The following is a 138,515-nucleotide window of genomic DNA, read 5'->3' on the forward strand; positions in this document are numbered from 1 at the left end:
GGGAAGGCTTCTCTGATAAGCCAACAGGGGAGCTGAGACATGAAAGTGAGAAAACGGGTCATGTGAGTTTCTGAGGAAGAGGATTCCAGGCAGTAGAATACACACAAACACACTAAGATGGAAATGATCTTGGCACAATCCCGGACATGGAAAGGACAAGCAAGAGAAAGACTGATAGAATGAGGGCAAAGTGGTGAAGTGAGTGGCACAGTGGCACAATCATGGGGGACATGGACGCTCTGATGTAGACTTGGGGTTTAATTCTGCCTGGAATAGAAGCCATGGAGAGATGTGAATAGAGCTGTGATATGAACCAACTTAGAAGGATCACTCTGTCTGCTGTGTGGATAAAAGACTGTAAGAAATAAGGTGGAGAAAGAGACCATTTAGAAGACTGTAGCAGTCAATAGTTCTGGCAAGAGATGATAGTGCCTGGGACTACTGTGCAGTATTAGATACTGTAGGAACTAGATGTTTTTGGAACATATTTTAAAAGTAAAGTGCAGATGAATTGAATATAGGATATGAGAGAAAGAAAGTAGTCAAGGATCATACCATATATTTTTGTCTGAGCAAGTAGTAAACTACAGTGATCATTATAGTATCCTCCTTTATCCACAGGTGATATGTTCCAAGACCCCCCAGTGAATATCTGAAAATGAATACTACCAGAATCTATACTATGTTTTCTCCTGTACATATATACGTATGATAAAGTTTAATTTATAAATTAGGTAAAGTAAGATATTAATAAGAGAACAATTATAATAATATAGTGTAATGAAAGTTATATTAATGTGCTATCTCCCTCTCTCTCAACGTATCTTATTTTGCTGTACTAACCCTTATGATGATGATGATGATGATGATGATGTGAAATGATACAATGCCTATGTATGTGATGAGCTGAAGTGAGGTGAATGGCAGGCATTATGATGGAGCATTAGGCTGCTATTAAGCTTCTAATAAGTCAGAAAGAAGATCATCTGCTTCTGGTGATCTTGGATCATTCAGCCATGATTGGATGCCTGGAGCAGACAATGTGATGGTAGAGGATTCCATAATTGAAGTTTTTTGCCAAAATGTTTTGGAATAACATTATAACCATAATAAAAATTCGTTGTCTCTTTCTTTTTAACTCATCAAAGTGTTGCTGCCGAGGTTGTAATCCTTTGGTAATCATAATCATATGAGTGACTTTAATGCTGCATTTGATCCAAGGATTATATTCCATAATTTTGTCCTTTAATGTCTTTGCAGCTGAAAACATGTCAGCAAATTTTGGTAATGTCCACATTGCTGATTCTGCTTCTGTTTTTTATTCTTTTTCATATCCCTCTTCCTCTGTAGATGATTCAACAAGTTCTTCCAATTTCTTATTTGTTAATACTTCTTGATGGCCTTCAAAATGTTCTTCCACCTGAGCAAGTATGTTGGCAAATCCTTCTCCTTTGCTGCAGGAATTATTTTCCTAACTTTGCCATCAATCTTCAGGAAGCTTTCACAATTTCACTCCATATGTTCTTTCAGCAGACATTTGCAGTTTTGGTTTTAATTCACCAATTACAACTTGATTAATATTATTGTGACAGCAATAGTGAGTGATTTCCAGCACTCCATAATGTCCAGATTAGAGTCTGCATCAATTGCTAATTGAATTCAATCAAATACTGAGCAGGTTTATGTGGCCTTGACAGACTAGATGATACCCTGGTCAAGGGGCTGAAGCAATTAGGTTGTATTTGGAGGTAAAAATGCAACCTCAACATTTTCATTTTTGTAGCAAATATTCAGGATAGTTCAGTGCATTCCCTATTATTAAAAAGACTTTAAATTCCAATCCTTTATCTTCCAAGTATTTTTCACTTCCAGGATGAAGCATTGGTGGAAGCATTCCATAAACAATATGGCTATCATTCATGCGTTCTGATTATGTTACCATAACATGGGCAAACAATTTTTGGTTTTGGCATTGGTTTTGGATCTTTGCTTTGTACACTATGCCTGGCTTTATCACATGCCTTGCAGTATTGCCACACAGTACCAGAGTTAATCTGTCCTTCCATGTTTTATCGCCTGATGCCTTTTTTGGACTTTTATGAATGTAGGTGCTATTGGTCATCTTCTTCCAGCAGAGCCAGGTTTCATCACAATTGAAGATTTGCTTTGGATGGTATCCTTTCTCCTTAATCAATTCCTTTAACTCTGCTGGAAATGTGCAGCTTCTTCATCTGCAGATACAGCCTCTTCAGTAATTTTTATATTTTCAGGTTCAAACCTATTCCTGAATCTGTATAATTATCTCTTACTTGTAGTAAATGGCTTGGTGTCACTCATTTCAAAGAATCCCTTGCTGAAGTCTTTATATAGGCTGAATGAGCCCAAGTACAACAGGTTGCCTTCAATCAGTATATGTTTTATTTTTTGCTCATGACTTCCACCCACAATTTAAGGCCTTTTCCATCATAACTAAGCATTTATCGTGCACTGTGCCCGTAAATTTTTCAGTTTGAGTAGCGAGAGCAAAACTAGCACAATTTTCTTTTTTCTATTTCACGATTTCATGTATAGAAAATTTATTATTACTGTATTAGTCAGTTCTCAGGCTGCTGATAAAGAGATACCCAAGACTGGGAAGTAAAAGAGGTTTTATGGACTTACAGTTCTGCGGGGCTAGGGAGGCCTCACAATCATGGCAGAAAGCAAGAAGGAGCAAGTCACATTTTACGTGGATGGCTGCAGGCAAAGAGAGAGCTTGTGCAGGGAAACTCCCATTTTTAAAACCATCAGATCTCTTGAGACTCATTCACTATCACAAAAACAGTCCAAGAAAGACCTACTCCCATAATTCAATCACCTCCCACCAGATTCCTCCCATGACACATGGGAATTGTGGGAGTAACAATTCAAGATGAGATTTGGGTAGGAACACAGCCAAACCATATCATTCCACCACAGGCCCTCCCAAATCTCGTGTACCCACACTACAAAACAAATCATGCCTTCCTAACAGCCTCCCAAAGTCTTAACTCATTTCAGCATTAACTCAAAAGTCCACAGTCCAGCGTCTCATCTGAGACAAGGCAAGTCCCTTCCACCTATGAGCCGGTAAAATCAAAAGCAAGTTAGTTAATTCCTAGTTACAATGTGGGTACAGGCACTGGGTAAATAGGGCCATTCCAAATGGAAGAAATTGGCCAAAGCAAAGGGGCTACAGGCCCCATGCAAGCCAAAAATCCAGTGGGACAGTCAAATATTAAAGCTCCAAAATGATCTCCTTTGACTCCGTGTTTCACGTCCAGGTCACACTGATGCAAGAGGTGAGTGCCCATGGTCTTGGGCAGCTCTGCCCCTGTAGCTTTCCAGGATACAGCCTCCCTCCCAGCTGCTTTCACAGGGTGTGTGGCTGTGTGTGGCTTCTCCAGGTGCATAGTGCAAGCTATCAGTGGATCTACCATTCTGAGGTCTGGAGGATAATGGCCCTTCTCTCACAGCTCCACTAGGCGGTGCCCCAGTAGGAACTCTATGTGGAGGCTCCAACCACATATTTTCCTTCCACACTGCCCTAGCAGAGGTTCTCCAGGAGATCCCTGGCCCTGCAGCAACCTTCTGTCTTTATATAAATGTCTTTATATTCAGGCATTTCTATATATTCTCTGAAATCTAGGCAGAGGTTCCCAAACCTCAATTCTTGACCTCTGTCCACCCAGAGGCTCAAAACCATGTGGAAGCTGCCAAGGCTTGAGACTAGCAGCCTCTGAAGCCATGGCAAAAGCTCTACATCAGCTCCTTTCAGCCATGGCCGGAGCGACTGGGAAGCAGGACACAAAGTCCCTTGGCTGCACACAGCATGGGGACTCTGGGCCTGGCCCACAAAACCACTTTTTCTTTCTAGGCCTCTGGGCTTGTGATGGGAGGGGCTGCTGTGAAGACCTCTGACATACCCTGGAGACATTTCCTCCTTTGTCTTTGGGATTATCATTCATCTCCTCGTTACTTCTGCAAATTTCTGCAACTGGCTTGAATTTCTCCTCAGAAAATGGAATTTTCTTTTCTATTGCATTATGAGGCTACAGATTTTCCAAATTTTTATGCTCTGTTTCCCTTTTAAAACTGAATGCCTTTACCAGCACCCAAGTAATATTTTGAATACATTGCTGCTTAGAAACTTCTTCCACCAGACACCCTAAATCATCTTTCTCAAGCTCAAAGTTCCACAAATCTCTAGGGTAGGAGCAAAATGCTGCCAGTCTCTTTGCTAAAACATAATGAGAATCACCATTGTTCCAGTTCCAACAAGTTCCTCATTTCTATCTGAGACCACCTTAGCCTGGACTTTATTGTCCATATCGCTATCAGCATTTTGGGCAAAGCCATTCAACAAGTCTCTAGGAAGTTCCAAACTTTCCCATATTTTTTTGTCTTCTTCTGAGCCCTCCAAACTCTTCCAACCTCTGCCTGTTACCCAGTTCCAAAGTCACTTCCACATTTTCTGGTATCTTTACAGCAATGCCCCACTCTATTGGTACCAATTTACTGTATTAGTCTGTTCTCATGCTGCTGATAAAGACATTCCCAAGACTGGGAAGAAAAAGAGTTTTAATGGACTTAGAGTTCCACATGGCTGAGGAGGCCACACAATCTTGGGGGAAAGCAAGGAGGAGCAAGTCATATCTTACGTGGTTGGCAGCAGACAAAGAGCTTGTGCAGGGAAACTCCTGTATTTAAAACCATCAGATCTCATGAGACTCATTCACCTTCATGAGAACAGCTCAGGAAAGACCCACTCCCATAATTCAGTCACCTCTCACCAGGTTCCTCCCACAACATGTGAGAATTGTGGGAGTTACAATTCAAGATGAGATTTGGGTGGGGACACAGCCAAACCATGTCAATTACCTTAGATCTTACCCACCTCAGCATACAACTTTTTTCTTTTCTTTTTTTCTTTTTTGCTTTCCTTAATTCAAGAGACTTCACCTTTTTACTTAAAGGAAGCACATTACAGTTTCTCTTTAGTGTATCCAAGTTGTCAGCATCATTACTCTTGTGCTTTGAGGCCATTATTAATTAAAATAAGGGCTAATTGAACAGAGCACAGTGATACAGTGATACTCAACGAGCTGGCCAGTAAGTGACTAATAGGCAGGTGGTGTGCACAGCAAGAATATGCTGAAAAAAGCAATGATTCACATTCCAGTTAGGACAGAGTGGGATGGTGTGAGATTTTATCACACTATTCAGAACTGTGTGCAATTTAAAACTTAGGAAGTGGTATTATTAGCATTTTCCATTTAATATTTTCAGACCACAGTTTGCTGAAGTTATCTGAAACCACTGAAAATGAGGCTATGGATAAGGGATACTACTGTATTATGAGACAAGGATGATTATCAAAAGGCCAGATTTAGAAGCAGAATATCAAGAATTCAATTGGGGATATGATAGGTTTGAGATGCCCATTGTAGATCTAAGTGGAGATGTGGAGTAACAGTTGAGTACATAAACTGAAATTTGAGCTAGGTGTAATCTCTTGCATTACTCCATTCTCAAATGGCTATAAAGAAATACCTGAGACTGGGTAGTTTATAAAGAAAAGAGGTTTAATTGACTTACAGTTCTGCAGATTGTAAAGGAGACATGGCTGGGAGACCTCAGGAAACCTAACAGTTACAGCAGAAGGAGAAGGAGAGGCAAGTATGTCTTACAATGGCAAAGCAGGAGAGAGAACAAAGGGGGAAAGGCTACACACTTTTAAACCACAAGATCTTGTGAAAACTCACTCAGTATCTTCAGAACAACAAGAGGAAAATCTGCCCCCATGATTCAATCACCTCCCATGAGACCCCCTCCTCTAAAACATAGGAATGACAATTTGACATGAGAATTGTGTGGGGACACAGAACCAAACCATATCATTCCACCAGGGCTCTTCCCAAATCTCATGTCCTTCTCACATTTCAAAACAGAATCATGCCTTCCCAATAGTCCCCCAGGTCTTAACTCATTTCAGCATTAACTCAAAATCCAAGTCCAAAGTCTCATCTGAGACAAAGCAAGTCTCTTCTGCCTATGAGCCTGTAAAATAAAAAACAAGTTAGTTACTTCAAAGATACAAGGGGGGTAGAGGCATTGGGTAAATTTCTCCCATTCCAAAAGGGAGAAATTGGCCAAAACAAAGGGGTTACAGGCCCCATACAAGTCCAAAACCAAGCAGGAAACTCATTAAATCTTAAAGCTCCAAAATAATCTCCTTTCAGTCCATGTCTTACATCCAGGGCATGCTTATGTAAGGGGTGGGCTCCTACGGTCTTGGGTAGCTCTTCCCCTATGGCTCTTCAGGGTACAGCCACCACAGCTGCTTTCACAGGATGGTGTTTGGTGCGTATGGCTTTTCCAGACACATAGTGCAAGCTGTTGGTTGAACCATCATTCAGGAATCTGAAGGACAGTGGCCCTCTTCTCACAGCTCTACTAGGCACTGCCCCAGTGGGGAGTCTGCATGGAGGCTCCAACCTCACATTTCCCCTCTGCACTGCCCTAGTAGAGGTTCTTCATGAGGTCTCCACCCTTGCAGCAGATTTCTACCTGGATATGCAGGTGTTTCTGTACATCCTATGAAATCTAGGCAAAGGCTCCCAAACTCCAACTCTTGCCTTCTGCACACCAAAGGCCCAACACCATGTGGAAGCTGCCAAGGCTTGGGACTCGCACCCTCTGAAGTCATGACCCAAGCTGTACCTTGGTCCCTATTAGCCATGGCTGGAGTTGGAGTGGCTGGGACACAGGGTGCCATGTCCCAAGGCTGTACAGAGCAACGGGGCCTTGGGTCTGGCCCCAGAAAATGGGATTTTCTTTTCTACCACATGGTCAGGCTGCAAATTTTCCATAGTTTTATCCTCTACTTCCCCTTTAAACATAACTTCCAATTTCAAACTATCTGTTTGTGAGCACATATAACTGAATGCTTTCAGCATCAACCAGGTCAACTCTTGAATGCTTTGCTGCTTAGAAATGTCTTCTACCAGATACCCTAAATCTTCTCTTTAAGTTCAAAGTTCCATAGATCCCTAAAGCAGGGGTACAATGCTGCCAGTCTCTTTGCTAAAGCATAGCAAGAGTGACCTTTACTCAAGTTCCCAATAAGTTCCCCATCTCCACCTAAGACCATCTCAGCCTAGACTTCACTGTCCATATCACTATTAGCATTATGGTCACAGCCATTCAACAAGTCTCCAGGAAGTTCCAAACTTTTCCTCATCTTCCTGTCTTTTTCATATCCCTCTGAACTGTTCCAACACTTCCCCATTATCCAGTTCCAACGTCATTTCTACATTTTCAGGTGTCTTTATACTCCACTATCGGTACAAATTTTCTGTAATAGTTCTTACTCACCTTGCTAAAAGAACTGTCTGAGACTGGGTAGTTTATAAAGAAAAGAGGTTTAATTGACTCACAATTCTGCAGGCTATGCAAGAAGCATGGCTGGGAGGCCTCAGAAAACTTACGAGAAAAGAGAAGGGGAAGCAAGCATGTCTTCTCATGGCAGGGCAGGAGAGAGAGCAAAGGGGAAAGTGCAAAACACTATTTATTTATTTATTTATTTATTTATTTGAGATGGAGTTTCACTCTTGTTGCCCAGGCTGGAGTGCAATGGCACGATCTCAGCTCACCACAACCTCTGCCTCCCGGGTTCAAGTGATTCTCCTGTGTCAGCCTCCCAAATAGCTGGGATTACAGGTATGCCCCACCACGCCCTGCTAACTTTGTATTTTTAGTAGAGATGGGGTTTCTCCATGTTGGTCAGGCTGGTCTCGAGCTCTCGACCTCAGGTGATCCACCAGCCTCGGCCTCCCAAAGTGCTGGGATTACAGGTGTGAGCCATCACGTCTGTCGTGCAACATACTTTTAAACAAGCAGATCTCATGAGAACTCACTCACTATCACAAGAACAGCAAGAGGGAAATCTACCACCAAGATTCAATCACCTCTCATCGGACCCCTCCTCCAACACATGGGAATTACAATTTGACATGAGATTTGGGTGAGGACATAGAGCCAAACCATATCATCTCTTAATCACAACTTAAAAATAAATCTGTATGATCACAGATCCTGTTTTTTGTTTTGGTTTTGCTTAACTGTTAAATGTCTATGCCTGGCATGTGCCTGACACAGAGAAGGTATTCAATAATGATATTTGGTGAATGAATGTACAAATTAATTTCTAATTTCATGGTTTGAACAGGGCCTTGGGTATTTCTGATGATTTCTGAATTACCACCAATGACTCTATAATTTAAATTTTCAAACACAAATCAACGCGAATAGGGAATATGAGGAAATGTTGACTCTGGCCAAGTTATCTCTAAAACAACAACAAATGAAAAACAATTATTTTCCACTGGGAAAACCATTTGGATAACTGTTTAGTTAAACAAATTTTGTGTCCAGCTAAGATGTGGGTGTCTATAACCTTATATCCAAGACATACTTAATAGGCTTTGTTTCTAGAGTCCACCTTATGATGGCCTAGTCATTTCTTCTTTGTAACCATAAAGAAAGAGTGACAATTGCCTTCAGTCAATAGTCTAAGCAGAAATTTGAAAATTGCCCTCATAATATAAATCTGAGTTTCTTCAGTGTTGGCCTGAAGAAAGAAAAGTAACTGTCAGCAAATAACGAAATAATTTTACTTGTATTTGAATTTCTGCTTCTTTAAAAAATAATTTAAAAAATATAATATTAAGCAACCCTGCACCAGCCTTCAGGCAAGGCCCCAGTTGGCTGACACTGAAGGGCTACTGTGACCTTAGGGTAACTGTGCACTCTCCTGCCACCATTGTTAAGTAATCTAATTAGTATTATGTTAGGCAAAGATTGCAGATAACCAAGAAATTCCTTCAGTAGTTAAAAAAAATCAGTATTATATGAGGAAAACAATTTGCCTCCACCCATCCCTCACACCATACAGAAAAATTAATTTGGGATAGATTATAGATTTAAATGTAAAAAAAAAAAAACTATAGAGTTGCTAGTAGAAAGCATAACAGAATGTCTTCATAAACTTTGGGTAGGCAAAGGTTTCTAAAACAAGATCTAGAATTAATTATCCTAAACTATTAAAAATTAACATGTTTAACTATTGACTATTAAGCGTTAAAATAATTGATACAATTGATGTCATCAAGGTTCACATTTCTGCTCATTAAAAGGTACTACTGAGAAATTGAATGGGAAAGCCGTAGAGTAGAAGAAAACATTTACACTACAGTCAGACCTCTTTATTCATCGGTTCTACATTCATGGAATCAACCAACCACAAGCCAAAAGAATTTTTTAATTGTATGTTTACTAAACATGTACAGATTTTTTTCTTATCATTATTCCCTATAAAATACAGTATAACAACTATTTCACAGCATTTACTCTCTATTAGATATTGTAAGTAATCCTGAGATGATTTAAAGTATACATGAAGATGTACATAGGTTATATGCAAATACTATGCCATTTTATTTGAAGGACTTGAGCATTTGTGGATTTTGGTATCATGGGAAGTCCTGGATCTATTCATCCATGGATACTCAGAGACGACTGTATATATAAGCAATTTCAACAACTCAATAATAAGAAAAAACCACCTAATTTAAAAATTGGCAAAAGACTTACATAGGCACTTCACTGAGGAAGAAATACAAATGACTAATGAACACATTAAAGATATTCAATACCATTTGTTTCCTGGTAAATGCCAATTAAGGTCACAATGAAATGCCATTACATACCCACTAGCATGGCTAAAATTAAAAAATAAAAAAGACTGACAACACCAAGTGTTGGCAAGAATGTGGAACAACTGGAAATCTCACACATTACTGAAATATAAATTGGTAAAGTTTGAAAATTGGTTAGTTTGAAAATTGGTTTTGAAATGTTTTATAAAATTCAAGATGTGCTGACTTTATAACCCACAAAATTCATCCCTAGTTATTTACTAAAGAGAAATGAAAAATATATGTTAACAAAAAAGTATGCAAGAATGTTCAGTCACTTTATTCATAGTAGCCAAAAACTAAAATTAATCAAATGTTCATCAACCGTGAATGGATAAATTGTGTTTTATACAATGAAATAGTATTAGTAGTAAACAGATAAATAAAAAACCTGCTCATACACAGTAACAGCATGGAAGAATCTTAAAAATATTATGCTGCGAAAGAAAACAGGCACAAAGGAGTATATCTTGTATGATTTTACTTGTATAAAGTTCTAGAGCAAGATAACTAAGCAATGGAGAAATAAATCATGAGTGGTTGCTTGAGGTAAAGGCAGTGACAAGGATTAACCTAAGAAGAATTTCTAGGATGCTAAGAATGTTTTATATCTTGATAGATTATGGATTATTTGGATGTATGCAAATATTCAAACTCTCAAATTTTGCATTTAAAATGTATGCATTTCACTGCATATTAGTTATTCCTCTATTAAAATATTTTTATTGCCAAAAATATGCTATTAAAATCGCTAAATGCAATTAATTACCTTTACCATGCACTAAATAAAACACGAATCCCAGTTAGCAAACTTTTAAAGAAAATAATGCAGTTTTTTTTTTTCACTTTTTATCATTGCCTTGGTTAGCAATTTATTTTAATAAACCTCAGCAAATTTTCATTAAGCCATTATGTTGTTTTAATGAGCTTATACTTTGTACATTTTAGCTGTGTGAGAAAATCAAACTCTGATGGGTCCAGGTATATAAGCCAGCAACACCAGGCTTCAAAGAAGCCCCAAGATGCAAGAGATATCACATACTTCTGTTAAACATCAGAAATTCTTCTTCATTAGTATTTCCAGTTCTCAACTCCCATACCCTTTCTTCCCAATTGGCAGAAAATGACAGAACAGATTAGGATCACTCAGTGGCCCTCTGTATAAAAAGCCAACAAAGTAAACTTCCCCCAGGTGGAGATTTCCCTGAGGTTTTGCTGTGTATTTTTTTGTTTGATTTCTTGTTTTTTGTTTGTTTTTTGTTGTTGTTGTTGCTGTTGTTGTTTTTAGTGCCTAGGCTACCATAGCCTCAGATCTGATTTCTTAGGAAGCTTCTGAAATAAACTAAAGCTGAAGCGCAACAACACTTTTTATCTACTGCCTGCAGAGTGAATTTAACAACCTGCAACTCTTAACAGCTTGCTTTCTGATGCAGCCACCTTCTGAAACAGCTTGTGTCTCTTATCACAGGTGATTACCTTTGAACAACAGTTTCAAACTAAAACTGAATTAGATTTTAAAAACAGATAAAAGTGGCTTTATAGTAAAAATTTTTATTTTTTTATCTAAAAAATACAACTTTTTCTTGATTGCTTTAATCTTGAGAATTAAAAACATCATATTCTCTTTTTTTTCCATAGCACATAATCTAGGACATCTCCACAATCTTTTAAAATTCCATTTTTCAAAAATATAGACTTTAAATTCAGGGCTGATACGATGTCTTGCCCCGGGAAGACTGGAAATGGAATATTTTCACTTTTCAGCCTCAATAGTGGAAGTAGGTGAGAAATTTAAATGGCTTACAGGCAGCCAGAGGCCTACATCTGCCCATAAACTTTGACATTTAGATGACTTGATGAGGAGACAAATAATACACAACTTATTATCTAGAAATAAAAATATTCTTTACAAATAGGGAGAATATTAGCCTTTTCTAATGCAGTATTTCATAAATGTTTTAACCCGTTTACAATAAAAGAAAAAAAACGAACTATGTAAACTGTTTAAATTAGGGAAAAAAACCTGGAGTGTTTGCGCAATGCCTTAACATACTGTCCATAAAATGTTGTTCTTCAGAAAGTACAGTTGATCTCTCAATAACACAGGACAGATGTTGGTCAGATGCTAGATATATCCAGACTTGACCCCAAATGTGACATGTTACTGTGGTTAAGCTTGAATTACTACTCTTTATGCTTTATTTAACCAAAATGTGTAAATTTGCAAGAAACGGTAGTCTGTACTCTCAAAAATGCATGAATGGAAAACCCTAGGACTGTCTGCGTGGCATAAGACCACAAGCATTTAGGGGCTGATAAGTTTCTCCAGGAAGAAGTAGTTGCAAATAAGGGTCACAATTAGAATTGGATTATAATGTGATTAAATTCATAATAATTATTTTTAAGTTGATTCTTGGTGAAAGTCCAGGACTTTTGTGAATGTAAATTCCTCTCTTTGCTTACCACCTTTTAGAGCATACATATAGATCAACATGTTGACAATTCAGTGACTCTTTTCCATAATTATTTGTCTTACTTGGTGAATGTGAAATTTTAAACTGATTTATGAGATAATGTCAATACTTAATTTTCAAGATGTTAAATTCATTGTCTAAAGTTATATTGTCTTCATTTTCTTGTCTATGAAGTATAGATTCTACTTGCACTTTTTCTTAGTATAAACTTATTTACACAAATATCTAGAAGAGATAAATCATTTTAAATGTTTCCCATTTTAACTTTTAAAGACAGGAAATAATTAGAAGTCCAACAAAGAAAGTGAGGTTAGATTTGTGAAACTTATTGTGTTATGTTTCTAAATTCTAAAAATTATTTTTAACTGAAAGAAGTAGGAAGTACAAATATATCAGGATTTAGATAAAACTTTTCTAAAGACATAAGTTTTATCTCTAGTATAAGAAATATACTGTAGCACAAGTGTGCAGCCTGGATTTTTACTGTAGTACCAATTTTTAAGAATATCTCTTAACTACTGTCACACTAATAAGCCATGGTTTGAAAAATGAAGCCACGGAACATATTTATTTGAATGAAACATCAGGAAGATATGCAGATATATAATATTTTGCTTTGCATCTGTGTGTTTCTTTAAAACCCTGTGTTACCTCTGAAATATCTTTTCTTTCTTTAGCCATATTTCTACCTATGAGCAAGGCTTGAAAGGTGACTTAAAGGGGGAGTAAAGGTTCTGCCAAAGCTTACAACACTCTTATTGATGTTAAATATGAAGAATTTTCTAGAATGCTTACAAAATAATCATTCTGCATTTATTTCTGTTTAAGAGACCAATAGAAGATAAAACAGCTGAGAGATAAATTCTGAAATCTGTTCAATTATATCTTGGGAATTCAAAATGCACATTAACCTATCAGAGACTTCAAGAAGTCTTGCAGTAAGTAAATCTGTTTAGCTTTGTTTATCGTAGGGTTTCCCAACTTTTCGGACAACATAATGGCAGTTACATAACATGGCAGTTTCTACTTGGGAAATTGCCAAGAATGATAAAGTTGAAATGGAAAAAATACATTCAAACTATGTGTATATATATTAAAAGGTCAATATATTACCACTATCACACAATCAATTTATGAGATACTTCCAAATATGCCATTTTATTTTACTTCCATAAATATGTTGTGAGTTAGAAAGGGCAAGTATTAATCACATTCATTTTGAAGATGAAGTAACTTCAACTTAAGTGACAGTTTCAGATCCAAAGGAGATAAAGTAACTGAATTCTGTCTCAACTGAATGAAATCAAGAGCCCTTCACAGAGTGCATGAAGCAGCTACTTGAGAACTCTGAAAAGTAAATGATAGCAGGGGGATTGAGCAAGAAATCCAGAACCCAAAGTACAAGCAATCCAGTGGGGAGTTTTCTTGTTTTCCTCTTTTTCCACCCATATCTCCTTGCCTTAGAGGATAATATCCCAGAATAGATAATGTACCAGGCACAGACAGGAAGAGCTCCAAGATACACTTTTTTAAAATTATGATTTTATTTATTTTGGCTTTGTGCATGGGAAGTAGAGTCTCTATGAAGCAGAAAAAGTTGGGGGAATTCCCCGAGCTTCTCTTGTCTCCTCAACTTTGCCTACAGCAACCCTCACTCCTGAATCTCCAACTTTGTGGTGGTAGTCATGGCAACCAGGTAGGTACCGAAAACTCTGAGAGAGGAGAGTTCGTCTCTCTAACCAAAAAAAAAAAAAAAGAAGCTATGGAAAAGAAAACCCTCCCTTTTCACCTCTTCTTCCTGCCACTTGGATCTGGAGGCAGAATGAGTCAAATAATGTACAAAGCAGGGTGAGGAGACTTAGCCAGGCAACTAAGAAGGAAGAACTCTGGGAGTGAGGCAATCTGGTGGAGACTGTGGAGATAAAGGGATTCAAGAAAGGAATCCCAAAAGTTTTATATGAACCCTTGCTCCCACATCTGAGTTGAATGGTGGATCTGATCCTAAACGGTACGCCTAACCTGCTTTGAGAACAAAAAATATGAGGGAGACTACCACACACATCTGAGACCTGCTCCATGGGTGGCACACATGCAGAAGAGCTGAACAACATTGAAAAGGCTTTGAAAATATACTGATATTTGAACTACAGTACACATAAAGTGTGTAAGAAATTGCAGCCAGCACCCAACTGAATCAATTCTCTACTAAAACAAACCTAACAACAATGAAATGTTATCCATATGATTTAATGTAGATCCAGACCCTCATAATTTAATACTCAAAATGTCCAGCATCCAATCCAAAATTACTCAACATATAAAAGAACTAGAAAAGTCTCACAAATTACCAAGAGAAATTAAAACCAACAGACACCAACCCAATACGAAACAGATGTAGAATTATCAAAGTTTAAAAAGCTTTTTTAGCATGCTCAAATAAGTCACAACAAACATTCTTTAAAAAATGGGAAGAAAAAAATGTCTCATCAGAGAGATGAACTTATAAAGGAGAACCAAATGGAAATTTTACAACTGAAAAATAAAACCACTAATGTTCTTTTAAATCCGTTAATTTAAAAAAAAATTCAGTAGATGGGTTCAATAGCAGAAGGAAGACAATAGAGGAAAGTAATTTTGTAGATAAATCAATAGAAAGTATTAAATTTGAATAACAGAATAAAAATATTGAAAAAAAGAACAGTCTTGGGAACTTGAGGGCAATATCAAAAAGTCTAACATTTGTATCATCAGAATTCCAGAAAGATAAGAGGAAGATGGTGGTACAGAAAAAAATTTTGAAGAAATAATGGTGGAAAACTTCCCAAATTTGTGTAAAGACATAAACCTACAAATTAAAGTTCATCAAACCCAAAAGAGAATGAACTCAAAGAAATACATGCCCATATACATTGTAATCAAGCTGATAGAAACCAAAAATAAAGAAAAAGTGTTTAAAGGAGCCAAAGCAAAATAAAACATTCCATATAGGAGAATAACTATTCAAATTATTGTACATTTCTCATCAGAAAGAACACAGTGGAGTGAAAATTTTACTGTATTGAAAGAAAGGAGTTGTCAGCCTAGAATTATTATTCAGTAAAAATAACCTTCATTTACAAATGAAGATAAAAAATAAAGGGTACTCAAATTAGAAAGGAAGAAGTCAAATTATCCTTGTTTGCTGATGATATGATCTTACTTTTGGAAAAACCTAAAAACTCTACCAAAAACTATTAGAACTGATAAACAAATTCAGTAAAGTTGCAGGATACATAATCAACATACAAAAATCAGTAGCATTTCTATATCTCAACATTAAACAATCTGAAAAAGAAATAAAAAAGTAATCCAATTTACAATAGCTAAAAATAAGATAAAGAAATTAATTAAAGAAGTAAATGATCCTTACAATGAAAACTATAAAATATTGAAAGAAATTAAAGAGGACACCAAAACCAGAAAATATTTTCATGTTCATGGATTGGAACAATCAATATTGTTAAAATTTTTGTACTACTCAAAGCAATCTACAGATTCAGCATAATCCCTTCACAGAAAAAAAAAAGAATCTTAAAATTTATATGGAACCACAAAAGATCCAGAACAGCCAAAGCTATCCTTAGCAAAAAGTATAAAACTGGAGGAACCACATCACTTGTCTTCAAGTTATTGTACAGAGCTATAGTAACCAAAACAGCATGTTCATGGCATGTGAACAGGTACACAGACCAATAGAACAGAATAGAGAACCCAGAAATAAATCCATACATCTACAGTGAGCTCAGTTCCAACAAAGGTGCCAAGGACATAAGTTGAGGAAGAACAATATCTTCTATAAATGGTACTGGGAAAACTGGATGTCCATATGCAGAAAATGAAAATAGACCCTTATGTCTTGCTATATATGACAATCAAATCAAAATGAATGAAATACTTTAACCCAAGATTTTATACTATGAAACTACTACAAGGAAACATTGGGGAAACTCTCCAGGACACTGGCCCGGACAAAGATTTCTTGAGTAGTATTTCACAAACACAGGTAACCAAAGCAAAAATGGACAAATGGGATCACATAAAGTTAAAACGCTTCTACACAGCGAAGAGAACAACCAACAAAGTGAAGAAACAGCACACAGAATGGGAGAAAATATTTGCGAGCTATATACCTGAAAAGGGATTAATAACCAGAATATATAAAGAGCTCAAACAAATCAATAGAAATAATCTAATAATCTGATTTTAAAATGGGCAAAGGATCTAAATAGACATTTCTTAAAAGAAGACATACAAATAGCAAAGAGTAATATGAAAAAGTGTTCAACATCACTGATCATCAGAAAAACGCAAATCAAATCTACAATGAGCTATCATCTCACCATAGTTAAAATGGCTTTTATCCAAAAGGCAGGCAATAACAAAATGCTGGTGAGGATGTGGAGAAAAGGAAACATTTGTACACCATTGGTATAAATGTAAATTAGTACAACCACTGTGGAGAACAGTTTGGAGGTTCCTCAAAAAACTGAAAATAAAGCTACCCATATGATCCAGCTATCTCACTACTAGAAATATACCCGAAAGAAAGGAAATTAGTATATTGAAGCAATATCTGCACTTCCACATTTATTGCAGCAGTATTCATAATAGCCAAGATTTGGAAGTAACGTTAAGTGTCCATCAGCAGATGAATGGATAAAGAAACTGTGGTACATATACACAATAAAATACTATTCAGCCATAAAAAAAGAATGAGATCCTGTCATTAGCAACAATATAGATGGAAGTGTAGGTGCTTATGTTAACTGAAATAAGCCAGACACAAAAAAACAAAGTTCACATATTCTCATTTACTTCGTAGGAGCTAAACATTAAAACAATTGAATTCATAGACATAGGGAGTAGAATCATGGTTACCAGAAGCTGGGAAGGGTTATGGGGGCTCAGGGAGATTAGTCAATGGGAACAAAAATATAGATAGATACAACAAATAAGATCCAGTGTTTTATAGCACAACAGCATGACTATAGTCAACAAGAATTTACACAAATTTGTGCACTTTAAAATAACTAAGAGTATAATTGGATTGTTTGTAACACAAATAAAGGATAAATGTTCAAGGTGATAGATACTCCATTTATCCTGATGTGATTATTACGCATTGTATGTCTGTATCAAAAAATCTCACATACCTCATAAATATATACATCTATTATGTACCCACAAAAATTAAAACAATAGCAACAATAAAAAACAAAGATGAAATAAAGATGGTTTTGGATGAATGAAAACTAATAGAATTCATCACCAGCAAATCTACTATGAAATAAAATGCATAATTTTTTCAGGTGGAAGGGAAAAGGTACTAGAGGGAAACCTGAAAGAAGAGCAACACAAATGGTAACATCCACATGAATATTATAGACTGTTTTATGCCCAAGTTTTAAAAAGATGCATAATTGTTAAAAGCAAAAATTATAACATTTTGGATGGTTGTTTAATATACAGAGTTAATAAGTATTACAATTAAAACATGAAGGGGAATATTAATTCTAAGTAAACTGTGAAAAGTTAAGTATATATATAGAGAGAGAGAGAGGGAAAGAGAGAGAGAGAGTAATCTCTAGAGTAGCCACTGGGAAGATATTCAAAAATCTAATAGATAAAATGGAATTCTTAAAACATTCGAATAATCCAAAAAGGCACAAACAGTGGAATTAAAACAGAAGCTACTTACCATAGGATAGTATATCATTCTTAGCTATCTATTTTAGAGTAATGAAAACCTATAGTCACAATAAACATGTACATGAATGTTTCTAAAAATTTTGTTTGTAGTAATTACTCAAAACTGGAAACAACTCAAATGTCCTTTGGTAGGTAAATGGGTTAAATCTGTAATTTATCCATGTAATGGATTACTACTCTGCAATAAAAAGGAAAAATTTATCGATGCAATAGCACTGTTGATTCCCAAAGGTATTATACTGAGTGAAAGAAGCATTTTCAAAAGGTTACATACTGTATGATTCCATTTATATGCCAATCTAGGAAAGGCAAAACTATATAGAAGATCAGTTTAGTTGGTGTTATGAGGAAGGGGAAGTTTTAACTACAAAGGGGCAACAAAAAAATTGTTTGGTGTGATTTGGCTGTTTATATTCTGATTATAGTGATTGTTACACAAATCTACCTTTATGTTAAAACTGTACACCAAAAAAAAAAAAAAAGTTTTGTTGAGAAAAAAATCTTAATTGCCCAAGATTATGTGAGTTTTATGTCAGAAGAAAAGGTAAATAGTCTTCTGACTGGGCCCTCAAGCATTTCTTGAAAGAAATGAATTGCTAAAGGAAAAATCATTTTACTGGTAGATGTCACAATGGTAATTTGGTAATACATTAACACATTATTTTTTATTTTTTATTTTTTATTTTTTTTGGAACAGAATCTTGCTCTGTCGCCAGGCTGGAGTACAGTGGTACCATCTCGGCAAACTGCAACCTCTGCCTCCCGGGTTCAAGCAAATCTCCTGCCTCCGCTTCCTGAGTAGCTGGGACTACAGGCGTGCACCACCATGCCCAGCTAATTTTCATATTTTTAGTAGAGACAGAGTTTCACCATGTTGGCCAGAATGGTCTTGATCTCTTGACCTCATGATCCACCCACTCAGCCTCCCAAAATGTTGGGATTACAGGCATGAGCCACCGCACCCGGCCAACACATTAATTTTTAAATTGAAATCACAAATTTTAATGTATTTAAATAACACTTTATATCCTCCAAAAACACTCCGAGGTTCAATATTTTCTGCCATATGACTTTACAGTTTCTCCTAGTAAAAGTTCCAAGAGTATTTCTCCATCACTCAATTTGGGTTCAGCTATATAACTTGTTTTAGCAAAAGAATAAAGTAGAAGTGATCATGTGCCAGTTTCAAGCCTAGACCTTAAGAGGCCTTGTATGTTTCTATTTGCCCCCTTTTACCTCTGAGGTTGTCATGAGGAAAACATTGCTGGGGTTAGCCCACTTGCCCTGGGAGGGAGATGAGAGATGTGTAATGGAGAAAATCCCGCTAAACTAAACCTAACTAACCCACAGATCAGTAAGATTAATTATCAGCATGTTAAAGCACTGTGTTTGGAGGTGGTTTGTTATGTAATCTTTTGCATGTCAAAGGCTAATGGAAATCTTCATAAAGCAAAAACTGACCTTTTAAATCCCTAATAGGACTTCAGTCTTATGGTAACAGCTATGAGAATCAAGATATCTAGGAAAGTGTTCCAACAAAAGGAACAAAACAAATCCAGTTCTAGTAAGTGGAGTACACAGTTTATCCATTGGCTCAAAATAGATGTTAACAGATTTAAAAGAAAAAGTCAAAGCAAGGCAGGCATCGGTGTTAACTTGTTACTTGACCTACTGGAGGCCCTTAAGCACAGATAAGATTAGAACTCAGAGTTGAAAGCAAGACTGAATCTCTTGGTGAAGTTCTAATGTATACATAGAATAGATGATGGTTAACTAAGAGGAATGCCTTTATGAAAATATAAGGAGGCCTCAAATACATAACCCATTGTGTTTCTTTTGAGCTGGCATCAAAAGAGCTTAACGATAGTTTTTTGTGTGTGTGTGCAATTACAATAAGCCTCTCACTGCTTTGTCTCAGTGTTTTCTGACCTTTCTTGTCTTCGTTTTAATAGTATTTACATTATTCCTTTGGACTATCTCTAATTCATTTTGAGTGTGACAGATAGTATAAATATCAATGTATGATACTTTAGCCTATGAACCAGTGCCTTTAGAATTGTACATCATCTCACCAACAATGTATGCAATATTTCAAGAATAATGGGGGATACCATGAAGGTTGCTACTTGCCTTTTACGCAAATGGCTAATAACACTGATTTTTATAAAATTCTATTCACTATGCTGAAATACTCAGGCAATCTTAAAAACTTTGGGGGAAAAATGCCTTTGCCAAATGATCCAGGGTCACAAATTTAAATCATTGCAGTTGTTCCGGGTAACTCTTATTCAATACTGTGATTAATTTCAGATGAGAGAGACTGAAAGTTTTCTGTCAGGCTTTATGAAACAACACTCCTTTTAACAGCTGAAAGATATCTAAAGTCAAAGGAATAAAAAGTAGTTTATTTTGGTTATGTCTTAAAACCCAATGTTTTAAATAAAAAGAGAAGCAATGAGCATAGCATTAAAATTTGTTTTACTTGGAAAGTCCTTAAATTTGGAAAACCAATTTTGAATCCCATGCTTATGAGCTATGTCATTTGCTATCAATGATGATACAAGTTCACAATGTGATCTTAAAATACTTTTATTTATGATACATATTAACCAAATTATATTATGCATAAACCCAACAATATAAGAAATATTAACACTGTTAATCTTTACTTTTTCAAAATCCTTTTCAAACTTTTCTAAACATTTTGTGGACATAAACAGTAACGTAAGAGTTCTAACTTCATTGCAATCTTAAAGAATTGTATTTGAAAATTCTGGGACTACTATTATCAGAAAATTAAACTAGAACAGATCAAAAACCTGATTTACATTCAAACAACAACAAAATATTGTATTTACCTACAAATTGAGAGAAACCACATTTAAGGATAGAACTCACTTAGATGCATATTAGGGTCATTGAAGTACTTTTAAAAATCACTGTACCTGGGCCTTATCCCCAGAGATTCTGATTTAATTGATCAAGGGTAAAACAGGATATCGCTATATTTTTTCAAAGCTCTCCCAAGTGATTTTAATGTCTAGCCTGGCTTGAAAATCATTGATCTTTTAAATCAACGTGGTATGACCGCAGTAAAAATACATAAAATCTTGGGCTTCATTTCTAGAATACAATGACGAGATCAAAGGAGGCTATCAGAACCACTATTATAGCCAGGTTGTTCGATCTGCTATCCAGGTGACACATTGTGAAAGGTGATGTTGACAAAGGAGAGAAACAGGTGTCACCGAGGACAGGATGATGATATGGTTTTCAAAACTTGAAATCTTTTCTTGAAGAGCAGATTTAGGAAAATTACAATCCATCTGCATTGCTAACACGGGGAAAAGACAATCAACATAGTCTGTGTTCCTCCAGGAGGCAGAGCCAGAACCAATGGATAGAAGTTAGGATGGCAACTTTATCAGCTCAATAAAAGTAAGAGCATTTTGATAAGAGCTTTTCAGCCACAGATGAACAATCTGTAAAATACTGAAGCACAGGCCAGGTGATCTGTCATGAATATGGGAAAGAGGTTGAACTATAGATATTTTCTTCCCCATTGTACAAATAACCTGAAAGAACACCTTGAGGCTTCATGAAATTTCTCAAATCACGTCCTAGTGGTTTAGAGGCTAAAACAGAATGACTGAGGGGACTCAGACTATTGGGTAGAACCAAGCATGAGCTGCTTGTTCTTTGTGTGACCTCGGGAAGTCTACCATGCCCTCCTTAGCACTAGCCAAGTCTCTGGGTATAGCATACCCTCAAAGAGAAGTTGGTTTTTCTTTTTGTCTTTCCAGATAGAAATTTTAGTTATAGATTTCACTTAGATTGCTATTTAATGATTGATCAGACATTTTCCACTTAAGATAGTTCAATTAATTTACTACAGTAAACTCAATATAGAAGTGTTATGTAGTGGTAGCACTATAACCTTTAAGTGCTAAGCTAGATCAGATTCTCCCAACCTGTGCTGCACATTAGAAGCACTTGGAGAACTTTTAAAATAACTGATGGCCTGGCTTCACCCCAGAGAATGGAATTTAATAGGTCTAGGTAGGGTCACAACATTAAATGCTTTTAATAGTTCCCAGATGATTTTAATAGGAGGCTAAGGCTGACAACCACTAAAAATTTCTAAGGTTGTTCTCTAAAACTTCAGAATTCAATGCTTTATTTTCATTTAATTGCAAATAAGTATATTGTTTGTTGAAAAACAGAACAAGTTAAAAAAAAAAAAACCTGTAGCCATGATCAGACTTTCGATTATAAATTTATACAGAACACAGCAAGCCATTCAAATTTTGGTTCGTCTTTCTGAACAGTTTTGTAAATTACCAAGACTCAGTTGTCGAAAGCTAGCTCATCATTTTGGGTGGCACGAGCCCAAGAGGAGAATAACTTAATTATGTTGAGTGATAGAATTAGCTTTCACAAGGATTGAAACAGGCTAAAATTATAATTTAAAACCAATAAAATTTAATTTAATAGCATTCTATACTTGACTCATGAAAAATGTGAAAGTAAACTGAAGTCATGGCTTAACAGTGTTGTTATGAGAAGGAAAACAAAATTTTTCCTGACTGCAAATTATCAGCAGTACAATACAGTTGCCCATCCCTCACCAAAAGTAATTTGATACTTAATTTATTAACAAAAAATACAAAATATGAATGAGTCTTCTCTTTGCTTCTATACCACTTATACCTAGTACTACCTAGCATATTAAGTTCAGATCTGGCCACCACCCTTCCACAGCTATGTTGATAAACCATTCCAAATGTAGAGGAGAGTGATACTGATACTAGGACTTTGTAAAATCAGCAAGCCAGTCAGCTGGGAGGAGCAGTGAGGGTGGTCAGACAAAGACTAGTGAAGAATCTGGTATTTTTAAATGTGGAAAAGGTAATAAGGTGAGGCATAGAGGGGTGGTAGGTGGGAGGCAACTGTTGTGATTACGGCTGTTAAATATTTTATAAACCCATATTAAAAGGTATTAGGTTTTTCATATAATTTCCAAGTGTACCCACATAAACTTTACAAAGAAGTTACAAAAGACAGTCTTCATTACAGTTATGAGAAAAGCTTTGCTGTTTCTGTGTTAGAATGCAGTAAATTGCCTGTCACCAGATTGTAATGCAGGGTTGATATCTAAATCATGTTTGTAATTTCAGGTACATGGGCTTGTAACAGACACTCATAAACATTCACTAAATGAAGTTTTCAAGTAAACCTGGGTGATCAACAACCAGGAAAGCCTGAAAGATGATTTGTTTAGGGTAGAGGTAGGACAGACTTTGGACTATATAGCTTTTAACACTACTTCCAGTCCTCAGATTCTATTGTTCGATGACACAAATTAAATCACAAAATCCTAAGATAACTCTAGATTTTTATTATTTGTAAATCAACATAAACCTAAATTCATCTTCTCCTAATAAAGTGTATATCTTTTTCTCACACATGTGATTGCTGTTTTAGTCAGGTTAAAATAAGCGGTCTTGCAAGCCTTGAAACTTCAGTGGCTTAACATAGAAAACTTCATTTCTCTCTCATATAAATCTGTTGTGGTCCTAGCAGCTATTAAGGACAACTTACTTCCAAATAGTGATTCAGAGATCCAGGCATCTCAATACATATGCTTCAAGGTCTCTAAAACGGGCTCATAAATGTGTGGCTTTGCAAGTAATCCACATAACTTCCATTCATTGGCCACTGGCCAAAAGCAGTTCCATAATCCCACCTAACTATTGGTGGGTAGGAAATCTGGGAAGCCCATGTATATTCAGCTAGCTATACATGTAACTGTCAACAAAAGTAAACCCTCAATGAAGATTAAGATTCAGGGCTACAAGCATCTGAGAGAGGACACAAATTAATCATGTCATACAGACAAGTACATGTTCTGTAATTCTTGTTCTGTCTTCATTTTAGAACTTAAAAAAATAATGTAACATTGGATTAAAAATTTGCAAGAAAATCTACTGGAGGATGAAACTGTCTAGAATACAGTGTAGATGATATTCTGTCCAAAAATAATAGATTAGAAAATTTAATGTCAAAACAAATGTCCCAAATTAGATGAAACCCCTCTAATCAATGGCAAGTTAGATGGCAAGTTAGATGTGTTTATGTTCATTCTCCACATACCTACTTGAAATATAATTAATCATAACTCCTGAATCTCATTGCTCCCTCTTAATTCTTATTACTTTATGCACTTAAATTTGCTCTTTGGTACCTTTTAAATATCTCAGATTGGGCAATTCACTTACCAATTTTAAAAATAGCTCCTCTATATTGATTAAAAAATAGGACCTCACAAGAACCTCAAGAGAGGTTCTAAGTTCTATTTTTTCTGACATCATCACAGTTATCACTTTCCTAAATAATTCATATTTTGAACAGAGTCCTACAGGTCCATAATTCTGAAATTATAAAGTTTTCATTCCATTATTTATCACATTTGTAAGACCAGACTGAATAGATGTTAAAATGACATTTGGTCAAAACCAAGAGAGGCCACACCCAATGGGCAATCGAATCTGAAATTGGGGTAACAACACTAGTTCCAGAGTCAGTACATATCAAAGCTACACTTTCCTTGGCATTTGAAAATCCACTGTCTTCACATATTTCTATTTTAGAACTATTTTCTAGTTTAAACTTAGAGGATAAAATATAGAATTTGTAGTCACTATATAAAATAACACTTTTTAAAGCACCTTTTAGAAAACTGCTTTAAGATGTATAAAAGTAAATTCAATTTGAAACACTTATTGAATGTTTAATACAAATACACACAGTAAGCATACACTAAGCAAATTACTCATAAACTGAACCCTCCCTCTCTCAGTCCTTTGGCCCAGAATGCTGAGGATAACAGTGATAGCAGTTTCCTTTTATACTGTCTTAGTGCATCACTGTATCCAACTTGAGGCCACCTACATATTCCTTTATTCAGGGACAAACTGTACAATATTTCACACATCTTTACTTCACACAACTACAGTACACATAGGTTTATTTTTTGGCTACCTCTTAAATTCAAAACACCTATTCCCCCTCAGGGATCATTTTGATTCAAATACAATAAAATTTCAGATATAAAACCAACTTCCAGTTAACACACAAATACCTACTATATGCCAGACTGTATGCTAAAACTGAAAAGGTGGAATAAGACCCAGTCCTTGCCCTCAAGGAGCCCACGGCCTTATTGAGGAGAATGAAAGGTAAGTAACAATCCAGTATGCAAAGTGCTCTGAGAAGGAAAGCCTATTAGAGATACATTATAGGCAATTAATCCTGTTTCAGTTATCCATTTCTGTGTAACAAACCATGTGGAAACTTAGTGACTCAATAAATTATCATCTTTTATAGTTCTGTATGGGTTTGCTTAGCTCAGCTGGGTGTTTCTTGGCTGAGGGGTCTCACATGTGGTTGCAGGCAGATGTTGACAGGAGCTATATTCATCTGAACTGGGATTTGTCTGGGACTGATGTCCAAATAATTCACTCATGTGGTAGAAGTTGATGCAGGAGCTTGGTTTCAGCTGTTGGCCACAGTGCTTGCACATGGCCTTGCCATGTGGCATGGGCACAGCATGGTACCTGGATTCTACAGAGAATGCCCTAACAGTAAATGTTCCAAGAGCTCAAAACCACAAAGCTTCTCATAACTCAATGTGGAAATTAGGCAGTCACTTCTACTGCATTCTATTGGTTACAAAGGACCCACCTGGGTTCACAATGGTATGAGTACTGGGAGGCATGGTTCATTGAGGACCATCTTTCTCGACTTGCTATCACAGGCACAAAATCGTTTCAAAAACACATATTTTTAAAATTCCCTCTCCTCTTGGTTCATAGGTCAATGGAAAAGCTGTCTGAGACAATATGAAAATCAATGATGCCACTCTAGCATTAGCTGAAGATCCCCTTGATTTCATCCAGAAGCCAAGACACTAAGTGACCCAAAGGAAGAAAAGGGTGATCAACGTGGCTGTGCGGTCAGTAAGTAAATGTGCAACAGCTGGAGTAAATTAGAACTAATTTAGTGCATAACTTCAGCAGGAATAAATTTTGTTAATCTTCAAAAAGTCAAAACAAGGATTGTAACTTTCACAGTATCTGAATCACCCAAATTTTACTACAAGACTCTTGTCCTCATTGTTGCACTTACCAGTTCCATACTGATAATAAAGAAAAATTACGATTGACCTTTTCCTAACAAAGAGCAATTTTTAAAATTTTGTTTTTACAATAGGACCCTATGGAGCTGTTGTTTTAATATTATGTAAATTAAGTAATTTTATCTACTCTAAACAAATTGCTTTATCAGTTGTAGTCGAATCTGACTACTCTTATGCTTATTTTATTATTAATCCAAGTAAATATTCTCTATTGAACATAGATTAGCAGTTTACAAATTAGATAAAAATAGAAAACAAATCACTTCAACAGTATTAACTAGAAATATACTAGCTACTCCTTATTTCAGAATAAGGTGTCACAATTCTTCCTTTTAAAATGTTGTATTGTATCATACTTAAAAATATATAAATAATTCCTGAATAAAAGCATCCAATATTTGTCATTTTATTAGTATTAGCCTTTGGGAAAAATTTTGATAGCATGATTTTATAAAGCTCTTGCATTTGCTTTAAACTTAGCTAACTATTTTGACCACAAGGTGGAGCTGTGATGTCACAATTTGGCAAGATTTGTAAGATACAAAAACTGTAAATACAGACGAAAATAATTTCATAAAATAGGATAATCTCATCTTGCAAATATGCACTATTTAAAATTAATCAATTCTCCAAACATTAATTATCAGAAGAAAACTATCATTTAATTTGTCCAGTTCTCACTTAGCAGTTATTGAGCTTTATCATATATAAATTGTCTTCAGTAGATGCAGAATTATTCTGTCATTTCACATCACGATCCCAGATTTAGTGACTTTAAACCAGTGTTAAAATGTCTTTCAAAATTATTTTGTAATTAATCACAGAATAATTCATTAACCATTACAAAATATAATGGTTACATTACATCCTTATTTTGTTATCCAATATTGACTTCAGGATCATCCATTATATCTTCTAAAATAATTCTTTCAGTTGATTATTTGTGTTTTGTATTGTTAAACAGGCAGAAACTTCTAATTTTCAAAAGAGAGTATTCAGATTTTGAGTCAACCAAATTTCAGTGAAGATAGACTAGCATGCTAAACTCATCAATTGTCTCTCGAATTATTAAATAAACAAACATTACCACCACTTCAATAATATCTGTCAGGAATGAAACCACTTTTCCAAATGAATGTTTCCTGATCTATTTTAATATATTAAGAATAAAACAAAAATATATCCATACATCTGTGGATGGACATTTAGGCTGTCTCCAAATCTTACCTATTGTGAACAGTGCTGCAACAAACACAGGAGTGCAGATATTGCTTCGGTACACTGATTTCTTTTTCTTCTGGGTATATATCAAGCACTGGAATTGCTGTATCATATGGCAGCTCCATTTTTAGTTTTTTTGAGGAACCTCCAAACTGTACTCCATAGTGGTTGTAATTAATTACATTCTCAACAGCAGTGGTCCCAATGTGGAGGGGTCCCTTTTCTCCACATCCTCTCAAGCATTTGTTATTGCCTGTCTTTTGAATATAAGACATTCTAATTAGGGTGAAATAATATCTCATTGTAGTTTTGATTGGCATTTCTCTGATGAACAGTGATGTTGAGTATATTTTTAAATGCTATTAGAAAGATTTAAGACTTATAAAGTTCACAAATCCCTAGCCTGTTTACTTACCTTCCCAGTCTAATTTCTTTTATGAAAATAATGTAATTATGCAATACTTCACATTTTTAAAGCATTTCTACATGTACAATTTTCTCTTCTCATTATTTCTTAGTGTACTTCTATTTTAATCCAAAACTCATTGCATTAAAAAGTTTTATACATTTCCCTATTTTTCTTCCCAATGGCTTTTTGTTAATAATTACTCTTAAATAATGCTGTGGCTTGCTATTCTAAAAGACCACAAAACAAACAGTTCTGTTTGATACACTGCTTTCATCAAGTCTTGAAGACTTCAATATTCCACAACAGTTAACCTCTAGTCTAGTCAGAGGGAGTTATTTACACAGACTCAATTATGACTAAAAATTCTACTGGGCTCTTCTGCAACTTTAAGACATCTGTTGAATAACCATTCCAAATTCCAAATGAATGACAAGTTACCAGCATGTCATGTAAAATGGGCTTTAGGGCATAAAAAGCAAATAAATCAAGACATACGTACGTCAGACAGGAAAACAGAAGTGAGCACATAAAGAGATTCTGTGACGAGGATGGACCACTCAACTCATATGTTCATTGTTTTCCACATTTCTATTCCATAGAAGGATATTTGACCTCTTAGTTACCAATACAGATAAATTACTAGTGTTTTCAAAGATGAAGCAGAATGAAGATTAATGCACTGGATGACTACTGAAGTATCTATATTAAGGAAAATATTCATATTGATTCCTATGCGCATTAAGAATTAGAAAAAATTCTACCACGGTGAGCATTTAAAGCACCTTGGTAATGTATGTATACACATACACACACATGCACACTTGTGCACACACATGCGCACACACACACGGTTACTATTGACATCCATATGCTTCCATTTATTCAAATTAGTTACGTGAATGTCTCCTTTTCCTTCCAGTCTTTTTTTCTTTAAACAATCAATATACAAATATATTTCTATAATATTTCAAAAACACAAGTGTAAAAGGTAAAAGGCATAAATCCTATTTACTCCTCCATGATCTCATACCACTCTCCAGAGTTGTTCCTCTCTAGGAAATTTTCTGTAGGTTTATACACACATATATAGTATTTTGTTTTTAACATAAATGGTATCATACTCTAAATAGTGTGATTTTATCAGGTTCATCTGTCAGAGATATCTGATTGTTGCAGATACACAATAAGCCCTTGGACTACATGTGTTTAAACTACGCGGGCTCGTGTGTATGCCGGTTTTTTCTGTCTCTGCCACCCCTGAGACACCCTTCCTCTTCCCCTTCCTTCTCAGCCTACTCAGCGCGAAGACAACAAGGATGAAAACCTTTATGATGATCCACTTCCACTTAATGAATAGTAAATATATTTTATCTTCCTTTATAATTTTTTAAATAACGTTTTCTCTAGCTTATTGTAACAATACAGTGTATAATGCATATAACATATAAAATAAATGTTCATCAGCTGTTTATGTTATCAGTGAGGCTTCCAGTCAACAGTAGGTTATTAGTTGATAAGTGTTGAGGGAGTCAAAAGGTACATGTGGATTTTCGACTGCACGGGGATCAGTGCCTCTAACGCCCATATTATTCAGGGGATAATTGTTTATATATATGGGTGTGTGTGTGTGTGTGTTTTAAAAAGCCTTTATTATATTGCATAAAGTGAATGAATCAAACAATAGATGTACTTTCTGTATCTTCTGCTCTGTGTGTTTCAAGCTGTATTTTTCTCCATCCTTCCAATTCTACTCGTTTTCCGTTTTTCAAATTTTTTAATCTACTTACGGGAATTTTTCTAATTTTCTCTCACTAATTATGAATCATCTTTTTAAAGCTACATTTTCTATTATTTCATGGAATGTAGGATAAGAGGAAAGACAAAAAAAATGTGCTCAATAGACTACCTGGATCCCATTTCTGAAAACATGGCATGAGACTGAAATAGTTATGCTAAGTAACCACCCATGGATACCAAAATGGAAAATAACTAGTACCTGGGAGATGTCTTTGAACTGTACACAAGAGATATTAAGCTGGCTTGCACTGGTAGGAACGAACTGATCTGCTTTTATAACCAGAGTCTGTTCCGATGAGTTGGCATCTACATCATACCAGGTGTTACATATTTTGAAAACCATTCCTGATGTACAGTAACATAATTCACAAATCATTACTAAAATGTCTCCTCATCCTAGTTGATGGATAGTAGAAATTTTCTTTGGGTATTAAGTGTCGCCAAAGAAGAGAACAGGAGTAGAACCAACTTCCTTATCTTTTTAAGTCCATCTCACAGTGACTATAATGTCTTCTTCATCAACATATCCTTGGTGCCTAGAACAGTGCCTGACCCATAATAGAGACCCAGAAAATATTAATAAACAAATAAACCTATATTGAATAACATTTGGCTTCTATTTTCTCACTTGGAAAACGAGTTAGATCAAATCCCTAGTCATCCTAAAATTGAAGATTTTATAATTTCATTTATAATTCAATAGTTTCGTATATCATTAAATCTACTAAGCAAAATGAAAAATCAAAGGCTTCATTCTTTCAGACAATTCCATCATGTATTCACTTTGGAAGATAAACACCAATAATAGAACAACAAAACTTTCTAAAATTATTTTATTTTTTATAATTTTCTAACACATGGTGTTAGAAAATGAATTTTGGCACCGTGATTAAGAATTTCTTTTCAAGTTTAACCTTTACATTAAAAACAGTAGCTACAATAAGGATATTTCAACCTTACTTAGAGAAGTGATAAAACATCAAGTCAACAAATATTTTTGTTGGAGAATTTTTTTATAAGCGGGATAGAGGGAAGTTAACATACACACTCAGAAGAATAAAATGGAAATTATGCCAGGAAGATAAAAAAGCAAATAACCCTCCCCCCCAAAAAAGAATAAGGAGCGAGACAAAGGGCAAAACGGAAGAAGCAAGGCTCAACAACTTTGTTTTCCTGATATAAAATTCAAGTACTTAAAAAGTTTTTTAAAAAATAATTAAATGCACTACTCATCTCAATGAAATTTTTCGTTTTCCTATTTTCTAGAACTTTCTAAAAAAGGAAACAAAGCAAAAACAACAACAAAAAAACCTGTTTGACTTAAGGACACTTGCTGATCTTGACACTTGATAATACTTTAAGAAATGGAAAGGTTTTCCTAAATCTAATACCTGCTTAATATAATCCACTTTGGAAGATTCATCTGAAAGAAACATAGGGTTTGATTTTTAATACAAATATAAAATAATCTGCCTTACAATCAAAACAAAAATGTTTTCAACTGTATACGCTCCTCGGTTGTGTTTTGTACCATTTTCTTGAGGAAAACATTGTGTAATTCTTTGTGTGTTCCCTTAGTAACTACTGTAAATAAGACCTGCATAGGTGTTCAGAAAAATACTTAGTTGCGTACAAATCCAGTTAGAATCTGATTTTCAAGGTTTTAAAACATGGTAATTTTCATTTATATCCATTTTGTCTACATTTCCTCTATATTTTGATAAATAAAAATCTTCCCATGCTTTTTTTAAATAAGAAAATATTATTAGTCTTGTTATTTGTACCTAAATATTTTATCAATTTGAAACACAAATTCATAAATTGTCATTATTCTCAGAGGCAACAAAGCATAGAAATAAATATTTAAGTTTTTTCTTTCTTTTCTTCTTCAATCTGTGTTTTAAGGCTCAGAGCAGACATTAAGAAATATCAAACAATTTTTTATAAAAAGTTTTTCAAATGTTTGGCCCAAAGTGAAGTTGTTCTGTTGATGTTATTTAAATATTCCTCTCATCTTCTCAGCCACAACTTCAAAGACGTGTTCATGCCAGTCATTCATCCAAAATAAATTTCAATTCAATGAAAAGTAAATAACTTAGGGATCTATAAATGACACTGCAATGTATCTTGTTCCATTTTTAACAGGAAGTCCTTCATGCAAATGTGTGAGTCTCCCAGGATGCATGAAGCTCCAGCCTTTTCGTGGTGACTCAATAGAGCAATTGTACCTTAGAAATTTGCAACCACCTCCCTAAAAAAGTTAAAATGAAGAAATACATCAGATTATATTTAACCAGTGGCAAAATTCAAATTATGTCATTTGAGCAAAATTTTAAAAAGAAACTAAGGCCTAAGGCAAAGTCCTTTTCATAATGATATATTTCTTTTGAAAAATCTAAAAACACAAGAGTCATAATTACCTGAAAGTCTTCTCCCACGTTATTAAGTGCAATGTTTATGGTAAATGTAGAAGCATCATGATGAGGACGAAGAGAACGCTGTCGTTCAGGGGAGTATTTTACTACAAAATTCAGTAGTGCAAATCCCTGAAAAAGCAAAGTAAGCCAGTGGATTTGCTTATTAATAAAAACATTAAAAAGAACACCTGTGTAAAAATGGGTAAGAAATAGGCTGGAGGGGTGAGAGGATAACTACCTTCGTATAATAGCCTGCAAAGACCTTCAGTGTAACTGGTGCAATGAACTCCCGGATAAAATGAAGCCATACGTTCTCCAGATCAACTTGCTTCATGTGGATATCATCAGTTGGGACATTTTCATAACCACCAGATATACGGCTATCCTAGAAACAACATTAATGACATAATAAGCTGTACTCCACGTGCAATTCCCATTTATATTATAGTATTTTTTTTCAACCACAGATCATAATAGACAATAAAAATAACAGTTGTTCCAATGTGGTATATCATCTGCTTTAACTGTAAAATTATCAAAATAACTTAGGTAACAGCTTTGTCAATGATACAATGACGAAACAAAGTAATGTAAGGTCAGTAGACTCCTTTCCTACTTCTTAAATGTATATGTGAAGTTTAGCTATAAAGTAAATAAAATTGACTTCCTAAGCCCTCACATCCTTTCTTAAAAATGAGTCTTTTTTTACAGTGACCCTTTAGGCAGTCTCAGCTGCTTGATGAGCATACACTTGGCATATCTGCTGTCTGTATTACCAAACACCAAAAACAAGCTTTCCCTGCCCTTCCTCACTTCTATTTGTAACACTCAAAAGTTTTTGAACAATTGCTTTTCATTATTTCATCACCTACTGACTTAAGTTCTTCCTTATACTTTAAGCTTCCCTCTCCCTTATCAGCTCATTACCTGGGGGACATAACCGTGCAGAGGCAGTAATATTCTAGAGTATTCTGCTAAAATGGCATGTCTGTTCTCAGAGGAAAAGAAACACATCTAACCACTGGCAGTAGTATTTCCTGCCAAGTCTTTGACACTGAATGCAAATGCAAAACTGAATTACACCTAAGGCACTCAGATCCCTCCTTCCTATCTTTACACACAAAAACAGTTTTCAGAGCCAGATAACATTTGCCTTAGAATTTTCACCACAGCTCACTGTGAAAACGCAAGGAATAAAAAGTGGCCTTGGAAAAGAGTGATATCACTCTGTAAAGACATGTGTTACCTAACAAACTCTGGCCTGAGGACATCGACCCTTAGGGAACATCCAGTGTAATTACATGCATAAATGAGAAACCCGCCCAAACTAATGAAATTACTTAAGTGTTAAAAAATTGGTTGGTGGGAGAAGTAGACTGAAATCAGAGCCTTGGCTAGCCAATTTATCTAAGTCTAGAACTCAGAGATATATGAGAAAAAGTATATAACCCCTCCGAATTCTCTGAGTATCTACTTAACCCCCACATACATTTTAGTTCTTAGTGTGAAATTACAACTTACATGATGTTTTCCCCCAGACCATTTGCCGTAATGTTCCATTTCTTCTACCAATTCATCACAGGCTTTTTCAGAAAATATGGGGAACCAAAAGACATCTGGACAGGGCTATAAAATATGCATCATCGTTAGAAGACATAATAACTTCTGTGTCTTAATAGTCTAAAATAGTTATTTTAATATGTGTAAAATAAAAAATCCTGTATGACTAGGAAACATAGTTTTCTGTCATGGTTTATTGACAGTATTTTTTTTCTCATGGTACATAAATAATGGTGCACCTCAGAATTGATGACATCTTACATTCTCAAAAATTAGGTATTAACAATAGTTTTGAACACTAAGCTAAAAGAGAATTCATGTTTCAAAGATGTCTCTGAGAAAAGACTCTTTCAGAAAGACAGCCCAGTTTCTTCCAAAGATAAGCTTTCACTGCAAGAGTTCTACATCAGAGATCTGTCAACAGTTTCTATTTTTAGTGGTTTCAGAAAGCTATGACACATAGGAGCATGCTTTTTAAAAAGGCATGCTTTTAAAATGTTAATTTCTATGTTCTACATTTTACAACTGTATGTTCCTTAATGCTATTTAATCAGTAATTGAGTCAAATAAATTTTACCTAAAAGGTAGTTTCTCCACTTTCACATCTTCTGTGAAAGTAGTATTGTATTAATAATATTTCTTCTGGAAAATAACAGCAAAATTTTCTATACTTTGTAATCATTAATACAAACCTGTTCAACTATATTTTCAGTGAAAATCTTTGAATAATCACGGTTTATATACTTTTCCTTCCAGTCCTATAAAAAGAAGTACATATTAAAACAAATATCTTTATAAATACTTCACTGAAAAGTATAAGGCGTATGCATTTTAGAAATTATTCAACTTATAAATGATTATGTATAGTGGACAAAATAGTAATTTTCAGAAATCACAGTATATAGCTTAATCTTTGCCTGGTTCTGAATATGCTTATGTCATTCTATGAAATACAAAATTTTTATTTATGAAATATTGTACCTCAGGATTTTAAAACTTAAGTAATCTTACAGTGAATAGATTTACACATTTTACAGATGCTCCTTGACTCACGATGGGGTTATGTCCCAATAAACCCGTGGGAGGTTAAAAACACACAGTACCCCGATAAATCCAACATAAAGCTGAAAATTCCTAAGTAAAGCCACCATAAGTTGGGGACCATCAGTATTTTAATATATACACAGAGTAGGTAAATAAAGGTGTGCTTAAAGGTAAAAGACAAGGAGCAAAATTCTACCAACAAATATTTGTAAAAATGAATTAGTGAACTAATTAACTAGGGTCTGTCTTATATGTCTATAGTAAATTATTCTAAATTTGATTTTTTAAATGAGTTTTTAAAATTTCTGCCTTCACTTCAGTTATTAATATTTATCAAGGAATAATCATGAGTTTACTAGCACTTGCACTTCTTTCAGTTACTAAAATTAAGGGTTAGGGCTCTATATTAAAAAATGGTTTCTCTTTATTCTAATCCATGAATTTGATTCTTTTTGACCAATCTCTGGCATAAAATCCACACACAAAGATAGCTCAACTTTTTTCAACAAAAGCTAAAGAATTATTTTATTGGGACAAGTTCTTTATTCAAATATGGATATTTACTAAAATATTATTAATACATGGAGTAATATAAATATCCAAAAAGTTCTCTTCTGAAATTTAGAATATTTCTAGAAATTATTAATTTTCTCTTTACAAAGTGCAAATACAGAGAGCCAGCAGGGAGGAAGTGAGACACAGACTCAAAATAATTCCAATCAAAAGATGTTTTAAAAGATATTTGCCTTAAATACATCTTTTGAGGCTAGATTTTAGGGGCTGAATATTTATACCATAATTTATGTCACTGGTTTTGCGTATCTGTTTATATGTAACTCAAACATTTTTTATGTGGAGGAAACAAAGGTATCTTCAAAATTTTAATAAATTTCATGTTTATATAGTATATATGGATCAGATTTCTATATTATCTCATTATTCCCTCTAATATTAATTAGCTTTCTGATTCTAAAATATGGCAAGAAATTGAATAATCATCCATAAGATTTAAGAACTTTTACCTATAGCATTTTTCCTGTGCATTCAATACTGATTTTTCTTCAAGTTAAAGTAAAAAAAAAAATCCCCTAAGATTTTATTTTAGGGCATTAGTATTCACATTTCATTTTAGATCACCTTTCAAATCATTGAGCAAACTGTGACTTTATTAATTTCTTAGAAATTCTGATAATGGGATAATCAATAAGCATTTTGCTATGGGGTATCCCTCACAAGGCATATTAATCAGGCTGATTTAACAGAGAACAAAGAAAGCCATGGAAAGAAAAGTTGTTCCTACTCAGTTCTGATATTTTCATTGCTTACTTTCCAAAGACTTGAATTCTTACACAAATATCTACAATTCAGGATATAATTCAGGATATCTGACCAAGAACCTAATGTCACCCAAGAAATCAAATAATTCTATCCCTCAAGACACCAAGAGATTCAATGGTGAAGTGAAATATGGAATTCTACCCTCACGACTAGAAAACACCTCTTTTCAGCTTTATTTCTGTGAAAGAGGAAGGTATGTGGTTAAAATGGAACAAAAGTACTTTTAAAATAACAAAATGTCAAAAGATAATATTTTCCTATTCAGAATATTCAGAGACTACTACATTTACTATCCCCATATCTCAACTATTCCTACAAAATAAAGGACAATTCTCATCAGGTGGATTGAGTCTGCAATTTAAAACTTTTACTATTGGCAAGGGGAAAATCATTACAGCAGTGTTACAGGTTTGATTGTTGAAGACAGCATTTTCCCTTGAATAAGTGTGCCACTTGCCTAACAAAAAGATGTCCCTGTAAAACACAAAAGGAGCTAATTACTGTACCACTCAAATCTGTAAAAAAAAAAAAAAAGAAGAAAACAGATTTTAAAAGGAAATTGTTTCTTCAAGTTAAGACTCTTCATATGCTGAATCAGCTTTCTCTGCAATTCTCTCTGGCTATCTTTGATGTACATTCACAAAATTGTCCAAAAATAATTTTAAAAAATGTATTTTCCTAAACAAAATTTTTGAATTTTCTTCTAAAAAATCAAACTATTATCATATGTGAACTATTTGTAAACATGTTTCTAAAATTGTGATTAAAACTGGATGGTGCTTTTGAATACACAAAACAAAAATAATAGAATATTGGAAGAGAACAAATTGATAATTCCCTTCCCCAAAGCTAATAAGTATCTTAATAAAAACAAGTTATTGGTCAAGTTTAGATCTACTCTATAGATCATGAAATACAATTAATTATGTCGTTTTAATTTTTTTCTTTTTATTTACTTTTTAAAAACAATTTTAGCTTTTGGATTCAGGGAGTATATGTGCAGGTTTGTTACAAGTGTATAATGCATGATGCTAAGGTTTAGGGTATGACTGATCCCATCACCAAGGTAGTGAGCACAGTACCCATTAGTTGGTTTTTCAACCCTTGTCCCCCTCCCTACTCCCTCACTCCTCTAGTGATCCCCAGAGTCTACTGTTCCTATATTTATGTTCACAAGTACCCAATGTTTAGCTCCCACTCATAAGTGAGAACATGCAGTATTTGGTTTTCTGTGCCATTAATTCACTTAGGGTAATGGCCTCCAGCTCTCTCCATGTTGCTGAAAATGACATAATATTGTTCTTTTTTATGGCTGTATAGTATTCTATGGTGTGTATGTAACACATTTTCTTTATCCAATCCACCATTAATGAACACCTAGTTTAAGTCCATGTCTTTGCTACTGTGAATAGTGCTGCAATGAACAGATACAGGTTCATGTGTGTTTTTGGTCAAATGACTTACTTTCTTTTGGCCATATACCCAGTAATGGAATTGCTGGGTCAAATGGTAGCTCTGTTTTAAGATCTTTGAGAAATCTTCAAACTGCTTTCCAAATTGCTAAACTAATTTACATTCCGACCAACAACGTACAATCATTCCCTTTTCTCCATAGCCTCACCCATATCTGTTGTTTTTGACTTTTTAATAATAGCCATTCTGACTGGTGTGAGACAGTATCTCATTGTGGTTTTGATGTGCATTTCACCTTATGTCATTTTAAAAAGCCTCTAACCACATTTCATATTATTAACCAACTGATTTATAACCACTTACAGTTATAGAAAAATAATAAAGTTAAGTATGAAATACATACCACAGGATTTTCAAAAATCTGCCAGAGGTCATTGTTATAATGGGAAGTATTGTAATTAGCAGTGGATAATAGCCTTCCAAATTCATGTCTATTAGAAATGTACATAAATACACCCTATATGCCAGAAAATAACAGTATTAATCTTAGAGGTAGGTACAAAAGTAAATTTAATCATAGGAAAAATATATAGAAGATATTAATTTCTATCTTTATATTTCATTTATGAACATGCATTTTTAGTATACATATAAAATGTGCATAGTTTAAAATAAAAAACTCAAATTTTGATTATGAATTCAGACACCACACAAAACTAGTAGATAGCACTGACACTCAACTGAAAAAAAGAAGAATGGACTGTTTTTGTCCCTTTCTCATTGATCCTAGATGTAGACATCAGGGAAAAAATTCCTGTTTGAAAGCAGAAATATTTTTGAGACACAGTGCAATGAATTATACCTCTTTTGGCTTCTTTATCTTTCAAAGAAAGCATCACATTTTTAATCAAGAATTCACTGCCAGTTATATTTCACCAGTCTGTTTCATTCCCTTCTTTTTCTAATGTTTAAAGACTAACACGCAAATGAGTCATACATTATAAAGGCAGATAAAGAAAACCAGTCTCATATTCTTGCCCCAAACCAGACAAATGTGGCAAACACCACTAGGTAATGTGTTTCTTTTTGGACCTGTTTTAATAGTAAAAGAGTTAGTGATTAATAACTCAATAAGGTGCACCTAAACCTTACTGTAATCAAATTCTATTTTATACCTACTTCTATCCTCTTCTCTCCCTTTAAAAAGAAATAAAAACCTAAAAAAAGAATGAAAGGGACTTAGGTTTAACTTTCTCACCTGTCAGCCATAAAATATAAATCAGCTCAAAGAACCAAGAGTTGACTATCACACAAGACCCATGCCCAAGTCACACAAAACACGCAAACACATACACAGATGACTGATGAAAATCAACATTTTACCAAGCTAAATGCAAATAAGGCCCTTAAAGAAACTTTACTACTAGGCAATATACTATATCAAATATTAAATAAACAAAAATAAATAAAATAAGTAAAAATAACACCTTTGGGGGGCTGAGCATTTGGAATGTTTCCGGAGTAGGGGAGTCTTTTTCCCTTTGTAAAGTCTAAAATGAAGAGAAGCATTGGGTAAGTTGACCTGTACACCCGCTCTCTCAGGTATTCTTTGGTAAATAAAAATAATAGCAGCTGTTGATCAAAAGCTAACATTCTGAAATGTCCTTCATAGACAACATGCAGAACAAGCAAAGCTTATAGCGCACACAAAGAAACATCTCCAGCTCTTTCAGCCCTTCTTTTCTTTTCTTTTTGGGAGGTGTGGTGGGGTCAAACATAAGTCTAAGCTCATTCCTTAGCAGAACTTTCATTAGACACATAAGACAATGGAAAAAATGAGTAAGAGAGGCCATTCCATGATGCGCTGTTGAGTCAAATTAGCCAAACATGAGCACAAAATACAATCACAAGTACTGAGGATATTCAATAATAATGCACACAGGTTTGTAGAGAAAACAAACATATTCAAACAATACATGCTTTGTTAAACTAAGAAAAAAATACTTGCCAACTTTTCTGACTTTTCATCAAATCACAATTGCTTATATAAATTTGGAAATCGGAAATAAAATAGCCCCATCATTTCTAAAACCAAAAATCATATCAATATATTCTAAGCCATATTTATGCATTTTGAAAAATTATTTTCTAGTCATTTTAAGTTTTATAATAAAAGTACATTTGTAGTGCAGCAAGGTATCATTAGTATTTTATTTAGAGTAAATACACTATATATCTCAACACTTCTACTAGTTTGGTGGTAATAATCCTGCTTTCTAAGAATGTGAAGTTAATAATAATTTTAAAATTTTACCTAGTTAGAGAAAATGTGGACATTAATTTTAGAACAAAAATATTCTTAAATCTGGAAATATTGTTTCATCAAAGCTTATCTAATTAATTTTAATTAGGTCAAGTTTTCACTATAGAATTTCAAATTAAAGATGTATTCTTAAAAGAGCAAAGCTGATTTGTAACAAATACATCTTTATTACTGAAATCCAACTCGGTTGCCTATGAATTAGCCCGAGCACAAAAACTAACATTTTTCATACCATTTCTATAAGTAAATGTTAAATTATCTCCAAAATTACTCCCAAATTTTTTAACACAGAACCAAAAAAATTGGCTAGTACTTACAAATTAGCAAGACAAAGGGCATCAAAACACAGTGACACACCAACTGGTAAAGCAAGCCATCTTATAAGAACATTCAAGCAAGCCATCACTGCATATCTTACCATTTCTCTAGCATTTCGGCAAAGAGCCATATCAGGATCCAGTTTATCACGAACAAAATAGTTCCTTTCATTCATCTCTGATCGGAGTGTCTTTCCTTTAATTAAGTACACATTAGCCATATATGGGACATTCCATACTCCTCTGAAAGTAAAGAGAAGACATTCTTATATACCACAAATACAAACAATTTTAAGTTTCATTTTTTACCTTTTTAAAATAAATGCTTTGTGTTTAGATTTTGTATACATAAATTATTGAATCAACATACAAATATATTCAATGATATATATATAAGATTACATTGTATACACTATATTTAATGAGATTTAGGAGATAAATCACTGCCCCTTTGGATACATTTCAATTTTGGGTTGGTATCTGTTTGGCATTTGTATTATAGCTATCATATCTCAATCAGTTGTTACAATTAGACTATTATAATCTATTGTATAGATGGTGTTTCTATTTAAAATTAAAGAATTTGATAGCATGAATCATAACATACAACCAGTGGTGCACTAGACCCAGCTCATACTGGCTCCCCAAAGTTAACTTTTTCTGCCAAGTCCATGTTCAGTAATTTCACATTGGAAACTTGAAATCAGCCATGGTAGAAGTATTTACACCAAACAAATGGGCAAGCACTTTAAATCAGGGAATCCTCCACCTCCAAAAGCCAGTTGTTACACATTTACCAAAATACCACTGAATATAGCCTAAAATTCTCCAAAATTATATTCTCTTACCATTCATTAAGCCATCTTAAATATTTTATAGAAAAAGGAAAACATGAAGAAATACAGCTGGGAGCACATGAACGTTGCATCCTTTCCCACATCTATATTCTCACTCTGAACATGACTGATTTCATAAAAACTGCAAAACAAGTTTTGCCCCTAAGACTGTGCGCCTTTCTTTTAGAGAACATCAAGGCAAGATCTTGACCAAGAAATGCAGTTAGATATTAACGGAAATATGATATTATGTCTTACTAGACTAGCCTCAAAGAAAAATGCCTTAAGGAGTACAGCAGTCCCCGCCTTATGTGAGGGTGATACATTCCATGATCCCAGTGGATGCTTGAAAGCAGATAGTAACAAACGCTACACATACACTACGTTTTTTCCTACACATATATACTTATAATAAAGTTTAATTTATACATAAAGTACAGTAAGACTAACAACAATAATAGAACAACTATAACAATATGCTGTAATAAAAGTTACATGAATGTTTACACTTTCTCTATCTCAACATATCTTCGTATTTTCAATCCACAGTAGACTTGAAACCATGGAAAGCAAAACCATAGATAAAGGGGAATTACTGTATACAACGTGTCAGCTAAATTCAGAAATTAATCTCTGGGGAATTATTCAGTGTTTCAACTTATACACACACACACACACACACACACACACACACACAGTTGCTCCTTCGTGTAGCTTTTGGACATGAAGTGTATTCCAGATCAAAAGCTTCTGCCATATTTTTTTCCTTATACTTTAGACAAGAATGACAGGAGGTTGGACAGAAAATCACCAATGCCTAAAGCAACTTGAAACGAATTTTCCATTCTACTTTCACAAACTCTCATTTGTGATGTGCCCAAAGATAAAATCAGGTATATTGTCTATACAACTCACCCAGAGTCAATACAACTGCATAGAAACAACAGAATACGATCTTTAATAGTCTTTTCTCCTCCACTGTGCATTTTAATTGCAGCTAACAAAAACCTTTATTGTATTTACATCATTCAGATTGAAGCTTTCCACACCAATTACTATTTCCACAAGCAACACATCTTTTTACCACTCAACTGTTTGAACAGAAACGTGTGCCTTTTTTTTTTCTAAATGTAAGGGCACATCCTTTTAGTCCTGAGAGTGTACTGCCCCTTTTTAATCAGGCTGACATGTTTGAGAACTAAGGCAAAGCATGTAATGTCTTAGTCACTCTGGTCCATCATATGCATGAAAAAAAGAATGACATTCTTCTCCAATATTACCTTAGCAAAACTATTTCAATTGTGATTATTTTTAGTAATCAACCATTGTCTCTGAAATAAATATAAATCATGCACACACTTTTCAGCAAGTATATTCTTTTCAATCTCTAGAAGTGAAAATCTAATATTGGTAAAAAAAACTTGTATTTAAAGCAGAATAATAGCTATTTCACACAAAAAAACTCATGCAATCAGGAATACTGGAATGTTCTGGCTGTTAGTGTTACTGTTGGCTTAATTATAAATTTTAAAACCTATCAAAACAACCCTTAATTATAACCATTAAAAAGTTAGTAAACTAAATCCCCTTTCCAAACTTTTAAATAAAGAGTATTACTCTTCTATCAACTATAATGTGAGTATGGTAAACATATATTATCTCTTAGTATTCCCCACAGCAATGAGCTTGTTCCTTTGAAGATTTGGGACTTTAAAAACATTTTTTTTAAATATTAGTTTTATACTGGTATTTCAGGATTCCAAGTGGTCTTGGGTTCTCAAATTCCCATTAACTATAAAGAAAAGAGATGAATGCAAAAAAAATTTCAAGTAATACTAACAAGACTACATCTTTAGATTATGGTATTTCACATTAAAATATTAAACCAAGTAACTTACACTCTATTCCCTTGAACAATATCCACATAATCTTCAGATCGTGCATAGTATCCATCAGGACTCAATGCTCCCCAGAAATTGGACCACAGCTTTCCATGACGAGTTACAAGAGGAGCAATGATCTTTCTAAAGACAGAGAGAGTGTGTGTGTGAGAGAGAAACCTATATAATTATTTATTTTTAAATTACTACAGAATTATGTATTTTGGGCTTAGCATGACATATAACACAAGAAAGCTCATTCAACAAACCTGTAGTTAATAAAAATAAAATAAGGATCTTCTTCCCCAACATCTTTTCTTAAGTAAGTATATTGCTAATTTTCAATCATATTTCTTAAAAAGAGTAACAAAGAAGGAAAAAGTAATTGAAAATGCTAATGAATACATAAAAATGACTTTTAAAAATGCCTTGCTTACATCCAACAGAGGGAAATTACTTTAGTTATTTAATTATATTTAAGTTTAACTAAAGTATTTCGGAACCTATATTAAATGAAACCAAATATTTTCATTGTCACTGGGTGAACAACAGCCCCTGGTGCATTTAAGATATTCAATGAATATTTGTTGAATTTGTAAAAAATGAATGAAGATGAACTGAGATGTTTGTAAACAGGCAAAGTTTTCCTGTAATTAAGTCTCAAATTACTTAAGTATGTTTCCAGTTTTCCATGACTTTAAAAAATGACTTGTGATTACAGTAAGCTAGTCCTGGCAACACTGAACTTTCCTTTAACTATTTTAGAAAGCAAATTTATGGAACAACTATTCTTTATATGAAAAAAGAAAACCTATTTCACCTCTATCTTGTGAAGATCAGCCGGGCCCTTTCTATTACATGCACAAAAGTGAAATAAACACACATCTGGCCCGGCGCAGTGGCTCATGCCTGTAATCCCAGCACTTTGGGAAGCCGAGGCGGGCGGATCACAAGGTCAGGAGTTTGAGACCAGCCTGACCAACATGGTGAAATCCCATCTCTACTAATAATACCAAAAAAAGTTAGCCAGGCATGGTGGCACGCACCTATAATCCCAGCTAATCAAGAGGCTGACACAGGAGAATCGCTTGAACCTGGGAGGCGGAGGTTGCAGTGAGCCAAGACCATGCCACTGCACTCCAGCCTGGGCGACAGAGCAAGACTCCATCTCAAAAAAATAAATAAATAAAAATAAATACACATCATGCAAAATAACAAATTTTGGTTTATTCTTCCGAATTCCTACTAAACTATTAATCAGAAACACGTTTTGTTTTGTTTTGAATACCTACAATATTGGAAATAATAACATGAATTAGAATCTACATACATTAATTTGGGAAATAATTCAATATGAATATCAAACATTTAATTTAAAAAGAACTTGTAATTTATAATCCCAGCTGCCTCCTGAAAAGGTTTAAACCAACAAATTTGGGAAACCAAAATTCATCTGCTGTATACCTCAATGTTTTTGTGAATAAAAATGTAAGGATGGCAGCTGAGGAATGATTCATATTATTATACAATTTAAGGAGTAAAATTTAGAGCAAGGGAGCAAATAGAGATAGGGAGAGAAGAGGAAAAAAGAGAGCTGATGAGAAGCTAGAAAGCCACATGCCCAAGATGTGTCAAATCTCTTTCTCTACCCTTCAGTCCAATCTACTAAATCTTGCAACATTCCTGGCATATGTCAATAGACTATAGAAACCACATGTCTAGATACAGAAGCAAGAACCATAGGTATTACATAAACCTAAACCTTTGATTAACTAACAGAATTCCATGGAGACACAGCCTGAGTTTTACTCTTTAAGGGGCAAGGGCCCCAGATGGCAGGTAAGTTTTTTTTCTTTCTTTTTTTTTTTTTTTTTTGAGACGGAGTCTCGCTGTGTCGCCCAGGCTAGAGTGCAGTGGCGCAATCTTGGCTCACTGCCAGCTCCGCCTCCTGGGTTCACACCATTCTCCTGCCTCAGCTTCCCGAGTAGCTGGGACTACAGGTGCCCGCTACCACGCCCGGCTAATTTTTTGTATTTTTAGTAGAGATGGCGTTTCACTGTGTTAGCCAGGATGATCTCGATCTCCTGACCTCGTGATCCACCCACCCTGGCCTCCTAAAGTGCTGGGATTACAGGCGTGAGCCACCGCACCCGGCCGGGAATTTTTTTTCTTTTAGAAGATTTAAAATGTTTAATATTAAGAGGGATATATGTCAAATACATAGTGTAAATTCATTAAATAGTTCACTAAGAGAATAATTAATAAATATATAAATTATAGTCATAAAATGAAAATATCTAATTATTAAAAAGCATATGGGCATTACACACTATAGCATTTCAATCAAATTAAGAGAAAACAATGCAAATTCAAGAAAATAGTACTGAATTAAACTAGGTTTTAAGAGTTACAAATCATACACTATTTCATATCTCTAGGGTGTCACAACTGCTTTTCCTTGCCAAATGATCAAAACCTCATTCATATGCTTTGGAAAATTACCTACAATGTATATAGATAGTTAACTTAGATATTGAGTATCTATAACACAGCTATACAGTTGGGATGTATATACAGGTTGCTACAGAGAGGTCTTAGATTTTTGAAGTAAGAACTAAATTCTCAAATTTACAAATTCTAGTGATATATAGATAGATAGATAGATATTATATATAGGGTGGGTTAATAAAGCATACTACATTTCCCATGTATCTTACTTAACAAAATAAAAACAATCATTCTAACATTTCACCCGCTAAACATTCTATTTATTATGAGAAATAATTGTGTTAATACATGTACTTACAACAATACCTGGCACTTAATAAGCACTTGTTAAAGGTGAGGTCTTAGCAGGAGTAGTAAAAATGGTATTATTAGTATTAGCAGTAGTATTGACAAACAAACTTAATATCATTGTAAGCTGATATACATGGTGTATTTTTCCCATTTCAATTGAGTTAAATGAGCAAACAGACACTGTGAAGTGATAACTAGTTCAACAGTAAATAAAGCTACACATATGACTGTGGGATGATTTGTACCTCTGAAATTTCCTTCTGATACTAAGGACTACAACTCTGTATGCAATAACTATCTTGGTCAGAAGTTTTGTGAAATTCTACTTTAAAAATATCTATAGAGAATAAAACAACTCTAAATTTTAGTATCAGATATATCATAATTTCACCTAGCTTTAAACAGAAAAATGGGCCAAGTAACTGTATTTGTGATTATAACTAATATTAAATAATTCCAGATGTATTCAGGTTGTTTTCTATGACTCCTTTAAATGAAAAATAATTAACTTGAATTGAAAGTTTATTAGCTGTAGAACATAACTAAGTTCCCTCAATTTACTAAATACACAATTACTACAGTATGTTCACATCAATATGAAAAATAATCATTTTAACAATAAATTGATATCGAATTTTAGAAAGTACCTGTTTTGTTCAATCAAAATTTTTAAAGTCCTTGGATTTGTCAAAACAACATCTGCATCCACACTAAAGTAATAATCACACTTTTCATCCTGACGGCAAAAGTCCCTAACAGTGAAAAAGAAAATGAAATGGGCATGACATAAAATAAATATCTGCTGACTGAAAAATGTTAATATATATATTCTTATATGTAAAATATGGTTCTCTAACATACTTTTCTGATCAAAATAGTGAAACAATATCTGAAATGATATATATATTGTCTTAAATTTCAAAATGGTCAATTTAACACGGATATTCACAGGGAGCTCACCTCTAAAATTTTAAGCCAGTTAAAATATATTTTCAAGCCAGTAAATATTTTAAGGCATAAAACATCCACAAATCAAAATGTTTCTGCATACATACATACATACATACATACACATGCACACAAATGCAACTTACATATCCCACAACTCAGTTTTAAATGAATGTTGGAGATGTAAGTATATGACTTTTCAGGTATTAATATTTTACAAGCTTGATTTGCATCAAATTTTCTAAGATAGTTATTCCCCTGCCTTCTTACCAGGGGCAGTGACTATGTTTGCTTTCCCTGGTACAGTTTGTAACATTATCATCAGCAATATCAAGGAATGAACAACTGGAGATACCAGATGACATTTGGGTTATCAACTTCCCTCTGGGCTCCCCTCCCTCACTGTCGGTCCCAGTCAGCACTTTTTGCTGTTGTCAGTGTGTGTCTCCACACCATATTTGTTCGAAGCAACTATCAAACAAAATACCAGACAGAAGCACTAGGTACAATCATGAAAAATATTAAAGAAAATATGTTCTGAATGTGGACCCAGAGGATTCTCCAATGAATAAATTATGGAATCATTAGTAATAACATCAGTTTGGTTTTTCAGAGGCCTCTTTTCTGTCTATCCCTAGACCCCTAATCTAGTCAGAATCCATCCCTCTGGGACCTCAGCTTCTGCAGCACAGGCATGAGGGTTCGTAGTAGATAAGATTATTTCCTGATGAGAATGGATCATGTCTTCACCTTTTTATCACCTACTCTTAACACAGTTCCTGGCATATTCAATTAATAGTCATTGAATACACGATTTTTTTTTACTATTACTAGAGTTTTATTAGTAGAATGAAGCATTAACAGGGCTAAACAAAAGGCCTACAATACCCATTTCTTGGGATTACAGTATTATCTAGCTCAGTGACTAATTGGAGAGTAAGAGCACCTGTTTCCCCCACAGTCTAAAAACACACTTTTACCACACACAACCTTCAGAGTGTACATTTAAATTTAAGTCACTGCTATGAAAGTCATACTATTCATTTATCTGCATTTAGAAAAAATTGATCTTACCTTGATTCATCATTTGATTAAATATGTTGACTCGTAGCCATTAAAAGAAAAACATAAGTAACTTCTACAGCCCTTTATGTATAAATACGTACAAACATAGACACAGTCTAAGTTGGCTACTGCATACGCAAACAAATAGTTTGAGACACCCAAATTTGGCATAACAATTTTAATTTAAAAGTTTATTTTTTCTTAAAGTTTCCTTAGTAAAATAATTTAATTTAATTTTAATTTATTAAAACATACATTCCCATGTTTCTGGCTTCCGCTTGACTTAGATTTTCTTCTGGTCCTACTATTTTTATAGTTTTGATTTCATGCTTAGCTTTATCAAAAAATATCTTGATGTCCTTTTCATGATAAACTTCCTGTAACATATTTTAAAAATCAAAAATTAGAGAATAAGACAATCAGATGACTGAAGTATTCATATTAGAGAGTGCTTCACATTCAAGGTCATGAATTCTACAATTCAGATATTCAATTACATATAAAATAATAACCATATTAAACACGGTATATTTAAATATCACTTAAATGTCACATGAATAATCTTAAATACATATATATCAATATTCTTAAAGAGAAGGTGCTTCAAAATTCTGTCAATATCTACTGCTAGACAAGTCTTTGTATAAATACTTAAATCTTTAATAGGTGTTTGCATAAATACTTAAATCCTTAGTAATATAAAATGTTTCCAACTGGAGAAGAAAAACATGGCCTGTAGCCTAGAAATCTTAGATATATGTTGTGAAATATCTAGAAAAAATGTCTACTAAGCATAATAGCCATCAATCTGAGTTATAAACTTAAATAATCACATTTTACAAAATACCCTTTGAAACCAGAGAGTAAAATAAATGGTCATATATAATAAAAATTTTATTTAACAAAAAAAGGAAAAATTTAACAAAATTCTATGGACAGATTAATGGGAAAACCATCAACATAAAAGTTACCAATTTTAGTGTGATTCGACTGTGCTAAAATTCAGATAAGATTATCTGTCTCCATCATTAGAGCATTTCAGAGATTTTTATTTGTCAAGTCTCGAAGTTTTCTGAAAAGCTGTTGCTTTTTGCAGATTTTTAAAATAACTTATCACATAAAAGCAACATAGAGTTAATACTAAATAACCAAAGATAAGACAAAAACTTCTGCCATCAAGGATTTTAAGGCCCCATGAAAGCAGGGAAAATATAAATAAAAGACAATACATAAAAATGAAATACTTTAGTGAAAGTATATATATTACAACATATTTTACAAAGCAAATGCTCAATTTTTCACCATTTTAAATCCATTTAAGCTAGTTTTCTGCAGTTAAAATATTCTCTGGACAATGTGAATGGTTAGCTGACATTTACATTAGGAAAAAGGAACAATGGTAAACAAACAGTATTAGGACAGAAGAGAGAAAATCGCACACTTCACAGCTATTGAGTTTTTCTAGACAATGTTAAATACCAGTGGTTTTAGTAGACAAGAAATAACTGTAAAAATACTGAGAAAAAATATTTTCAAGTTTGGATAATATGTAGGAGGTATGTAGGGGGCTCTGAATATTTTTGAAGAAAATGACAGTATCAAAATCCTTTGGGGAATGGCATGCCCTTGTGTGATTAATCAAAACAGTACTCTATCTGGAAACTGTTTCAAGTTCTTATATGTTACTGTCTTAAATCACAAACAATTTAATGACCAATTCTATAGAAGAAAGTACCAGAACTAACCCAAAGGCAAAGGGATTTAAGGCCCTTTGAATCTCCTTGATTATATATTAATTTAAGCTATATGATGATGGCTAATATTCAGCCATTTTTGATCTACAGAAACTGGCAGTTTCATGTGGCTCATATCAGTATTGTGGTGCTAGTCTCTAGAATCTAAAATCCTTAGGTCCTAAAAAGGCAGGGCTGTAATTACTCCAAAAATCCTCCACTGAACTTAACCCAATGAATTTTGTTAGACATAAATAACAAATAATTCCAAAAAAGACCAAAAATAGTTTTGACATAAAATATTCATTTCTCAAATACTTACTTTGTTATGAATAAAAAGTTTAAGTGCTTCTTTTGGGTAATCCAGTGTCAACAATATGTCCAGAAACCGAGGTAGAAAAGGGGTTGGTTGCTCAATAAAAACACCTATTGATACGTTTGGATGGACCTTTGTTTTACACCAAACATAAAAATAAAATTATCATTAGTATGGTTTTGTTTTAAATTTTATTCAAATGTTAATCAGCATGACATAAAAAATACTAGAATATCAATTCAACATAATCTGCTAAATTTGAATTGCTCCATGGCAGTTCTCTAACACTTGAAACTAATTTTTGTGGCCCCCCCATCAAAGTGATTTTACTGAATCCCATCTTGGTTATGAGTTAGGTTTAAAGATGAAATTATCCTATTTATTACATGAATGTAATTCATGGTACTGCCTACACTACTAGTCAGTGCTTCCTTTAAAATAGCCCTTGCAGAAACTTCTTCACATCTGAAAGCTATTTTGAAAGTTTCGTCTAAGAAACCAAATACTAATTGTGTTTCTCTTTTTGTTTCCTCGGCTTAAAGTTCAGGGCTTAATTTTGAGCACATAAAAAGCAATCATGGGAGACCTGAGACTTTATCCTTTTATTTCCTTTCATTATTATATTATGTATAAGGAGAGCTATTTTCTTTCATTAATGTTAATATATCTTATCTTAATGTATATATTTTAATATATTTTCTTAAGTTCTCTTTAGATATGTTTTGGTGTGGAGTTTATCCTTCATTAATTGCACAAACAATTCTGAAATAGCCATTATACATTCCAATCCACAAGATGGGTAATATTTGGCAAAAGGAATGAAAGTTCCTGGCTTGAAAGACTTGCAAGTAGATGGGGAAGACAGGAACATAAGTAAACACCCATGTAACAGTGTCATGACCAGAAATTTATGGAAGACTTGTTTATAATGTCTTACTAAAGCCATGTCTTAAAGTCTGAACAAAAGAATTACAAATATTTCTAAATACCTTATACATTAAGTGCTGAATTAGCAACCTTCTTCCATTTTTTCATACACGGTACCTCACACATTCCTCCATTATCTGTATAATAACATATGCTCACATAAAAGTACACCTTGTACACTATCATATTTCTTCATCTATTCATTCACTTGCCCAAATATTTATTATTAAATGAATAAACAAATACAAAGAACACAAAATATCTACTCTCCAGTAGTTCTCGATTTAATAGGAAAAATAATTTTAAAAGTAGGTCACACCTCTCCTTTATCAAATGAGATGATGCATTTCATTTAATTTTCATAAAAGCCTTAGAGGTTATTTTCCCAAATATGCACATGAGGAAAATGAGATTTAGAGAAATTTAAGTAACCCAGAACACATATATTTGAGGGTAAAGTGCTGGGTTTCAATCCACTACATCACCATTATTAACCTAAGTTCATGTTTATATAACAACAACATTATAACAGTTAACATTTATTGAATACTGACCACTTTGTATATGTATATTAAATTTATACAAATAGAATATCATTTATATATTTGTTATATATATTCATATATATATGTGGGTAAAATTTCATTTAACATTCCTACCAACACTCTGAGATAATCACTATGACTTTACATATAAAGAAACTTGCCTATGGCCCACATCTAACATTATGATAGGCTTGGGATTTAACTACCTACACAATTTTAATTTTTATATCCCTATTGAAAAACAGCTGTATATAGCACGTAATTTTATTGTGCATAATGGAATGAATAGTTTTCCTTTCTATCACATTTTAACAAGCTGTAAGACAAAACAGCTTAAGTATTAAATTACATACTCCTACATGCAAAAAGAAAAAATGTTAATATAAATATTTTTCTATCTTTGCACCAGAAAGTTTATACAAAAGGAAACGAAACAGATAAAAAGTATTAACTCGCCCTCCAGAAGACAACACTACTTTCGGCAAAAAAAGATCAGGATAAATTTTTAAACATCTTCATGATGCAGCTTCATTCAGAAATATTCTGGCATTCTTTGCAGATAGGAAACAGTTTGCTATCTGAGAGACTGGCCAAAAACCTTACTTTCAAGTAAAATAGGGCTCTATTCATAAGCTCCTACATGTACACAAGTTACTCTTTATACTCCTTTCAGACAATGATAAGAATAGAAACTATTTAATTCAGGAGCTTGAACATATTACAGTAAAAGTATTTTGCATTTGCATGGGTTCAGGAGTTAGTAGTACTATATTCCTAAGAGCTTTATTTTTGCCTATATTGCTTCTACATTTCTGGCTGCTGTAAATACTCAATGAACTTACGGTGAATGAAGGAAAAAAATCAGTCTTAATGACAAAACTCCCTAGAATCAATGCTTCATACATATAATCTTCCATGTTATGTCAGCAATTTTTTGGAAGAAAAATGTTGTTGTAAGATATCAGCTCTGGCTGATGTTAGAACAAAGATACATAAAAATGTTTTATAGATTAATAATGAATATTTTCAACTCTTTGTTCACCCTCAAAACATGAATGATAAAATATAACTATCTATGAAATACATACAAGTAGCAACATGCCTAGAATATACACATCACACAGGTAAAAATGCACAGTGTCAAGAACATACAGTAGTCTGGAGCCAGACTCCCTATATTCAAATCCCAACTCCAACACTTAAAATTGTGTGCCCTTAAACACGTTACTTACATTTATGCACCTCAGTTTTCTCGTCTGTAAAACTGAGTCAATTGTACTACCTATTTTAGGAGTTTTGTGAAGTTTAAATGAGTTATTATATGTAAAGTAGTTAGAACAGTCGTTTGTTATATAATCAGGTAGTATTAATTTTTACATATCAGTTTTGAAAATCCAGCACAGATAAAATTAGTCAATAAAAATGCTGAAGCCTTGTAATGATTTTTTTTCAGTGCTTTTGACTAAGCTAACAGAATAAACACAAGAGCACCCCCCAATCGTAGTAAGCTATTAAATATTAACCACAGGACTCTTTCATTAGGTTCAATTATTAGCTGGTTTTTCTGTCAAAAAACAGTTCTGAAACACAAATCTAGCAAATGGCTGAATCATCATGTTTTAACACTATATCCCCATTATCTATCATAAAATCAAAACTATAAAATAATTTGCCTTTTTTCCTATAAATCACAGTATTTCATGACAATGTACTTTCTATTACTACATTTCACACATAATCAATTCCACTTACATCTACTGCAGACAAGTCGACTGTATCGAATTCACAAAGAGTGCAGCCATTATCCTGTGTCCATGAATTGGGTACATAGTTTCCAAAATAATTCAGGAGAATCTTGTAAATGAAGGAAAAGGTTATTAATGAAAGCAGGCCTCTCATTGGTGTGGTTTCATTCTATAATCATCTAATTTAAAAGCATGTTTTCTGCAGCAGGTATATTCCTTTAGTAATTCTACTAATATATCATCTGTAGGTGCATACTGAACAGTGTTCTCCAGAATATGAATTGTAAAGCAGGACAAAGTATGTCTAGAAATGTCAAAAAAAAAGTCTTACAAATCATAAAGGTCATTTTATTTCATATTATATTAGATATAATACCGGAAAGGATGATCAAAAAAGAAAAAGCAAACAATGAAATAGAGTTTTAAATGGGCTAGTGAGACTTATTAGGAAAAATACAAATAAGAGTCACATGAATAGTAATTTAGTAATAAGATAAACCTGTTTAAAGGCTGAGCACAGACACCTACAGTAAATGGGGCAGTAGTAATGTGACCTCTAACTAACACAACGCCACACAAAATAAATACTAAGGAAGCTTTGTCACCAAAAGACACTAAGCTCTTCCAGGAAACTATGCTACTATAAGCTAAGCTTCTGGGCAGTGATTCAGGGGTACTGATTCAGGAAAAGAGAGCTTGCAGATCAAAACAGATCTAGGGCAACCACTAATAACAGTCATCTGACAAATCCTAGTGACAGTAAGCTAAAGTACAATATTATTTCTCTATCTATTTTCTTTCAGATCTCTCTGAGTATCCCCTTTGTGAGGTATCTGTTCTTAAACAGCTATTGGTATTCATTTTAACTGTAAAAAAAAAATTCTGTGTTCTTCTGTGTGTTTTGGGGAGGGGTGGTGTGAAGGAAGAAGGATAGGTGACGGAGGTAGACACACTTAGATTTGCTTTGAACCCTCAAACAAAATTTTTAATATCCCTAGAATTTGAACATGTTAGGGAAGATCCTGCTGAGTAAATAGCAAGTGAAATTACTACATCTTCTGCAATTTTAATACCCAGTAGTGGTATGAGCATTCATATTAATAGGCTTTTTAAATTTTCTTTCCACAAACTATAATTTTGCCTCATGCTATTTAAAAGCACCTAAAATCCCTATTATCATTATATGATCAATAATTTTTCATTGGAAAGGTAAAATGAAATCAAAAGAAAAAAGTCCATGTTAAACATGGGGATCAAAAAATGTACAAAAGTGTCAACTAGAGTTTTCTAGCTTCTTAAAGTCCTAAAGGGGAAGTTAAAGTGTGGAATACATGAAGTAGTTGGGTACCATTTTGCCAGATTCCTCTCAAATATTTGGGATCCTGTTCAAATATTCTTATTGTACTGAAACACTGAAACACATACTGCTGAAACAAGAACTTTAAAATGGGAAAAACTTTGTGTTGTACAGATATTATAGATATAGCTACATTTAATCTCTACAGCAAAATTAGAAGACATGGACAAGTAAGCCATTCACATTTCTTCTGGACTACAGGATAATTCAGGAAACAAATTACAAGGCAGGAAAGATGTAGTCATGATATTAACGACATTTCAAGAGTCAATGTGGTCATTTTAATGTGTCTTGATAATAAAAACAGAAATAAATATTTTACTGTTGTCAAATGACAAAGGCAAACATTAATCATTTGTGTTCTACAAAATATCATGGTTTTGAAGGAAAAATATCTATGTGGAAATGTATCCCCTATTTAGCATTATTTCTTAAAAAGATAAAGAATATGCAAGGGTGAAAAGCATAGTTTTATTTAAAATATCCTGAGAAAAAGTTTTTTTAAAAGACAGAAAAAATTTCCCAAATATTTGGCCATGTCTAAAATCTCTATTATATATAAAGACTGGTATTTCCACCATCTCAGAAATCTTATTAAAAATGTAAAATTTATTTCATGAGTTATTGATCAGTCTACTAGAATCCCTATATGAATATTAAAATGATCACTAGTTTTAAAATGTTAGAGCATAAAAGACAGCACTTTTAGTTTTCAGAATTAAACTTGTCACTTTCCTACCCTCTGCTTTTTATCTCAATTTGTTTCCTAGATAACTAAGATATTTTAGAAACATTACTTTTGACTAGAAACTTCCCTCTTTTGGACCTCTCACCACACAGGCAGAGGTTATCCACCATCACCACCCCCCATTTACATCTGTTTTCCTCATGAAAACTAGAGACATTTTTGCTGGCAGCTCTAGACGGTGCAGAAGGCTGTTTATGCAGTTAGGCTGCTCTGGGCACTCCTGGGCTACTAGGTGATAGTATTTTCCTGATTCTTCTTTCACAATATCAAAATGTTTCCAAGTATGATGTCATTTTCATTGACAGAGAAACTTTTCCGCCCAAATCCTTTCCTCTTTCTTCCTTTTAAAAATTATATCCAATTATTCAAGGTCACAGTGACCCAAGTACTACAGCTTTTATGCACAAAATTCACATCTCTATTTTTATTACAAATCAAATTAGTTTCAGAAATGAGTTATGTTCATGTGTAGATCAGGTGATTAGCTCTTCCCCTGTTTATCTTTTGTAATCAATGTGCAAAAATTGCAAGCATTCCTATACACCAATAATAGACAGAGAGCCAAATTATGAGTGAACTTCCATTCACAACTGCTACAAAGAAAATAAAATACCTAGGAATACAACGTACAAGGGACGTGAAGGATCTCTTCACGGAGAATTACAAACCACTGCTAAAGGAAATAAGAGAGAACACAAACGAATGGAAAAACATTCCATGCTCATAATATCGTGAAAATGGCCAAACTGTCCAAAGTAATTTATAGATTCAATGCTATTCCCATCAAGCTACCATTGACTTTATTCACAAAACTAGAAAAAACTACTTTAAATTTCATATGGAACCAAAAAAGAGCCCGTATAGCCAAGACAATCCTAAGTAAAAAGAACAAAGCTGGAGGCATCATGCTACCTGACTTCAAACTATACTACAAGGCTAGAGTAACCAAAACAGCAAGGTACTGGTAACAAAACAGATATATAGACCAATGGAACAGAACAGAGGCCTCAGAAATAACACCACACATCTACAACCATCTGATCTTCGACAAACCTGACAAAAACACGCAATGGGGAAAGGATTCCCTATTTAATATGTAGTGCTGGGAAAACTGGCTAGCCATATGCAGAAAACAGAAACTGGACCTCTTCCTCACACCTTATAAAAAATCAACTCAAGATGGATTAAAGGCAAACCTAAAACCTAAAACTATAAAAACCCTAGATGAAAACCTAGGCAATATCATTCAGGACATAGGCATGGGCAAAGACTTCACGACTAAAACACCAGAAGCAATTGCAACAAAAGCCAAAATTGGCAAATGGGATCTAATTAAACTAAGGAACTTCTGCTCTGCAAAAGAAACCATCATCAGAGTGAACAGGCAACCTACAGAATGGGAAAAAAATTTTGCTATCTATCCATCCAATATCCAGAATCTACAAGGAACTTAAACAAATTTACAAGAAAAAAAACAAACCACTCCATCAAAAAGTGGTCGAAGGATATGAACAGATACTTCTCAAAAGAAGACATTTATGTGGCCAAAAAACATGAAAAAAAGCTCATCATCACTGGTCATCAGAGAAATGCAAATCAAAACCACAATGAGATACCATCTCATGCCAGTTAGAATGGCAATCGCTAAAGTCTGGAAATAACGGATGCTGGTGAGGATACGGAGCAATAGGAACGCTTTTACGCTGCTGGTGGGAGTGTAAATTATTTCAACCATTGTGGAAGAGAGTGTAGTGATTCCTCAAGGATCTAGAACCAGAAATACCATTTGACCCAGTAATCTCATTACAGGGTATATATCCAAAGGATTGTAAGTCATTCTACTATAAAGACATATGCGCATGTATGTTTATTGCAGCACTATTTACAATAGCAAAGACTTGGAACCAACCCAAATGCCCATCAATGATAGACTGGATAAAGAAAATGTGGCATATATACACCATGAAATACTATGCAGCCATGAAAAAGAATGAGTTCATGTCCTTTGCAGGGACAAGGATGAAGCTGGAAACCATCATCCTCACCAAACTAACACAGAAACGGGAAACAAACACTGCATGTTCTCACTCATAAGTGGGAGCTGAACAATGAGAACTCATGGACACAGGGAGGGGAACATCACACACTGGGGCCTGTTGAGGGGTGGAGGGAAAGGGGAGGGAGGGCATTAGGACAAATACATAATGCATGCAGAGTTAAAAACCTAGATGACGGATTGACAGGTGCAGCAAACCACCATAGCACATGCATACCTATGTACAACAAACCTGCACGTTCAGCACATGTATCCAAGAACTTAAAGTAAAATTTTAAAAAGCTACCAAATTCATAATTAAGATGTATATTGTTTGATATTTAAAATAAAAGGCTGAACATTAAAATATGCATCTTATATATTACTAACAATAAATAGGTTTCAAGAAAAAGTAAACCTTCAAATTAGAAACCAGTTTCTATCTAAAAATTGATTCATATTAGATTTATACAGACCAAGTATGAAAATAATTATTTAAAATACCTAAATATGTTTTAAATAAAATGTTAATTAAGAAACACAGAATTGTTTATATACTACTATGAAAACAAAGGAAAATATAAATGTTCATAGATATATACTGAGGAGACATAAAAACTGAAAACAGCTATGAATTAAAACAATATGGGAGGGCAGTATAAATGATTTTTAAAATTACTTAAAATTGTTAATATTTTTTCCAATGGCATAAAATTTGGAGAAAGTAGGAAATAAGCTCATTTTTTATACTTTAGTATCATCAACCTACTATAATCACTTTACCACTTATAGATTATATATATATTTTAATGAAAAAACTGCTTAAATGTTTAGTTCAATATTATGGCTCAAAACCACTATCATTATAAACATCCATTACTAAACAAAATAATAAGTAAAACTAACTTACAAAAAATCATACCAAAAAATCCTTCCACCTTTTATAAAGGTTAAAAAATGTTTGTAATAATCAGCTTTCTTTCCCCATCAGCCTGGATAAGAAGAATATGTGACATACTCATTTGAATTTATTTAACTTTAACCTAATATTATAAAGTATTAGTGTTAAATGTTTACATATTCAAATTTTCTCGAGTTTTTGTATTATACCAAATATAATATCTATAATAAAACTTCATATTTTATTGTCTAATAGAATAACAAAATGAACTAGATATGATCATATCAGAGAAAACATAATAGGAGCATCACATAGCTTGAAATGCCAGAAACAGTGATAGCGCAAACTGAAAATGTTTCCAAGAAGACTTAATATTTCTTAGTACACCTAGGTCTTTCTAAATGATTAAGGATTAGTGCTCCTTTTCTTGTGATATGTCCTTTGGTCACTTTTTAAAGCTCCAGTCAGCATCATCCTGGAAATTTGGAAGGAATTGGTGATCACGTTGAAATCACTGAACATAAGGCCTTATCCATAATCACTAAATTCTCAGGACCAAAATCACTCCTCAAAGACATTTAAATTTTTGAGACACAATCTCGCTTTGTCGCCCAGGCTGGAGTGCAATGGCCCGATCTTGGTTGACTGCAACCTCTGCCTCCCAGGTTTAAGCGATTCTCGTGCCTCAGCCTGCCAAGTAGCTGAGATTACAAGCAGCTGCCTAATTTTTTTCTTTTTTTTTTTTTCTTTGTATTTTTAGTAGAGACAGGGTTTCACCATGCTGGCCAGTCTCGAACTCCTGGCCTCAAGTGATCTGCCTGCCTCAGCCTCCTAACGTGACATGAGGTGTGAACCACCGCACCGGCCTAAATTTGATTAAAATATTATATTACCAAGGAGGAACAGAACAGTATGTAGTTATGGGAAAAGTGGGGTTCTACCAGCTCTTGACTAACTGGCACTGACAGTATCACAGACAATTAAAACAGTGACTACATACACATAGTAAAGGGATTCATCTATTAAATTTGCCTAGGGAAAGTTACAGTGACCAACTTTTTTTTTTTTTTTTTTTTTTTGAGACAGAGTTTTGTTCTTGTTGCCCAGGCTGGAGAGTAATGGCGTGATCTTGGCTCACTGCAACCTGTCTCCCGGGTTGAAGCGATTCTCCTGCCTCAGCCCTCTACAGTAGCTGGGATTAAAGGCATGTGCCACCAACCCCGGCTAATTTTGTATTTTTAGTAGAGACGGGGTTTCACCATGTTGGTCAGGCTGGTCTTGAACTCCTGCCCTCAAGTGATCCACCCACCTAAGCCTTGCAAAGTGCTGGGATTACAGGTGTGAGCCACCATGCCCAGCCAACCAATAGTAATTTGATAATGCTTTTGCCCTGCCAGAAAATAATCTGCCTTACTACTCCCAAGAATAATGCTAGGTCATTAGATTATTGACTCTAACATTCAATTAAGATTTGTTGAAAGCGTAGTATTCGCTACACATGTGCTGGACCCTGGGGAAACAAAAGTAAACAAGACAGATAAGATTTCTGTAATTCCTAGACCAAAGGCCTAGTAAGAGAGACCAGAAAACAGGCAAATATCATTCCTGTCCAGTGTGTGATACATACTGTAACAGAAGTAGCTCCAGATATTACAAAAGCATACAAGAGACCCGAAAAGTAAAGACTACACTGACACCTAAAAGATAAGAAGGACTTAGCAGGTAGAGATGCAGCAGGTGGGAATTAGGGGGAGAGGATTCCAGGATATATAAAAAGCATGTATGTACAGAAGACTTGCAGACACAGCAACATGAAACTTCTGCAAAGTTGAAAGTAATGTAGTATTGCTGAGCGGAGAGGGAGAAAGGAGAAGAAATTGAATGTGAAGAGGGTGTGCATGTGTAGGGTTGGGAGTGGGAGAGTGAATGGGGTGGTAGATTGGTGGCCACTAAAGCAGGAGCAACATAAAGAGCCTTGTATGACAAGTTGAGGATTTTCAACTTCATACCTAAGTTCACAGAAAATCATTATATAGGTGAGTAGAGTGACAGGGTTTCTGCTTTGGCAGAATACTCTAGTTCCAGGCTGCTGGGGGTGTGATTGCTACTAGAAGGAGGTTGCAGGTGGCCTGAACTAAGAAAGTTGCTATGGCCACTGAGAAAATCAGATAAAACCAGCATGCACAGGAGTTAGAACAGAGGGCTTTTGGAGTGGGAAGTGCCTAGAGCCAAAACAAAACCCAGGTTCTGGTTAACCACTGGGTTATAAGGGGAGGTAATGCTGCAAGTCTTAATCTCTGGGTATATGTAACACAGAAATCTACCACTTGAGTATTCTGACCTGGAGCTTAGGAAAGACACAGGAGTCAGAGGAAGGATTTGAAAACCACCAGCATTGAGAGAATTCACTGATGAGGAAATGACTCAAATTACCCAATAATGTATATGGAAAAGAAAAGGAAGAGGCCTCAGACAGGCCCCTGTGAACATTTACTAAAACAGTAAGGATGAGGGTCACTACATGCACACAAACTGAGCTGTAAAATTTTTAAAATAAATGTTATGAAGAACAATAGAGATTGAAGAGGAAAGCCCAGAAAATAAATAGACAAAGCAGCAGAGCATCGTGGAAGCAAAGGGAAGCAGCATTCAAGTAGGACCAAACGAGATCAATGAATTGTCAGATGCTGTCTTTAGGTGAAATAAAAATAAGGGCTGAACAATGTCCACTACTCAACAAAGATTTCACAATGGACCTTAACAGGAGCATTTCTTACTGTGATGGGAAGAGGTGGAGTAGTGACAGCGAGTTATCTATATTTTAAGAAACTTTGGCTGTGAAGGGGAGGAGAAAAGCCAGGTGCAGCCTGGAAGGCAGTGTCGATTGAAGAGGATGTTCTACCTTGTGTTGGCTTGGTTTGGTTTCGTTTGTAAGATGGAGGAGACTTACTGGTCTTTAAAATGCTAATGAGGAGATGACAGAGCTGGGGAAACTGATTATAAGATAGAGACTGAAGGAGGGCACAAGATAGAGATTGCTTTGTAGGAAGGCTGGAATGGGATGAAAACCAAAGGGGAAAGATTAACTAGAAGAGACGGGAATCTACTTCTTTCAGTGTGATGGAGCAGAAGTTGCCAGCATGCGTTTTCCTTGCATTTCTTTCCATTCACATAGCTTTTCCTGGAATTCAGATCACTCACTCCTCTGGAACAGAAGCCCACATCCCCCAGTATTTTCTTCCCACAACAAAAATCTGTTAATCCCTTTTCTAGGTACTTAAACCAGGCATTTCAGCATGTCAGAAGGTTGTTGTAAGCACAGTATTACTATATTTTTTCAATGCAATTTATGTTCCAGCTTGATTGGACCCAAGCAAAACAAACTTTTCATCTATAAATTTTGCAGTCAATAACATTTTTAGCAAGCTCAATTATATACATTTGAAACAGAAAGGCATCCAAAATTTTATTGGTCAAATTATGTCACTTTCATTAACTGTAGTTAATGAAATAAGAGAAAGAGGAAGCTTTCTGGCCATATTGTAATACTCCAATCTTAACAGTGTTGTTAACTTAGAAAACGGCAAGTCAGGTGAAACAAATGATCTCTTAATGTCCTGAGCAATTCCTAATGAGAAAGGATACCCAGTATGAGAGAAATGTGGCTCACTCCCAAGTTAGTTGTTATTATTTAATAAAACGCCAAATGTGCTATAAATAGAATAAAAGGCTATCACTCTGCTGAGGAAAACTCAGTTTGATTAATTAATTAGTATAAAACCAGATGATATACTGTGTAAAAGATGAAGTCTTTATTTTAGCACCAAAATAAAGTCTTTGAAAGAAATTTTTAAAAATAAAATAGATGACATTCCACATATCAATCCATAGTCTATCTCCAAGAAATAGCCAAATAAAAGTAACTGTTACTTACCTTGGTGGGTCCATTTCCATTAATTGCCACTGGTAATGTTTCATAAAATGTATTCTTAGCTCTGGCTTTGCCATTTTCAAATTTTAAAACAACTTCATCTGGGTTAAAAAGAGAAAATAGGCTTTAGTAATTTAAAATACGTGTGTGTGTGTCTGTATTCGTGTGTGTGTATGTGTGTATCATCATTACAAAATTTCTCATGGATGTAATATTCCAAGTGCTACAACACTTCTAGTAACTTCATCTACTCCAAGCCAGCAGATACCCAAAATGAAGGATGACAGTGACAACAGATACGGATACCAAACTCACTCCAACCTGGCACCAGTAAAGTGATTGAGGTGCTAAGCCAGTGAGCTGTCTGTCAGAATAATTCATCTTGCAATCCTGCCTTTGCCCCTTCATAGTAATGTTATTCTTGCCAAGTTAAATTAGTAACTCAGTTTAGTCATCTATCAAATGGTATCCACGTCTGTCTTTTAGGGTTATTATGAAGATAATAACAATATACGCATGGTGAGTAGAATATTGTCTGGCATAAGCAAGGGTTCTACAATTGGCTACCAATGATAATATTTCCAGTTCTTAAAAATCAGATTTAGCACATTAAGCAAGATAAAACTCAAGTCAGAGGGTAGCAGAGCCATCTTCTTAAAATTTCCTGAGCACTCCAAACTAAACATTTTGCATTGTGGGAATTTTTTTTTTTTTTTAGAGACTGGGTCTCACTTTCTGGCCCAGGCTGGAGTGCAAGGACACAATCACAGGTCATTGCAGCCTCGAACTCCTGGGATCAATCAATCCTCAGCCTCTCATATAGCTGGGACTATAGGCACGCACCACCATGCCTGACTAGATTTTAAGAATCTTTTTACTAAATGGACTGACTTGAAGTATTGATTGAATTGCAATATATTCTTAATTTTTATATGTATATTTTAAAGTATTTATGTGTTAATAAATTATATTTTAAATTTTACTGTATTGATTAGTTTTAATGTATTTTATCAAGATATATGTATCTATAATACACAGGCACATATGCATATCCACACGAGCATGTACACACACACACACACACACACACACACACACACACTCTTCCCCAGTCTACCTGTCTAGTTGTCACCAGTTATCTTTCAGCTGGGTCAAAAGGATCTACTCTAATACTCTGGGTAATTCGTAATACAAAGAATTTCACTAGAAAATGTGTAATAATAAAGTGTAATTAATTTATAAACTTATCTAAAGTTCCCAAATGGTGAGACACTAAATTTTAAGTTACCTAAAGCCAGAAGCTTATCTTTTTCACACTAGTCATAGGAAATGATTTTAATTTAATGTACTGATGTTAAGTTCAAGTCCAGTATTTTTGTTAAGTTACAATAATTACAAGCTTTACACTGTCGACCTTAGTCACAGCCCCCAAATGGACATAACAAAGGAAAGATAGTTGAAAACACAGGGGTTTGTTTGTATACTTAAGCAATCCGGTATTTAGGAAGCATACCTACAGCTCCATTTAAGGTCTGGAAAATTTTGCATTTGTGATCCAATGTGATGTTAATAGCTTCCTAAAACATAAGAATAGAAATGATATTGAAAATGACAACAAAAACAGCAAACATTCCTATCATATTAATATAGTTTGTTCTTTGAGGGAATTTAAAGTTTAATATTCTTATATCTTAAGTGTCTAATCAAAATATTTAGATGACTAAAGTATTTAGCTAAAAGGTAGAAACTGCGTTAAATACACTTAAAGAAAATCTTGTTTCCTAATGACAGCAACTACAAACACACAAGTAACTTTTATATCTGTATCCAATATATACAGTAAATTTATTAAATATCAACTTATATTGGTAAATATGATAAAAGTATTCTCAAATTAGAAAATCTTGCTTTACTGTACTCCAGAGTTTCACTCACATCAATTTCAGGAATATTCTCTCTAGGGCCTATGGAAGACTGCTTATTGTACCCAACATTCCCTCAACTCTCCAATAAGGGAACTCAGATTTCAGGAGCATATATCTGCTTAAAATAAAAAAACAGATTTTCCTTTGGGTATTATGAGTGGGCACATACATACGTTCTGATCAAAGTATGAGAAACTATTTGGTAAGACTTCTAGAAAGGCAACTTAAAGAGAGTGATGAAACTGAGATGGCCTGTTTTTACTACCGTGCCTCTCTTAGCTGCCCAGAATACGAATGCAACGACTGAAACTCAAGTAGCAATTTTGGACAAGGAAGTAAGATTAAAACTGGGAGCTATGGACCAATGGTGGAGCAACAAAAGAGCTATCCCTCTTGACAGCATAAAGCCTCCCTAACAGCCTTGTGCTCCCTACTTCTTAATTACTTTCAATGTGACAGAAGGAAAAAACTTAAATAAAACATCTTTCTTATTTAGACCACTGCTATTTTGAGTTGCTTTATTTATTACAGTTTAAGTGTTCTTATGAATAAAAGACAAAAGCCTGTGTCTATAGCACAGTCCCGTGGATCCTCAGGCTCTAACCTCTTAGGGATTTCATTATCATCTCTTTAAATCTTCAGGCTCCATATTCTCAAATATTTGAAATCCACAAATTGGCTATAAAGTCTCCTAAAAAGGATCACACCCATCCTTACAGGCTCTATCCACTCTGGGCCACCAAACACTTGAACAATGACCAGGGCTTTTGGCTTCAATGTCTTCTCAACACCCATAATCTCCAGGCTCCAAATCTCAGAGGAAGGTCTCTGTCCTCAAGGGTATCACAGGTAATTTTCAAATTAAAAACTGTCTTTTGAGTGGCTTTATTCACATGTCATTTCAAAATACCAGAAAATGTGTTCTTTTAAAATTGTAGCCAATTAAACACATAAAGTCTATGTTATCATCATATGAAACAGAAAAAAAGTCCAGATTTTGGTTTTCAGGGAACCAAGGATCCAGTCCCTACAATGTCACAGACTATGTGGTCTCAGTTTCTCTACTGATAAAGTGTGGATACAGAGTCTAGCCTCTAGCCTATCTAGGATCAAAGAAGCTCAGAGAAGTACAAAGGGCTTTGCAAGGCTAAAGACTACAAATGAGAATACACTGCATTTTTTTAAACTGCAAAAGTTCACTCTGGTATCAAATGGCTTTGGTGTAGCTTTTGAGAAAACAATTATAGCTGCCAAGATGGAGTGAATACAAGAATACACATTTCTAATGCTCTATGTTAATAAATGACAGTTATTTATTCAAGAATATAAAAGAAGACATTCTCTAGAATCTTTAGGATTTCATTATTGTCTCTTTAAATCTCCAAGCTCAGAAGTTTTGATAATGTAACCTATTCTGTTATTTTAAGGCAGCCTAAGTGAGTATGCAGTGGAGGTAGGGCCATGACAGTGGTGTGAGGGCTGCCATTTCATTTTAGTATCAAGTCATTTCAATATGTGTTTCAATACATATAGCACTGCATTACATAGTTCTTCTTTCCTTCTGCCTGATCCAACCAAGTTTGGCAAGTTTGCCAACTCGGCCACAAAAGAGAAGCCATAAAGACATACTAAGCTAGTGCTGATATCCAGCCAGGTGACATAAACCAATCTCACCTATTAAAAATATGTTTTCAACATTTTGAAATTCAGTTTACCATTTGCCATACTATCATAAAACCTTTGTTTCTGACCACTCCACATTAACACAATATAACACACAAAACAACCAAATCAATAAAACAAAAAAATTGCAGCTGTTACACACTCTTTTCAGTGGATCAATGTAAATTTTAGTGTAAAAGAGCTGATCATCATCATTATCCTGGAGATTCCATTGTTGAACTATACGGTTGACATATGGAGCATAGCCAATAAATCCTGCAACACAGCAGAGAGAAAGTAGATAATTTAGGATTCAAAGACCAAAACTGGTGTCATGTTAATTTCACTGACCAGTTGAACAGAGTTGTGAAGTCATGAAGCCTAATTCTTAGGTTGGAATTTCACAGCTCACCATGAAAGAAATATGAATTATTGAGTGCCCCTTGTTTTATATATAAACTCCAATAGAGTGTTTGCTACCAACTGCAAAACAGAAAATAACCAAACTCTTTTTAAATAAATGTGTCTCCAAAAGTAATTGACAAAAGAGGGAGAACTAATGTTTTCCAAGGCTCCTAAGGGAAACAGATTTACTAGGAAAAGAATAGACTGAGACAAGAATTTTTTTCTCTGACCTTCTAAAAAGCTCTTCTTGGATTCTCTGCGGAGAACTCACTCTTTCTTACAGAATAAAATCTCTACTACAGTGGTTTTACTGTCAGTGCCAGAGATGCTAATGCAATCAAACGAATGCTGGATTTGTCACTAACTGTAAACATCCCAAAGAAATTTTATATCTAAGACATTTTGGAAATGTTTCCATTACTTTGGCCAGTCATTATTGTGCCTGCTAAACCATTTTCTGGCTAGGTTTTTTGTGTCATAGTCTGGAAAAAGGAAGTCTAAAATTGGATTGTTCTCCTTGGCCTTAAAGCATAAGCATTAAGACCGCCAATAACATTTGTCTATTAAAGACACGAACGGAATCATTTTTCCTGTCTGAATCTTCCTCTGAATTATGGAAATGCAGCCAAGCTGCTATGTTTCATTGACATTCAATACTTTTAAAAAGGAACCAATGTTACTCCTGTGAGTTGAAGAAAAATCTATTTTTTAACTGTCAAAATTAAAATTTTCTTAAAAGAATTAAAAAAATAGGTCCAGGGAAATTACTGTTATTGGAGAAAAAAGACAAAATGAAAACATGACCAAAACCAATCAATGGTTGCTCATTTTTTGGTTCTTGCCATATAAATTTTTTTTTTTTTTTTTGGAGACAGAGTCTCGCTCTGTCACCCAGGCTGGAGTGCAAAGGCACAATCTTGGCTCACTGCAACCTATGCCTCCCGAGTTCCCCTCCGCCTTCCACCTCCTGCCTCAGCCTCTCAAGTAGTTGGGATTACAGGCACCCATCACCATGCCCGGCTAATTTTTGTATTTTTAGTAGAGATGGGGTTTCGCCATGTTGGTCAGACTGGTCTCGAACTCCTGACCTCAGGTGATCTGCCCGCCTCAGCCTCCCAAAGTGCTGAGATTACAGGCGTGAGCCACCATGCCTGGCATCAAATAAAAAAATTCTGGGGAGAAGACAATACATTTTTTAAATCCCATGGCCAATTTTCTATGATGAAAAATGTACCACACAGAGACACTCAACATTTTCCAATGGTTTATATTACTGTTCTTCAAAAATTGTTTCCTTATTTTACAGACCCCAAATGTCCTCAATAAATGAAAAAAAACATCTATTTTCACATTACATATTTTATGTGATTTATATTTTTCTATTGAAAACTCTTTTTGTTGTTGTTTTTGGAGATGGGGCTCTCACTCTGCCACCCAGGCTAGAGTGCAATGGTGCACTCATGGCTCACTGCAGCCTCGACCTCCTGGGCTCAAACAATCTCCTCACCTCAGTCTCCAAAGTAGCTAGGACCACAGCCATGTGCCACCATGCCCAGATAATTAAAAAAAAAATTTTAGTAGAAATGGGATTTCCCTACATTGCACAGCCTGGCCTGAACACCTGGGCTCAAGTCACCTTCCTGTCTAGGCCTCCCAAAGTGCTGGGATTACAGGTTTGAGACACCGTGCCTGGCCAAAAACTATTTTTAAAAACTAAATAGTATGCCCACAAACAACTCATGTCCCTTAAATAACTGTAAATATGTGATCTATGAAATTATTCAAACTTTTATTAAACATATTTATATTTTCTGCCCTTCTCTAATTATTTTGACTACAGAAAGCGTAAGGATGATGCTTTGATGTCCTTTTATGATTACTTTCCCACTTAAAACACCTTTTCCTTAATTAAACTGACTTACAACTGCACTTGCTTGCTAATTTCTTGCTGCTTCCAAAGCACTGTGAGTCTGTCTGAAACCTAACCACCTGAGTACATACATCACTATTTGAAATAAATTTACGAGATTTCACTATGCAAGTCATCTTCAGAAAAATTTCAACAAGTATAAAGTAAAACATGTCTCAGAGTCCCATAGCTACATACTTCCTTTAAAAAATTGGTTTTAAACAATGGAGGACTTAGAATAAGTTGCAAGATTAGCCATATGTTACTGAGGTCTTGACAGTATGGAGGCCATGATGTGGAAACAGCACCCATCCATGAGCCGCATGCTCAAGCAGAGAAGTGATGGTGGGTAGCCATATTAGGGAGAGGCTTTGACGGTTCACAAGCTGGAAATCCAACAGAGAAAGACTGCTAAGGCAAGAAGCACAGAGTAACCAATATGATAAACCTTGGGTTCTCACTTGAATATGGAAGTTAAATCCAAAGGTGGTAGATAGATTTGGAGAAAAGAAAATGGTCAAGAGATCCCAGAAAGCATTATCTGTAGAAATATTGAGATGAAGAGGAAAAGAGATTTCAAGCCAGGCAGTGCAAACTGGAATTTAAGGTTTCAAAAGTACAAAATCTATATGAGCTATCAAAGTTCCAAGGTACAACTGTGGGAATATGTTGATAAAATAAAGTGCAGGTGCAAAGAGCTGAAATTGAGGCATTACCAAGAAACTAAATCACTTCCTAGTGGCTAAGCAAAGCCTAGAACCCAGATATGCTGCTACCTGAAGCAGCACTTATTTTAACTAGCCTGGATAGTACTGGTTATATACACGTAGATCACCCCCAAAATCCATTTTTCCAATGTGGTTTGCAATTTGTACCCAATTTGTTTCTCTAACATGTCCTTCATCCTATTTGATTATGTCTTTTGTCCCTATGTTTACATTAATCTCAAACTAGTAAAAATAAATTTGTAGCCATCATAATTTCCAAAGTCAAATTTTATTTAATTTTCTAAAGGCTGGACTGAGGAATGTGGTAATTCATTCCTTTAATCCGTGGTAGCACAGCTAATGCAATATTTTAAGTATACCCAGACACTCAATGTTAGATATTTTTCACTACTGGGTTCAAGACAAATCATTTATTTAATCCCATAATGTTTAAAATCAGATAATATTAAGTAATACCTATTCTTAAAAGCTACTTGATTGAGGACTGAGAATAATTTTTTTTCAAGTAAGGAAGCTTACTAAACTTATTATCCTAGAGCAAGAAAATTCTCAATGTGTCATAATTAAAGGAACTGGATCCATACTTTTCTTCCTTTAACAACAGAATATCTCTAGAAGTCACTTAAATTTGAAAAACATGAGTTTCCTCACTTATAATTTAGAAATTATAACATTTATATTACCTACTGTTTTTAGGAACACCAACTCACATAATACATGGGAAAATGCTTTGTCAATATACTAATAATAAAATAAGGGTTATTTAAAACTTCATATCTAAAGTTACTACATCTACAAAAATGGTTGTTTTATTAGTCTTTATAACTTGCATTAAACTTTTCTTCCAGTATCTAACTCACCTCCTGAATTCAGATAGCGTTTCCCAATGTGCACAACAGGATACTTGTCTGCTAGTCTTTTATCTGGCCACAAAATTCCATCTGCTGCAAAGACTACTTTGTGGTTTGCCTTTTGGAATTTTTTTAGAACTTCTTCTGGACCACCAGCAAATATGACATCAAAGCTGTTCAATGAGGAAAAAATGTGTTTTAAAATACACTTGTCAGAATCTAGGCACATAAACCATGAAAAGTTCTCTAACAAAAGTCAGAATCAAGAATACAACGCAAGATTAATACCTGTGCCAACTATTTACACAGAACACCAAACAAAATTTCTCTCAACTTAAATTATATGAATTGTATTGAATTATTAGTTTACATTAGCAAATGAAGTCCAAATAAAAGTCAGCTTTTTTAGTGTTAGCCTTAATTTTTTTTTCAATAATCACTTATTCCCAAATTGAAATTCTAAAACAGCATTGAAATGTTAGAAATGCAGTTACTTGTTGTATAACTTTATAATACAGATAGAATCACTTACGGAAGTTGCCATAACTGCCTAATATTTCAAGTAAATTTGTACCAGTCCATTAGTTTCTGAAGAATTATTTTTGACAAAATGTGTTTAACTGCTAAATGTCATCAATGTATGTTTAATATCTGAATGACTGTTTAGCATGGAATCTTAAAATAAGTGCGTTCAGACAACTGCAGGTTTTTAAAGCTCAATACACTTGGGAGAAAATTTTTGTAAAAACTGACACTATAATTTAATATCTATAATTTCATTGATTTTTCTGATGACTTTCTTCCTCATGGTTCATTCACAGAATCACAATGACTTAACAAAATGTGAAGTATAACAGCCACTATCTAAAATTTTTCTACTCTGCAATAAGTTCTTTATTCATTACAATCACAAATTATTTTACATTTTTTTACATCAGTGCACCTTAAGACCAAAGGTTTCCAATGATGATAAATTAATGACTTACCATCCCAGGTAGCTAACAGCATAATTGTAAAGTCACTCACAGCATACAATTTGAAGTCTGCCAGGTGGGTTTCTAATCCCACCTCTGCCACTTGATATGAGAATAACCTTAGGACAAGTCACTTAACCTCTTTACACTTAAGTGTAAAGTATAAAATGGAGGGAAAAGTAGTATCTATATCCTCAAGTTATAATTTTAAAAAATTAAAAATAACTCCTGGCACACTGTAAACACTGAACAAAGTTAAAAATTAACATGAAAGGGACTACAGTGAAGGGAGAGACAGAGGAAAACTCACTTCAAAGTTTTTACAAATGTGTATGTTAAAAAATTTTATTTTTAGCCAAATACTTGTACTTTTGAAACTGAACTTTAAGTTACAATAAAATTTTTCTGACTGAAACCTCAAACTTTGCCCTGTTTATTAAAAAAAAAACTGATTAATCTGACATTACAAAACATAACACTGTACTTTTTCTGCTAAGTACAACTGATTTCCTCAACCGGATTTAACGGTGATATTTTCCTCAAGACTATAAGTTGTTGATAATTTTTTTTTTAATAATGAAGACTGGGAAATAAGACCAGTTTTATGGGTAATTGGGCCATGAGAAGTGAGGCAAATAAACCAAAGTCTCTGAAAGAGCGACTACCATGCGAGTGATAAACAGACCCTTTGTGCATTGCCTGGAGATGGGGAAAAATAGCTTGTGATGTCAGAGCATCTTACGATTGGAGACTCTGACTAAACTGAGTCTGAAATTTTGCAGGTAGCAGCATGCATACAGTGTGGCAATTCCTCAAGGATCTAGAATCAGAAATGCCATTTGACCCAGCAATCCCATTGCTGGGTATAAACCCAAACAATTACAAATCATTCTTCTATAAAGTTACATGCACACATATGTTTACTGCAGCATTATTTACAATAGCAAAGACTTGGAACCAACCCAAGTGCCCATTAATGATAAACTGGAAAAAGAAAATGTGACACATATACAACATGGAATACTATTCAGCCATAAAAAGAATGAGTTCATGTCCTTTGCAGGGACATGGATGAAGGTGGAATCCCATAATTCTCAGCAAACTAACACAGAAACAGAAAACCAAACACCACGTGTTCTCACTCATAAGTGGGAGCTGAACAATGAGAATACATGGACACAGAGAGGGGAACATCACACAGTGGAGTTTGTCGGTGGGCGGGGGGCAAGGAGAGGGAGAGCATTAGGACAAATACCTAATTCATGCAGGGCTTAAAACCTAGATGAGGCCGGGCACGGTGGCTCACGCCTGCAATCCCAGCACTTTGGGAGGTCAAGGCGGGCGGATCATGAGGTCAAGAGATCAAGACCATCCTGGCCAACATAGTGAAAACCCATCTCTACTAAAAATACAAAAATTAGCTGTGCGTGGTGATGTGCGCCTGTAATCCCAGCTACTTGGGAGGCTAAGGCAGGAGAATTGCTTGAACCCGAGAGGTGGAGGTTGCAGTGAGCTGAGATCATGCCACTGCACTCCAGCCTGGTGACAGAGTGAGACTTGGTCTCAAAAAAAAAAAAAAAAAAAAAACTCTAGATGATGGGGTAATAGGTGCAGCAAACCACCATGGCACATGTATACCTATGTAACAAACCTGCACGTTCTGCACATATATCCCAGAACTTGAAGTAAAATAATAATAAAATTTAAAAATTAAAAAAAGTTATAAATGCACTTTTGGAATGTGAGTGAATATTTTTTGTCTTTGAAACCCTAATGATGGATACAGATTATATAAACAGTATAGCTCAAACTATTAATAAATGTCAGTTGTTTGAAAAGGAGTTATGGCAACTTTTATAATTTAGCGTTTTATAAGCCTGTATTATCTTTATAACAAAACACAATTATTTTAAAGCAAAAAGTCAAGACAAAAGTTATCACATAATTGCCTTTGAAGAAAAATTTCACGTTGCTGAAACCTTTCCTATCTCATTCTAGTAGCACTGCTATTTCTGTGTTTAAATACTTTAGAAAAGTTATTTGAACTTACTTAAAACTTCTCAAAGGGCAAGGAAGGTTTCCTACTTAAATTTATTTTGGCTGTAAAAAGTCAAATTGTCAAATTTAAAAAAATGAACACAGGTGTTGTGGGAAGTCAGGGACCCCAAATGGAGGGACCGGCTGAAGCCATGGCAGAAGAACATAAATTGTGAAGATTTCATGGACATTTATTAGTTCCCCAAATTAATACTTTTATAATTTCTTATGCCTGTCTTTACTGCAATCTCTGAACATAAATTGTGAAGATTTCATGGACATTTATCACTTCCCTAATCAATACTCTTGTGATTTCCTATGCCTGTCTTTACTGTAATCTCTTAATCCCATCATCTTTGTAAGCTGAGGATGTGCGTAGCCTTAGGACCCTGTGATGATTGCATTAACTGTGCAAATCGTTAGTAAATCATGTGTGTTTAAACAATATGAAATCTGGGCACCTTGAAAAAAGAACAGGATAACAGCGATGTTCAGGGAACAAGGGAGGTAACCATCAGGTCTGACTGCCTGAGAGCCAGGCGGAACAGAGCCATATTTCTCTTCTTACAAAAGCGAATAGGAGAAATATCGCTGAATTCTTTTTCTCAGTAAGGAACAGCCCTGAGAAAGAAAATGCTTTCCTAGGGGTAGGTCTCTAAAATGGCCGCTCTAGGAATGTCTGTCTTACACGGTTGCAGATAAGGGATGAAATAAGCCCCAGTCTCCGGTAGCACTCCCAGGCCTATTAGGACGAGGAAATTCCTGCCTAGTAAATTTTAGTCAGACCAGTTGTCTGCTCTCAAACCCTGTCTCCTGATAAGACGTTATCAATGACAATGCGTACCCGAAATTTCATTAGCAATTTTAATTTCACCCCGGTCCTGCGATCTCGCTTTGCCCCCATTTGCCTTGTGATATTTTATTGTCTTATGAAGCATGTGATCTCTGTGACCCACACCCTATTCATACACTGCCTCCCCTTTGAAAATCACTAATAAAAACCTGCTGGTTTTCAAGGCAATGTAGTGCCCTGAAAACCAAGTACGTCTCAGGTATTTCTTACAGCAGTGTGAAAATGGACTAATACAGCAAAAGAAACCCAAATTATCCTCGAAGAGATGACCTGTAGATAAGCAAAAGTATCCAGCCAACAGTCCCAGCTAACAACCAGACATACTCTCAGTGGAGCAGCCAGATTACTGCAGCCACAAAAGTGACCCCAGGAAAAATCAGTAGAAGAACACAGATGAATCCAACCAAACTGCATAATCATAAGCATTGATCCAACAAGCATTCCTAATAAGCCTCCCACACACTAATTTCCACCTAAGATTCTACTTTCTGGAGAACCCAATCTGCAAAATTTGGTACGAAGAGTGGGGAAAAGGAAAGTAGAGGTAAATACTGGAGAACATGCTCCACCAAATTAAGGGAATAAACTAAGAAAGAGGAAGACATGAAAAACAGGGCACAGAAGAATCCACACAGGGTAGAGTCACAGAGGATTCCCATGTGATGGTGAAGGGAAGTCCCTGCAGGCCTAGAGACGCATCAATCCCAACTGCGGAACAGCACAGGCTCTGAGAGGGATGTCTTCATTAAAATCGACAAACTATCAATGTATTGACTACACTGAGAAGAATTCCAGGATTCTGTAGAAAACTTGGGGGGGATGAATTAATAAAATGAATATAGAAAACAAAACAAAACAAAAAAAACTTGCTGGTTTTGCGGCTTGGGGGGCATCACGGAACCTGCCAACATGTGATGTCTCCCCCAGACACCCAGCTTTAAAATTTCTCTCTTTTGTACTCTTTCCCTTTATTTCTCAGACCGGCCAACACTTAGGGAAATAAAACACAGGTCATAAAAATATTCTCACAGAAATTGAGTCCATCTACATGTGAAGAAAATAAAATTTTCCACATATAACTGTGGTAAGTATGCCTGGGTCCTGAAAAAACCATAAGATTCTACCTGATGTGGTCATACTGAGTCCCCTGCCAGACATGTTAGTGTTCTATCTCAATAGATGATTGAGATTTTCTAAGTGTTTTTCCTTTTTGTCCTTCTGTGTTCCCTACTTCTGTGATACCATCAACCACATAGTCACCTAGGTTGAAAATCTTTCATTCACCCTTCACTCCTCTCTTTCCATGGCCTATCTCATGGAATCTTTTCCTTAATCCTATTGATTCCGTCTACTTAATTTATTTTGCATTCAAATCCTCTCCACTCCCACTAGAAGGCACAAGGCTAGATTAATTTTAAAACCCTAGAGACCTCTACATTACCCATCTCTTCCTCACTCATAAATAAGACTGTCTGACAAACTATTTTAAAAATGATTCTGTGCCAGTTCCCAGACTGTATCAATGATTCTCAACTATGGCCTAAAGCGGGAGTCAGTAAATATTTACTCTCTGGCCTTTTACAGAAAATATTTTAGGTCCTGATGACCATATTGTCTGTCACAGTGACTGAACTCTGTCACTGTGTTGCAAAAGCCACCACAGACAATATGTAAACAAATGAGCACAGCTGCATTTCAATAAAACTTTTTACAAAAACAGGCAGTGGTACAAGCCACAGAATCCATCATCTTGAGTCTCAACAAGAAGCAAAAGCTCCCATATAGCCAAAAAAGAAAGCAACAGAAGTGTTCCCTAACCTTGTCATTTAGCCCCAATCCTTTATCATTATTGGCATAAACTTCAGCAAAAAATTATAATCATCCAAACTATTAGCAGCACAGAAGTAGCTTCACACCTGATAATTCTTTCATCATATCTTCACCTGAAGCATATCTCTATATTTCCAGAGATAATTAACATCACAAACCAATACTATAGATTCACTCCTAACCACCCACCCTCAAAACACACAGACACAGACACACACACACAGACACACACACACACACGCACACACACAGTTAAAAACACCCACGTACCCAGTTGACTTTGCACAACAGATTATGATAAAATCACAATAAAATGATTAAAATTATTTTATAAATTTTGGAGGGAGGGAAAGGGAGTTAGTTGGCATAAAATGAATACAATTTTAACAGATAAATATTGAACCATCCTGGCATTCCTGGATAAATCCCACTTGATCATGGGGGATATTTTTGTTGTGCTGTTGGAAAGAAAATAAGTATATCAACGGGATACCTATACTTCCATGTTTACTGCAACACTACTTATAATAGTAAATATATGGAACAAATCTAAGTATGTATCAACAGATGAATGGATAAAGGAAATATGGAGTACATACATAATGGAATATTATTCACCCATAAAAAAGAAGGAAATCCTGTTATTTGCAACAACAAAATGGTTACAACTGGAGGTTACTAGGTTAATGATATAAGCCATGCACAAAAAGACAGTATCAGATGGTATCACTCATATATGGATATCTTCAGTTTTCCTTTTGTTCTGAGAATAACCTAAAACCTTGCCAAATATTTATTTTTATCTAAATTAAATATAATAAATCTTACCCTACAGATTATAAAGAGCCAGTTTCTAATTTTAAACGTTCATCCAAAAGTAAGTTTAGAATACATATTCCATGGAAGGAATGCGACAAAATTGTTTCTAAATTAATTCAGGCTTTTTAGCATGTCTAAATGGCATACGGGATAATTATGGGGTATTGGAAACATTCTAAAATTGAATAATGGGGATGACTGCACGACTCTGCAAATTTAAATTCATTGAATTTTACACTTACAAATGTTTATGGCATGTTATATAAATTATGCCCTAACAAAGCTGTGTTTCTTAAAAGGCTCATCTAAACCACTAAGTATATAAATCTGTGTATATTTTCATATGATAGTGACCTATGCTTCCATAAAACAGTTGAGTTGTCCTTAAAAATACCACATAAAAAATAAGAATGTTTTGCTTTATTAAAATGAATATATCCTGAATTCTGGCCCTTTACCAGAGCTAACCTTAATTAAGAGTTTAGGAATTGTGTTACAGAATGGGCATCATATTTCAAACCATTTACAAACAGTTTAATTCATTCTCCCAGGCCCTAGATTACAATTTTCAACTAGATTCATCACTCTGTATAAACTTTCTAAAAAGGGTGTTGTTTTTAAAAAATAAGAAGGGTAAAAAAAATTTCTTATGTGGCTTCAATTGCTCATCCCTCTTTACCCTCCTGGTTACTTTCTCATGACCCCTAGGTTTTTTCCACAGGATAGTCATGGTAGGTAATGATGCAGAAAATGTTAATGACTCTTCTTAGACAACAACTTGGCTGAGTGGGCACCCATGTTTTCAGTTAGCTGGCTGTTCTCACAGGAGATGTCAGAAATTTTATCTGTTTGTTTCCATGATATATCCCAAACACTAACAGTGCCTGGAAGACACTGTGTCTTCCATTAAAATTTTATTATCTTTTCTGTCAAGCTGGGTCCTAAAGTATCATCTAAATCAACAAACTCAACCTCAAGCAGGCTTTAGGTATATCACAGTGTCCTTCTTCTCATGAGAAAAAAATAGGTCCCTCACTATACCAGTTGTCCACAAGGACAAATATTAGATAGGGGGCCGGAGGTGGGGGATGGTGATGCGAGAGTGATGGTAGAGAAAAGTTCTTCCTAAAACCCAAAAGGAAGCTTGAGGATGTAAAATCATTTCTGACTCACATGTAGTAACTCTTACAAGGAGAATCTGCCTCAGAGCCAAAGTGAAAATGTACATGTGGCAAGTTTAAGCTGACTAATATGGCTGTTTGAAATCCATGGTAATTTTAAACCAAAACATACTCAGTATTTATTCTACAGAGCTATTTTAATGAACTTGGTATTCTTTTTCTAAGTGTAAAAAAAATAACAAATGCTGTAGAAAAATTCCCAGTACACTATGGCTAACACTTGCCTTACCATACTTCATCTTGCAAAATAGGTAACCACAAGCAGAACTTAAGATTTTGTGTAAAATATAACAGGAAAATTTTACAGATGCAAGTGTTATGTATCTTTTGAAAATTTTTAAGTGTGTACGGCACTGGGACTTCATTATATTAATATCTATTTTCATTTCATAATTTACAACTTTATTATTTATACTAATGCATAAAAATATTACTCTTATTTTCATCTGCAAATAATTTGTGTCTTTATATTTTCAAATTGAGAAAAAATATGTAAAAAGACTTTCCTAAGTTAGAGGGGAAAATTCATGGGGACTTAAAATGAGCAATCAATAACAAAAACAAGTAAGACACAGAAAATAAAAGAAAGGAAGTAGTAACTAATAACTCATGACAATTTGATGTTATTATAAAATTATAAGAAGATGGCAAAAAAGAGTGGATATTTTAATTAGGAGAGTGAAATATTACACAAAATATATTTATATTAAAAAGGTTCTTCTTTCTTAGTAACACAGGCTTTCTAATGTCTCACTTGTATTTATAACTTTGCGTGGTCTTTTTTCTTCTGTTTAACCAGAATCCATTAAGTTACCTGTCTCAATAGTAAAGCTCACTATGATCTTTATTCTTAACTCAAGACTAAAGTATGAATTTCACAAAAACGTTAGCTCTTGCCATGTTGTCTCATTAGTGTTTATGGTAATTCATCATCTTTAATGGCATTACATCATCTCAGACCATAGTTGATATAATTTGAATCTACGTCCCCACCCACATCTCATGATGAAACGTAACCCTCAGTGCTGGAGGTGGGGTTGGGTGGGAGGTGATTGGATCATGAGGGCAGTTTCTAATGGTTTAGCACCATCCCCCTAGTGATGTTCTCATAATAGAGTTCTCATGAGATCTGATTGTTTAAAAGCATGTAGCACATCCCCTCACTTCCTCCTGCTCCAATCATGTGAGACCTTCATTCCTCCTTTGCCTTCTGCCATAATCCTAAGTTTCCTGAGGCCTCTCCAGAAGCCAAGCAGCTGGCCAGCATCATGTTTCCTGTACAGCCTGTGAAATTGTGAGCCAATTAAACCTCTTTTCTTTATAAATTATGCAGTCTCAGGAATTTGTAGCAGCACGATAACTGATTAATACAATAGTTTTATAACTAGTAATATCTACTTTTGCCTCTTTTTTTTATTATACTTTAAGTTTTAGGGTACATGTGCACAACGTGCAGGTTAGTTACATATGTATACATGTGCCATGTTGGTGTGCTGCACCCAGTAACTTGTCATTTAACATTAGGTATATCTCCTAATGCTATCCCTCCCCCGTTCCCCCACTCCACAACAGGCCCCCGTGTGTGATGTTCCCCTTCCTGTGTCCATGTGATCTCATTGTTCAATTCCCACCTATGAGTGAGAATATGCGGTGTTTGGTTTTTTGTCCTTGCGATAGTTTGCTGAGAATGATGGTTTCCAGCTTCATCCATGTCCCTACAAAGGACATGAACTCATCATTTTTTATGGCTGCATAGTATTCCATGGTGTATATGTGCCACATTTTCTTAATCCAGTCTATCATTGTTGGACATCTGGGTTGGTTCCAAGTCTTTGCTATTGCGAACAGTGCCGCAATAAACATATCTGTGCATGTGTCTTTATAGCAGCATGATTTATAATCCTTTGGGTATATACCCAGTAATGGGATGGCTGGGTCAAATGGTATTTCTAGTTCTAGATCCCTGAGGAATCACCACACTGACTTCCACAATGGTTGAACTAGTTTACAGTCCCACCAACAGTGTAAAAGTGTTCCTATTTCTCCACATCCTCTCCAGCACCTGTTGTTTCCTGACTTTTTAATGATCGCCATTCTAACTCATGTGAGATGGTATCTCATTGTGGTTTTGATTTGCATTTCTCTGATGGCCAGTGATGATGAGCATTTTTTCATGTGTCTTTTGGCTGCATAAATGTCTTCTTTTGAGAAGTGTCTGTTCACATCCTTCACACACTTTTTGATGGCCTTATTTGTTTTTTTCTTGTAAATTTGTTTGAGTTCATTGTAGATTCTGGATATTAGCCCTTTGTCAGATGAGTAGATTGCAAAAATTTTCTCCCTTTCTGTATGGTGCTGGGAAAACTGGCTAGCCATATGTAGAAAGCTGAAACTTGATCCCTTCCTTACACCTTTATACAAAAATTAATTCAAGATGGATTAAAGACTTAAATGTTAGACCTGAAACCATAAAAGCCCTAGAAGAAAACCTAGGCAATACCATTCAGGACATAGGCATGGGCAAGGACTTCATGTCTAAAACACCAAAAGTAATGGCAACAAAAGCCAAAATTGACAAATGGGACCTAATTAAGCTAAAGAGCTTCTGCACAGCAAAAGAAACTACCATCAGAGTGAACGGGCAACCTACAGAATAGTAATATCTACTTTTTAAAACAATAATTCCTTGTCAATAATTTTTTTTTGAAATGGAGTCTCGCTCTGTTGCCAGGATGGAGTGCAGTGGCGCAATCTTGGCTCACTGCAACCTTGCTCCTGGGTTCAAGCAATTCTCTGCCTCAGCCTCCCAAGTAGCTGTGATTACAGGCACCTGCCACCACGCCCGGCTAATTTTTTGTATTTTTAGTAGAGACAGGGTTTCACCATCTTGGCCAGGCTGGTCTTGAACTCCTGACCTTGTGATCCAGCTGCCTAGGCCTCCCAAAGTGCTAGGATTACAGGCGTGAGCCACCGCGCCCAGCCATATTTTAATACATCATCTACAAATATAAATCTCAGCTCTTTAAAAAGTAATTGAATATAGATTTTAAAATCCACAGGGTGTTTCTCTTACCATTCAGTAAACATGACAACCAGATCATCTTGATCAGCGTAGCGTTCCATGACTTCTTTCATTAATCTCACTTTCTGGCCCCCTCCAATACTATTAATTCCATCACCACCTCTCCATTCTTCTCCTTGACCAAGGACCTATAAACAAAATCAACATTTCATTCCTGAGCAAAACTCAAATTATGAAAGTACTATGAAAAACTTAAAGACATCATCAACTTGAACAGTACTGTACCGTAACCACTCTTCTAATGTTTCATGGAATCATGATTCTAGAAAAAAAAATCTAGATGCCTAAATCAGATCATAATTCTTCAATGTTATCCATCCCCAAAATGCCCTTCTCAATTTTTACCATCTCAAAAGTTGTGAGTCTAATCCAAGGAAGTAGACCCAGAAAGTATTTCTCACATTATATCATTTTATTCCTATTTGTTTAGACCATAAAGAAGAAAAATGAATAAATTTCCCATATCACTTTTTTTTCAATCTGGCAGGAAATCTTTATGATCAACATTGAAGCTCAGTGACTCCTTGATGAGGGGCCTTTAAGTGATTTTCCTACTGAACCAAAATGGGTTTTTCAGGGAATTGCAGAGGGCATCAAGAAAAAAATCACCTTCTTTACCTTATACATCTTAAACTTATGTAATTGTCTAAAGCTTAATAAGGATTTTTCAATGCAAGATATTGCCTAAGTATGATTAATTTAAATTTGATTTTAATTACCCTGTACCCTTTCTCTTCACTATTTGCTTGAGCCTCAGCAGCTGCTCCCTGAATTGGAAATGCATGATGACACACTGACTCTAAGGGAACAGAAAGTGCAATACACGTCCCTTCCCCCACACAACACACACCTTTTCTCTTCATTTCATCAAAACAAAGTCTGAAGTTGCCATTATAATGATCTACTAAGAGATCTTGGAAATTAATGGAGAATGAAATTAAAAATAAACACACAAGAAAAGGATAAAATAAAATTTAATAATAAATACCACTAGTTCTAACTTTACTTAATACTGAGCCGGAGATAAATCTTGCCGGCAAAGCCTGTGGGGCTCCCAGCCTCAAATGTCCTATTATAACTTATCACTTCCTATGTGGCAGGTTGAGGGAAAAACACAACCCAAGAAAACTCAAGCTGTTTTGGATCTGGATTCAAACTAGGCTAATCTAGAAGCATTAATAGTACTTGCTCTAAAAATTGGCCTCCTCTGGCCCTGAGATTTGTTCCACAACCCATCTGGAATCCCTAATCCTAATGCAACATTGGACCCAACGACATCTGAGAGTCTACTCTGTGCAATACACCATGTTAAGCACCACCCTCTATGTTCTTTCCACTACACTAGTGGTTGTCAAATTTCAGTGTGCATCTGAATCTCATGGAAGCCTTGTTCAAACACAGACTTCAGGGTATCACCCCCAGGATTTGTAATTCAGTCGGTCTGAGGTGGAGCCTGATTATTTTTTTTTTCTAATCAGTAGCCAGGCAATGCAGATGTTGGTGGTCTGGGGTCCACACTTTGGGAACCACTGCATTACATGAGGAGAGAGCAAAAGGATCATAAACTCCAGTAAGTTAAGTGGGGATGGGGTCCAAGATCTGATATTATACTTTATATAGTTATTTGCCTTGGGACAAGTTTTCCTCATCCAGAAATAAAGTAGTATCTACCTTACATGGTTCATATAGTGACTTAACAGCATATCATATATAAAGTTCCTTACAAGGTGCCTTGCACATAAGAAACATTCTACTCTCTCTCCAGTCTGAACCCTAATGATTCCCCAACTAGATTTCAGCATTATTTTATCCTAATTTTATTTCCACAGTGTCTCCTATCAGTGCATACTGCTACATTTTCCATCTATCATAGTAACATATTTCTAACATGTTTTTCATTTATCCTATATTAAACATCTAGTTGTTACCACTACATCTCTTTTTCAGCAAAGTTTAGCTGTTTATTAGCTGTTCTATATTAACACTTAGCTGTTCTATATTTACATCTATACTTAGTATTTCAGTGGTTATTTAATAAAAACTACCTTTTTAATATACTACATACTCAAATGGATCAGTTTTTCTCCAAAAAGTAATCTTTCTTCTTTTTTAAAAAAAAGTTTTTTGCTTTTTGTGTTCCTACCTAGGTATCTCCTTGTTCTCCTCTTATTTGTAGAAAAGACTTGGCTGACAGATCCTTCTTTCTATTAAAAAAAACAAGTAAGTAAATAAAATGGCACGCCTCTCATAGCTGAGTTTAATAGTTCTATCAATTTCCCCAAGTTTCCTCTGATCACTTGTCAATGAGATGTTCACCTGGAGATAAGTTTTCTAAAATGCTTTGGTTAAAAATATATTAACAATCCTCCCAAATTCCTCTAAATGAAAACAAACAAACAAACAAAAAAAGCAAAAACAAAAGCAATTCTCAATAATAGACAGAAAAGGCACCCTCTTCACATTTGTTTCTAATTCCCTGCAAACAAAGAATCATCCTACGATAGCAAAACCCATTACAGAAAAAATTATGCAGTCAGTGAAAAAAATCTCTGCCAAATCTTATTTACATTGTATTTGTACATGACCTGCCAGAAAGAAATTATATATATATATGCAAATACATATTAACTTTTTTTTGCTGTTTTATAGAGTATATTTATACAAATCATTGGCAAAAATTCAGAAATTATTGTTTGAGTGGCACAGCATTATTTTATCTTAATTATTACAGGTGCATAATAGTTGCATATTTATGGGGTACATGTGATATTTTGATACAGGCATATAATGTGTAATGATCAAATCAGAATACTTTGGCTATCCCCTCACCTCAAGCATTTACCACCATTTCTTTGTGTTAGGAAATATTAATAAAGCCAAAAACTACATGAACTAACAGTAATTATGTAACCAAATGCTATCTTCCTTGTGAGGATTACAGATTGTACTGCTGTTATGAAAAACATACTTTAGGCACACATTATAGGATCTTCATAGGTTAAAGGATATACCATACCTTCACAGTATAATTGAAATATTTGGCTGACTGCATAAATCGATGGAATCCATCACTTTCTTTTGTTGCTACAGTTATGACTAATAATTTATCTGCAAAGACAAAAGGAAACAAAAGAAGGTTTACCAAGATATCAAATGCTCACATTTTACAACTCACTACAGTAATTGAGACCTCACTAAACCCGTGGGAATATTCTGGTTTACTGATCTACACAAGACTAAACAAAGAGCTGTCGAAAAAATAGATGACTCAAATTGGTTGTATTACTGCCAAATGATGAACCTTCAAATGACAATTATTTCAATGCAAAAAAGTACATTGATGATTAAGAAAAATCATGCCATCAATAAAGTATTTCAATATTGAGAAAAACTTCCAGAAAATGAACTTTATAATCCATGATTAAGATTCTCTGACATTATCTAATCAACAAACTTCACCATCATCGATAAATCATTCCTGATTTATGACATCATCAGTGAGGAGATCAGCAAATTACATTCATCAAAATAATGACATATACAAAAAAACAGATACAATCATTAAATCTGATTCTAATTTTCTAAAATAAATTGTGACAACTGGGAGCAAATATTTAAAACAAAATCTTAATTTTTTTCTCCTATCCGGGATTGCTTTTTCACGAAAATTCTTATAAGTGACAACATTATTTATTGTGTTTTGGTTTCTCTTTAAAGAATAAATGGAATCAAAATAACCACTGCCCTAGTAAATATACAACTATTAGCTACCATTTTATAATGAAATATTACTTTCAATCCAACATAACACTTCTTTTTAGTAAAATTAGATAGATTTAAGGAATTGTCTCAAAACACCTACATAAGCTACTACAGATAATGATTATTTTTAATAGGAAAAGGCATGTTGGAAAAATGCACAAAAGAAACAAGTGTATCAACAAATGCCAAAAGGGCTGGAACATTTTTTTTTTTAACTGAAGATTTAGAAGGACCTACACACTAAGAAAGCAAAACTAACATCTTTTCAATATTCTCTGAGTAACATCATTTGTTTCTCACTTGCCCTCTATTTATAAGAAAAGAATTCAGGTTTTGAGTATCCCCTAAGCAACAATCACCAAACATGGCAATAATGCATTATAGGAATCAGTTAAAAATTATAGCAGATGAACCAATGTATCTATCTGTCAAATTTTGAAAGTAACTACAATAAAATATAAGTAAGTACAATATACAAAGAAAGACTAAATTCAAACATTCAATAGTCAACCAAAAAAAAATAATTTCCATGAAGATAAACATCAACATTCTTAGATTTTTTTCTAAGAAAAAGGTATTTCTTGGCCAGGCACGGTAGGTCATGCCTGTAATCCCAGCACTTTGGGAGGCCGAGGTGAGCAGATCACTTGAGAGCAGCAGTTTGAGACCAGCCTGGTCAACATGGTGAAACCTCATCTCTACTGAAAATACAAAAATTAGTCGGGTATGGTGGCACACGCTTGTAATCCCAGCTACTCAAGAGGCTGAGACAGGAGAATCGCTTGAACTCGGGAGGCGGAGATGGTAGTGAGCCAAGATCACACGGCTGCACTCCAGCCTAGGTGATGAGGCCCTAGTAAATGTATTTTAAGAATACTTTTTAAAATTAACTATTTAAAAAAGTTTTCATTTATAAAGTTTCAAACAGAGCTTAACTGATTATGAAAATTTAACATTATTCAGAGTAAATTTCAAAATAGGGAATACCACATTTTATTTTATAAGAACAAAGAGCTTTTTAAAGTCTATCTGTAATAAAATTACTCTATTTAAAGTTACATTTCTTAAATTTGTCTATATAAATCATAAGAATTAACTACAAGTTTCAGTTTTTACTGGATGGATTTTCACACTTACAATTCCAGTATAAAGTTAACAGCAAGGATTTCATCATCCTTAATAGGAAAAGTAAAGTTGGCCAGACCCTTGAGTAGACAAAAATGTTACCAAATCCAATGACTCAGAAGGCAAAGCTTAATCATGTGTAGTCTGACCATGTCCAGCAATCCTATGCCAAATAAGAACTCCTACTGTTTCAGTACCATTGCTCTTTATAAATAACCTCAACCAAATCACAAATACATAATTTTGTTAAAGAAAGGTCTGGTTAGTAATATTACACATGAACAGCTGTTTCCTCTAAGTTGCTATTCAGTATCATGACTATGATAAGAAAAAAATCTTAGTTGGAGAAAAAAAAATAGTGTTGACATGTATCACCCACATGCTTTTTTTTAACCAATTCAAGAATTCAACCATCTCACCATTTATGAAGTATTACTGTTAGAAAATGTAACCTAAACTGGATACGTACTTTTCAGATTTCACTACCATTTATGCTACAAATTTACCAGAAATAAAGAGACAAAGATATGGTGACAGGAAAGAGATGTCAGCAATAAAATTCAGAACATGAGAAATTCTATAGGACAAATGATTTATGTAATCGATGGCAAAAGACACAAAAGGGAAGGGAAATATACAGAATATTAACATGAGACATTTCAAACAAATGTTAGTCACGGACCTGAGTTGGGATCTGATTTGTAAAAGCTATAAAAAAGCATTTGTGAGAAAATTAGAGAAATTTGAACACTAAATTAGGTATTTGGTGATGTTGAGAAATTAGTTAATTTTTTAGCATGCTAATTTCATTTACTTTTTTTAAAAAAGAGTCCTTATAATTTAGAGACACATACTGAAGTAATACCCTATCAAATGATATCATGCCTGCAATCTGTTTTAAAGTTAATTGGGGTAGATAGATTAAAACAAGACTGGCCATATGTGATAAATACTGAAACTGCATTTTTTGTTATGTTTTAAAATCCCTATAATTACTATTTTTCCATCTATTCATTCACTTATTGAGTCAACACATATTTTCCAAGTCCCTCGTTCAGTTACTCATTGTTGCATACAAACACAAAATTCAGTGTTAAAAAACATAAAACTTTATTTTCGTATGGTTCAGCAATATGAGCTCAGCTGAATAGTTCTTTTTATTATTTATTTAAATTTCATTTTAGACTCAGAGGATACAGGAGCGTGTTTGTTACATAGGTATATTGCATATTGGTGGGGATTTGGCTTCTAGTATATCCATTACCCACATAGTGAACACTGTACCCAACAGGTAACTTTTCAACCCTTTTCAACCCTCTCCCAACCTCCTGCTTTTTGGAGTCCCCAGTGTCTATTTTTTCCATCTTTATGTCCATGTGTACCCATTGTTTAGCTCCCACTTATAAGCGAGAACACGTGGCATTTGGTTTTCCAAGTTAGCTCACATAGGATAATGGCCTCCAGCTCCATTCATCCTGCTGCAAAGAACAGGATTTCATTTTTTTTATAGCTGTGTCATATCCCATCGTCTATATACATATATATATATATATATATATATATATATATATATATCACATTTTCTTTATCCAGTCAACCACTGATGGACTTTTAGGTTGGTTCCATGACTTTGTTGTTGTGAATAGTGCTGCAATAAACTTATGAGTATAGGCGTCTTTTTTATTTAATGACTTCTTTCCCTTTGAGTAGATACCCAGTACTGCGATGGCTGAAGAGATACTTCTCAAACGAAGAAATACGAGTGGCCAAGAAATATATGAACAAATGCTCAACATCACTAATCATCAGAGAAGTGAAAATCAAAGCCACAATGAGATACCATTTCACACCAGTCAGAATGGCTATTGTTAACAGGTCAAAAAACAACAGATGTTGGCATGGATGCAAAGAAAAGGGAACACTTACACATTGCTTGTGGGAATGTAAATTAGTTCAACCTCTATGGAAAATAGTATGGAAAGTTATCAAATAACTAAAAATATAGAATTCCTATAAAGACAGAGTACAACTTTATGTAAAATCTCTAAACTTCCAATCAAAAGAAAGATAGAAAATTATGCAATGTAAATCTTTTAGCAGACTGACACATCTAAGGATAAGGAAAGATAAAATATACAGAGTTCTTTAACCAAACAATATTATAATTTAAATAACTATAATTAATACCTTTTCCAATCCACCCTCCATAAGCCAAATGAATGATACAGTGAGATGACTAAGGAATGGTGCTTCAATAACAGGCACCTGCCAACCACTAATACCACCAATCTATAACAGCAAAAGCTATCTCATTTTCTTCGTTTCAGCAAGATACCTGGCACCATGAGGTTAAAAAAACAAGCAAATGGAAGCTCATCAGTAGCCAAATGTAACCTCTATTGCCACCTTCAGACTCTATTAGATAACAGATCAATACAGTTTCCATGAATAAGAAACAGGTGATGCATCTATACAGTGTGGTAGATTTGAACAACAACTTACCAAATGAAAATCAGTGGCAGAAAATGTAATCATCTTTACATAATCCTCCAAAATGCCTATCACTACAGTAAGATTTAATAAATATTTGTTAAATGGCTGAATATTTTGCTCTGTCTGAAAATTCAGATGAATTTCATAATTTCCCCAAAAATCAAGAAGTCAATTTGTTTAGAAAGGCCAAAACATGCTATGTCCTCAAAGCTCTAGAAGAAAAAAAAAATGCATTGTTGGAGTCATTTTTTTCTCCAAATAGCTGTTGATATCTGAACACAATTTACCAATATTCAGTGGTGACACAATTTTTCTATTCAAAAACAAACCATGGTTTTAAAACAGAAAGTGTTTTTGCTAATATATCCTGTCACCAAATGCTAAAGCAGCTTATGAAGTCCATCTGAAATCCTTTTTTTTTTTTTTTTTTTTTTTGAGACAGAGTCTCAGTGGCACTGAAATCAATTTTCTTAATGAGGGCATCACAGTTAAATAACTCAGCACTAGCCCAGCTGCCTTTTATCCATATCTTCTCAAGTAACTTTAAACACAGTTGTTAATTTTAAACTGGCAACAATAAAAAAAAATTATTGTGCCACATAAGTAACTGTGAGTACACTGTTCTCATTCTACAACTAACTGATTTTATGACCAGACATGTCTTTTATCTGTAAAGATTACTGTTTCTCAACTTTCTACTAAAGAAAAATGTTTTCGTAGTAAAAGTTAGCATAATAGAGATGTTGAGAAACTTCTTCTGCAAAAGGTCAAATAGTAAATATTTCAGGCCTTATGGGCCACATACACTGTCTAATACAATTTGATTTTTTCCTTATTTTTTTACAACCTTTTAAAAATGTAAAAAACATTTGTAGTTGTCTGGCTGGCTGTGCAAAAACAGCCAAGGGCCAGAATTGGCCTAAGGGTCATAAGTTTGCTACTTATCCATATAGTTGGCCATATGGATCTGAAGGCAAAGTAGTTAAGCTTAAATCCCAGCTCTACTATTTCTTCTTGGTTTTGACTTGGTCAGTTACTTAAACTCTGCGTCTCAACTGTAATATGTCTGTAATAGCATCTACCTGACAGTATTTCCATGAGAGTAAAATGAGTTAGTATATATAAAGCAGTCGACACAAACTCCTACATATGTGTTAGGCAGCATCTCACACATATATTCAAAGGATGCATGTGCAAGATAGATTGTAGCTGATGTGCAAAACTCAGCGAGTTATAACTCCCATCCCTTTCTCTACCAGAGATGCTATCCAGATTGTTTTTAAAAATTATGGAAAAATAGTCGTGAAGCTGTTTATTCAAACAGTTTAGCAAGTAACTCTAGATACGCCTTCTCAAATCTTTACATTCCTCTCCATCTCCCAGCAAGCTATAATAACTCTAACTCAAGTTATAATCAGCACTAGCTCAGGCTTCTGCAATCGCCTCTTAGGCCAACTTTGTACACTCTAAACCTCTGTTTACAAAGCAGCTAGAGTGATCATTTCAAAACAGTTAGATATCTGACCATGTCACTTCATTGGTAAATACCCTCTTAGGATAGTAGAGAAACTCCATTACCACAATGTGGTCCTAGGTTACTTCTCTCCTCTCCAATCTCATCCACTTTCTCTCTCCCCTTTGTTCTCTCTTCTCCAACCACATTGGCCTGTTTTTTATTTTCTAATAATGCCTGCACCCTCCCATTCAAAGAGAAGAGCCTTTTCAAGACCATTATCTAATATTCCTCCCTGACATCTTGATGTGGCCACTGCCTAGGTAAACCTGAGATTCTTACACATATGCTATTTCCTTAGAGAGACCCTCTCTGACCTACTAGAATAGGCCAGCACCCATGTTTTCACTGCACTTTCTACCTCTCTTTCAGGGCACTCACCACAAATTGTAATTACATATTAATTTGCATAATCTCAAATTATGAATAATCTCAAATTATGTGAGATTAAAGTCTCTCTCTCCAATGAGACTGTAAGTTACAGAAAGGCAGAGAACATTCTTTTGCTCACAATTAGACCTCCAGAGCTTATCACAATATTAAGCACACAGTAGGTTCTTAAAAAACATTTCAGAATGAGTGGACTCAGGGGCAAGTAATATCATATGTCTTGCATGTACGTGTGAATAAAATAATTTAACAAAATCCCTATGTAGTTAGCATAATCATCTCAAATTCACAGGTGGTTAAACTCCAGTAAAGTAATCGACTTAGCCAAAGTCACCTAACAAATTACTAGTAGGGCCAGAAGTAGAACTTCAGAGTTATTCCTCAATGTCATGTGGCCTCCCCTGGTGACAACAGGTTAAGGGCTGAAGCAATCATTGAGTTTTATTATGTTCAGAAAAGAGATAGCAACTTAAGACTTCTATCCTTAGAAAGATCTGCTTGTAAGGTTGGTCCTTGGCAGGCATCTGAAAAGTTGGATTCCATATGGTTTCCAGATGGTCTTCCAATGGGAAGGGTTCCCATCATTCCTAGATAAGCTGGCTCACTGTGGCTAAATTATACAAACAATGCGGTTTATGCTGAACACCTGCCTTCCTTCTGGGTGCTTGAAATTTTGGTACAGAGGCTGCCTATGTGACCATTCTCCAGAAAAGTTATGGGCACTGAATCTCTAATGAGCTTCCATGGTAGGTAAACATTTCACACATGTTGTCACAACCAGTTAGTTGCTTGGAGAATTAAGCAGATCTTGTGTGACTTCACTGGAAAAGAACTGTTAGAAGCTTATTCCTGGTTTCCCTGGACCTCACCCATGTGTTTTTTCTCATTGCTGATTTTGCTTTGTATCCTTTCACAATAATAAGTCATAGACATGAGTACAACCATATGCTGAATCCTGTAGGTCCTCCTGGTGAATCACTGAACCCGCAGGTGGTCTTGGGGATGTCCGACATATTATCCTAGCTACAGTCAGAAAGTCTTATCTGAAAGAGGTACTATGGGGATAGTGTACTCAGAGGCGAAGCTAGAGAGATATAAAAATGACTCCAAATGGATTCCAGAAAATAAGTATTTGGTACATAAAGTAATCATACCCTGCTCCTCCACTGACTGAAAGTCATTTCCTTTAATGTGAATTATGACCTCAGAGTCAGTCTAGCAAAGCCCACTTCTTTCATGAAGGAGGAAACCATAATCTAAAGAGAAAACAAGACTTATCCAGGATCCTGCAGTTAAGTGGTAACCAATCTAAGACAACTCAGGATTCACAGTTACTAAAAAACTTGGTTTTCCTAGGTTTCATTGCACACAATTTTGTTGCTTTGTTAAGTACTGAGTCACCAAAAACTATGACGAACTGAAGGCATGAAGTCTAATTTTATTTTGTGGAATTGTTGAAGAGAATTAATTTTATTTTGCAGAACTGTTGAAAAAAATTCAAGACAAAAATTCCTCAAGAGTAATTCACGTCACAATTTCAACAAGAAAAAAAAAACCTAAAAAGGATGTGTCAAGAGACATCCAATGATTTCCTACCATTTTTGTAGAAAAAGAGGGGCAATGGTATGCTTAAAGAAAAAAGTCACTTCCAACCTCTAATGCTACATAGAGGGCATCTTCACACACACTAGCTTTCAGATGGATGCCTGGGCTTCCACAGCCCACTCTGGACAATGAACAGACAAACCACAAATTAAGAGAAGTGCTGCAAAGTGGAGGGTAGTATGCAGAATGACTCACCATCCCAGTATGCCCAGGGCTGAGGAGATTCCAGAAATACAGGGCTTTCAGTTTTAAAACTGGAAAAGTCCTAGGCAAACTGGAATGAGTTGGTCACCATAGCAGTATGTGCAGTGGAATGGAGAGGGCAAGTATCGCCAGTTATTTACAGAAAGGCTGTAAGACAAATGGTCCTGGATAGGAGTCACGAAGTTAAAAATAAACTCTTCTAGAACCATAAGGTCCAATACTAACTAGATACCAAATGTAGAAGGATAGATCAAGACTTCCAGAGATAATAGATATGTGAAAGACCAAGGTGCACCGAGACCATCCCCATCCTTTATAGATACTTCAAACCAAACCATGATATATCTTTATCATTCTTTTCAAATAAAAATTTTATACATGCCAACATTAAGAACTTTTTTTTTTAGGTTTCCTGATCATCCCTTTGGATACTCATTTTTTCCAGTGATATACCCACATGTGTGCTTCGGTCTGTTAGGTAACCCAATAGTGAATGTTTGACAAATTTCAAGACAGAACTCAAAGGAATATTATGATCAAGAATTTCTAGTAGCTAGTAACTTTCAAAATGCTATGAAAGCTTCAAGACATTTTTTAAAACATACAGATTATACTGCAAAAAAAATCAAAATTTGTATATTTATGGTCAATAAAACTTGAATAAATATTAGACAAAGATTTGAATTTTAAAATAAAAGCCTGGCTGGATCCGGTAGCTCATGCCTGTAATCCCAGCACTTTGGGAGGCCAAGGTGGGCGGATCATGAGGTCAGGAGATCGAGACCATCCTGGCTATGGTGAAACCCGGTCTCTACTAAAAATACAAAAAAATTAGCCGGGTGTGGTGGCTGGCACCTGTAGTCCCAGCTACTTGGGAAGCTGAGGCAGGAGAATGGCGTGAACCCAGGAGGCGGAGATTGCAGTGAGCGGAGATCACGCCACTGCATTCCGGCCTGGGCGACAGAGCGAGACTCCGTCTCAAAAAAATAAAAATAAAAGGCTCCATTTTCCTAGTATGAGGTGTAATTTTTAATATAAAATATTGTGGGCTACTCTATAACCATGTTATAGCAACAACTGATCAAGAAAATTATGAGAAAACCTTGAAATAAATACAGTGACATTTAAATAAATTTACATTCTCACAATCTCAAAAGTATCCATATACTTCAGAAAGTCATTAATACATACATATGAACCATATAATTTTTCCAATCTGTACAAAAAAACACTTTACTTAGAACTGCTTGCAATAACACCCTTCAGTAAACCCCACAGGCCCTCATCACCCCTATACCTCTCTACTTCTGCGTCTCAACAATTGTCCATGACCTAAATGGTAAGAACTCAACCTAAACATGATAAGCAATTAAAAAAGGGGGGAGCTGCTCCTCCACATGTATGCCAATCCCTTCCCAGAAACAGAGAGATGAAATGAAAGGGCTGGATTGCAGCCAAGGACTATACACTGAGTTTCAGCAAATTCTCTCCAGAGTTCAGAAGGGAAAAGTAAAATTCAAACAGCAAAGAATGATCACACATGGCGGGGAGGAGGTTCAAGCAGAGTAAAACTTGACTTTAAAAAGTTGGGGGAAAAAAGTGTGTTATGGGCCTTACTTGAATACAAACTCAAAAATGAGCCAAAATGTGAGATGGCTGACCAAACCAAACAAACAAAAACAAAAGCTATCTTAACAAGAGAAGTGATGATTACACTGTAATCTGTATAGCCCATCTGTGGAAAATTATAAGAGCTTGGGATGCTAAATTAAGGAGAATTTTGACAAATAAGGAGTTTAACCAGTAGGTTCGGGGTCTAGCAATCACATCATTACTGAATAGTTGAGGGATTGAGAATTTTTCTACATGAAAAAAAGAAGAAAGATTCACTACCTCCCCACCAACTCATTATATTTGAAGAGAAAACAATACTAGATTTTCTCTATATGATTTTAGTGGAAAGAACTGGCTGGGGTGGAAATAGAGAAGGGAATTAATGAGGAGTGCGGATTACATATCAATACAAAGTACAATAAACAATATCCAAAATGAAAAGATTATCTTGGAAAAGCAGTATGTTTCCTATCTTTATAAAAATTAAAACAAAGAGTATAGGACCATTTCCCAGAATTTATGACTTGGAAAACACATTTGATCCCTTCAAATGTTATAAAAATGTATATACTAGATATAATTTTAATGTCAAAGGAAAATGGATCTGCCCCTTCACAAATAGAGCGGACTTTAATCTGCTGAATTCCAAGGGTTCAAAGGTTTCAGCAACCTCCACAAATGAATGAGAAACCTTCTTTGAGTGGGATGGGGTAACCCATCTGCTAGCCAAATGCTTTATTAGAGAATATGAACTGCCTGCCAGAAATCTGATACCAAGGTTATGTAGCTTGCTGAAACACATATGATCTGTTACTGTTTATTTCATATTTTACACAGACACTAAAAATATTTTCAATGCTTATATGAAAAGGGGATCAATAGTAAAGTCAGGAACCAGGACAAACCAGCACAGGCTGAGGTAATACTTTCCTGCCAATTCGCATATGAATAAGGAGAGTTGCCCTGGAGCAGAAAGCTTGAGTTAGGCTTATGCTTAGGCAAGCCATGCTCTAAGAGAAAGTTGTAAGGGTGAGGCGCCTGAATCAAGATAACATTTTATTCTTCATAACGGAAAAAAAACAGCCTTTATGTACAAGTCTGCCGAAATTAAAGCAATGAAAAGAAATGGATCAGTTACACAAAATTAAAAGCAGACCTGATAAAGTGTGATGTGACTGAAACAGGAACAAAAATGGACAGAAGTCATAACTTTCATTTACCATCTTCAATTATAGTGAAATATTTGCTTACTTTACTCCACATTGTCATGAACACATAATAATATGATTTTTATAGTTGATTTTATATCTTCCATTGCATCTACCTTGCATAAAATGAACACATTTAAATTGAGGAGCAGCCCATCCTCATACTGTCTTGAAAGTTTTATGGCATCAGTTTTGGCAGCTCAGAATCCTCTCCTAACAAGTTGCTGAAGTTCTCCACATTGTTCTACGAGTTGAAGTTGCTATATAAGATATTACTAGAAAATTGAATCTGTATATTATGTACTTTCAGTACATAAAATTAAATGATGATTTGATGAAGACAACTACAAATATCATCTTCTATGGAATTACCACAAGACTCCAAAAAAGTTTATTATTCACTCTGTGTTGAAAACTGTCATAAATTCTCATCTTTATGTAAGGAGGTATCTTTTTATGGAGTATATCCCAGAAAATATAAGAAACATTCTAGCATTCACCGTGCCAAGTTGGAGATCTAAAAAATATATTTATATATGTGACTGATCTTTCCTTATTTGTAATTTAACTTTTGGACTAGGTGACGTAGAAAGTGATAATCTTTACCAGATATTTAACTGACTTCCCTTCAGAAAATATCAATAAAACTGGTTCTGATGTATGCTTTAAGAGATATTTTAATGCATGCACAAGTGAATACTTCTCATACATGTGCATACTCTCTATTCCACTCTGCATCTTTTTAAAATTTTTGTATTTCTTCGAGATATTTCCAAATAGAGTACAGACATATAATATTCTGTTGTATGAATGAACCATTATTTAACCAGCATGCTGGTAAAAATTTAAGCTGTTTCCATTGCACTGCTGTCCAAAAAAAAAAATTAAATATCAAAAAACTGCAATTGATAAAGATGGTCACAAGTAATTTCTTACATGTAAGATTGTATCTCTACAATAAATTCCAAGTAAACTTTGTGGGTTGAACATTTTCTCCCCACTTACCATTTATCTTTGAACTTTGTTTTGACTGTATGATTTTTTTTCCATATAGAATTTTTATTTTTCTATGACTTTTTAAAATCGGCCATTAATTCTTACATCTTCTGGGTTTTGTTTCTCACACTTCAGAAATGCCTTCTACATGTTGCAATTATAAAATAATTATTCATATTTTCTTCCAGTACTTTTATAGTTTCATTTTTTACACTGATATCTTGTCATATGCATAGTGCTGAATAAATGAAATACTGAACCTGATGAGACTTTACCAATTCATATTACAGGTTGAGCATTCCTAGCCCAGAAATCCAAAATTCAAACTAAAACTTTTTGAGTGCTGAAAGACCACAAGTGTAAAATTCTACACCAGACCTAATGTGAGGAGGACAGCGAAAACTTTACTTCTTGCATAAAATTATTTAAAACATTATATAATATTGCATTATATGTAAAAGGTATATATGAAACATACACGAATTTCATGTTGAGACTTGGGTCCCATCCCCAAGATATCTCATTATGTGTATATAAATACAGTAATGTGCCACATGATGTTCCCATCAATGATGAGCCACATATACAACACTGGTCCCATAATATTACAATGGAGCTGAAAAATTCCTGTCATCTAGTGATATAGTAGCAGTCATAGCACAATGGGTTGCCTTTTTTATGTTTAGATATATTTAGATACACAAATACCATTGTGTGACAACTACCTAAATATTCGGTACAGTAACATTCCTTACAGGTTTGTAGTGTAGAAACAGTAGTGTAAACTATATTGTCTAGGTGTGGTAAGCTACACCATCTAGGTTTACATAGGTACACTCTATGATGTTTCTACAATGACGAAATCGCCTAATGACTCAATTCTCAGAAGGTATCTTTGTCGTTATGCAACAGATGATTGTATTCCAAAATCTGTAAAAACTGGAAATCTGAAACACTTCTGGTCCCAAGCATTTTGCATAAGGGATATCCAACCTGTATTCCAAACAATGAAGTTCTTTGGTTCCATTCTGAATTACCAAACTTATGATGAACTGACATGTTAATGCTTTAATGAGAAATACTATTTATTTCAACTATGATTCCAAGATGACCTGCGATTTTTTAAAAAAGATGGAATTGACTAAAAGGTATTTTCCATATATCAAAGCATAAAAATTCTGAAAATAACAGGAATACAGCTCCATAATGTTGCTTCTAAATAATTGGCTTTATAGCACCATTTTGATTCAGTAAGAAGCTCTATCTGCCACATTCACAAAAACTCTCCTAAGATGTAATGACCTCTGATTCAATTAGCTCCCACTGTTTAAGTGTGATACTCCCACCTCAGCCTCCTGAGTAGCTGGGACTACAGGTGCTCACCACCAAACCCCGCTAATAAATTTGTATTTCTGGTAGACATAGGGTTTTACTATGTTGGTCAGGCTGGTCTATAACTCCTGGTCTCAAGTGATCTGCCTGCCTTGGGCTCCCCAAGTGCTGGGATTACAGACATGAGCCACAGCACTGGCCCCAACTGGACCCTTAATCTCAGATAGTCCCAGTCTGGAAACTGGACCATCATGCCAATGTCCTTCCTCAGTGCTTTTCAAGCATTAGCATGGACTAGAACAACTACCCAAAGACTTGTATAAACAAGAGATTGTTGGGTCACACCCCAAGAGTTTCTGATTCAGTTTGTATGGGGAGCTCCTGGGGAATAAATTCCGAGTACCAGGCATCATCATGAAGAGATGCGGATGACGCTCAACAGGGATCACACTAAAAAAAATACCATCCTAGGTATGCCAAATAATAAAAAAATTGGTATTTCTGATTCTAGATAACAGCCCCATGAGGAGGTTAAACAATGAAGGGCAACGATAAATCACAGGAGGAAGAAATCAAGACAAGTTGAGGTAATACCACAGGGGGAAGAAACAGTTAAGTGGGTCTCAAAGACATGAGAATATTTTGCTAGTCAGAAATGGAGAGGGATTCGTGTTTTCATTATTCAAAAGACAGGAAATGGTTAATGGCAAATTACCATTTAGAATTAAGAGTGGACAGCTGGAAGCCAAGATGGAGCAGATCACAGACCACAGAGGGCACAGCTAAGAGAATACTGGGTATACATGGGAAAGATGATACCACATGAGGTTGTGAGCAGAGAATTAACCAGGTGCCATAAGTTCACTAATTCCTTCAATGTTACTGTGTGCCTACTATGTGCCACTGTTCTAGAGACTCAGCATTCAAGACAGGACAAGAGACCAAAAATAAGCCTCTGCCATCATGGAGTTTATATTCCAACACAGGGAACCAAAAAAAAAAAAACAAACAAAAATTTGCATTTAACTTTCAGGGCTAAAGATAAAGAACGAAGTGTCATAGAGTGTCGCAGGGAGTCTTGAATGGGTTGCTATCTTGGATGACATAACCAAGTTTCACTGAGAGGGTGACCTGAAGCAAAGGAAGTGAGCTATGCAGATATTTGAGGGACATCTTTCCAGTAAAAGGAAACAACAAATACAGAGAATATGACTGGGCTGGGTTCAGGCCTCATATATTGGCAGTGGAAGAAAAGGGAGGACAGCAGGCATCCAGAATGGCCAGAAGAGACTATGCAAGGGAAAATGAGATGAGTTCAGAAGTCAGAATGAATAGACTGTGCAGGGCCTAGGAGGTCATTGTAAAGATTCTGGTTTTTACTTCAAATGTAATAGCAAGCTAGTAGAGGATTCTGAGTAAAGAGATGATATAATAGCTACTAAAATAACAGTAATAACAATACAATAATAACAATGTCTACCATATAGATATTATTAATTCATTTAATCCAAGTATTACTGCTCTTCCAATATTACATTTAACTGTGTTGCCCAACTTTAAATATATGGTAAGTGGCAGAGCTCATATTTGAACCGAGAAAGACTAGCTCCAGAGGCTGTGCTCTTAACTGCTATGCAATACTGCATCTCATAATCTGACTCAAGTTTAACAGGATTACCCTGGTTGCTATCACAGGAGAGGCCAAGGACAAAATTAGGAAATCTGTTGAAGAGTGTTTTGAACAGTGTTCTAGGTTAGAGACCATGGTGATACAGACAAGGAACGGTAGTAAAGGAGGTAAAAAGTCATGCATTTGAATATGTTTCTAAGGCAGACTAAACAACATTGATGGACAGATTAAACAGGGTTTGTGAAAAAGAGCAGTGAAGAAGGATTCCAAGTTATTTCATAAGACTAATCTTAAAAGATGAGTCTCCTGCATCAATAAAATTTTAAGAAAATGTTTAAAGTAGTGAAGGACTCCAAATTATCTCATAAATCTAACCTGAAAAGATGAGTCTGTTACATGAATAAAATTTTAAGAAAATGTTTAAAGTATCTTCTGTGACTTTCTAAACAATAAGAATTCTAAATGCCACATTCCCTATCCTGAAGGAACACAAATCTCCACAATTTATCTTGATAAATGCTCACCCCGGTAGCGTTATAAACGCCAACTATCAAACAACCTAAATGTTGGATTAAGGGTTTTATTATGATGCAGGAAAAAGATAATAATGCAGCTCATCCTAAAGTGTAAAGCTTTTCTGCACATCCAATATTTTACTGAGATTTCCACTGGACTTAAGCAGAAATGAATATTCAGAGGATTTTCTCTCTTTTTCAAACCAGTTTGTAAAATAAAATCAAGCCAACAGTTACACATTCCTGTACAAATGCCATCACTTTAAGTCATTAGCAAGAAATTTATTACAAGGCTTAGAATATACACACTGAAACAGCACTAGGGAAGAAATATCAGCTGCTGGCAAAAAATATTGTTGAAGAATGTCACTGTGGAAAAGCTGGTCCTTCCCTGCCTTCCTCCCTTTCTCTTTCCTCACCTCGTATACAGTCAAATTCAACTAATTCCTAGCTACAACACATTAGAAATGAATGGTTCGCCACCTGGTTCTTCAAGACTGCTCCACAAAAACATAGCAAGGCATTAATTAGTCATAAGCAAGATGCATATTTAAGGTAGATGTTCATAAAATAGCTCTCTTTTGAACGCAATTTAAATTTTCTCAGCAGTATAAATCCATACAGGGTCAGGATACTCCAGTATGACCCAGTGCACTGGGTCAGGTTATGTCTGAAAGAGTCAATGTTTCATTTGGGGAATTTATGTAGCAGGGAATAAGAATCCCCTTGTTAGAAAGCTGAGCCAATGCTATATGGGGCCAGTTCTTATGACAATTCATCAAAAGTCCAGCCTCTCAAGATGCCTCTACATTACAGAGACAAACACAGAGACATTCCCATTTCTGAAAGGATGCATGACATTCCTCATCAGAAAACTGCTCCCCAGTGAAGTCTGATTTCACTGTGACCTAGAAACGAGGGTAAGCATTCAGTGTTTTGTCAGCTTCAACGACCTCTCCCCAACAATCCTCACTCATTCTTAATTCCAGAATTTCTCAAAGTAGAAGGAACTCGGTAATTTCATAAACTAGTATATAATTAGAAGTATATACAGCTCAAAGAGTCTGAATTAAACTATACTATGTGTGCTTTTTCAGAAATACACAATACGCTTTAATAAAGAATAGGATCAGTTTCTGAAAATTCACAAACTACTCTCTGCATTTTTAGTCATAAAGCATTCCAGTCAATTAAACCATGGTGCCTTTCAACTTTCTCTAAACACTTTCTATTAATAATGTTAATAATCCAAATCATTCTGTCAAATGTGATAATTAAGCAAAGAATACCAAACAAATATAACCTCTTCTTGAGGACTCATGATCACTTACCATATTTTCCAATGATAGGGTACTTCCCCAGAACATCTAAATCTACAGAGCTGTTTATTCCTATAATAAGTGGCCCCAGACAGAATGTTTTCCACATGCTGCTTCTGATCTTTAATTTCTTGGTCTCCATTTTAATGTCTGAGTGTCCATGTACCTGCTCTGTCAAGAACACAACATGTTTCTTCATTTACTGCCCCCTAATAAGTTTTATTATGAGGTTTTATTAAGTTTTATTATGTACTCTCAGTACATAAACTAGATAAATAATATATCAGATAATTTAATACACAGTATGAACAAATGAGTTATCTAATGGCTTTCCTACCTTTAATTATAAGTAACATAAATAGCTGGATGTTTAGATTAATTACAACCCCAAAAAAGGACAAAGTTAACTACATTACAATTTAAATTGCTGTATTCTATTAAAGTGGACTGCTAATAAAATGATCACTACTGCATTAACTCTTCTGTGATTTATCTTGCAGTTTACTTAAACTGCATACATTCCCCAGACGCAGTTTACAAAATGGATCTAACACTAAGGAAGTTCTCGTTTTTATTGAAAGAAAAGTTAGAACAGGGACAGTTGGAAATTTCAGATTGAGATGGGGAAAGAAATCCCCAACCTCAGGAGAAGTTCATGTTCCTCAACTACAGATTTAACCCCTGACTCCACACCACATTTGAGCCCTGCAAATACTCCTCAAAGGGCTTTCATCTTTATTCTTTCAACAGATATTGACATTCACTGTTTATCAGGCACTGTGCTACATGTTGGAGACATAATGGTAAACGAAGTAAATGCTGGAATTGAAGAGAATGTAAACCTAATAGATCCCCAAATCCTAGTTGATACACAGTAGGCATTCAATAAATATTTTTGGAAGGAAGTCACTCAATAAACATTATTGGAAAAATCAATCCCTGTCTTCATGGGTCTTACAATACAGTTGTGAGGTGAAGACAGTGGCAAATAATTCCACAAACAATTTAAAATGGAAACTGCAGTAAATACTAAGAATAAGTTCAACAACACGAAGAGGATGAAAGGTTTCAACAGAGAAAGTTATTTTAAATTGGAAGTTTATGAAAAAAATTGTGAGGAATTCGCACTAAAACTGAGGACAAATGAGTTCACCAGGTGAAGAAATGTGTGTAACAGGGGAATGGGATTCAACATTCTCCACTTCTGTTCCCAGAGAGTTAGAAAATTGGTAAAAACATCATTTACTGTATCTAACCATACATCTACTGTATGTAACCAAATGTTCCTGTCAGAAAACAATTGCCAAATTATAACTTTCAAAAAGATGAGAAAAGTATTTATCCCTTGAAAGTATCTCTAAATAAACTACAAGTAAAGCTATTATCTACTGATATTTAATGTCCTTTATTAAAAGGAACTAGTTTTTTTATTCAGATTTTTGTCATCAAGAAAAATGCCTAAATTAATATGAATGCAGTGTTTTCTTTTTTAATAGAAATTTATGTAATCCAACAAGTTTTAAGTTAGCAAAACAAATCAGTGCAAAATTCACCATCCAGCTGTATGAATCTACCCCTCCTGGTGCTTCTCTCTACTGTTTTTTCCATCTCTCTGCCTATTCATTCTCAGTCTGTCAATTTTTCTTCCTTTACCTATTTCCAAAAACTAAGGGTGGTACATAGAAAAGTTATCAGGGATCTTTTTCCAGCTACATGGTAGATGTACTTTCATGTAAAGGTTGATCAATAAAAACACTACAAACCTGAAACCTTTCATATTACAAGATTAATTGCCCACTGACCTAAATGGAAAGTGGAGGCAGAGTAGGGTCTGTTCCAGGCACACAAATCTCCAGTTCTTGCCCTTAAACAAAGTTTAAGCACACAAATATCCCAGTGCTTGCCTTTAAACATAATTTAAGTACAATAAATAACAAACGATAAAAGCTACATTCAAAATAAAGCTTTGTAATATACTGCCTAAGATTATAAGAAAGGGGCATTGTCAGCACATTCCAATCTCTTGTCAAACCAAATACACTTGATGCCTTGGTACAAACCAAAGCTGACTCAGGGACTCTCTGCAGCAGCACTGATCTTAGAGTCATGTAGCCAGATTTCCCCTGCCATTTGTTCCCATCTTCCATGCTTTGGTTATAACACAATTTCTGTAAACTGAAAAATCTGCTTCAAGCAGCTCTGCTATTTTTCAATGCTATCGGCTGACATTTTGCAGAATGCTTTTTCCCAAACTCACGGCTCAGTGAATCACAGCAGCTATTTTGGCCTACTTCCTAGAGTTAAACACTCCGACCGCCCTTGTAAAAATATTTTTAGGGTCCTGTTTTCCACCACTAGCATTCTGCTGAATAAACATTTAGATAACATTACAGACACAAAGAAGACTAAAAGTTTTAATAGTAATTATTAAAATAGGAGTAAAGCAGTCACCAGAGTAACTCGTGTTTACAATCTATGTAAACATGAGTGAGAATATAAAAAAAAAAGCATGTAGAGTATATACTCAATTGGTGTTAAGACTTAAACAAATTAAAACTTCTAAGATGCAAAATTTTAAAAATAAAATTTGGAGTCATCCTTAACTCCTGTTTTTCTCTCACATTCCCCATCTAAGTTGACCACAAATTCTATCAGCATTACAGGATCCAGCCTCTCCTAACCATCTTTTCTGTGAGTAGTCTAAACCTAGGCACCATCCTCTTCTCCCTAGACTACTGAAATCATCTCTTAAAGAATTTCCCTGTATCTACCCTGGCCATTGTCAATCCCTTCTTTCTACTGGCCGGAATGATATAGCTGTAACTCTATCAATTCAGGGCCACAATGTATATAGTTTAGCAACTGTACTATATAATACAGCCACCCTTTAGAGAGGCTAAAGGGGAAAATGGGGCTGAAATCAGCCTGTACTACATTCACCAACCAAAAGTCCAGATAAAATAACCTATTCTAATTCACACACATATCTTGCGTTTCTCTCCAAATTTTTTTAAGGGTTTACCTCTTGTTCTCAATAAAATCCAAACTCCTTACCCTAGTCCACACTCCAAGTACCTAAGAGATCTGGTCTTGACTGTCAATCTGATCTCTTCCATCACTATCCCCTCCTTGTCCCTAATGCAGGCACACTGTTCTCCTGGCTGCTCTGCAGACACATCAAACACATCCTCAGCTAAGAGCATTTATACTGTGGTCCCTGCTGCCTGTAATCCTCCTCTCTCAGAAAGCCTCCACCCTTCTATGCTCAAACGTAACCAAAGATAAAAAGCATCTCCTGAAAACAGTACTTATAATGGTATTCTTCAACCTAATCACTCTAATCTCATTTTATTTTTCTTTTTAAGATTTATACCTTCCCAATACATTTGTTTACCGTCCTTTCTAACTCCACTAGAATGTACACACCACTGATACGAATATGCAACTCACATAAGAAACAGAAGTGGCAAAAAATATTTTAGCAAGTAAATAAATCACTATAAATTTAAGAAATAAAAAAGGAGGATAAAGAGAATCAGACACTATTTTCCCCTAAAACCTTGAAGAAAGTATTTTGAAAAGTAATGCTTGCCAAGATTTCCATACCCTTTTGTACACTGCTCGTGGAAGTGAAAATCCATAAAACCTTCTGGAAATCAACTCCACAATATGTAACAAGAGACAGAAAGAGTACATATCTTTTTATTTAAATATTTTGTTTCTTGAACTTTTCCTATAAAAATAGGTAAAAATGGAAACCAAAACTTATTTTCAATAATACCCTTACAATATTATTTTTGTTAGTGTCAAATGGCAAACAAGCTATATATCAAATAAGGTAATGGTTATAAAACTTATGGTATAATCCCGTGACAGATATAAAAATGTTACTTAAAAATCATGGCTTGAAGAATATTCAATGCCATGGGAAATGCTTAAAATATATTATTTTGTAAATAAGACAAATACAAAACTGTGGCTTTATTGCTTATCAATATGTATGTATATCTTGATTTTATAAAGAAAATACATGAAGATATACAAACAGAAAAAAATGAATACTATCACAGTGTTTTACATTGTTTACTAATTGATAGTGTGTTCATGGACAAATTTAAATTTATTCTTAACTATCTCTGTTTTCAGTTACAAGCATTTATTGTCATTGTAACCGAAAATACAACTCTTAAACGAAGTTATGCCATCTTCATTAGATCTACCATATCCTAGTTCTTACTGATTTCTACTGGTGCTTCAACATTTCTTATAGGAGCTCTGTCATTTCTTACTAGAGCTTTCAGAATAATTTAGATGACAAACGTCATTTAAAGGGCTAAACTGACTACATCCTAGGCATATCACCAAAATAAATCCAGATTCCCCAAATATTTTTGTCTTCATCAAAATAAAAGCAAATGTTTTTAGCTGTATCATTTTAAACACACACATACAAAACCAAAAACTAAAACTGCCATGGTGACATAATAAACCTAGATAGGCATGTATTAACCTAATCCAGCCATTCCCAATCTAGTTTTGTCTATGTGTTAATTTGAACACTAAGATACATCTACCTACCACCTGAAATTATCACAATGAGCAAAACAAATGAAATTTTAAAATAAATAAATACCATGTGTAGTTGGGGTGTCCCAACTCCAAATAATGTGAGGAAGATCAACATTCTAATTTGAACGCAAGATACTCCTCTGTAGATTTGTTCAGCAGGAGTTTCAGCCATAAGCTTAACTATAGTTACTGTTACGAGCAAAGATACTACAAAAGTAAAAAACAATTACATAAAAACCAAACTTTCAAATAAAAATTGTGAAACATAAATTTACAATTAGAAAGTACAGTTATGGTAGTCCACAAAGTTTTCTTTTGTACTTTTGTTATCATGAATTTTTAAAAGGCTGAGTCAAATTAAATCCTTCCTTCCTTAATGAGCCAGAATTTTATTACTGACATTCTCAAAATCCAGAAGCTGTGAGTAAGCCCCACTGGTTTTATCTCAGAAAAGTGACACTAGTCAGCTAAGAATTTACTGAAAGTTATAGGGTGCTGTATAAAATAAGAGCACTAGTAAATAAGAAATGAATGAATAAGTCAAACAAATATCATAAAATTGTAATTAGGATTAAGTTGTACCATGCTGTCTCTTCCATAAAAGTTACAATCCACTGGCCTTAAAACAATAAGGATGGTGAGGGGACATAAATTTCTATTACTTAGTTGCCTCTATTTCATAAGTTTCTTTTTTTCCCATGACTTTATTAGAAATTGCTCTTCTTAAAAGCTGACAAAGTATTCAACATGCTTAGAACTTTATAATAGAGCTCCACGTTAAAAAGCATGTATTTCATGTAATGCTAAGCCCTTACTTGGGTCCCTATTGTCAAAAACATCCATAAAAATTTAAAATAATTTAATGCTTTGCCAAGCTTCAAGAAGAACAATTACTGAAGAAAGTCATGAGAAAATCAAATATTAAAGGTGCATTTCTCCAAGTTCTTTGGAGCTAAACATTTGGATGTAAATTATACCCCTCCTCTAAGATGTATTCCTGTGAGATTTGAAAAACAGATGGTCCTATCCCTATCACTTTTGGCCGTTTCCATTGGTAAGCATGGTCAGAAGGATACGGTTTACCCTACACCAGTGTTCTAGGGTCAATCTCACACTTTGTGGGAACTGGGGAGGAGGGCGGGTGGACGGAGAGGGAGAGAAAGAGAGAGAGAGGCAGAGAGACAGACAGACATATCGACAGCAGCAAAGGCTGTGGCTGAATTCTGCATTGTTGGTATAGTCACTGCCTCATGGGCATAAGGAATCAACAGAGACGGCTTCTCCATGCCTGGGTTACATTTATGGAAGCCTATTTCTGAATTCAATACTTCCAATGGTGGGCTCCTGATTCCCCGTTGGGACAAAGGTAGTAGCCTCCTAGTTTGGTCAGCTATTTCTGCTATTCTAGAAGTCACTGCTGAAAGCTTTGCTAAAGCCCATTCTTCCAGGCTTTCCAGTAATTGTATAAGCTTGTAAATACTTTTGTTAAATCTGTTTTTGCTCAAGATATCTAAAATGGGTTCTTCGTTTGAATAGAACCCTGACCAACATAGGGTTCCTGCTTATCTTGTTAGTTGTGACTAGGGCAAGCCATGGGTTAATGGACTATCCCTCTGTAAGGCCTATAGGCAGAGAAGCTTCCGAGGTTGGGAGTTCTAAGGCACAGCAATTCAAGAGATACGATCTCTATCCTCTTGCAGGTTAAAATCCAACTAAGAATGTAAAGTTAGTTCATATGAAAAGACTGAGAATAACATACTAAATACTAATTTAAATCACAGATTATATATTTGCAGAGAATACTGTAGGAGTTCAACATTGAAGGAACAATAAAAATCTACAAAAAAATCACTAGAATATAAGACTTAATATATCTATGTTCAGGCCTTAAAAATGACAGACAGTATTTTCACAGTCAAGGAACCTGGAAATATAATCCCCCCTCCTCCAAAAGATGTGTAAAAGCATGGTCTCTTGACTGGATAGTGAGGAATCCAGTATGAACAGAGTGCAAATTGGGAAATGATAATAAATACATTTGGAAATAGAGAAGACACTAGAAGCGGGGCAGTGAAATTAGAAGTGTGCCATCAGACTGTAGCAGAGTTTCCCAACTTCAGCACTATTGACATTTGGGGCCAGATAATTCTTTCTTGGGGTGGGGCTGGGAGAGAGTGATGGGGTCATGCTGTGTAATGCAGGACACTTTAGCAGGGTCCCTGGACTCAACCGACAGGATGCAAGTAGCACCCACTGCTCAAAACAAAATGTCTCTAGACGTTACCAAATATTCCAGGGAGGACAAAACCACTGGACCATAGGCTGAAAGTCATAGCATGCGAAGAGTCACTGGACTTAAGAAAGATGAGACAAGAAAAATAATTTCAGAAACAATGATAATTATCTAATTCAGTGATGTATACAGAGAGGGGGCTGCAAACACATCAGTGAAGAGGCCAGGCACCTGCTATGGTGACTGGAGTGCACAAGCACCCCATCCAAGGAGAGGACTTCTCAGAGTCAGCCAGCTGTTGTTGCCATACGGGAAGGAAAACCCAGGGTTTCCAGTCCTTCTTTTCCTTTTTTCTCCTCCAAAACAAGAAAGATTCTGATTTTTAAGTAAAATTTCCTGAAACATAGAACTTAATTTGAGACTTTTGAAAAACAATATTTAGGCTAGATTTGACCCCGAAGCTACCAGAGTCCTGCAGTGTAGACTAAGGTAAGTGACAGCTTGGAAGGTGTTTAGGAAGATAAATTTATGGATCCGGATCAAACAAACCAACTATAAAAAGACATATTTGAGAAAAAGAGGCAAAGGTGAATTTGGATAGGTATTAAATAACATTAAGGAATCACTGTTGAATGCAATAACAATATTAAGATCATGTTAAAAATAATCTTTACCCGTTTCAAATATCTAATAGATATCTAATTATTTATATAGGCAGGCAGGCAGGCACGCACACACACACACACACACACTTTTCACTACAGATGAAACAAACAAAAAAAGACAGAGACAAAATAATGAGCAAAGCACTATACCTAAATACCAAGAATAAATCAGAGGAATGAGAAAAAAATGACTTCAAAGTTTTGAAGTTCAAAGTTAGAGGTCTCTAGTCTCCTTGTATAGTGAGCACCCTCTGGCTATATCAAGAAAGCAAACACTCCTCTGTACTGTTTCTGCATTTACCCTAGTATTTTAAAAACACCATCCTCAAATTCTCTGTAATACACTTAATCATAATAAAAGAGGAAATAACACAACTCTCCAATAATTCAAAGCACAACAGACTTGTACCTCAATTTATCAGAAATAAGTGATATGAAACACATCCATGGTTGCATCATAATATTACAACATCTATATTTCTGAATCTCTGCTGATTACTGAAGTAACCAGCTGACTTCCTGAAACCAAATAAAAAACAAATTCAGCACTATACACTGTCTCAGTGTATATGTTGCAAGAGGGTCCATGCACACTGGACCATAGGCTGAAAGTCATAGCATGCAAAGAATGGCTGGGATATTCCATTTGTTACGGTTAATATGAAATGCTACAACCGCAATAAGCATAATCCACATAAATAAATCCCAAGGATGAAACTACCCAAACGAAATTTCTGTTCAGGGAAGAATTCAGTGTCACATTTTACATAAGCATAATTTCCCTTGCCAGCACTCAGCAGTGGCTTCTAGTTCAGATTTTTCTGAATTAATTGTGAACTCATTCAAGTCACATATTTTGTAATTTTGTACCACACTTAAAAGCAACTTCCCTTCCTCTATTTCACTTACCCTCTCACTCCCATCACCTCTTCAAACTGAATAGGACTCTTTTTTGAAAGAAGTTTCTACAAACTAAATATGCTTTTAAGCTAATTTAAGTGTGGGATATTCTGAGAATTATTAAGAAAAATTCATGCCTTGCATCAATGAAGAATTTAAATCTGGTTATAGAAAATCAGATATAATTATCAATTATAGTTATTTTTTAAGTTTGTGTCTATGGTTCAAAAGTAGACTTCTTAGTTTATCTTTTATCTCAACATGAAAAAAAATCTCACTTATCCACTCTGCCATAACCCAGGGAGCTGACAGTACTGGTGTAACACAGCCATTCAGTGAGAAGGAGCCTGGTTTTTTAGGATATTTACTTGCTGTTTAAAATGTAATACTTCATTTTTTAAAAAAACATGTTTATGCTTGAGGAACATAAAATATCAAGTGATATTAATAAGATAAAAGTTAGTTTATCATTTTAATAAACCAAATTTTTCTTCAACCTAATATACTGTACAAAAGACTCAGCTACTGGTATTTATTTGCTTATTCAATAAATAACAGTTAATTTCCAAAACCAACACCCAGGCTAAATACTTCTGTTAATATTTGCTAATCTTACATTTAAAAAACAACTGTATAAGTAACTATATATGTTTTTAAAATTAAGTCACCCTCTTTCCCTTCCAATTGTTCTGCTTGAACTGCTTCCTTCAATTTACATAAAATCCACCTGGAAACAGTAGGAAAAATAGCCAGAAAAAAAAGCACTGCACACCACCATCTTCTCCAAGGATTAAGTCTCAGAGTGTACCACTCACTAGATATGCTCCATTCTAAAGATGCAAACACATGTAGAACAAATGCTGCTGTGACAATGACCTAGCAAGATATCAAAGAAGTCCAGATTAAAATGTATTCATACTTTCTATTCCTTTCTTAAGGCTCAACAATAACCTCCATGGCTAGTAAACACAAATGTGTACATAGACATATACACATATACGTATGCACATAAATACTTTGCTCCCACAAACTGATTTCGTTTTTATTTGCCATGTTTTCAGTTCACTAAATGCAATCATATTTTAAAGATAATTAATGAATCCAAAAGTTGAATCTAGGTATTCTGATGACTATTTGTGTAACAAGTTAGAAAAGGGTCCCCAATTTTTAAGTAGCACATATCATAAAACTTCGCTTTAACTTCTATGTAGCCATTAAAAAAAAATGAGATCATGTTTTTTGCGAGAATATGGATGGAGCTGGAGGCTATTATCCTTAGCAAACTAACACAGGAACAGAAATCCAAATACCGAATATTCTCACTTATATGTGGAAGCTAAATGATGAGAACTCATGAACACAAAGAAAGGAACAACAGATACTGGGCTCAACTTAAGGGTGACAGTGAGAGGAGACAGAGGAGCAAAGAAGATAACTACTGAGTACTGGGCTTAATACCTGGGTGATGAAATAGTCTGTACAACAAACTCCCATTACATGAGTTCGCCTGTGTAACAAACCTTCACATGTACCCCTGAACCCTAAATAAAAGTTAAAAAAAAAAGTTACCAGCATAATTGTTATTAATTTATTTGACTTAAAGGTCAGGACTGAAACAGATGAATATAAGTTTATTTTTTTAACAGCATACAATATTTAAATGTACTGAAGAGGATACGGTTCCTCTCTGAAAACAGAAAATAGCTTCATAAAAACACCAGACTTGTTTTCTCTTCTCATATAAAAACACTTGGAACCTTTTTAAATGTAAATTTAATTCTAGTTATTCTTGGCCTACTGTCCTGCATCTAAATCAAAAGCTAATTAAGAGAAAAAAGCAACACCAAGTCCTGGCCAAGTCCAGATCTTGATACAACAACTAGTAGAAAAAGTAGAATTTAAAACACAAAACAACCTTATATCTTGGCCTTCTTTGGCCTAACAAATAATAGTAAGTTTTCTTGAGACCTCTTTTCTGATTCCTGCAGCACTCTGTCTCTACCACCATTCTGACACTTAAAAGTCAAGAGACATTGGCCAAGCACGGTGGCTCACGCCTGTAATCCCAGCACTTCAAGAGGCTGAGGTGGGCGGATCACCTGAGGTTGGGAGTTCAAGACCAGTCTGACAAAAATGGAGAAACCCGGTCTCTTCTAAAAATACAAAATTAGCAGGGCATAGTAGCGCATGCCTGTAATCCCAGCAGCTGAGGAGGCTGAGGCAGAAGAATCACTTGAACCCGAGAGGCGGAGGTTGCAGTGAGCCAAGATCGCGCCATTGCACTCCAGCCAGGACAAGAAGAACGAAACTCCGTTTGAAAAAAAAAAAAAAGTCAAGAGACATAAAATCACAGCACTGTAAGGATCACAAATTACAAGTAAAATCTGACGAGGCTCAAGAATCGGCTCAAGGTTGGTGAGTGGAAGGATGAGAACTTAGATGTAGGTTTCCTGATGCCAGATGTGTGTGTTCTTCCCTGCAGCCCAGGTTGCTTACCCATAAGTGCTTCTCTGATTTGCTCCGTTTTATACATACATTATTTTCCCTGTAAGAATCTTAGAATTTCAATACAGAACAGGAACTGAGCCTTGTGTGGTTTTTGTTTGTTCATTCTGGTTTGTTTTTTCTGTTTTTCCTTCACACAAAGCAACAGAACAGAGACTAGCCAGTCAATAAATACTCCAATTATTTTTTAAAATATTAATTACCAAAATTTCACAGTATTACACAATGGGAATTACTGTTGGCATACATCTGCATCTAAAAATTTACAATGCTGTTAGTTACCTCTAAAAAAGTTGTATTATGAGGGAATTTGTAAAGCTTAGCTAAATAAACTAATGTAGATTTACTAAATTATATAGGTTTATAAAAGCATACACAAACTGCTACTAAAATCAAGAATTAAAGCAATATAAAAATAGTCACGGGCAACAGCATAAAAATTTTTTACCTATTGGCAGGGGCTCATGCCTGTAATCCCAGCACTTTAGGAGGCTGAGGCAGGTGGATCATCTGAGGTCAGGAGTTCAAGACCAGCCTGACCAATATGGTGAAACCCGTTTCTACTAAATATACAAAAATTACCTGGCCGTGGTGGCACGCACCTGTAATGCCAGCTACTCAGGAGGCTGAGGCAGGAGCATCGCTTGAACCCAGCAGGCAGAGGTTGCAGTGAGCCGAGATCGCACCACTCCACTCCAGTCTGGACGACAGAGCAAGACTCCATCTCAAAAAAAAAAAAATTCTATCTAGTGAAGAAAATTAAGTGTCCAATGGCTACAGTTATGCTAATATGTAATGTAATATGTCCCTAAGAAATGACAAATATACCTAGACCATCTATTACCACTTGTCTACCCATGGATCTCATGGACTCCAATCATGGAGAAGAGTCGTCTGTGTAAAAGAAAGTGGTAGGAAGAAGTGAGGAATGAGAGTGAAGAGGGGAGAAAGAAACGCTGGACAAGGACACAGAATTCATGAACCCTCAAAATGTGCTGGGTGTGCAGGTATCCAGGTTGCTTACCCATAAGTGCTTCTTTGATTTGCTCAGTTTTATATATACATTATTTTCCCTGCAAGAATCTTAGAATTTCAATACAGAACTATACCAAAGTCAGAGAAGAGTAAGAACTCTGAATCTCTGCTTTGTAAGTCTGTTCATTTCTTTGCTTCGGTGATTTTCCAGTGTGAGGTTTTGTTTTGTTTTGCCCTTGGTTACTTAGTAAAGTCACTGTTTAAAAAATTCCAACCTTGTCTAAACTAAACTAAGAAGAAAAGGAGGATTGTCCTTCTCTAGACGTGGCCGGCAGGAATTCCAGAGGCCCTGGACCAGCAGGGCATTCTGGTCACCACTGTGGTGCCAGCTGGAGGCCAGGAAAGAACCAGCATAGCCAGAGCAGGAGAAGAGGCCTCTGAAGACAAGGTGCCTCAGAGCTGGCTTGGACAAGACTGGAAAATCCCATCAAAGAACCCATCCGCCCTCTTCATAACAACAGCGCTCTAAGACTTCCCCAGGTGATCACATTATGGAGATCATTTTAGTCTACCAGCAAACTGTTAGCTGGTTCCTTTTTTCAAAAAGAAATAATTTAAATTCTGTATTTGCAGAATTTTTAAAGATGAGATAGCTGTTGGTGTTTAGTACATTGCTAGAAACAGGAAGGAAAGATTTAAATGTTTAAAGAACCTGTTAGAGAATGCATTTTAAAAGACCTAAATGTTACTGGCCCCCTTCTTAGCCCTGTGTGCAGCATCTGTTAAGTATTTCGCACCTGAAAGCCCACAAAAGTTGTGGCTTCAAACCATTTAAAACAGAATAGTCAATGACAGAGCAGCCTTGCCTGTGAGACACTGTGTGCTGGGGCTCTGGAATAAAGTATAGCTTCTGGAGCTTTTCTTCTCCCAGGCCAGATCGATGCCCTAGCATCAAAAAGCCAAGGTTGCCAAAATCCACATATCTATTTCACTTGTTGCTGTGCCTGTGGGAGGGTCAAGCTGTGGAGCATGATGCATATTCAATATCTCCTTACTGCACTTGAGTGTCCGAGACTGACCAGGAGTACTGTCAAGAACAATAAAAATTATGTGTACTTGAAAATTCCTTTGTCCCATAAAGAATTTTTACCTGCCCACAGCACAAAAAAAAAAAAAAAAAGAAAAGAAAAACAGCATTTAAATCAGAGGAAAGTCCTATCTCTCACCTACCATTTGGAAGGAACCCTAAAATAGGTTAGCAGTAACTAGAAAGCAAATGAGAAAGTTCTTTGTAAAAATTTGAGAATATAACCCCAAATTAAATGAGCAGATGATTAGTTAATGCACCAGGATGTCTTATGCACACAAGATAATAAAAGCAATATTAAAATCAATAAACTATCAGTGTAACAAATGATATTTAATTTCAACTCTGGCCCATTTTTGAAAATTCACCAATGTTTATATGAAACACTTTTCCTGACCACTTCCCTGCCTCAAGTAGCCCCTCATTTTAGCCATATGTTCACCAAGACTTTTATTTGTATTAGAAGTCTATTGAGTATATTTACAGTAATAATCATGTTCTTTATTGTATTCAAACTTGAAATATGGTTTTTTCTTTAAACTTCTGGTGTAGATTTTTATTATAAATACAGTAGTTCTTCAGCCAAAAAAGGAAAGGACACTCCAACGTAGTATACCTTGTCACTTCTGTATTGATAATGCCTGGGGAGTATCCCCATCACTCATGAACTTGCACAGAAACTGATACTCCCTTGTGAGAAGACTAATAATAAAAAAGAACAGCAAAAAAAAAAAAAGTTAGTGTTAATTGCTCTTAAAATGAAGAGCAAAGGTTATCCAGTTGCTATTTATAGATTTTTTTCCTGGTTAAAATTTAATTACAAACCTATACAAACTAAACTTTAAACCTAATTTCTTATAGCGGAAAAGAAATTGTAAACATGAAGCATATTTCCACACTAACAAATTAAGCATTTTCTCACTTAATCACATCTCCTTTAAGAAATAAATTCAAGAAAGGGGGAGTATATCCATATTTTAATAGAAATTTTAAAATGATTTTTATTTTCCTAAATCTGCCACAATGTGCTACTAAAACAATCAAGGCCTGAAAAAAATGCATGAGTCAATCAGTAACTAAGTATGTAAATGCATAAACCTGATTGTATTGTTTTGAAGAAAACCAAATTAAAATTAACAAAAGTACACTTCCCTCTTTTAATACACAAAAGAAAATCTGTAATGAAAATCTTCCTTTTGTGCATAAAAACAATGTATCTTTGCTCTTTGAATTGCTTGTAAAGTTACTCTGAAAACAAAAACTTATTTGAAGATACTACATTTTTAAATTATAAACAGTATTATTTGAAGAGGTATCTTTGTGACACAGTCGGGCAGTAATCAATTCTGTACTGCTGCACCATCTTTAGTAGTGTAATTACCAAATATGGGTTGCAACATGTAGGCTTTAAGGTGGTAAGCAGAATAAAGATAACAACAACAGAGTTGCAGTCCCAGCTACTTGGGAGGCTGAGGTGATAAGCAGGATCATCTGAGCCCAGCAGTTTCAGGCTGTAGTGAGCTATGATAGCATCACTGCATTCTAGCCTGACCTACAGAGTGAGACCCTGTCAATAAATAAATAAATAAATAAATAAATAAATAAAATAACACAGTCTCTATAATTCTACTATTCTAGATAACTATTTTTAACTGCAATCTCAATAGCTTTGAAAATTAGTTTCATTGGCCAGACACGGTGGCTCACACCTGTAATCCCAGCAGTTTGGGAAGCCGAGGGGGTTGGATCACGAGGTCAGGAGTTCAAGACCAGCCTAGCCAAGATGGTGAAACCCCATCTCTACTAAAAAAAAAAATACAAAAATTAGCCAGGCATGGTGGCGGGCGCCTGTAATCCCAGCTTCTCAGGAGGCCGAGGCAGACAATTGCTTGAACCCGGGAGGCAGAGGTTGCAGTGAGCCGAGATCACACCACTGCACTCCAGCCTGGGCGACAGAACGAGACTCCGTCTCAAAAAAAAAAAAAAAAAGAAAAAAGAAAGAAAATTAGTTCTGTTCAGTTCAGTTTGGGGAGGCAAGCATTCTACAGCAAATGCAAATGAGTAAGATGTAAATTAAAAAGAATATGTCATTTTAAAAGCCACCAGATTCTCAGTTTAGCCTAATTTATAGCAATGATTAAAGAAAAATACTCATTGATAAACGTGCTAATTATTTCCTCCCAGGAGCTCAGCCACAAATTCATAACCAGGTTTTTAGAACAAATTTCTAGAATATACTCAAGCTCTGAAGAAGAAATATGCATCTCCTTTCCAACTAGCCATCAGTGTTTTTATTCATTTTTGATCATGAGAACACTACTTACACCAAAGAACATGTCTTGATAGCTTCAAGTGCTATGTTTAAAAAGATGTAACAGAGAAACTCTATGTTTGAACGCAAAACACCACAGGAATCACCGGCAAATTCTAAAATGAAAAACAGGTCTCTGAAATGCCCAGAGCCAGCTGCTACCGTCCAGAAGCCAGCTCCTTCCCACAGAGCAGCAGATCGGCATGAGCCACAACTTAAGTGGGAATGTCATCTCCTAAGGCAAGGTTCGGCAAAGTTTTTCTGTACAGGACCAGCTAGTAAATATTTCAGACTTTGCAGGCCTCATAGTCTCTGTAACTACTACTCAGCTCTGCCTTGTAGCACCAAAGCAGCCAGACAATAAGTAAATGAATGAATGTGGCTGAAAGCCAATAAAACTTTAATTTCATATAATTTTCATGTTTCATAATATATTATTCTCCTTTTGATATTTTTCAACCATTTAAAAATGTAAACATCTCTGTTAGTTCACAGACCACACAAACACAGGTAGCTGTTTGGGGTCTGCTAGATTTGGCCTATGGGCCATAATTTACCACTCTGGCCTAGGGCCCAGTTTTCCTTCAGCCTGTGCCTACTCCTTTCTCCTCCTTTTACATAACCTGCAAATTATGTCTTTTCCCTTTTAGCAAAGCTTTCCTTTTGTTTCTCTAAGTCACTGATGGCCAGTTTCTGTTTCTTTCTCATAGGTCCCAAAAGTCCAAGAGAACAATTATGAGGTCAGGAAAGACAAGCACAGCCTGAAGAAGGGGCACAGGCCCCTCTTCTACTGCTTTCCAGCTATGTGAGCTTGTGCAAGGTATGTAACCATCCCAAATCTCCATGTCACCACCAATAAAAAAAATTATGGCACCCAACTACCTGAAAGTAATAGTGAAGGTGCCACTTTGTATTGAGTAAAGCAGGTAAAGCAGGAAATACAACCTGTGGAGAAGGGTTGCCAAACACGGTTCAGAAACAAGGCAGCAGATATTTCGCTTCTAAGCTGTTAAATCATGTAGCGTATGGGTTCCCAAGCAGAGAAAGGAAGCTCAGTGAATTCAGATAAAGTTCTGGGGGAAGAAGAAACTAGCAACCTCATTGACTGCACGCTACTTTTCATAATTCTCAGAACAGACCAGAAACTCAGTAAGTAAAACCTGAGAATGTCTGTGGCAAAACAACAGTGTAGATACTGAAGAGCATAAAAATGAATAAAACTCAGCCCTTCACTTTAAAGAGTTTATAATTTATTAAACATAAGGACCTATAGTACAAAGTAAATATGATTTGTATAAACCAACTACATTAAGAAGTTAAAAATAAAAAGAACCAAACAAAAATAGCCAGGAGAAGAATTTCCTAGGAGCTAGACTTAAACAATAAACAGGATTTCAAAAGACTAAAAAGGAAGGAACAGAAATTTGAGAGTGCTATTCATGCACATATCTAGGATTACAGGACATGCAGATTCTCAATTCCAGTAGATATTATTAAATTGTTCTCCAAAGACACTGTGCTTCCATCAACGGTCAATTCCCATCCTGACATTTGGTACAATCAGAGTTTATTTTAAGATGCTTTGTCCCATGTGATGGATAGAAAAGGGTAGCTCAATTTAATTTTCATTTCTTGTCTTCACATTCTCTATAGTAGTTTTATATGTCTGTTGTCATGTGAAATAAAAGGCACAGTCTGTTTATGGATGATAATGTCATTCTGTGTGGCTGAAGCACAGAATACAGAAAGTACAGAGGACAAGACCCTCTCTCTTCCAGAGGTTTCTCCAGGCCCTTGCTCTTTTCCTCTCCACCCCATAAATTGCTGGTTTGCATCAGTAGATAGGGACAAACCTTTCCTTTTTTCCTTGAATGTACCACAGTAAATTAGAGAGTTTATAAATGAATGAATGTGGTAGAAAAATACTGGTCTTGACAGAAACATTTGAAACCATTTCCTTTATTTTTGCCCAAAACTTGGTTTCTGCCCAGTTTGGATCATAGAATAGTAAGGTGCCTCAGAAAACACACACAAATTTGATCCAGGTCTGGAGACATGACGGCAAAGACTTGGCAGGAATACATCCACCTTCTCCTTATCCCATCTAGAAGGCAGAAAGGGCAGGAAAGATAAATCAGGGTATGAACCTGATTTACTGGCACTGATTAAGAAGGTTCTGCCTCTGAAAGCTCCCATAAGGATATAATTTTCAGGTAACAATTCCTATACGTTATTTTCAGAGAAAATAATTATTTTAGCCAAAATCTTATTTAGTCTTTCCATGCTAAGAATAAAGTGGCAACCAAAAGGAATCAATACAGCACACAGAACTCTCAAAAATTTAACAAAAATCTATGTTCTCAACTCTGGTCAACAAAGCACCAGAGCTAGGAAAAATTACACTCCAAAAATTGATGAATGTGTATCACATTCCCAACTACAGTGGGTAAACTGAAAATCACTGTAAATATTTGTTTTCAAAAATAATTTGCTGTTATCATTCCAGTAACACTATAATGCCATATTGCCTCAAATACAAATAGATTAGTCTAATCCAGTGATTCTTAACCCTGGGCAATTTTGTCCCTCTGGGGACATTAGGCCTTTTTTTTTTTTTTGGTGTTCAGATTAGAAAGGTTATACTACTGGCATCTAGTGCACAGTGGTTAAGGATACTGCTAAACATCAATGCACAGGATAGTCCCTCAAAGCAAAGAAGTGTCTGGCTCAAAATGTCAATAGGGCCAAGAAATTGTGATCTAAACCATTTCTTCTTGGTTAGCTGGGACATGTTGACAAATATACAGGGTTAGAGATGATAAGCACTCTTCTTAAAGAACTATTAAGCTAGACAATTTAGGGTCCTATAGAAGATCTTGATATTTATGTCAACGAATAAGCTTCTATTTAGTAATTTTCAGTTGAAATATGTAAAGAATAAAATAGACCACAGTCCATGATTCTGCCCACTTTATCAAGCAGTTTACCTCTACATTTATTAGTTTATCACATAACCTATGAGAACACCTACCTACACCGAAATTTGTAATCAAACTGACTACTGCTGGCTTCACCTATCACAAATTAGTATTTTCCCACATTTCGACCCTAACCGAATTCTCCATGCCTGCTTACCAAGTGACCAGTCCTCAGATTTAAACAGTGGGTTTCATGTGGTCGTTTCCTGAGGAAACTTTCATACCTAAAATTCTCTTTCTCTGATATCACAATCCATTAAAAGTTTACTGTCCAGTTCCATGAAATTTAAAATCCAGAGTGAGAAGGGAATTTGATTTTGACTATAAATATAAAGGCAGATACAAAGGGATGTCCTCTATTTAAAAGTTAGGGGTGTTGGCAATGAAGTGGAATAAAATATACCAAGGCCAAAGAGGCCTCTCTAAATATTACAAAGTCCTTAGAGGTTATTTTATTTCCCAGTTAAAGTTTCCTTGGGTGTTTCAACAAAGAAAGACATTTTTCTGGGGAAGGCTTTTTGTTCTGTTTTTCCTTTTTAAATTTCTCTACTTCCAGATTTGCTGAAAGTATTTACTTTCTACTTTCTAGATATTATGTTAGAAGAAATATTTTTAAATTATGCAAAAGTTTAGTTCAAATTTAGAGGAATCACACGGGTTCAGAAATCCATTTTTAAATGGTCACATATACCTAACAGAAAGAAAAGCATCCTGTAACTGATAGAAATCCATCTGAATGCTGAAGTTTCTCAAGCTAACAAAGCAAGCACTGTTTTGTAGAAAGATAGGCAGTTCAGCCTGCTGACGCTTTCTGAAACACTTAAATATGAAGACAAAACTATCGCTACATGGATTAGCTGGACTGCAAACCAAATGTCACTTTCTGAATGTAACTCTGAAATAGAAATTTCTGTCCTTAGGCTTAAGAAAAGTTCAAGTAGAAAAGCACTCTATTATAAACTTGGGGGAAAAAATGGTGCCAAGATGACTTAACAAAAAACAAAACAAAACAAAAAGGACATTAGAAGGTCATTTAAATGCAAGATCTAATTTCAGAGAGTTGAGCACAAAGAGCACAAATGTGGAAAACTCCAAGGATTTTTCATGTGCCACAAAAGGCAGCAAAGCATGTTTAGACAGACGTGGTGAAACTCTCTTTAATCTGGCTAAATATAAAACGTTTTGTTTTACACAGCTTCTGAAAACAAGAAACAGCACCGGGCTCAAGAAAAGGGTAGGTAAGGGGAGCAGCTGTGTGTCCACAGCTTCCCCTTCAGATCCCAAAGGAAGAAAGCTGCCGCCTGGAGGTACTGGGTAGCCAGGCAGCCTTACTGAAAACAACTAAGGTTTTCGAGCGAGCGTTGTTTTTGGCAAGAGGGAGGTGTTACCGGCTGCTTCCTGGGGTGCTGGAAGGAATGTGTCACCATCAATTAGAAAGTACACTTAAGCCCCGTGTTTAGGTCACAGAAGGAGTACTGCCTCGTCCATCAAGGATAAATCCATGCCAGCTCTCGGAAAGGAGGGGAAAGGAGAGCTGCAGGAAAGGTGTTGGTGCCCATGACCTGCAAGTCCAAAAGGAAACTCCAACTTGTTCTGCCGGGAAATTCGGGCACGCTGAGTTCACCGAGAACTCCAAGAAGTCAACGAGGGCGGGTGCCCCTACACTTCCCCAGGGACCAGCGCCGCCCGACCGCAATTCTGGGGAAGACCCCGGCGGTGCTGGAGAGGAGGGACAGGCCCCCACTACTCACCTGGCCAGCCCCGCGGAAGGGCTGGTGGATGAATGAACTGCCCCCCCGCCGGCCGAGCCTCGCGGGACAGCGGCGGACCGCGGGGTGCTCACCTGTGGGGATGCTCGAGGGCTTCTCCGAGTCCGCACCCAGACAGGGATTCCAGGGGTGGAGGACGAGCGCCAGGAGCAGCAGCTGAGGCTTCACCGTGCATCCCCCCATATTCGGCCCTCGAGGGCCGCGCGGGCTCAGGCGCCCACGGCCCCGCAGCGCCGCGCTTCTCGCGAGAACGCAGAGACCCGGGTCCGCCCTGGGCCGCCGATTGCGGGCGGGAGCGGGCGGGCAAGGCGCGCGGCCGGCAGCCGGAGCGGCGCGTAACGCAGCAGAGTGAGGTCGTCGGTGGAGGCACGGAGCAGCAGGCGCCCGGGGCGCTGCGGAGGCCTTATAGGCTCCCCGAGGGGAGGCGACGGGGCGGGCCGCGTCCTGGCTATTGGCCGCCCGCTGACCCGCCGCCGCTGCGCACCCGGTGCGGTCGCCTCAGCTCGCCCTCCTGGGCCCCACGTCTGGACTGTTTGCTCAGCGCGGACGCTATTTAAGGAGCTGCCTGCGGCTACGTGTGGACGCTCACGCAGCGCTTCTGGCTGGAACGGGGAAGCCTGCACTTAGCTTTGGGAGTGGGTTTGGGAGAGGGAGGAGGAGCCGCCGGGAGTCTGGCGGGAGGGCGGTGTTCCCGTCTGGGTTCCTCTCTGCTGTCCCAGCCCCGGTAGCTTCCACAGCAGCCTCGAAGGGTGAGAATTTGCTCTTCTATGGACTTGGATACTCCACCCAGTCTGAAGTGACTGCAAATCTGCGGTAATCTTGGCTGACTGGGACCTCGCCAGACTCTTAAGCCATGGAAATGGATCGCCCCTCATTAATTCAGGGGCAGGTTCATCACCCTGTAAAAGGAAGGCCGTGCTTTTATTTTACTCTGTAAACCGAAAGTTTTATTGTCCAGTGAACATTTCTTGCTCCGCCGCTTGTGCCAAGAGAGCCTTAGACTCTTTCCAGTAATGAGGCTTGTAAATCCTGCAGAATCGGAGCCCAACGTGTGTAATGCCGGGGCTGTGCTTACAAGATCGTGCTCCAGTCCGCATGGAAAATTACTCCCAAAGACGTGGTCGGAGAGGTCGAGATCTCTGAGCCTTGGCCCCCACTGCTTCCCCTTTTGACTGATGTCTAAGAAAATTCCCTTTTTTTCTGTTCTCACATTTTAACTAGCCAAGGGTTTAACTTGTTGGAATGAGTGGGAGCAAAAGCACAATTAAGAAAAAAGCTTGACAGTTTTGCCTCATACATTTAATGACATAGGCTATTTTATAGGAGAAAGAGAAACAAACTGCTACCATTCTGGAATCTCCTGCCTAAATTTTCGTGAAATTAGAAAAAAAGCAGAATCGAGACAACACCCGTTATAACTCTGGGCCTTTGAAATTAAGACAGAAAATTATGGGAAAATGTGTTCCATTATGATCACGTTTTGTCTAAAATTAACATATCAAGATAACATGAACTTAATGCTTTCATCTTATCTTGATAGTATTAAAAACAGGTGGAAAACCCTGCAAAGAAATCTTGCCTGGGATGTGACATTTTAGAAAGAATCATTTCCTGTGCCCAGAGCTAAGCCAGTTATTACTCTGTTTTGAAGGTTTGGTCTCAGTTTTTTAAAAGAAGAGGAAAACTGGAGAAAGTTCTGAGAAGAGTAACAAATAATTAAAGAAGTGGAAACTATGACCTGTGAGAAGAATGAAATAAGGTTTATTTAGTCTGAAGGGGAAAAAAAAGCTAAAAGATGGATTCCTTAATAACAGCCTTTCATGTGTGGCAAGTACAGCTTCATAAAACTAGGCACAAAGCAAACAGCATCAGTCCTCTGAGTCCAAGGACTCTGCTAGGAATGGCTGGTGTTTTGGCCAGATCTGTCTCCAGAAAGCCAAACCTGCAATTGCCAAACTCCTTGAACTTGACTTCTTGCTTCCTTGGTTCTCCAGTATCTTTAAGAACTTGGAGAGCTACAACCTGGCTTCCTGCCCTCCCAAACCCCCGTTCCCCTCATGAATGCTTACCGGCTTCTCTGCATCACAGGTGTGTGTGTGTATTTAAACTCCAAAAGTCCACTAATAATTTCAGGTTATTTTGACATTCTTCCTTCTCTGTTAAGAGTCACAACGTCTGTGCTGTGAGACTCGTATAAAGCAAGTGTTGGGATTTTCAAATACCTAGACATTTCTAACACAGTCTGAAAGAGCCCCAATTCTCAAACCAAATCCTTCCTGCTTTCTTACATTTCCAGCCATCTGCTGAACATTTCTACCTGGATGTTGCATTGGCAAAAACTCGATATGTCTTTTTTTTTTTTTTTTTTTTGAGACAGTCTCGCTCTGTTGCCCAGGCTGGAGTGCGGTGGTGCGATATCCCCTCACTGCAAGCTCCCTCCGCCTCCCGGGTTCACACCATTCTCCTGCCTCAGCCTCCTGAGTAGCTGGGACTACAGGCGCTCGCCACCAGGCCCGGCTAATTTTTTTTTTTTTTTTTTTTTTTTTTTAGTAGAAACGGGGTTTCACCGTGTTAGCCAGGATGGTCTCAATCTCCTGACCTCGTGATCCGCCCGCCTCGGCCTCCCAAAGTGTTGGGATTACAGGCGTGAGCCACCAAGCCCGGCCCGATATGTCTTTTAACTCATCAAATCCAGATCCCACTCAGCTCCCTCATCTCTGTTGATACTACTGCTCTCTAACTCATATGGCCTCAGACATTTTTACTTCTCTCTTTCCATCCCCCACACCCGCCAACTCACAGAGCTGGACTCCAAATCTTGTCATTTTTTCCCTTCATGTTCTCTCTTCATCTATTCCTTTCCATTCTCACTACTACCTCACTAACTAATGCACTCTTGAGTGTATCCTATGCCATTTCCTGTAGACTTTCCCTACCACCAGTGTAATACCACTATATACCACAACTAGATTAATCATACTCAGATATCCTTTTGATTGCTTCATCCCCAAACAGATTTCATAACAGATTTGGAAACAATCCACATTCCCTAACCTAGTATTCAGATTCCTTCATGCCAAACTAAACCCAACCAACGTAGTTTGCTTTATTATCTCCTAAAGCAGACCAAATACTTTGTCACTTTAATTCTCTAAAGTTTAGGTAGGAATCATTTGGGTTCCTCTGAAGCCCAAGCATGAGCCCAAATTCAGTGACTAGCAGTTTGTGGAGAGTTTTGAGAAAACCAGGTAGGTGAAGCTAAAATGACACAGGAAAGGGAAAATATCCAATTAAATCAACCACAGTGGGTAATGGGAGCTTAATCCCACAAAATTGATGTACTATATATCACTCAAAAATATCCTGGTCAATGGGTCAGAGAACTGGGATATATATTCCCAACACCTATCAGTCATTGACTTAAGGGCTGAGGGACACTCATTAATTCCCAGGCATTCCCAACCTGCTATGGTAGCAGCCACTCCGATGATGTAACTCTTGATCATAAGAAGTCAGGGTGACAAGCTCAGAAATGGTAAGGAAATTTGAGGAGAAATGAGAGAAGCAGCATTTGCTCAGCAACCATACCTTTGTTCATGTTATCCCTATATCTAAAAAAAAAAGGATGACAAAACCTGTCCTCCTTCCTTCATTGGGCTAACGTCTGTCAAGCTCAAGTGCCACCTCCTACAGGAAGCCCAACTGGGGTACCTTACCCTACCTCAGGATGGGTTTAGATGTCCCTGTTCCATGATTTCTAACTTCTGAAGCAAACCTCTCTCATTTGTGACAGGGTCTTTTCTTAGAATTATTATTAGACAGTGTGTCTGTTAAGGTCAGGATTCAATTATTTTTCATCATCGAAGAGTAAGTACCATAGTAGCACATTTGTTTATTCATTGATTCATTCAAAAAATATTCCATGACTACTATATCTCAGGCATTGTTCTAGATAGATATTGGTAAAAACAAATTTATTAGTGACAGAAAAAACAAAAATCTACTGTGCTTTAGTTTCAGGTGAAACAGAGATAAACATATAAGGTAATAAGTGGTAGAGAGAAAGTAAATCAGGAAAGGTAACTGGGAAGGACCAATAAGGAGGGGAGGTATACCAAAACCTTAGTAAGGGATCCTGGGAAAGCCCCACTGAGAAGACGATTCTTGAGCAAAGATCTGAAAGTGGTGAGAAAAAGAGGGGGCCAGGATGTACAGGGGACCTGTGTTCCAGGCAGAAGAAACAGGAAGTGCAAGGACTGTGAGACCAGAAATACCTGGAGTGTTGTGAGGAAGCAGGAGGGCAATTGAATGTTCAGTGACTGTGCATAAGAATAGTAGGAGATGATACCTGAGAAGGTAACAAGCAGGGCAGAGGCAAGCTGATAAACAGACAGTGTGATAAGGGTAGAACCTAGTAACAGCTTTGTCCTTTACCCTGGATGAATTGAAAAGCCATTTGGATGGTTCTAAGCAGAGCAATGACATGATCTGAAGTAGGATTTAAAAAGGATCACAGAGTCCACAGCTGCCACATTAGAGGAAGATAAGGGAGAGTGAGTGGAGAAATAAAACAGAAAGTCTGTAGACCTGTAGACCAACTTGAAAGCTAATGCAGTGGTCCAGGAGAGAGATGACGGAGGCTTTAAGCAAGTCAGTAGCAGTAAATGAAGGTCAATTTCCAGATAGATTTGAATGTAGAGTCAACAAAATTTGATGTCTGAATGTGGGCGTAAGAGAGAAAAAGGAGTCAACGAATATTTATTCAATGAATATTTGTGGAGTGAATAAGAAGTAAAGCTTTGGGAAATCGCATAATAACCCTGGAGGTACAGAGGAAGGGGGATGTTAAATGAATTAGAGGACAAAGAAAAACCACCAGACATCCAAGAGCTGAAACTCAGAGAAGGCGGACCCTTTTGAGGAAAGAGGAAAAAAGAAATCAGCAAAGGAGACTGTTAAAGTCAGATAAATAGGAAAAGTATTACAGAAGAGAGACTGGGGAATAGGAGGAAGCCTCAGAGAGGTCATTGATTATAGCATTGGGAAACACAAGTTTAAGATCAGAACTTAGATGGAAGTAGAAACCACAGTGAATATAAGATATAAACTGGAGATGAGGGCTTAGAGAACACCATGAAGCAGAACTTTTGTACTGTGACTCTTCATTCTAAATCAGGTCTCTGCTGCAGATGTCAGGGGATGACCTCTCTAATTTTAGGATGATCAAGTTGCCACAAATCTGAAGCTCCCCTTTATATATGAGAGGTTTGCAGTATAGTCCGTGGGCCCCAGCAGTTTTCCCTTTTAATTCTTTAAGCTGTAATTTGACAGGAATGATTTACCAGGTGACTTTTTCAAGGCTGAACGTCCTTTCAAACAAAGCCTATATGAGACCAACTACATTTTAAGAAGTTAAAAATAAAAAGAACCAAACAAAAATAGTAAAGGGAAGAATTTCCTAGGAGCTAGACTTAAACAATAAATGACCTGCTTAACACAAAAGTAAAACAGGTTTCCTCGTGCAACAAAAACAGTAATTTATCACAGGGAAAATGAGCATGGTTTATTTTCTGAGGTGTTTTATTTCTTTCATTTCTTATTTGTCTTCAAGAGAAGATAAGGACACTTTAAAGTATATTTTTTTAAATAACACTAATTCTACGTTTTAGTCATCTTAGTGTGCTTATCTGGAATCTTCTTTCTGTGGATATGAGTTGTGAAACCCTTGTACCTAGCAAAATGATGTCAGATGTAAAACTAAGCTCAGCCAAGTTCAAAGTAAGAAGAGCAAGCCAGGATAGGAAAGAATGCCAGCAAACACAAGTATTTTGAAGATGATTCTAGCAGATGTTTGTGACTAGTCAAAATGATTGGGCAGAACTGTCTAGGCCATGAATCATCCTTCAGGGTCAGCAATCATTGTGGCATTCACATTCAGTCTTCCAAATATGTTTGACCAAAGTTCCACACGATGACCTACGTGTTGGCATAGGTAACACCAGATTAGCATTAATTATGATTAATAACCGTGTATAGTCAACATTTTCTTGTTCAACAGTAGTTTCTAATGTTTTTTTTTTTTTTTTTTTTTTTTTTTTTTACTGACTCTCTGCCCTTATAATCTCTCATTCTCGTGCTTCTCGGGACCATTTAGCTCCTTTCTCTGACATCTGCTCTGCCCAGAGGCAGATTTACCCTGAAACTATTGAAGCTTAAATGTCAATGCCCCTCACTTGCAAAGGCCCCTGTAAGTGCTAGGAGTGTCTGGGAGTTGTACGATATGCTAGGCTGGAAGGGAAGCCAGGCTGTAATCAGGAACAATCACTAAGAAAACACTTCTTGGAAACTGCCTGGGGAAATCTTAGAAAAAAGGGCCCTGAGCTCCAAGGATTCTCTAAATTATTGGGCTTTCTTTTCTTATTCTAAATAAGTACTCAATTCTTTATTTTATTTTATACTTGTAACTCACATAATCTTTTTTAAAAAGATCTCTAATGTTTTAGACCCCCATAAATTTTGACTGGCTTCTTGTCCTACCCCTAGAATCTAAAACCAATCCTTTCCATAAGAATTGAGAATACAAGGAGTCTATGATCAATAATTCTTGGGCTCAGCATGCAATTGAATCTTTCTAAGTCAGTTCTGATTGTATGCTATACTCAATTTCTGATAATGATATTGTTACTTTATTCCTCTATGATTAAGCATGCCCTTATATACCTTGGTTCAAGTATTTTAGTCACTATTTTGGATCCCTGTCTGATTGCCTAATTCATCTCAGACTGAGATCTTCCCTGATCTTCTTCTAAGTTTTCCAGAAAATGGAGTTCTGTCACTTAATTGAATCTCTGAACCTCCTCAAGGCCTCCTGCCTGCATTGTCTTACCATCTGCTATTAGGTATTTCTTTACCTGTCTTTCCCATGGCTCTTAGTCTGCTGGTTCTGATCATCCCTATTCTGGCAGAGCTTTTTATGACAGACATGAGATTAACATACATTGATTACAAGTGTTTGATTCAACCAGAAACTTTCAGTTAAATAATTGTATTATAATTCTACTTGGTGAGATCTCTAAGGATGGTATCTTGAAATGAAGTATAGTCTACCTAAGAAAATATTGAGATCTATTATGTAATAGAAACAGTTGTAAAACTCTAATATTAGATGTTATTTTGTTAAAGATGTAAATAACTCTAATATTAGATGTTATATAAAGAACAGAGAGCATAAAATCATAGAAAATTATAAAACTTTGGTCTTAGGGAAGTGGATATCCTTCAGAAATATGGCATAAAAGTACAAATGGTATTCCTAATCTGCCATTCTTAAAATCTGGGTAATGCATTATGTGGCTTTTTTTTTTTTTCCAAAAAAGGAAACATTTTTGCAATAGAACTGAAAGTAAGGAGAATTTACTTTAAAGCATATACCAATAGAGAAAAGCATGGCATTGGCCAGTGTGCCACACCATGCCCAGTCTCACTGCAGCACCTTAGAATTATAAGTGTTGTCTTCTTTAAGAGTATTTTTTCATTACAGGTTTCTAAAAGGGATGGTTTACATCAGGTATAATTTTCTGTATTATAGACACAGATCACAATGCACAGAGCCACTTCATCCTTTTTGAAGATCACTATAATGATCATGCAGCCCATTTGCTGAATGCATGTGAAATGGTCGGTGAACTCCCTGCAGACATCTTATTTTGCAAAGTTCTCTAACATTACATCACACCACTCTGATATTGAAAGGTAACCATTTGGTTACTGCCCTCTAATTTATCTTTTACTTCAACCACAGTATTTTTCTTAATTACTGTTGCAGTGTTACTTTGTTAATGTCTGTGGGCCCTCTTTTTTTTTTTCCAGCTGTTAATATGGTTCTTAAAAATTGGAATTCAGAGACTATTGACACCAATTTTATCCTAAAAACATTATTTAAGTGCAAAGGATTATCAGTATTTACCAAAAAAGGTTTTAGCTATAATAAAAGACAAATACTTATTTGAACAAGTTATTAAATAAAAATTTTTTCCTTAAACATTTTAAATTTCAAGAAATGAGAAATATTATCAAATCAACTACTTTAATGCCTTCTTTGAATTCTTCAGTTTTTCAATAATTATAATTTATTGCCTAAATCAAAATAAATAAATGATACGATTAGTAGCCACACAGCAAATTTGGCCAAAATCAATCCCAAAAGTCAAAAATCTCATTTTATCTTTATTCCACTTATGATTTTCTTAAAGTAGATGCACAGTTTTTCATTCAACAAATAGTTTTAGTGCAGGGACCACATTCGAGACACTGCTCTTTGTCTTTCGGCTTTCAAAATGAATTAGATCCTGCTTTCTCTTTGAATACCTACATACGAAAGCAAATCACTCTGCTAAATAATAAATTAAATTGTTATAACTTGATTTAGTCTGTAATATATAAAAATTAAAACATATTAAAGAAAAAATAAATTTTCTGAATTTGGGAAACTGGATTATTTTGAATATATTATAGTGTCCCAGATAAAATAATAATTTGAATTATCTTTTTAGGGTAATAGTTTGTTGTCATTTGTTGTTGATATTGCTAAGGTGTATTTGACAATGGTCTATAATTAAGTAATTAAAGTTACATAATTATTTCATAGTCAAGAAACTAATCAATTTTGACATTGCAGCCACCTAAAACCAAAAATACCACTTTTATTGTGAGAATAAATCAATAGAAGGTAAGTTATTAGAGTTTATTTGTAGTCTTTATTGTTGACAATAGGGCACATCCCCTCACTTTCACACTCACTAATTTCTTTCTCTATCACAAATTTGATTTCCATTTTTAAGAGGATGCTTTAAAGACTGCTCAACAATGACAGTATGAAATTATGTTGAGCTCAAGTCTTTGACTCAGGCCAATCTGGGTTCCAATCCTGACTTTGCCACTTATCATCTATGAAACCCTGGGCTGTTTCTTAGCCTCTTGATTTGGCTGAAATTAAATAAAACTTATTATTGCACATATGAAGTTGTCCAGAGACAGGGAAGTCCCCAGGCACAGTCTATTAGGTCTCTGCCTCTCTTTCTCTCTGATGTTATTGGCCTGCCCTCCTATGGTTCTTGTACTGGTAACAACATGTTTGCAGAAGTCCTGGGCATTATGTTGACAGGAAGTTACCCAGAAAAAGAAAAAGAGGTGCTGTTATTTCTGTCTTTACCCAGAAACTGCCTAGAAGACATCCCCTTGTGTCACTGGCCAGAATTAGGTCATGTGACCATTTTTAAACCAATCGTGTCAGAGGAAAATGATTGCCATTCATGTTTAGCTTCATATCTATCCCTAGAGCTGTAGATGATGTCAGCTCTCTCTGAATCACACAGGAGACAGTTTGATTTGGAAACTTAAACAAAATTTAGGCCCCATGAGCAAGAATTATGAATGGTTGGGTAACCAACATAGTCCATTACCTATTAGTTGACTGCCTACCAAGGAAGATGGTAGATTGGTAGAAGTCTCTTTTCTCTCTGTGTCTCTTTCTGTTTCTCTATCTCTCTCTCTCTGTCTCTCTCCCACCGCAACACACACACACACACAAACATACATACACACATTTGCACTCACAAACATACCATCGCCAATCCTCTGCATGTGTGTCACAATTTTAGTTAGATTAATATTTAGTGTTTGCATGATTGTGGTTGTATAAATAATATTTATTGTTAAGCTAAGTAATCTACCATAATTCAATTTCCTTTCTTGTATGTTTTCTGCTTTTCCTGGAATTAATAATTGCCTTTTAAATTTATTTACTGTGTAATAAACTATCATTAAATTCTTTATTCAGTTGCTTAGTTTTCTATGTGCCACCACTACATTTTAATTCTTTGGGATAAGCTGTAAAACTTCAACCAATGGGGTCAGTAACATCCAGCAATTTCTTTGTCTTTTTTCTTAGAGATGACTCTCTTAGAGGAAACCTTCATCCTTCTCCTACCTGGATTGATGGAGCTGAAATTCCCATGGGATTTCTCATCATTGTAATCATTGGAATCCCTTAACTTCTCTCCTTTATTAGATCCTCATTCCTGTGATTCATTCCATTGTTTTGGTGGAACACATCCTCCAGTAACTTTCTGAGAAAAAGTTCATGAAATGTAAATGTTTTGAAACTTTTCATGCCTAAAAATCTACTCATTCCACTCTTATAAGTTAAATGCTAGTTTCAGCGAATATAGAACTTTAGATTGGTTTTCACTTTCCTTCAGTATTTCAGATTGTTTCATTGTTACAATGACTTCTGATCAAGCTTGTGTTTACAACCTGTATCTCTTCTCTCTCTCTCTGTCTCCCTCCCTCCCTCTATAATCTTTTGTATTCACAGTGTTCTAAAATTCACAGTGACATAATGATGCATTTTGGGGTAAATCTTCTGTCATTCATTGTTTTGTGTATTCAGTGAACCATTTTTTGAAAAATTTTCCACTCCATTTTCTCTATTCTCTCTCCTATATTGATCCTCTAATTTCCTTACCTTCTCTGATTTTTAATTTATTTGCCTTTTTATTCTATTTAGAATATTATTTAAATGTATCTGCCTCTTTCAAATTTTTATTTCATAATTTAAATTTTAGAAGCCGTTTCTTATTTTCTGAATGTTCATCTTTAAATGTCAGTCCATTACTGTTTTATGAATACACTGTCTTTTAATTCTTCAAGTATAATAGAGTGGTTTTTTTAATCGTTTTCTTCAATTTCATGCCTGCGCTCTGTTTTCTTCAGTTCCTTTGTTTTGGCCACTATATTTATGTGAAAGCTTGCCTCATATGGTCCACTTATCCTTGACTTTCTAGTCAGAAAAGATGTTTAAAAGATGACAGCTCTATGTGCAAAGGTGGGGTTTGTCAACTGGCATACATTTTGTAAGGTGATGAGAGAAGAGAACATCTAAACATTTTGTTTGGGGAAGGCTCCCAACGTCAGTATCTTTTGATGCTACCTTTTTTTTTTTTTTTTTTTGAGTCAGAGTCTCTCTCTGTCACTCAGGCTGGAGTGCAGTGGCGTGATCTCAGCTCACTGCATCCTCTGCTTCCTGGGTTCAAGCAATCCTCCTGTCTCAGCCTCCTTAGTAGCTGGGACTACAAGCATGCACCACCACACCCAGCTAATTTTTGTATTTTTAGTAGAAGGGGGTTACACCATGTTGGCCAGGCTGGTCTTGAACTCCTGACCTCAGGTGATCTGCCCACCTTGGCCTCCCAAAGTGCTGGGATTACAGGCATAAGCCACTGCGCCCGGCCTTGATGCAACTTCTCTATAGAAGAAAACTTCGATCTCCTGAATGTAGGGGAGGTATAGCCTTTAAGTTTGGCTGTTATATTCTAGTTCTTGAATAGGGTGGGCTAAAATAATCATGTGGGTCTTACTACTCAGAATGTAGAGATTCATTTAGCTGCCATAATTTTAGTGTCTTACTTTATGTTATATTCATCTTAGGTGAGTTCCTTAGTCAATTCCCTCTATTCTACATACTGCAGACAATAATTCCCCATTTCACTGAAGAGTTGGAGTCAAAGGAGGAATAGTTTTCTGTCTATGCCAGGAGAGACAGAAGATCTGAGGCACAGAGACTTCCTATAAAGACTTTATATTTGGCTTGTGGCCCTATCACATAACTTCACATTCCAACATACATACTAGCTCCAAATTATGAGTCTTTTTCTAACAAGAACTGCTTTGTTTCTTACTGAAATTTTCATCTGCAGGCATACAAATTTCAGCTTCTTGAAACTTGTATATAAAGTCTGAATGATCAACATATTAAACATATATTCTTTAAAAACTGTATCATCAAAATAAACTTAATCACTAAAGAGTGAGCTTGATGGTGTCAACATTCCATAACATATATTTATTTTACTGTATCTATATAATTACACCTCAATAAAATTTGAACTTGACCTGTGGGAATGAGGTGATCTGGAGGAAAATGTTTTAAGGGTTCTTTGTAGAAAGTCTGTGTTTGTTTCATCTGCTGATAAGGACATACTTGTGATTCCAACTAAACTACTCTGCTTTATTCATGCTTCTGTTTGAAGAAATAAAATGTGCTAAGTTAGGTGCTTTAAATCAATAGATGCAGCTCTCAGGGACTGGATGAAAATGTCTTTTATGAAACTATTTTGATGCTTTATTAAATAAAAAATGTATTGATTCATCTGTAGAACTTTGGGCACCGTGTACATCATGTGTACTGGGAATAGAGTGTGTTGGGAACAGAAGCATTTCCAGTCCTTTGGGAACCTGCAATCTATCATAGGGAATGATGATGAAAAATAATTGAAAGTGTTGTAAATGTGATGAAAGGAAGAAGTACAAAGTGTGTGGATGTGGGCTGGTATGGAGGGTTAACATAGTCAGGGAAGGGTTTCATAAGAAAATGTTTAAATGAAGACCGAAATTGTAAGACTCACTAGATGAAGGAGGAGTTAGGGAGAGAGTATTCTAGGGATTTGAAAATCATAAAGCATGAAGACAAACACAAATTGCTCACCAGTAGTGAGCAAGGTGTGTGAGAGGAGGTGGAACTAAAGAGGCAGGGTGGAGTTGGAAGAACGTTTGGTGGAAGAGAGTTGGCTTTTATGGGAATGTCAATTGGAAGTTGTTGAAGAGTTTGAAATGCAAGGGAAACATAATCAGATTTGCTGTTGAAAAATATCTTTCCAACTGCCATGTAAAAAATGGATTGGAGGCGACTCTACCTTTTGGGTATGGTCCAAAGAGAGCTCAATTTCATCCTTTTTTTTTTTCCATAAAGTGAATAGAATTAAAATAACACCTGAGGTCAGGAGTTCGAGACCAGCCTGGCCAACATGGCAAAACCCTGTCTCTACTAAAAATACAAAAATTAGCTGGGCGTGATTGCAGGCACCTGTAATCCCAGCTACTTGGGAGGCTGAGACAGGAGAATCACTTGAATCCGGAAGGTGGAGGTTGCAGTGAGCCAAGATCGTGCCACTTCATTCTAGCCTGGTCGACACAGCCATACTCTGTCTCAAAAAAACAAAACAAAAAAGAAATAATTAAGTATTATACACATAAAAACTAGAAAGATTTTAAATTGAACTATAGCCCTGTTAAAATTGCTTTTAATAAGATTTTGCATAAAGTAAAATTTAAAAGCTTGATTATGAAATAATTTAAATCCTTTCAAAAACTTCCATAAACAAACTGGAACCTCCAATTGTTCACGTAAAACATGAACAATACGTGGTGGCGGGCGCCTGTAGTCCCAGCTACTCGGGAGGCTGAGGCAGGAGAATGGCGTGAACCCGGGAGGCGGAGCTTGCAGTGAGCCGAGATCGCGCCACTGCACTCCAGCCTGGGCGACAGAGCGAGACTCCGTCTCAAAAAAAAAAAAAAAAAAAAAAAAAAAAAAAAACATGAACAATATGTAAACATGTAAAACAATATGCCTAGCAAGCTTTCTAGACAGCACATGATTTGTAACTGCATTTGTATATTCTGAAACCTTTGTAGTATGTTTAAATTATTTTAAATATAAATTCAGTTTAGCATTAAGTCAAAAAAATTTAAACGAAAGGTAAAACTATCAAAGTAGTTCAAATTCAATATCAGTTTTAATAAAAACTCTCAAAACATATAATCTTTACAACCAAGACAAATTAGTTTTTCATTTTTCTAAACTCAATCCAGTGTTTTTCCTGTAATGATTTTAAGCACTAATGCAAGAGAGAAGGTCCACAAAACATCTGCTATTTTATTTTGCATTAATTTGTTCTTTGCAGTAATTTGAGAAAATATATTCAAAAATTAAACAAAGTTCAGTTTTCAACGTAACTAAGAAACCAATTGTATTCAAATTATAAAATAAATCTGTGGATGATCTGCAGTACTAGAGTAACATAACTCTGAGAATCAAGTACTCATAGATACTAAGGTCACCATCAAGACAATCTAAATCAATATTGTTCCCTTCATATCAAATGTTGCTGAGGCTTTCATATGCCCACCTACAAAAGGAATTTTATTGACTTTTTTAGTGCATCATTTGAAGAAAGTTTGGTCTTGGTCTCATGACAGTGTGAAGAGGTAGCTGTGGAACGTGAGGCATAGGTTTTACATTTCCCTGAGTTGCCACAAGGATCTGCTAATACAATTTGGCATCATTCATAGTGCCAGTAATCACTGTGTGCATTTCAGAGATAAAACATTTAGCCTCTTTCAAAGGAATGTAGTAATTGTAAAAAGGAAGATGTTGTGTAAGGTCGCTATGCATGGAGATCTTCTGCTTCTCCAATGAGTTCTTATCAGAAAGTGCCTTCTCTTACCTCCTGGGCCCCTGACAGATAGCAGGCCCAGAGCTACACCAAGGCTTTCTACCAGCCTCATAGTGTGAACTCCCAGGAAAACATGTCTTATCAACCTGAATTATGAATTAATTTGATATAGCATTGTTTGATATTTTCATCGAATTGCTTGAGAGGGTTATGTCTTCTTTGGTTGAATCAAAAATAAATAAAGCCCAATATTTATTTTTAAAGTTACATCAATGCGATTCTGTTTTAGGAAACTTTGGAAGTTAGTTTGACAAATGATTTTTGATCAAGTATTAGTTTCCAACCTCACAAATGAAATAACTCTTGCTCTGTACTTGCAAGCCATATACTACATTAGAAATAGTCACATTGTTTTTACTCTGTAGTGGGCATAAAGAAGAATGTAACAACCTTTCCTAAAATAAAATTTTAAAAACTGTTTAATTTGCTGTTCAATTTAATGAGATGTACCTTAGATGCCTAACTCCAAGTTGTTATTATTATCTTTTTTATAAGATAACCTTTTTCTCAATTTTTTGCTCTTTGCAAGAGCTAAGTACAATCTGAATAAACAATATTAAATAACAACAGAAAACCATAATTCCATGAGACATTTCAGGAATGCAAGAATTCATTTTCGATCATTTGCCAACGTAAGGCTATCTGATCCTTGGAAGCTTTCTCTGTTAATTGAATGGCTTGTACAACTATCTACCTCTTTCCTCAGCATCCAACCCACAGTGTCATTCTTAAAATAATTCTTACCGTTTACTTTACAGAAAAAGCAGAGGCCATCAGTATAAAGATTTTGAACTAACTTCCCCTCCTACTTCTGTTGCTCCAACCATAGATGGACTTGCATTTATTGTCATTGCTGACTCTCCCGGGAAAGTCTCTCCAATTTTGCTCTGGATCCACTCACTTCCTCACACACTGTACCTTATCAACGGCCCTCTCTCCTACACACTCACCTCTCTCTCTTTACATTTAGAAGCACTTAAATACAATACAGACTCTATCATAATAAAAGTAATAGGTTCATTTCTTTGGCCCTACATATTCATCTACCAAATTTCTAGGCCAGAGATTCTCAAACATTTTGGTCTCAGAAATACTTTCCATCCCTAAAAATTATTAAAGGCCCCAAAGACCTTTTATTTGTAAGGGTTATATTCATTGATATTTACTGTATTCAAAGTTACTGTATTCAAAGTACTGTATTCAAAGTTAAAACAGATATTTAAATAATATTTATTCATTTTAAAATAACAATGTTAACTAGGTAACATCAATAACATATCAAAAATAACTATATTTTATAACAAAACATTTAGTTAAAAGAATGGCAAATTTCTTTAATACTTGGGTTAAGAGGACACAGCTATACTCATATCTTCTGCATTTAATTCCTCATGGGGTTTTTGAAGTACATGAAGAAATCTAGCCTCATACAAATATGTAGCAAAAAAAAAAAGACAAGATTATCTTAATAGCCTTTTCAGATAAGTGTGGATAGTCTTCTTTGATGACTTACCAAAATTTGAAAAATGGCAATTTCTGAAAGGTTGGTTGTGATATGAAATCTTTGTTTGGTATTCTATTAAAAATTAAAATCAATTCATGTATCTTGCTATTTGAATGGATCTTTTACCCATGTATGATTTTGTAACTTTATGCATCAAATGTTTCCAATATATTGGCTCACTTAGTTATACAGAGCTTCCAAATATACATTGGAAAATTCCCCCACATACTCATGAGATAATGAAAGTGAAAAAAGGCAAATAACACTTTAATATTAGTATAAAAATAATGTTGATTGTTTCCAGACTGTAGGGCCTAGTGATTAAGAGAGCAGGATCTGGTGTCAGACTAATATGTACAACTATAAGCTCTGCCCACCTTAGGAAACATACATGCCTCCATTTATCATGGGTATAATAAAATATCTACATCATTAGAACTGTTGTTATGTTGAGATGACATAATACATGTAACATAATGAAACACAGTAAATGACCAAGAATGACAGTTTTGCTTTGTTTTTTAAAATGTCCTTTTAGTTCTGATTTTCTCCTGTGCTTTCAATTTATATTCATGTTCTCTATACCTTTACTTTGTCCTCTCTTCTGGGATCTGACATTCAGGGTAAATGTGTCCTTAGGTCCTGACTGAAGAAAACGTTCAGGTTAGAATCTTCAGCTAAATCCAAATTGGACCAGAAGACAACTTCATTCATGCTTTTTAGGAAGTGAGACAATTTCTAGAACGTGGAAAGCAAAGCAAATTGAGTCATTTAATCCCAGGATCCAGAAGTTTCACAGGTGAAGGATATGACTTACTAAGGGAAGGATATGACTTATTAAGAGAAATCTCTAACTATGTATAGGGGCTCCTTGGACATATTTGTGATAGGAAGCAGAGTTTCTCTTTCAGGCTGCTTGAGTTAATGGAACATTTGGGAAGAGCATGATGTTAGCATGGGAGAATAGTTGCATTTAGCTCCTGGGCCATAGAAAGAAAATAGCTGACTTCAGTCCTTTGTAAGAAGTCTGGCTCAAGTTGGATTCAAATTTCCTGTTCTGGTTACAATTGCTGTGTAACAAATCACCCCAAAATCTGGCAGTGCCACTTACAACCACCATTTTATTAAGCTCACAGATTCTGGCCTCAGAAATTCAGAAAATGCACAGTAAAAACAGCTTCACCCTGCTTCTCCTTGTCTGTGGTGTCAGCCAGGAAGATTCAAAGGCTGAGAGAAAACTGAAAGAGCTGGAATCATCTGAAGGCTCGTTCACTCACTATTGGGCTCAGTGCCTACGCACAGTCTCTCCAGGGAGCCTGAGCTAATTCACAGCAGACAGCTTCAAGGTAGTCAGACTTTATATGGTGGCTTAGACCTCCAAGAGTGAGTGTTCCAGAAACAAGCTCGAAACTGCACTTCCCCTCATGTCCCAGCTTCATAAGCCACACAGTGTCATTCCCACCACACTCACCTGGTTGAAACATTCACAATCACAAGACTACCCATATTCAAGGGGAGGGGACAAAGACCACATCTCTTGCTAGGAGTAGTGTCAAATAATTTTTGGCCACGTTTTAAAACTACCTGAGTGCTAGACAAGGAAACTATTAAGTGGAGTTTAATGTGAAGAACAATTTAATCCTGTGAGCATGGACCCAGGGACGGAGAACAAACAGAAGCAACAAAACATTTCTGAGCCCAGGAAGTCAGAGGTTAACTTGGATACTTCAGGACTTGGCTGGCTTGGGCTGGAGAAGCATCAGAGTTTCTTTGGTAGCAGAGCTGGATATGAAGAGACCGAAAGCGGAAGCTTGGCAAGGAAAATGGGAGAACAGAGAATAAAGAAAACAAAATCACTCAGAATCCAACTCCCCAGAAGTAACTGGTCTTTACATTCTGATGTGTTTCTTTTAGTGTTGTGTCTGCAATATATGTATATTTATGATTTATGTTGTATGTATGTAAGCAAGAAAGAATATGCATGTGAAGCAACATTGCAATCATACCATATAAACAATTTTATGTCCCATCTTTCAACTCAAGATTTGGCTTACTTCTCATTGGCATCCCACCCTGAACAGATTTACATTTCAGTTCTGTTCACTTCTGCTAAATCAGCTAAGTTCGTCTTGAGAGAGTTCCTGTGTGCCTAAGTTTCTCTGTCCATTGCCAACAACTTGCCACTGAGTTTTTGTTGTTATTGGTGTTTTAAGTATTTACCAATTTGAAAAAGACTTTCCAACCAAGAAAGGAACAAAGTCATTAATTACTCCTGTCCATAAACCTAAGGGCCAAAGCCTCTAATATATTAAATAACAAAGTTTCTGCCTTATAAAGCAGACTCTGCCATCTTGCACCAATGCACCATTCCTGGTGCAGAAGCAACAGCAACAGCAAAGATTACAAACAAATAAACAAACACAAACCAAACTGCTACTGCAACCATTGCTCATCGCTTCCAGAAATATTGAGAAGAACCCAGGTTACATATTTGGCCACCTAAGGTCTTAGGTGGTTTTCTCCTTGTAACAAATGCCTAAAACAATATAATTGACTCCCATCCCCTCAACTGGTACCCTCATTTACCAGCAACCGGTTGTTATGAGATAGAAACAAGGCCAATTAACAGCTTCCAAGCTTCCTGTGTTGACTTCTGAGACACTCGCTCCATTCCTAACCTCCTAAGCCCCTGCTCTATTCCTAACACACTTGCTCCCCTCTAACCTCCTAACCCCTTCTGAAAGCAGGAACTGCAGAGCAATTTAGTGAGGAGAAAAGTTATTCCTAGATTTTTATCAGAGGACAAAACTTTAGCCAGGTGTTAAATGTCTCTTGCTAAAAGGCTTAGAAGAGCATAAGAAGAGAGAGTCAAGCTGAATATAGAACGTGTTGCATTTTTAAACAAA

General features: G+C 35.7%; 1 protein-coding gene across 4 annotated transcripts; it reads right to left on the reverse strand.

The window, feature by feature from the left end:
• Positions 1-30,441: 30,441 nt before the first annotated feature.
• PLOD2 (procollagen-lysine,2-oxoglutarate 5-dioxygenase 2) lies at positions 30,442-120,609 on the reverse strand. 4 transcript variants are annotated; one of them, XM_063602967.1, is made up of 21 exons: positions 119,829-119,908; positions 111,237-117,111; positions 83,073-83,164; positions 80,048-80,184; positions 69,290-69,453; positions 65,551-65,663; positions 63,314-63,377; positions 61,804-61,901; positions 52,836-52,937; positions 49,618-49,743; positions 47,818-47,939; positions 46,197-46,301; positions 42,769-42,894; positions 40,136-40,277; positions 38,882-38,944; positions 37,798-37,911; positions 34,292-34,357; positions 33,561-33,665; positions 32,278-32,424; positions 32,043-32,168; positions 30,442-31,873 (listed from the first exon to the last, which is right to left on the reverse strand). In XM_063602967.1, the coding sequence occupies exons 3-21, from the start codon at positions 83,106-83,108 to the stop codon at positions 31,718-31,720; spliced, it is 2,112 nt and encodes a 703-aa protein (XP_063459037.1). In that variant the 5' UTR covers positions 83,109-83,164; positions 111,237-117,111; positions 119,829-119,908; the 3' UTR covers positions 30,442-31,717. The 4 variants fall into 4 exon arrangements, with proteins under 4 accessions (XP_063459037.1, XP_003826554.1, XP_034813454.1 ...); XM_003826506.6 differs by lacking the exon at positions 111,237-117,111 and having other exon boundaries at positions 119,829-120,491; XM_034957563.3 differs by lacking the exons at positions 111,237-117,111; positions 119,829-119,908 and adding an exon at positions 119,737-119,761.
• Between the last annotated feature and the right edge of the window lie 17,906 nt (positions 120,610-138,515).

Source organism: Pan paniscus, chromosome 2 (genome assembly GCF_029289425.2).
Source record: "Pan paniscus chromosome 2, NHGRI_mPanPan1-v2.0_pri, whole genome shotgun sequence".
Classification (NCBI taxonomy): Eukaryota; Metazoa; Chordata; class Mammalia; order Primates; family Hominidae; genus Pan; species Pan paniscus.

Bases quoted from the DNA above. Each gene is read 5' to 3' on its own strand.
- PLOD2 (XM_003826506.6), bottom strand. From the start codon at position 119,937: ATGGGGGGATGCACGGTGAAGCCTCAGCTGCTGCTCCTGGCGCTCGTC. The intron at 80,185-83,072 runs GTATGGTATATC...TTTTGTTTATAG, and splicing joins ATTTCAATTATACTGTGAAG to GTCCTTGGTCAAGGAGAAGA. The intron at 32,425-33,560 runs GTAAGTTGTAAT...TGTTGTTTCTAG, and splicing joins GGTCTGGGGGAAAACATCAT to GATAGCCGTATATCTGGTGG.